The sequence below is a fragment of the Rissa tridactyla genome, chromosome 15 (genome assembly GCF_028500815.1).
Source record: "Rissa tridactyla isolate bRisTri1 chromosome 15, bRisTri1.patW.cur.20221130, whole genome shotgun sequence".
In the NCBI taxonomy this organism is placed as follows: Eukaryota; Metazoa; Chordata; class Aves; order Charadriiformes; family Laridae; genus Rissa; species Rissa tridactyla.
Window position 1 is genome coordinate 13,390,821 of NC_071480.1, and position 144,179 is coordinate 13,534,999.

General features: G+C 42.0%; 1 long non-coding RNA gene across 1 annotated transcript; it reads left to right on the forward strand.

Annotated features, from left to right (window-relative positions):
- The first annotated feature begins 10,748 nt into the window (after positions 1 to 10,748).
- Positions 10,749 to 119,322, forward strand: LOC128917922 (uncharacterized). The gene is made up of 4 exons (XR_008469401.1): positions 10,749 to 11,301; positions 59,036 to 59,120; positions 113,199 to 113,303; positions 119,012 to 119,322. It is a non-coding gene; the product is annotated as an uncharacterized LOC128917922 (long non-coding RNA).
- Positions 119,323 to 144,179: the final 24,857 nt, after the last annotated feature.

Genomic DNA, 144,179 nt, shown 5'->3' on the forward strand with positions numbered 1-144,179 from the left:
CTTCTGGAGGTCTTCGGCATGTTATTGTTCTCAATTAACACACTTCTCCTCTTTCTCTCTGGAATCTTTCCTGCTGGTTTGCATTGTAACAATACCTCCAACTCATAGTCTCCAAGACAGATTTCAATTTGTGAGGCCAGTTTCACTTCAAAACCCACTAAAGACTATTCACAGTCTCCATTCTAACATGCTGCATTAATTAGGAGGAAATTCGCAGAAACAAACAAACAAACAAACAACAATTTCTTTGCTTTTTTCTTAACAGGTTGCTTTTGTGTGCGGAATAAATCTTTACATTAGAAAAAAAGAGTCAGCAAATGAAGCCAGACAGTAGCTGTGTCTTTTGGCAATGGGAATAATCTAATAAAACATCACCTTTCAAAGACAAAAAGAAAAAAAAAAAGAAGTTTCTCTGGACACTCAGTAACGTCACCTCGGCACGAAATATATTCCACTCTTGGTTTGTGTTTTTTGGACAAATGCAGCTTAGGATGGTTGTTATCCCAAGACCATGCCACCAGAGTTGGAATTAATAATATAAACGGTGAGCCCAAGCTCTGATTGACAGCTCTGATTCTGTTAATACCTTCTAGTTGGTCTTCTACTACGGTCAGAAGTTAAAATTTATTTTGACAAGCTTTCTGCTGGTTATGGGGGCTAGAAGCTTTATACTGGGGTATCCAGTGATTAAATATCTGGCATAGATTATCAAAAACTATAGAGAAAGGCAAGGAAGGCCTCTTGATGACAAACTAGATCCTGCAGTGCATAGAACTTGGTTTTAATTAAGTTATTACCTTCCTTAATAGGAAGTAGCTGTTCCTTTGTTCTTTTGCAAGTCAGCAGACAGTAACTGAGCGTGGAATGTAAGCAACTCAATTAAGGAAAGGCTGCCTTGACGGATGCTTGCATGTACACGGAGGTCGCCCCGCTAACGTACCTGCTGGTTTCTGTTTCACCCAGTGGCGACTGCCTCTCCAATGAACGGCACAGGATTTCGGGGGTGACGGTGTCACGGATCAGGCATATAAACTCTGCCAGGGTCAAAATGAGTAATTCAGGATTAAGAGGAGAGCTCCTGGGCTTAATCAGTGGATTCATAGTAATTAAAGGCAGAAAGCTCTATGAGTCAACCCGTTTATTTCCCAGGGTGGCGGCAGGATTGTCTTGGTAGTTCATTTTCCATCATGCCTCAGTGTACTGCATGAGTGCTTCAAAGATGTTTTGTAAAATAGACCTCTTATTATCTTTTTGATCACCTGTACCAGTAACATTCAAAATTAATAATAGAGAAGGCAAGAAAAGCCTATTTTTTCTTTCACTTCCACTTATAACAGTATCGTATAAACCTACAGCCACCACAGCTCAAAATATCATTACGATTGAGTCCAATTTGGATTTCAGTGATAGTCATTTCAGCTCACAGAAAGTCAGTAACATCAGCATTAAGAGCAAAACCAGACCCATTAGTTTTCACCTTAAATTTTATAACAATTACTCTAGTTGCATCGGGAAAGATCTGAGGTGCCGAGTCTGCAAGCAGAATTGAAGTCAGTAGAGAAGTACTGCACGTCTCACAAAGGGATAATATAACCCATTTTTAATCCTTTACCCCTTTGGAACATCCTCCCTGGGAATTAAATATTCCCTGTGGAGTAAAATGTGATATCAAACTCACTCCAGTGATGTAGTCGCACCTTATGGAGTAATATTATTTGATGTAGGGTTGAGATTATAAAAGCCCCATGGGTTACTCTAAAAAAATGCTATGTAGACCATTCTTGTCCAAAATCAATCAACAGCAACAAACATCCCATTCCATACCCTGCTGGTGACGGTTTGTATGAAAGTGCAGTCAAGCACAGACGCTACATATGGTCACGAGAATCCCTCATATAGAGGGAGTAGCCACCCAAAACTAACTTCAGACTATACACTTTACAAAGAGGCAATCCCCGTGAAGGGTTTATTAGGAAAAAAGAGACAGAAAGAGTTTAAAAAAAATTGAGAACAAGGCTATTTTCAAAAGTCTAAACATTTTTGGTCAGAGGCTCAAAGTGAAGCTGTCAGTCATTGCTCTCACTCTTTACGGATTACTGAACTTCTGTGTGAAGGTAGCAGGACTGTTGCAATGTTTAAACAATGGGTATTTAATGTCTTTAAATAGTGAGAAGGGCAAAACTCATTTCAATAGCAAAGGAACAGTGAAGAAATGCATATTCTTTACTACGCTGTCTGACAATCTCAGATACTCTTCTGCTCAGCATGCCCTGCCCTGCACACGCAGCTAATAGGAGAGGAGGTGTTGAACTGACATCTCACTGAAGACAGGGACATGGGCTACCAAAATACTATGGTGCTAAGCAGGTCTCCCAGTCAAGAGTGCAAAAATTACTAAAAGGTCAAAGGGAGGAAAAATTAGAAGTCTTATTTGCTGAGGGGTAATGGGAATAATTAGTACAAGAGAAGTATAATTTCATTATAATGTTATTACAGCCATCATAACAATAACGTAATTATTACTACATTCCGTTATAACAATACTCATCATTGTAAGAACTGATGTAGACGAGATGAACACCAGTATGCAGCGCACATCTTTTTTTCTGTACACAAACTGTCCTTGCTGCTTAGAAGAAAAATATTCTGAAAACGGTTGATTATACATCTGCACCTGAAGGATGAGAGCTTTTTTCCAGTGAACTTCTAAGAATTTTGGGGGACCTCAACTGTTCAGTCCAAAGTATTTTTACTCTGAAATAAAGGACACATTTTATTTAGGAGGAACAACTGATTCACCAGGAGGAGAAGTAACAGAAAATCAGATCAGAGAGATATGGCTTTGGGGAAGCTCCTGCAGGGTTGGGGTCCCCATTAAATAGCTCATTCAATAGAAGAGCTAGAGCCTGCCTTGAGAAACACTCAGAGAAAGCAATAAATGTAGAACAGCTGCTCTTGTGCTAAGCTAGCATGTTCCCAAATTGAGATATGGGAGATACGATTGCATAAAACATTGGCTGCACGTAAATCAGGAATGCTCCTGTGAGACAAGCCTCACGTTGACATATCAAGTATCACTGAAGAAAAAGCTAATGTCATGTTGGAGGATGACCTGGTTGAACAGCCTTCATCATCTTGGATAGCACCAGCTACAACAGTACAAAAGGTAACTGAGATTTCAAATATAAATGTTCGTTCCTTGAAAAGAGACTTAACTAATAGATGGTTCAAGATTGGTCCCAAACTCCTTGTAGCAACAGGCACAAAATGTTTTAGCAGTTTTCATTTGCTAATGGACACCACCGCATTAAATTGGCATCTGGGGATCAGAAAAAACCCTACCTTGGTGATATAGTATGGATTATTTTATTTCTGCATTATGCCTTTTTGTTTCATCAATGCATTGGAGCCACTTCAAAGGGGCAGCATCAGTTCATGTTTTCAGCATGGAAGACATGCTCTTTTATGAAAATAATTCCCCAAAATTCTTGCATCCTGAGTGAGCCAAATACATTTCATTTCAAATTAGTTCAGCATGAAACTTCATCTTCTCATGGTGCCTTCTGAGAGTTGTTGTTCTAGAAATGTCAGTCCCCACCAACTATCCTCGTAGTTCTTTTTGATGTGCTCCCCAGCCCATCCTCTCTACAATGCAATGTCACTCTGGACTGATGTGTGCAGTTAACCCTGGGAATTTAGAAGTCCAGGTACGTCATGGGAGATGTTGGGGACAGGATGCATATCCAGCCAGAACTTTCCCAGTTGGACTTTCTTGCAGGCTCACATTCATCAAATTGTAGTTTCTCTGTATAGTTTCTTCTGCGCACTACACTCTGGTTTCTCTTCAGATCCTATAAAACTTCTGGTTTTACAAACAGTCAATGTCCATGGAGAGAAACTCATGGGTTTCATTGCTTATTGCTACATGACTCCCAGTACAGCTAACATCAAGTGATTTGAAGTGATTCTTTTTTTTTTTTTTTCCAGACACTGTACTCGCTATTTTACTTGGAGGTTGGTTAATATCCAGGCATCCTTTAGACAATTATGAAGCTTTTGTATAGGAAATGAACACCTAATCCCTAGATCCCATGAGACTATGCACCCTTATAGAAGGAATATGTTTTTTAAGAAAATCCTTTGCCCTTTGCTTTAAGAAAATCCTTTGCCCTAAGTCTCATAAAACAAAGCAGCTTAGGGATCCTTGCAATAGCAGGGCTGAACTAAACACACTTAACAAAGTTCCCCTTTGTCAACAGCATTTTGGTGAGGTTCCCTCCTGCAGGATGAGTGTCAGGCTTCAGGCTAATCTCTGTAATTCTTTAACTAGAGATTTGCACATTATTAAGAGGTAGTTTTCTCAGTGGGTGGAAAGCTATCACGCAGTGGAACGTTTCTCCTGATGGAAAGCTCAAATGCTCCATTCTTCACTTAAAAGGCCAATGATGTGTGTCTCAGCTGAAGGACAACAATGGCAAATGAAATCAGAATTAAATCCCCACTGAAATACTTTTATTCAGCACATCTATCCATAGGCTGTGGGCAAGCAGAGATTTCTTAAGTTAGCCCCAGCTTCTTTGCTAACTGTTAATTAGTCTCTACAGGTAATTATAGATCTTGAAACGACGACCGATGTGCATGGTCAGCAATCACAGCCTGGACTACATGGGACAAAGCAGGAGCTAGTGTGACCCTGTGATAAATGACTGCAGGAGCGAGCCAACCTCAGAGTCTGTCTACCCTCAGTACCTTCAACAAAGACTCTCTTTTACTGTCATTTCAGCTGAATCCTGACTCTCTTCTACTGGGAGACATGTCACACAGCCTGTAAATATAGTAAGTTTGTTACATCAGAGATCTTTTAGGTTTTGGTTAATACTATGCTTTTATAGACAGTGAGAAAAATCTATTCACTCCTTGAAATAGGGCACCAAACACTTAAACATGAGCTATCTTAGACCCTGACATCTGACATCCAGTCCCTACTTATAACAAACCAGGTCCGTGCCCGGCACACCAGCACCGCACCAGCACACACACGGGGAAAAGTGAGAAACACACAGGGAGCGGCACATTCAGCTCTACGAGAATTTCCAAGGTGGGAAATCAAAAGGAAATTTTCCATTGTTCATTGAAGAGTCATTTTGGTGAATAACCTACCCAGTCTTTGGCAAACCAGGGTCACTTCTCTGAAACAATCTATCCCATTGTAATTCATTTTTAAGATTGCTTCCACATCCAACTTTCACCTCCTTCCCTTAACAAACACAGGGCCAAACTCCCCTGAGGTCTTTACAATGGCTTTGCTGGGTCCCTGTGCAGGCAAACTCCTGTTGGCACCGAGATTTGATCCTCAAGCTTCATCTTGAATTCATTTGCGTGTGGCATTTGCATGCTGATTTCTTTGACGCCCTAATGGTTCAATTTCAAAGCACATCTTTTCCCTTTTATCTCTAGCTGAATGAGATGTCTCAATAAGCGCCAGATAAAGACGGAAGTCTTTTGTCTGAAAGCACACAGGCATGGCCAGCTGTGATGAAAACTGGCTGAAGTTTCACAGGCTGCTTGTCTGCCTTCAAACTGGAGCTCCAGCTCCTTTCAGTCTGGAGGAAGAGAGCAGGGGGAAAAGGCCTTTCTTGCACACATGGATGCCAAAACAGCTGAGCGTCTTCCAGTGTTTATTTTTCCTTCCAGAAGTTATTTTTGATAAAGGGCTTGGGGGGAGCAAAAGGGAAGAGATCAAGAGGGAAGAAAGAAAGGAAAAGAGAGCAGACACAGTAACAGTTAAATCTATGATTTGCATCATATGGGTTATTAGATGGTAGCTCATCCTTACACCGAGAGGAGACATTCCCTTTTGCATTTGTGCCTCAGAGTCAGGCATTATTCAGCTGTTTAACAGTGGGATGCCCTTGTGCTATTTCTCTGATTTTAGAAAGACTTGCTTTTGTGCTCTTGGGTTAATTGACCTGTTGAATACAAACAGTCTGGCGCTGAAGAGTAAAGGCTATTGTTTCAGCCAGTTAATAGTGAGCAAAATTTTGTCTATCTTAAAAAACTGTCCATCTTTAAAAATTGTCAGTAGGACTACGGGATGGCATAATTAAGGAAGGATTATTACAAAACCAAAGGCAGCAGTAAGGAGTGCATTTTGAATAATACGTTTAAGGGCTTTAAGAGATCTACCAAAATATGAAACCTCCTGCACAGTATTCAACCCTGGTTACATACCAATCAGATTTGCTCAGTGTGGTGTATTAGGAACTGGAAAGATCTAATTCTACTGCCTATGCCAAAAAAATCTAGATGGTGAGCTTGTTCCCCAAATGATCTGCCCTGAAGCTAAAGCAAGCTTATGCATTTTTCATGGAGTTATTGAAAACATATTGAGTTTAAGCTCGAGAGGTCTTGACACATGGAGAACAGTTTAAAACCTGCAAGGCCATGATGCTTGTTAGCATTATACATGGTAGAGACTGACTAGCAGTTGCTGATTTTGGTCTCATTACAGCCTGTAATGTGGTTTGTGCAGATTGTAGCTTGGCACAAGCTGCTCTCCATAAAAACAAGGAGTGAGAGCCACCGGCGCATCTTTGACCACACTTTGCACAAAGACTTGGGTGTCAACCTTAGCTCTTAACGAGCCTGCCAAACCAGTGCCTTTTTATTAGGCTTTTCGGTAGAATGACAAGGAAACGTAGCTTCCCCGTAGGAGCTCCAAGGGGTTAAATTCCCTTGGAGAAAGAAAAGTCAGATGGGTTAGTCTCAAATAAGCTGCCCATCTGGGAAATGTCAAGTTTTCTCACAATGTTTTTAAGGGTTTGTAATGTGGCTGATCGTTTGCATGCATGAAAACAGCATGGGAATGCAATATTTCCTACTATATGTGTGGTGGAGCCCTCCAGTCCAGCTGTATTTTGCTTGTCATGTTCTTGAATTCTGACACCATTTAGAACATGCCAGTTACTACCGTAGAAAATGCATTTTCATTCTGTTCCCTGGATGAAAAGCACATTAAGGCAGAAGAGAAAAACCAGCAGATTCTGGAGCTATCAGTGAGGTCTCTTTTATTTATTTATTTGTTTTTTTAATAACATATCATTTCATCAGGGGGTTGAGCGGGTGGGGTAAAACTCAGTTTGACTCTGTCCTAAAAATGAGAATGTGAAAGTCTGGGCTTGAAGCCACAGAGGAAGAGAGAGAATGATGACAACATTACTGTCACTATATTCCCACACGCTGTAAATTAAAGTTAGTGGTAAGCAGTTTAAGCGCTATTGCTGTCTGATTCATTAAAAAAATACAGTAGCTATATGGGCACAAAAGTCTGGTTCTTCTTGTATCTGATATATGATTGGAAAGTCATATTATGTCCTGTCTTAAGGAGAGGTGTGTATTTTCAATGTCCCAAGTGGAAGAGCAGATGTGTGGCCATTGACTTCTGTGGACAGGACCCCATGCCTGATGTGCTGGCTACGTCTGAGGAGAATTGTCACTGAAATATGTGAACCAGATCCTCCGTAGGTGTAAACTGGCAAATCCCTATTAAAGTTAATGATTTACTGATTTAGTCCAGCTGAGGTTTGGCACTCTCTGTGCGAGTGTCAAGAAGAGGAACTATTTATTCCTAAGTGAACCATTAACTTCAGGTCCTTTATGTTCATCTCTGCAGTTAAAATTCCTACTACGTTTCTTCAAAAGAAAAAGGGGCGATATATACATGAGTCATATGTCCACATGCCATGCACCATGACCAGCAGAAGCTGTAATTAGTACTTCTCAATAGAGCTATACAAGTAACTGGCTTCTCCTCTTACTGCCAAGTCAAGTATAGACTTTTTGGATCGAATCATTACAAAAATATTTTAATGCAAATTGATACATCAAAACGTGTTTCCTGGGGGTAAAACAATGTTCAGCATTTCATTCTGATTCAGGCTTGCTTAGTTATATTTTAAATAGAATTACAGGCAACTCCGAAAGCACAGGTCACGTCACGGAAAAAAGTAAAAACATTTAACTGTCAAATATCCAAACTTAGTTTTCTGAATGCTCCCTATATACACACACGTATATATCAATCCAATGAATAATTAATTCATCAAGATGAGTACATAATCTAGAGGTGTCTCTGAAACTTTTCACCAAAATATGTTTTATCAGAACATATTCACCCCGCTCAATTACTTTCTGCAGAAAGGTCTAGAAGAAAACATTAGCTTTCTAGAATAACATCATCTACAGCGGGCGGTGTTTGTATTACCTTGTCTGTCTACTCATCCATTCATCTAGGCAGGACAGTATTTACAGACAAGACTAAAGGAGATGGAGGTCTGCACATGATCACAACGGGTACAGTAGGTCCTTTTGTGGTGAAGGCTGGGTTATCCATCCACACAGGCAGCAGAGATGGATGCACTGCGCTCGCTGCTTCGTTTGCAGACAACTGCAATGCTGTCTGAGCCCACAGGGTTTGATACCAGCATGCCTGTTATTCTGCTTTCCTAAATCTAAACCTCCTATATGTCTGTGTGACTACAACACAGAGGACTAATGGAGCTGTTGAAAGGAAAAAGAGTAACGAAGCTGAGAGCTGTTGGCTCAGCCTTGTTTCTGTTCCTGTAATTTATGCACTGATGGTTGCTGCTTCATTTTCACCACGTGTGAGGCTAAGAAGATAATGAAATGGAAAGGAGAGCAAACTATAGAAAACATTGTTATTTTTCTTGTTTAATGGTAAGAAATCCACTCTATTTGGTGGTCACTTCTACCTGTTTAGTATTTCTTGTTCTGCTCAGAGTGGAGGAGAAATCTCGTTGAACAGCAAAGTTTGGCAGGTCAGGTTAGAAAGTACTTGGCTTTTCCCTGCAAGGGAGCAGTAGCAGACCACAATGTGCAAACTCTGCACCTTAGGGGCTGCTGCTGCAGTCAGCTGGGGCTCACACTGGGGCCAGATCAAGCTGCAGTGGCAGGCGTGGGAGTGCTGAGCTCTGCAGAGAGCAGCTCTCGCTGTTTGACATGTGCTGGCAGTACAGAGATGGCTGGAGAAAGCAACTTCATGGAACAAAAATGGACAAAACCCAAGGAAACAAACCTCCCCTCTTTAATGTTGCAATGATGAAGCAGCAGGTTTCTACCAGATGAGCCATATGAGAACATAATTTGTCTCACTGCCTTATTTTGTGGTTGAGATGGGCAATTAAAAAGCCATACACGTACAATATTTAAGTCCCAGACTCACACCTAATAACTGTACTGTACATCATCACGGCTTCAGACAAAACAAATACATGCGAAAGCAGTAAAACAGACCTATTACTAATCCCACCAAAGATTTGCGCAATCAGATACTTCCAAGAAATAGGACCGTATTTCCTGAAGTGTCTCACAGTTATCATTGACATGTTACACGAGATTTTCCAAACACACTCTGGCTGGAATATCATTCTTGGTGACTTCCAGTTCTTGATGAGTCACTTCTTAACAATCACCCGAGAACAATGAGATTGTAACTGATCTCAATGGGCCAAAATTTTAATCCGAGATGATTTTTTTATTGAAAGGGTTTGTTGCTGACTCCAGTGACACAGAAGAAATCAAAAGTCTTTCTTCTTACCACCTTTAGTCCTCATGATATAAGAATGCTTAGTGGTTTCAGCCAATGTTATTACTTAGAACTTTCATCCAAAAAATACCATTTTAGATCAGCCAAAACTACTTGCAAATCTGAGTCAATCAGAAAGACAAAAAACACTGAAAAGCCAAAAATGAAATAACCAAAGGGAGGCAAACAATATGAGCTTTAAAATGTTATTAAAACCAGAAAATATTTTTCCCTGTTGTGGATATTGGAACATCTCCTATTTCAGTTTGCCGGTTTGGTTTATTTATTGCTTTGGTGCTCACAGGCAGAGCAGACTGGGTTGGAAACCAACCTCGGTACAAGCTGTGAAAACTCCCCTCACTTAACATCCATTGCAACATTTTGAAACTTCAGATAAGCTTCTAGCTACCTGGAAACAAAATGAAAACGGGAATTATGAAAAAGATTATTTTTTATTTCAGGAAGGTCGCTAACTCTTTGCTGTGCTGGTGATTAATTTTGTCCAGAGAAAACAAAGACAGTCACTGGATATGAACTTTTTGTCCTTTATCTTTTGTGTGTGTATACCAATGCCACTGTGAAGGCAACCATAGGTGCCCATGCACACTGCAAATACGAACCACGCACAAACAGTGGCACAAAACTGCGGCAATTTGAAGCAGAACATTCTGGTGAAGCTAAAATTAGAAAATGATTATTCAAAACTTGTGCTAGTTCCAGCTTTTAAAGCACATTCTACTCAGTACTGCGCTGTTAGGAACACTTGCCTAGGATTAATAAATCAGCTACTTTTTCTGAGATTTGATTTCATCAAATGTCATTTGACAAACTCCTATGGAATGTTTAACATGACATTGCTCTTATCTAGCTGCCCAGCGTGGGACTGCTTTTTGGAATCATCTGATACATTTATTAAAAGCCTTCAAAAGGTCACTCAAACGGCAAACTAAGGTCAGCCATAATAACGTCTGTATTTAGATGGATGAACTGCTCTGGGCTCCCCCACCTGCTGAAGGGTCTAACGAGCCAGCTGAGAGTTCCTGTCATAGCAAACATACCCCTTCTCAATTATAACCTGCAGAGCGGGCTGAAAACGCGTGAGCATGTACAGCTTTAGTAGTAGGCATTTGATGGCGACGAAAGAAATAAAAACAGGCCCAGAGAGAACACTGACTGAAAAGAGAAGTTGGCCTATAGTATGGCGAAAGATATAATGCGTTTCACTCTGAACTCTGGGCATGGGCCTTATTTATGTCTCTTTTAAACCAGATTGCTAGTGAGTGATACGGTTTGTTTCTACAAGAATCCTGCGGTAACGGTCGCAGAGAGTGGAACAGCCTCAGGTGCGGACAGGCCGCCGAAACGCCTTCCCCACCGCTCAGCCTCCTCCTCGCGGCGCAGACAGCCCATCCATTACGGCCTGTAAGAGGAGCCGATAGGGACGGATTCTGCTTCGTTTCCTAGGGAAAGCAGCCTAAATTCAGTACGGAACATATGTACTGTTGATCCATCTGCCTACCAGAGAAGAGGGATTTAGAAGAGGGATGTTTAGGAGCCAGCACGACGTGGATCAGCTGAGGACGGGAGGGAACGGCTGCAGCCAGGGGAGCTGTGCTACATCCACTCATGGCAACGGTGTTCCCTGTGCCACAGACATCTCCCGCCACAGTGACCGACCTCCTGCAGCCTGACAGACGGTAAAATACAGGCACACCTTATTCTAAAAGCAGAAACGGAGTGAAAGAGGTGTGTGGAGCTGTGGTGGGGCAGGCCCATGACCTCCAGGCTCCCTGGCAGACAGCAGCGCAGCAGCCACAGAGGTACCTGCGTGAAACCCGAGGCCACCCTCGCTCCCCGCAGCGGGGGACGGCGGTGGGCCAGGTCCCGCAGAGCCCGGCCGGGCCCCGCAGAGCCCGACTCGCACTGCCCCAGGGGCCGCGGAGCGGCGGGCCCAGCCCCCGCGGCCTCGGGAGGGCCGGGCCGCCTCCCCCGGCTTCCCCTCAGGGAGGCTCCCTCCCCTGACAGGAGCGTGGCTCTCTCCCTCTCCCTCCCTCAAATCGATGAAAATTGTTCGACACTAATCGAAAATATTTATTTCTATAAACGTGAGCGCCAGGTAAAATCTGGCTCTGGCGCTGAGACACAAATGGCGAAGGGCCCAGCCGCACTCGCAGCAGCGGCCCGTCGCTGCCATCTGCAGGGCACGGCCGGGACGGGCCGGGGAGCGGGGGACCGGGCGGGCAGGGACAGGCAGGGACAGGGGCTGGCGGAGGCGGGCGGGCAGGGCAGCGCCCCGGCGGGCAGACAGGGCGGGTGGGGCGGTTGGAGGCGGTGGGAGCGGGCCTGGGCCGTGATGGAGCAGCCCAAGGCCGCGGTGGAGGAGGCCGCGGCCCTGACGAAGTGCCCCGCTGCCATTATGGGATTTGAAGTATCTGTTCGTCTGAGCAGGGACAGCTGTGGGTGTCTTTGCTCCAGAACATAAGAGAGTTGTAGAATAAAAGAGAATAAAATAGTTCTGTGGCAGAAACCCACAATGATGATCTAGTCCAACTGCAACGCCTTGTGGTAACGAGACAGGCCAGAGTTAAACCCTGGTTCAATGACAGGATCATACTAAGACGTTATTTTGATATCTGTGACTTATCTGACATTGTGCTGAACTCACCAGTGGGAAACTCGGGCACAAACTGGATTATTCAGGACTGAAGGATAGGGAAATTGTTCAAAAGGCTGCAGGTATGGGATACCCTAACTAGAGACAGGACATTTTGCTATAACTTTGATCATGGATGTATTATTGCTCTTCATGCAGTATGAACAGTCAAGCCTCTTTCCTTTTGTAATGTTGGAGGTACTTTGATTATCCTTTCCTATGATTAGTTACATTAGCTGCTCTCCGATGTCGCTTAGCGCTGGTATCTGCATGTGATGTGACGGGGCAAGGGTACCTCTGAAGCTCAGACAGTAAAATTCATTCAATTTGCAACCTCCGAATCTAACTAATCATAGCTTAACGCAGAGAAATGAATGGTGTATCTCTATTCACAGTCAACCCCTGTCATGACAAATTACAAAAAGGGCAAGGTGTGATATTTTATCATAGTGACAAGGGAGCTTTCAGTTTCAGGCTTCTGAGAGGTTTATAAGAAAGGTACAGAAATATTTCAAGTTAGAAACAAAGAAACAAAAAGTGTCCCTTAGAAGTTAGTAATTGTTTGAAGCATATATATTTTATTTATTCCACTGGAGTAGTAATAAACAAAAACTACCATTCTTCTGAGGGTGAACAGCCGATGGGTCAGGTTTAGCACAACAGCCGGGTTTTAGGCAAAGATCTGCACAGTTTTGGTGCCTTGGCTTTGCTATTGTAAACTGTCTGCTTAGCTTCGTTTCAAAACACTGGGGTTTGAAATCAATCATAGTTTTCTTTTGGTTGATACTTGTTTGCCCTACTTCTCAGCTTTTAATACTTCACGGCACTGACTCAGAAGTCTGTGCCAAGAACTGCATCACATTGATATGAACAAAACTCTTGCAAATTCAAGCTGGCCCTCAAAATCCATTAGTGCCCTAGGAAATTCGGGAGTTGGAACCGTCGCAATAGAAAGGTATAGATTTGGTTTACATATGTTGACATGAGGATCTCAGTTGCACCCGTTATGAGAGTAACCGCACTTGGTGATGAGTGAGTGGGTTCTCCAAGGGGGAATGGAAAAATCAGAAATGGACCCTGTGTGGGAGCAATACGCTAAGGTGCTGACAGCTTAATGAATAACTTGACTGTTATGACAGTAGGACACCTTGCAGTTCCAAGAGCAAATATTTGAAATCATATGCAATGCAGGAAATGTATATATGTATGTAGAGAATACATGGCTTACCCGTATCACTAACAGATGGTCTATGTTTTCACTTCAGAGGTTTTCTTCTGCACAATCATGAGTTACTGGGGGTGAGAGTGAATCCATAGCTTGCAACTGATGACATAAAATGGAACAGTGTATTAAAGTCCCCTTTTTATGGTGGCCATATGGCTCAGAGGTTTTGGTAACAGCTAATTAAGATATTTGCCTGTAGGCCGCCGCCTCCCCCCCCAAAAAAACCCCCTCATTTTTCTACTACTGCTCCAAAAGCTCTAGCCAGCCTATATGGTAAAAAAAAAAAAAAAAAAGGTGATTAGAGGATGGTTCTTTAAGCATATAGCTACATTAAAAATAATTAAAAAAAATTCTGATCTTCTACATTGTTGTTTACATTCTCCTGAAGCTTCAGTGGACTGTGGACACAAAACCTACCTTTCGTCTAAGTGTTTTGCCTAAAGCAAGTTCTTGGGGTGCACATTAAAGAGGGGAGTATGTGAGAATCTGGAAATACCAGTTTCTGCCATGTATCTATTTTGGGGACCTGAAGACTGTCTGTTCCAGATGTACTCATCTTGAGCCTTTCTTACCCTGTCATTCCCTGACACAAGTAAAACCAGGAACCCCTTTTCTATAAACATTCTGTATAGTTGATCCCATCAAGATTTTTTTTTTTTATTCTGTCTTGAGAGTGGATGGGAATTCTTGAAATCCATGGGGTTTGTGATTTTCCTAGATTATTCATGGGTGATTATTAACTTTGCAGACTGCTCAGATTTTGAGCACCACTTTTTTCCTTAAAAGTAACTTCTTACTATGTAAAGAAGCTGTTGTGATATTTTCATTGAGAAATACACACTGTCTTCTGTTTAAGAAAATGGTTTATTTTTATTGTAGCAATTAGTACGGTGTATTAGGAATGGGGTGTCTCTGTTTCCAGTAGATAGATCTCTATGAGTGCTTTGTTAATGTTATCTACAAAAAAAAAAAACAAAAAAAAAAAACAAAACAAAAAAAAACCAAAACCAAAACCAACCAACCAAACCAAAGACTTTGGAAGCTAAAGACAGCTGATTATTTAAAGCAGCAGAAAAAATAGGCTGATTGACAGCTGAAAAGTAAAATCATGGAACTCTTATAAAAGTCAAGGTGCTCCTACAGGACTAGTGGGAAGAAAAGACAGTTGCTGCATGTAAACATAATACTGAAGGAATTTAGTACTGATGCAATTGAAGTGAATAATTTCTGGCAATAGATTTTCATGATTAAGTGAAATGCAGAAAAAAATTATACTCACTACTAATAAACAGAATTAGTGCATGAGGTTTCCTTAAAGCAAGCAGATCTTTCCATGCTCACTACTGTTTCAGCTTTAATTTTCTGATTGTTACACACATCTCACAGTTCATCTTCTGGAGTCAACTTTCCAATCCCACATACAGGGTTTGGTAGGGCTCCGTCCTTGGGGAAAGAACAGTCCAACACAAGCATTTCATGTGAGCCTGGCAAGGTAATTGTCTCCTGCAGCTGTCAGGACTAATCACTCAATGGAAACCAGGCCCCAGCGTTTGTGGTAGCCTGAGGGCAAGCAAAATATCAATTGGGCTACAAATCAAGAGTGCAGCATCCTCTTGCACCATGAATCAGTTAAATGAGACAAGCAATTCAAGTCCTAAGTCAACATGGTCTGTATAAACAGGAGTTTGGAAATTGTATTCCAGTGATTTTCTTCACCTTATTTTTAAAAGACAGCTAAAAAGAGAAGAGAGAGAGAACATGAATAAATTGTTTGCGTTGGACAAACTGATTTGGATAAAATAAACACAGGCCTGACGTCTTCACAGAAATTGCAGCTCAATATATAATCTGTTTTGGTTGGAAAAAGTTATCAATTTTTTTAAAAAAACCCTCCATACTTCATTCTTTTTAATTTAATTGCAGACCTGAAGCAGAAGGATAATATACTAGATGCCACTTGAAATCTGTTCTCATTCATCTGCAAGCAAACATTGGGTATCTTCATGCACTTGTGATTTACAGATTGATTTGCAGACTAAAGAAGCTGGGATGAGCTTTGCAAAGAAGAGCCTTCTAAGTAGGAAAATCCTTATGACAATAAGCTGACAGCTGAAACTTGGCAATTCTGCCTGAATTTTTCTCTTCAGCCCCAATTCACATTTAAGGATGTGAATCCAAGCCAGAAGAAAGTTGCAACATAAATCCTGGGAATTACTAATGGCAGAATGGTGAGGACTACATGATTGTAGTTCTATACAAAGGCAGCAGTGAAGAATTCCCAGCAGGTTTGATGGACTTTAGTGGTCATGAAAAGAATAAAAGACAAGGCAAAATGGGCAATATCAAAATCAGCTGCAGCAATCTCCCTCTGAGTACAAATGTCTCCTAAGGTGTGGTTACACATGCCCTCATCCAGCCACTTTGCAGACGATTCTTGAGGCAGTGATGTGATCAGGAGAAGGAAAGCACGGGACATGCCATGTTTACTGACACTTTAGAGGAAGCCCTTTCAATCCAGCGTAGACAGGCCTGGCTGAATAGAATTTCAGCTCAGAACACAGAATTGGAGGAAAAAGACCCAAATTTTAAAAAAAAAAATTGTTTTTTTTTTAAATCAGGCCAAAAATGACATAAGTGTCTTTCTGTTTAGACTAGGACACCACTGAGCTGGGGATGAAGTATAATGGTGGGCTGATAAGGGGCAGCTCGTACCTGAGTCTCCTCCCACGGTCTCCATCTGAATCAAATCATTCGCATCTACCGTCTGTCTGGCATCATTGATTTTCTTTCAAGGTAAATATTTTCCTTCACTAACAGGTCCAGTAATGGGAACCCAGCCCATTTGCACCATCTTAAGTAGGTGATATCTGTGTGTTTCTACAATATGCATTTGTAACACACATCAGTACTCAAAACGCATTCTCCTCTCACTTACACTGCTTCTGCACTGATGTAACTCCAATACCTCTGCTAATCCTTTTTTACACTGAGGGGAGAATAAGAGTCTTAGTGTTTCTAAATATGACGCTACCAATGTATTACAGACCCTTGATTGTAAGTGCTAGCTGTGTAGAGCACAGCCCTGGACACCAGTTTTGACTCATCAGATGTGGATTTAAATAATCATAACATCCACATCTCATTTGCAACCAAAGATGGAAGAGAATTCAAAATGATGGAATGAATACATGGAGTTTGGGAGAGCGAGAGGATTGTACCTACTCAAGATGGAGAACAGGCTCAAAGCTGAGCATTAGTCTAAAATCATAATAAAGGAATATTTCTGTTTTCAACAGAAAGAAAAGAAACTGATAATATTGTGTCATAGAAATTAATGAAGATATTGACTAATATCACTTTGGAATTGAATTAGTTTAAGAGTATAGGGAAGCTTCGTACCTGGCATTTTGTTGTCAGGGTGCCTAGAGCGGGCTAAAACAAAAAAAGTCTCTTAATATGTGCTTTTATGGGGAAAAAAAAAAGGGTCATGCTTTTTCAGTGGAACTAAAAAAAAAAATCCAGTTCTTACGTCTCTAATTTTTTTCCTTTTGTTTCTCTGGCCTTTGCAGTGAGACAATCAAATTTACTGGAGTTTGTAAGTGTCTAAAATGCTTATATTCCACTTCCGAAAGCAAGGAGTTCATGTGGAGGAGAGCATTCTGCTTAAGTTTCCTATAAGGTGTCCTTGCACTCAGTTCCACTGTAAAATATATGGCACCTTGAAAAAAAAAAAGAAGGCAGTCAATCTGTGTACTTTGCATCATCCACACAAGCAGAAATGCTATATGAAGATCATGTGTCAGGTCTTGAAAATGCAAAACTGATGCAAGTACATCAGCCTCTGCTGTCACAGAACAGGATGGAAGAAGGTGTCAAGCAAACATCATCTTTATCAGAAGGGAGGGGAACGATGAGGTTATTGCTTGCAACTTGCCCAAAGTTCTGGGAAAGGGGTAAGGCTCATTAGAGCCGGATATCTGTGCCGACTTCCCTCTCCCCCCGACTGCCACTTGATTCTAGACGTGAAGAACAGACAAAAACTTATCATTGCCAGTGTCTTTAAAGATGCCCACACATGTTCCCTGCAGACCAGAGAGAGGGGAAAAAAGTCCATTTTGTCTGGACAGGTATCAGTTTTAAGCTTGTCTTATCTTCACACACCCACCAACCTCCCCATGTGGGAGCGGGACTATCGCTGTACAGTGTGCAGGGTGAACTCCAGCTCTCCCTTCTGAGAACTGATAAGAAGGGATGCATGAATTGCCCTTTTCAGCCAAGCTCACGGTGTGCAGCCAATCTTTATCTCCAGTCTTAAGGAAGGAAAAGCAGAAACCAGCTAAAAGCCTTTCTTTCCCCTATTCTCTGATATTCTATAAGTCACATTGGGAGATTAATATTGCAACCCGTCCCTCCTCCTCCCCCTACCCCTAAAAATCCCTGTTGTGAATAAGCAGGCTGATAAACTTCAAAATAAAAACAGATGTGGCAGGAAGAATGATTTATGGACTTCCCCGCACACTTCAGTTTCTACATAATGCCAGAGGTTTGGGCTTTTTTATTTTATTTTATTGTCCACCTAGTATTCAGCCAGCTTCTGCTTCCAAATTTGAACAGGAAGGGAGGTGGGAACAATACCCAGACCTAAAACACCAGCATGAGAAGAAGAACGAAGCACTACTGCAATGAGATGGAAAGTGCCAGAGATCTAAACTGATGGCTGCAGTTCACAGATGCAAAAGACAAGGGAAAAAAGTTATGTGGAAAGGAAGGAGCAGAGAGGAAAGCCCAAGTTTCCTCCCATCCCCTAGTAGAAAGTCAATAAAAGAAAAAAATTGCAGTAAGTAAACGCTTTATTGGTCAATAAGTGGAAAGTGAATGGAACTGGAACAAGTGGAAATGAGGGCAATAAATGTTGCACTGAAAAAACAATTAAAATTTGAGGTATAATGGGAAGATCAGAAATGTTCAAATGTCGTCTGAAGAAAAGTGAATGCCTCTGAAATGCACTCCAGGATCTTCCAGCTATTCCCAGTCAGAGGTGAATGAGGGCAGATGAAGACATACCTAAATGAGTGCATTTGGAGGAGAACTTGAGGCACAAACTGATGGCAGGAAAATGCAGTTCAGTGATTCATTTCTACAGCATGTATTATTATTAGGAGTGACTGGCAGTCTTGGGATACTTGTAGTTTTGAAAGCTTGGCTTCGGATGCCGAAAATGGGAGCTGATAATACTAATTACTGATATTTGATCATTAAAATCTCCATTGAATAACTAGGTCTGCAAAAGAGGACATGCGGGCTGCCTTAGTGCTATGTTGCTGCACTCAAGCCTTGTCGTAACAGAGAGAAATCTGTTGAATTATTTTTTAATTTTTTTTTTTTAAATTTCATTTCATATTAAGCATCCGAAAGACACATGCAAGCATCCCTATCAGTGTATAGGCAAATCACCAATAAACTATATGTACAAAAATAGACTGTGCTGGACAACATCCAGGAGAGGAGGTGCTTGAACTTGAGGCCATTGCTTGGCATTAGTTGCTGGTATCTGTGTGCTGGTTCAGATCACATGCTATCTAGATTGCTTCGCTGCCTTTCTAGCATTTCATGCCTGTTTTCACTCAAGTGTTTATTTCTATAAACAGACCTAACCTTAGAAAACAATATAATGACATCCTTCCTGGGGGAGGAGGGGGAAAGAAGTTTCCTCAAATTACTCAGGAGGGTTTCCGCTGGCTTTTTATTTTCAATAATCCAAGAGGTAAACGGCCGCTTTTGAACTCTGCCCTCTGCCCTTTTTATTTTGCAACTTGGGCAAAGATCAAGCCCAGAGTCAAAAGTGTCAGCAAAAATGGCTGTGATATGCGTGTGCTTTCTTTTATGAAAGTCCTCATGATTATGTTTACAGAATTCATTATAAACTCAGGTCCAGATTAAAAGCAAATGTCTAAGTGTCCTGTGGGGAATTGCAGGGTTGAGGATGCGGCTTCTAAGAGATGTGTGGGATCAGTAGGGGGTTACGAGCATTACCAGGGAAAAGGGAGCAGAGTTATGCTAAAGGTGAAATGTGGACATGGGGGTCACCAAGAAGACTAGAGGTAGAGGTGGGAAAGAAACAAACAAACAAAAAAAAACAAGAGTCAGAAAGACAAAGTACTTTGCCACATCAAAAGCAATACAGGACCATATGTATTCGGAGTGGATACACAGTTATAGCAATATCCCATCATGGCAGAATCCCAAATGAAGACAAAAAGATCTATCCAGATATAAAATAGAAACAGTCCAAGACAAAGAGATGTTACCAGACTGTGTTGAAAACAGCACTTTATCAAAATCTGTACTGCAAGGCTCCCTCTGAACATGTGAAAGAGGCATTGAGGCATTTAATAGAATGAGCTGCAGAGAAAGGCCACATACATGAGGGTGAGCCACCTATATACCTATTTATTCCCTATTCATACTGCTCCTTCCCCAGCCAGTGTAGGAACGCTGGCATCCCATCTTCTGTTACTTACTGCTCCAAGGCCTTTGTACCACAGACCCAGGGATAATAACCCTTGGCTTAAATAGATGGTGTAGCAGTGACGTGTCCTTTTAGATTATTGAATGGCATTTTTCATTTTGAAGAAGGATCTGAGTACACCGGAGAGGCAAATATACTAAATAGGTCCCTTTTCTTCTGAAAGAGCTTCATGGTAATTGCTGCTGACAAGACTCTGCTATAGCGGTGAGTCTCAGGAAGAACTGGAAACCATCTTAGAGCTGATTAACGCGAGGTGTTATCCCTGACCCCTGTCACGGAGAGACCCTCTCCACGGCCAGCATCGGTGATAGGGAAGTGGTGGATATTAGTTGATTTGGGATAGGATTGGGAGGAGGTGGCTGAAAAGTAAATTGTTTTAAGTTAGTTCCTGAAATGACTCTAGATAACTTGTTCGCTTTTTTTGTTATAACTATTTTGAGGCTGTCAGTGCAGCTGTTCAGAGAGTCATACGCGACAGGGCTCGGAGAACTGAGTGTTTGTTAAACTTCTACTGCGGTTAGCAGGAGTTGTGGGTGGTGAAGATGGGGCTGGCCGCAGGGCTGGGAGTCCTCCAGAGCAGAGCTGCTTTGGATACCCCTGCCTTCTCCGCACGCAGGCAAATGAGCCTGACACAGGGATCCTCCTGAAGAATCTCTTGGAATTGCCTTAATTACTAATATGTCTGAGAAGAAGAAAACAAAAATAATGCTGCACTACAGTGCATTTACATTCTTCTACACACCAGCTTGTAGACACCCTTAACTAGGGTGGAACTGCATTACCATCTTGCAACAGATGATGTGGATTTTTAAGTTGTGCTAAAAGTCTTTTCCCGTTTTATACAATTTAGCAACTGTAGCATAGCCTACACAGCTTTAAACAGATTTGATTTCATTTAAGTAAAATGGGCAACTGTATAGCCCCAAGAGTCTCTTTAATGGGTCACTCATCCATCAGGGTAGTGGGCAATGGGCTGCTTGTCCTTTGTGGATTGTTTGTACTCTTACAGCACAGCATCCCTCCAGGTCTCCCCAGAGCTGCTTTGAAATGGCCAACATTTACCAAGGATATATTCAGATTTCACTTTATCCTGGCTGTCAAACTTTTGTGTATTTTTCCAATGTCAAACTGATTTTAAGATGGAGGAAGGAGATAATATGATGATAAAAAGACTTGACCAATTTAAAGGTAGCTTTTAAAATATTATATACAGCACAGGACAATTTACTTTTCCCAAAAAAATTCAGCTGAGTTGTAATGGAACATACATACATAGAATGGGCCAGGAGCAGACTTTCTTAAAGAAAATATACGTGTGCATGTCTTTACTCATGCGTACATGTGCACATGCATGCACACAATAAACCATGTGGTGCTGGATTTTTTTTTTCCTCTAAGGCGTATTTTTAACTTTCTTTTCTATCAGCTTGTAAAACATGATTTTTATTCTTCCTTTAATGGCCTGGGCTAATTACTCACAATGACCTTTGACCTTCAAGTGCCTTCATTTATGGTAGCGCATTCCTTTCAACAGAAACATATTGGCTTGGTTTTACAGGGTGCTGCTGTCTGGCCTGGCAGTCCAAGCCTCAACGGTCCTACCACCACCAACCAGCACAGCCTGGTTTCGGGAATCTATAGCATCACCCTTTCATAGGCCAAGTTTCTGTGAAAGTTCCACCTGAGCAGAAATACCAAGATTTGCTTTCGATATTAAGATTCTGGAATTTATCTCTGGCAAAATTGTGTAAATGAGTATAAATTTGGAAAAATATGAAGGCATGTGCAAGTATCTTAGAAAAATCAGGGAATGAAGCAAAGTTTAACTGTGCTGGTAGGAAGCTCTCTTGATTTAATACACCTAACTGCTCAGGAACGCTGAGCACTGTGGCACTGTAGCGATGGCTCTGCTAGTTCAGCCACAGAATACACCTCCAGCAGCTCTTGGTGAGGTGGCACTACAGTATTTCCACTGATTAGCATACCGCGTGGAAGCTGTTCTTAGTGCTCAACTCTTCCAAGAGCAGGATTCTACTCCTCGGGATTTAAGAGTAAAATACAGGCAGCAAGAATACTCTGCTGAAAATATCACAAAAGAATTCTACCAAATACATGGAAATTACTGAAAATAAAAGATCCAAGATCCTGGCACATCTCTTACCAACGTCAGCAGGATCGCATGCAAGCGAGGAATTAGGGGTGGTCTGACGGTTGGGGCAATTGATGGGGTTTTAAAAGATATGTCTTCCATATTAACCTCTCCCTGATCTTTCACAAATTGCTTAAAATTTAAACCTGGAAGTTGCTGAACCTTCTGGCCTAAGTTCAGAAAATCATGAAAGCCCCATATGAACATTTTAAGAGCAACCCCAACTCTGTTCTGAAAGATACTTAAGCACATGGCTGAATTCTTGAACAGGGAGCGTGAGCTGAAATGGATTTTCTGTCCCAGCTTTTTGTATGTAAAAGAACTCATCTCTTGTGTTGAGGAGCAGTAACATTAAATATATTAAAGCTACTCAAATGCTATTGCAATGATAGGACTACCTGGTTAGATAGAATATATGTGGAGATTGCGCAGTGCAAAAAAGCGTAGTTGTTCTTTGTCAATCACTGTTTACCTAAACAGGAAAAAAAAAAGTATAGAAGGAGATATACTCTATTGAGATAGATTGCTAGAGAGAGAAGAGTCATGCAGAAAATGAATGTCCTTGTAGGTGTTTTGCAGTAGTTACATAGTTTTCATGATAAGCCTTTAAGCTTTTGGGTTATTTTTCTTGGGTCTTTTAGATTCTTTTTTCTTGCTCGGCCTCCTCTGCACTAATACAGACTCTCAGAGAAAGACCATTTACTTGCTCTGTTGTCAACGCATCTGGACGTCTTGTCAAAACAATATAATTTTACTTTGTAACTTTTTGACACTGGTATTTATTGCACCTGTCTTTAGTCATGATTTATGACTTGTCTGGTGAGTATTACTCTACAGCTCCAAGTTTACAATACCAGATAAGTGAAGCATTTGAAGTCCCGAATGGGCTACAGATTTATAGATGTATATTTCTCTCCCTTCCTCCAAAAAGGGAAATTAAGATGAGCATTTTCTCCCTTTTTTCTGGGTGGTAGAAATCAAGATAATCAAAAGTTCTTTGGAAATGAAAAAAGAAAAAAGAGAGTAATGGAATAGTGCTATTTGCTACTGTCTATTAGGAGGAATACAGTCAAATGATCTTTGTTAGGGGAGTGCTTTGCAGTCAGAGTAGGGATTTGTTTTAATTAATCGATAGCTGACTGTCTGTACAGCATTTTAACACCCAGAGCTATATCAGTGATGGGGACATCAGCATCATGCAAGTTGTAGCATTCGGAAGCATCCATCAGTGTGACACTCTGAATTACTGGGTTTGTGACACACTTCCTAGGATAATACTAGTTCCTACTTAACACTGAAACATTAAGGCCAAATATGTAAAATGTAAACGTTACCTACCTGAGTAACCTCACTGAACAAAATGGGTTTGTTCACACACATAATGTTAACTGTGTCTATGAAAAGCTGTTGTAGAATGCGAGTCTAAATATTTGATAAAAGTAACAATCTTACATTGTAAAACCCCCAATTTTTCTTTTCTTCTTTTGTTTTAGGAAACCTAAATTTGGGGCCTAAATCAACTTGACAGTATCCCTTAAATATATAGTATGCTTGAAAGGTATTTATTATTCTACTGCTGTTAAAGCGGGTCTTTCAAATTTGCCAGACTTTAAAACAAATCCGGGCTTCCTTCCTAGTCAAGGTTCTTTTCAAATCTGATCCGCTATTGGAGATGTAACACAAGACCATTGACATGGTTTGGTTGTTGTAATGTAAGTATCCTTCCAGTGTATCTCTCATCTAAGCCAAAGCACCATGTGAATGTGTGAATGTCAGAAAAAATTGTTTTGTAAACATATGGCCACTTTAATTTGTCAAAATTTCATTAAATTATAAAGGTACTTGACAGGGTTTGCTATTGTAATCCCCTAGGAATATATTTATCAGTGAGATTCCCTGAGCTGATCTTTTGAGAGAAATCGGGTGGAAATCAGGGCCTGTAAGCTCTGGGTAGCTCTAGAAGGAAAACCTGATATTTCTTTCCCAACTATTTTTCAGTTTTCAAGTAATAAACAAAAAAACCCACCAACCCTCTTCACAAAGGATACATGGTAAACAACTGTAAGAGGCGGCTAAGAAAACCCTTGCTGACCAAGCTGTTGTCTCAATACAGCCAGTGACGCCCCGTAACAAAGCAACACGGGAGCTGGTATCTGGAGGCAGCACGGATTGCCGCTCCTGCCCCAAACTTTGCACATTCTCGAATGCTTTGATGGACTGCCAATGAAAATATTGGGCAGGCATCAACTGTGCGGTTGCCACGGAGATCTAGTAAGCCAGGGCAGTGGGAGCAGAGATTTCCATCAACAGGACTTTAAGAAAAGCCTTGATTCACTGGCAGACTCGTAGGTTAGATGCTTCTGGGCTTTAGCAGGGTACACAGAAAATGGTAAATTTACTACTGAGCTTGCTAAGCAACTGCAAGTCGTGATTCCTTCAGGGAAGAAAGTACAGCCCTACATCTCTCTCTGATTCAAGATTGACCTTTTTAATTCTTCCTTGTCCTTTAAAATGAGAAATAACAAGGCTGGCTCTCTAACAGTCAAATGTAATTCATTGCCATTTGAAGATATCTGTATTATAGATTTTGGGGTCATAGGATCATGCCATCAGTTTTGATACACATTCTCATCGCGCAGAAATTACTGCTTGCTGCTTTGAAAAGGCAGCAGAAATACCTCATGTTGTTGTGACCGTCTCAGAGGGCTTAAAATCTCTCTGTACATAAAACCGATTAACATTATATTTGTCACTATAATGTATTTTTATCATTAGAGAGCCTCTTGGCAATTTGTGCTTGAAAGCGCTGAAATAAAGATCTTAATAGAGTAGATAGCAGACCAAAATAGCAAAGTAAGATATTTCCAAAATTTCATTTCAGCTGTTGTACACAGAATTGTGCGTGGATTCCTATTAAAATTCTGATGTTAATGCATTCAAAGCAATATTAAACTCATTGAATGCACTTCCAGTTTTTTTCAGTAACAAACAGCACATTTTTGGTACAATTTATTGTGTATAAGCTGATGTGAATTTGTACTTGCAAGTCAAAAGTAGCTGCTTCTAGGTTTAAAAACAGAACTTAGGAATTTTGCGGCTGAACTTTCCTTCAAAAAGAGATGCACATAGGACTGTTGCATTTAGAAAGAAAAACTAACATTTTATTATCTTATGAAACCCTAAAGGCAGCATGAAAATAATGTTAAAATAAGAAACTTGATTGTTTACGGATTTCCATCTAACTAGAAAACTATTTTCAGGCACTTAGAGCAATTAAATTGTACATCTTGATAAACAAGCACAAATTAAGTGAAATTTTATACAAAGTTTAAATGAAACTCAGATCTTTTAAAGACCATCTTAGGAGAATTTGTAAAACACCAAACACTAATGATTTCCTATGCTCTAAAAATGAAAGTTCTGGTGTTTTCTGCCAGAAGTCATGAAGAGATTGGTTTCCAGGTTTAATTACAGCAAAGATGAGACAAAAATAGTCAATCTCTATTCACTGTCATTCGACCGAGCACAGGTACGGGGTAGGAGACACCATCTCTGACACTGACAAAGGAAGAACAGTCAGAGGAAACCATCATTTCAAACACGTGTCCAGGTGGTAATAACCACTAACAGTTGAAAGGGACAGCAGAGACTTCGTGCTTCAGTCCTTAATAGAGTCTCCAGCAGAGATCAGACTGTGACCTGCTGTATGGACAAGTTATTCCACAGTTCTGCGTCCTGTGGAATTCCTTAATCCTCCCTTGAAGCAACTGCCAATGGATACTGTCAGTCAAAAACTCTGGTAGATAAGTTTTGGCTCCAGCTTCCCATGTTCTTTTATATTATCACTTAGATGGGGAAAGAATTTCAACCCAGAATGCTCATTGCATTTAAATTATATGGAATTTTGCTGTTATCCTCAGCGTGACTGGACTTGATCCAGTGTATGAGGCCCGATGGAGCATTCCCTGGAATTAAACCAGAGCATCCAGGACACTGTCTGGAATCAGCAGTTTCTTCTGTATGCATCCAGCTTGTCTGAAACACGCCTAACCAGGCTACCCAGTTAAAGACAACTGTTTTAAGGACCTGGAAGATCAGGATGAAATCTGTAAGGGAGAACATCATGCAAGTCCAAGACACCTTGGTCTGGCTCTGGTTTCTTGAGGAGCTGACTCTAAATGAATTATGGCTCCATTAACACCACCATCTTGCTGGTAGGATAAATTATGTGAGCACACAGTCCTTCCATTTCTTCTCTAGATAATGAACACAAGTGAATTTTTTTTTGTAGAAATTGGGAGAAAAATCACATTACTACTCATGCTTAACCAACTCAACCAGTGAGTTGCCAAGCCCGTGACATCATCACTGGCAACGTACAAGCTTCAGATTAGAATAGTCTGATGACATCACCCTTCCAGTTTCTATCTAACAGATGGTTTCTGTATATTGTGTAATTTTAGATCATTATTCATGGTTTTGGTCAGTATAATTCAGGAAGTGAAAAAACTGCCAAGAAAAATTGACCTGGAACTAGTTCAAAGGGACTAAATTATTTTATTGATTAGACTCCTTAGCTTCCATTTTCCAGCAGAGCCATCATGAATCATCGATACACAGTAATATCTGAGTAATTTCTGTGCGAGCTGAATTAAGTGCTCCAAAACAAGGTAAGCTTTGAAGGATTAGGCCTTCAAGCTGTTTGAAAACAAGATAGCTAAGAAGATTTGCTGGGCAGTCCTGAAAGGGGGCCAGAAGCTATTTACTGAGGCAAGTGGTTTGTTTGAACTGGATTTTTATTTATTTTCATATTATACTTGTTGACTTCATATCCGCCTTCAGCTCAGCTCAAAGGCGCGAGAGAGGCATGTTTTTCACCAACGTGAACATGCGCCAGAAAGGAAGGACCTTCTGAGAGGCCTCACCAGGCACAGCCCCAGCGCTGAGATAAAGCACTGCAAGCCTGCCGGAGGAAGGGAAAAATACAGAGGGAAGGGGCTAAGAAAGGCTGGGGAGTCTTTTTATTACAAAGGTTTACAAGAAAGTGCAGCCATGCAGAAACTGTCGTGTAAGAAATATGCAGAGGGCAGTGATGAGTGAAACCCTGCATCATTTGTCTAGTATAAATACATCTGTCGGATGGTTGTATGGCACAGAGCGCACAGGTTTACCTTTGGAGATGCCGTGTCAGCGAGTTTCCTTCCTGACTGATCCATGGCAGAGTGCAGGATCTACCCCAAAATCAGCATAGCTTTCACCAGATATCCTGGTGGCTGTGGAGGTGCTGGCTGGGTCTTGTAGAGGGGGCAAAAGAAACAATTGAAAGAAACTATCCGAGCTCAGGTTTTGGATCTTGTTCCCATCATAAATGATACCTGAATATTGCGCCTCTATCAGCTCTGAGGTCCTTTGAAAATGGAAAAAAAAAAAATACAATAACTGCCAAGTTTGTCATTTAGTTTTCTAGTATTTTCCTTTCCATAGAACAGAATGGACCGTTGCATTGCAGACAAAGCACCTTAATTGGCCTGTTTTTGAAATGAAATATTTAAGATCCTTCCTATCAGTAGTCAAGCTCTTCTGTAAACTGGTTGTATTCTTGCCTTAGGTTTTTATGAACACCAACAAAACGCCATACCCTGGCCAAGTATCTATTACCTTTACAATAACTAAGGTTTTCGTATGTTGTCTCTGGTGAGATCATTTCAACATTTGTTCTTCAGGAAAAGGAACTTCAATTTTATGAGAATTTAACCTGGGAGTACCACATAGAAGTAAGACGGCAAAAGTGGGCTAACAGTCTTTCAGTTCTTTGCTGCACATCAGAAGAAAGTGCAACAGCTTCTCTACAGGCATTTTTCCTCTTTTCTTGTTATGCTTAAATAAAAGAGCATTAAGATTTAATTATATAAAATGCTGTTAGCCCAGGCTCAGCAGGCATTCAGCTAAGACAATCACTATTCTCAGATATTTACATACAGAAAACCTGCTTGTGGAAAGATGCAGAAGTATAAATTTAAGCATGGTAAATCCCACATATTACTGTACGTGTTAACTTCACCATGATTTTTAGAATAAAGTTCTAGGGATTATTAGATGCTATTTTACTAAATGTCCTCTTACCAAAATATCCTGGTTTGCCAAGTATGAATATTTAAGGAAGACATAGTAGTTTAATTAAAATCTTTATAGGGAAAAAAATCGGGCCTTGCCTTTCCAGTCACTCAGAAATAAAATACGGCATTTAAAACCTGTCTCTTCCATCCCCAAACATATGGTTTGACACCATTCTGTTTTGTGAGAATATTTCACAAGTTTGGGTTTTGTTCTAATGTAAAATTAAAACAAATTTTAAAGCCTCAAGGTTGGCTGCAAAGTAGGAAGTGTTGTTCAAATGCCAAATTTAACACCTAGTTTTTGTTACTTGAGTTTCAGGTGCTGAGGTTGCAAAAGCTTGGGGAAACTCATTTTTAGAGTATTTTTGAAATTTGAGCCTCTCTTCTGTTCTTAACGCAGAGACCCTGTATTTGACACACTGCAAAAAAACTTGTCACCATTAATAATACAGTGTGTATGCGACCTGGTGTCATCCGTGCAATCTGGTGTTAGTGGGAGACCTGTCTGTGCTGGACTGGGGTTACAGTCGGAAGGGTTGGGCATGGAGCCTTTTTTCAGATAGAGTGAAAGATTCTGCAGTGTGTGCACAGAGAACATTATTCTTGACTGCAAGAAGAACATGGCTTTCTCCAAAGCAAATACCTACTGACTACCACCCTTATTTATTCCTTCATTTTCTGCTTGTTTACCAACATAGAAACCTACTTGTAAGACAATTTTACGGTAGTTACATTACATTTTATCAGTCTGACCTGATAACTGTCTTTTCCTAAAACTGCATTAGGGGAGATTATTGGCCATGATAAACTACTCTGCACTCTCATTTCCAACTAATAGTACCCAAAACCTGAATGAAAAGCAAAAATATTTTCTTTTTCCATTTTAGAAAGTCAGAACATCCAAGAAAGCCCAATCACAAAGCTCAGTTGTGTCAACAATGATAAAATGATTCACAATGACCTATCTCAACCTGAGGGAAGGTTAAACTGTAAAATCTAACTTAATCTTTGGATGATTTTATTATCTAAATTTTCATGAAGACTAATCATAATAGACATAAATATGTTCTGAGAAGATACTCCTTCTATATATATATCCAATAGGAGAGATATTGTAAGGACTTTCTCTAAAATTATGATTTTTATTAAGAGTTAATATTTGTTACTGAGAGCCATTTTCAGCCTTCTTGTTATTTGCAGATTTTATTTGCAAACCGTTCCCGAATAAGAAAAAAATTCTTTCCTCCTTCCTGATTTCAATAGCCAAATGAAAATCAGTGCGGTGATCAAGATGTAATTCTGTTTTCTTTCAAAGCTCGTGCATTAAGTACTTTCCTCAAGCATTTCCAGGCTAGATAGCATCCCTTTCTGAACATCCCACTTCAGGAAGGGGAAAAAAAAACCCCAAACACTGACATTTTCCTTATCAGTTGTATGAGGATCAACTCAGGATTTTTGCAGTATTTAGCACACCACATGGAGGAGACAGCATGGATTTGGAGGAGGATGTCTACAGATAAGAAATTTCCCTTGACTATGTTTGCCAAACCACGTAACACACTGATGACTATTTGCTTTATCCTGTTTCAATGTGTTTTGTCTTCATTTTCATGCTCTTACAGGAGAAAATTATACTTGAAAAAACGGAGAGAGAGTATTATATATGCCTTATATGTCCACATATTTGCTGTTACCTAAGTAATCTAGTGAAATATTGTCCAGCTGGAACGGGGGAGATGATGTTGCATAGTTTTCCAACAGTGACCCCTGAGGACTGGAACGGAGATGTATTAGTTATAGCCAGAAGGGAGCACTTTGTCTCCTAAATCCCTTGGAGTAAGTTGGTTTTTCTTGCCAGTCTGCGATTGATTGAGTCATCACAGGTCAGTGATGACTGTGGATAAATATTTCCTTTGAAGACGTCAGGCTTTAAAAAACAGTACAATAAATTCCCGCACATTGGGCTGAGTCAAATTAGCAGGACTTCAGCAGTCCCAGCTGGTGTGAAAGGAGTATCTGTGTGTGAGACCTAAATGGACAGCACCATTTGGAGACGTATGCAAAGCGTACCGGATTCATAGTGTTTTCAAATGTTCTTCTCCTGAGGCAGAAGAAATTGTTTTGGGGTTATTTTGTTTTCCCCTGGGCTTTTGCTGTCCCCATCTGTCCTCTCCCAAGAAGTCAAGAGTCCACGCAAACAGTAACTCAATGTCTGAAATATTCAAGATTCAGCTTCATCTGTTGTTCAGGAGGGTCAAGGTGGAGGCCGCCAATCTTCTAATTGGACTAGAACTTCACCTTCAGCAACATCATGATGCCTAATGAAAGGATATGGCTATGTCCTGTCAACTCAACATGCAGAATATTTTGTGTAGCATTACCAGTGAAAGCCTACTGATTTTGCTAAAAAATATTACAGTGACCAGTGAAATGTAGAACCCATTAATGTTGGCTGAAGTAATATATTCCTATGAAGGGAGTTGTCATTCATAGCTGGGGAGGCAGAAGGTTTGGATGATGATTCCTCATTTAATTTCTCTAAATTAACCCCAAAATTCAATATCAAGGCTAGTTATAGAGTAAAAAAAATATAAAATGTTGTTTTTCTAGACCTATTTATTTTGCTTGTTAATGGATTAAAATAGTTCCCAGCTGTGCAAAGTTCTCATTATGTTCATTACTCATAATGCACCTCACAATGAGATGATTAATTCAGCACACTTGCAGGCCCTTCATTGAATGCTGTTGATTAAGCAATTATGTTAATCCACTAGAGTTTGTTTTCTCACTGCTCTGATGATGGTTGGGACCAATTTCTTTGCTGAATTATTCCATGTACATGCTAGGAGTTTTGCTAATATTTGCAAAATCCAAATCCACCATTCACAAACAATGTGAAGGTGAAAATTGCAGACTATTTGTCTCCAGTGTATTTTGGATTGCTAAGAAAAGTGCCGGACTTTATTTTGATTCCTCTTGTTCTGGGCCAGCTCCTGAAGAGCAGTAACATAGATTTTGTATGTCTGCTTTAACAGTGAAGTGGTAATTTCAGGCAAAGTAGAGATTAGTCCTTTAATTTCATTTGTGTTCTCTTGTATTGATTGTATTCGGTAGTTGATTTGATCTTTTATTTCCATGAGACTAGTAACAAAATGGTTTTTAGGAGTGTTGTACAGATGGATGTGCAAGTAACCCAAATATGCCATTCAGAGTCAGAAACCTGATGTTTGCAGTAGGAATACGACAACCTTTCGATGTCACCAGCACCATGAAAAATGGATAGTTATTCCTTACTTGGTTTAGATTTAGTCTCTAATCTGATATAAATCAGCAGATGATTAGAAACGGGAAGGATATTCTCCTACTTTTAGATGAAAGTATTTTTGTCAGTAACAAAAATGGAAAGGGAAATACTGTGGTAGGAGAAATATGTAATAAATTTTAACAGTCTTTGCTCAGTTTAGTTGGATGGGGCAGTGGTTCTTTAAGTATATTTGTCAGTTACCTACAAAGACATGTGATGGAAATATTTTCAAGAAGCCAGAAACATCCTGCTCCATTCAATATACTAAACTCTCTGGGTGTCCGAGGAACCACCAGCGATCATTTGTAATAGTTGTCGTTTACCGTTCCGCCAGCTTAGCCGGCCACGATGGCCAGCTTCAGTGGAAAGGAAAGGAAAGACGGATCCACGTTATACCTCAATAGACTAAACAGTAACCCCGCAGCAGTGCCCAGCTTTAGGTTGGCTGAATCACTGGCGGATCTCATGAATAATAGACACATGAAAAATGCTAACAGACTTCCCACCCATCAGAGGAGCCAAAACCAAAAGGCAAAACATTAACACAAGCCAAACCTGCACAAAACTAGCTATCCCCAAAAACCTCTGATAACTTTTGAGTTCCCAATTTGGAAAAAAATGTGATAAAGCAGCAGCTTAGAGATGCAAAGCAGCAAGATTTTCTGATATCCTTCCCCAAGGCTTTCCATTTCTGCCATTCTTTTCCTTAGCTTTTGTATTTAAGTGTATATTCATAACAGCTCCACCGATATTTTCTGAATATAGACCATCAATGACCACAGCTTTTATTTTGGGAGGTCCATTTCTGTAGCAACAGCTCATAAAAGATACTAAATAAAGCTTAGATCTCTGCAGCTCAGGTTGATATATTATATATTGGTCACTGCAGTGTGCTGACGGCTTTCCTGCAATGTGGCCTGTGTCTTTTTTATTATGTACATTCTTGGTGAGTGTTGGAGAGATTGATCCCATTCTGGTATCCAGATTTTAAAACAGATGTGTGGGAAAAAAGCTGCAGAGGGTGCAGGCAAGAGGTGCAAAAAAATCCAGAGGCCCTGAGAAACAGCCTTTGAGAGAGACCTTTTCAGGTTTGTCAAAGAGGACTGAAGTAGCATGATAGCATTGTACAAATACGTTCACAAGAGGAAAGCACCAGTTGTTAAATATGGCCAAATCTATCAGGGAAAGATTAGTGCGATTAGCAAAGGGAACTGGAAGGGAAACAATAGGTTCTCAAGATCTTGTTGTCTTCAGGTCAAGAGGCAGATACCTTCCTAGTAGTGATGTTCCAGCCAGATAGATATTGGTCTTGGTAGGAGGCTACAGGGCGAAATTTAATCTTCTTGATGTCAAACTACACAACTGGGTGTTGCCTTCTACATTTAAATTATATTCGTCTATCAAGAAAGCGTCACTGAGATTGGGGGTTTTAATTCAAAGCTAGCCTTCTTTTCATATAAATGTATCGAGAGGAAGCATTTCCTTTTCCATAAACATTCCTGTTGGGAAATTTTTTAAAAAATCAAATAAAAAAGCCTGAAGGACAGTTGGCAGCCATAGGCAAACCTTTAACATTACTGTAATGAATACTTTTCTTTGTTCTTTCCCATTCCTGCAGAAAACAGCATTATCTGGTCTTTTCTAGTAGCAACATAACTTAAAGGTAAATCACAAAACATTATCACTTCTCTGGCATCCAGTACCGTGATTCCTTTCATCTTTCACTCCAACCATGAGATGAGGATTCTGTGATTGTGATTATGTTGGGGTTTTTTTACAACAGCTTCAAGGAACTGAAGGCACCTAGTACTTTACAAGGCAGTTAAGTACAGTGTGGAATTTGCTCTTAATATTCATCCACATGTTTTATGAATTTCCATATTTGAGTTTAATCCTGAATTTTAAAGCCAGACTTGTTTTAATTCATTTCTCTCTTAAACTCAATACCATTTTCTGTGTTCTCCTGTTTTGGGAAACCTGAGTTGAATTGCTTAGCAGAGGAGAAAATGGATCAGAATTCTCTTTTCTCCCTAAAAACTGTGCTAAAATTGTGTAGCCAGCTGTTACTCTCAGACCAAACTCCCATCAAGTTCAGCAGAAGACGGAGCTTGCCATAACGTAACATTAGAAATCATGAAAATCCCAATGGGCATAAGAAGGTGTTGAAGGGGGGTCAAGGAGCATGATAGACATGAAAAGGCTTTTTTGCAGCTGGTTCCTTTCTCCTATCAACTGTACAAAGGCCGGCAAGGGAGAGGGAGGGCAGCAGAGAAGTGAAGCTGGATTATGAAAGGGACACGCTTTCCATCCATGTTCAGGAAACCAGTGAGACAAAAGGCACGCAGCAGCAGCCACATGGCAAGGGGGCTTCAGAAAACAGCCTGCTTCCTCTGTTGTTTCCTCAGAAGCCCAAGATCCATCGCTCAGTTTGTTTTTCCACGGAAATAATTAAAGATGTGGATAAAAAAAAATTAACAAAAGACTGACCCTTCCTCCCCCCACCTCCCCGTTCTTTTTTCTGCCTGCCCACTTTAAGGGAAATCATTTTCATACCCCCCTTCCGCTCTCCGTACACAATGACAACCCTGACACTGGAGCAGAGATTGGTTTACATCCCAGTAGAAGGGAATACTTAAGGAAACCTTTGGCAGTATTATGGATTGAAGTGCAAGGAGATGGTTTTATCAGGAGGCTTCAAGGCTATTATTGTCCAAATAAACACTTGCTTTGCCAGACACGATCTACAGCTGCTGCACAGAGACCCTTGAATTTCATCTGAATTTCAATCTCCTTGTCCTTTTTTTGCCTTTCCAGCTTCACTGTTTTCAGACCTGAATAGCCTACTGTACTGCATTACTTCACTTTTTCCGTCTTAATAGGCTTCACTAGGCTCTGACTCCTGACTTCCTGCCCACGACCCTCGTCCCCACTTCATCTAGATTTAGGAAGCTTTAACACTTCCCCCCCTCTCCCCCCCCCCCCAGTTGCTGGGGGACAGGATGCTCCCCCAGACTTTGCTATCGTGATGCAGCATTTCATTGCTGACCAGAAGAGTGTTACTTGAGCCCTACAGAAGCCCATGCGGATACACACCTCCTCCTGTGCATTAGAGACAAATTGCTTGAATAGAGTAAGAAGCAGCTGAGACAAACTTTCCAAGAAAGTTGCTAAATCCTTATCATTTTCCACTTTCCTATATCCATACTGTTCTCTAGTCCTACAAAGAGACCCACAAATGACAAAGCACAGGAGAAGATATTTCTGCAGCATTGCTACAGCATCAATTAAAAAACGTGGACTGAAACATAGACAGTTTCACTAAAAGACCATTTCTGAGCACTTTCAGGGGCAAAACTGCAGAAGAACAGCAGGAACAAGTGTTTCTAACTAGATTTAGGCTTTTTTTTCTAGAAAGAATATCTTGGAAAGAAGTCATACCAGTACCAGCAAATCAGCCAGGAATATAAACCTCTTCATATAATACCATAAGAAATTAACTTCTTCTGTTTACTCCTTTTTATTTTTTGTTCCTTCTGTTACTGCCTCTTCACCTCGCTCTTGGTTTAAAAGCTTTCTGAGGCTTAAACATATATCAGACACTCACGGCTTCAGGCATTTTGGCATGAAACACCCTCATCGCCAAGGCCACTGAAAATCTGGGTATTTCAATACCGTCAGAGTGAATTTAGTCCAGCACTTACCTGAGCACACCCCTTCACACCTGGGGACCAGCAGTTCCCAGGGTCAGACTCTCCAAGCTCACTTGGGCTGATTACGTGAGCAGTTCCCAAGGAGGCAAACCCAGGCAGAACCCCAGAGGAGAGTTATATTTGGGGTTTGCTTTGTAGGGCAGTCGCTCACCCCCGGGTGCTCAGCCCCACATGCTTATCTGGCCACGAACCAGCTCCAGCTGTGTCCAGTCTTTTCATTTACTGGTTTGGCCTATGAGTAAAATACTTTGAGACTCGCTTGTAGCATTGTTTGACATTCTAATTAATTTCTTTACTTTAATTACAAAATTTTTGCCAGATACATAAACTGGTTTTTATAATAAATACAGCAGCCTTCCACAAAGGGGGATCTTTTTTTGAACCTCGTAAGAATTAGGCCAGTAATAGCACCCACATTGATGCTTTAAATGCACTATTAATGCTGTTCTAAAGTAGTTAATATTCATAATGATTAGAGATGCAGAAAAAAGTCTGGTAAAATGAGCTCCGAGATTTTAATCCCTTTCACAAATTCAGAAATATTTATTTCTTGTATTTAATCTTGAGACCTGCTGAGCTTGAACTGCAAATCTTGTATCCATAGTCCAGGACTCTTGAACTTTGTCTCTAAACTCAGTATCTTTTTTTACTCTGGGGACTCATCTGAGTGTTCCATTCTCCCACCAAGAGGGTTCAGACCTGTGGCCTTGCTAGACAAGTATAAAAGAAAGAAGAGCTAGGTTCAAGATATTTCCTGCTTACTTCATTTTAGAGAACATTTTAGAGAACAGATAACACATCCATTTCTGCCCAACATAGAAACTCTCAGTAAAACCTGTCCCTGATTCTTGTGCACCCCTACAAAGACAGGATATTTTATGTACTGCTTATTGCAGGTGACATTTTGGAGAGCAACCGCGTGGCTTACAGCAAACAAGCCAAGCTTTAAAGGAGAATTGGATTTTATCCGGTACTTTGGTTTCTTCATGTACAGCTGAAGAATTCATAAACTGGGTTTTCTGTTCTTTGCGTTTCCAGCCACTATCCTTCTTTCTGAGTTTTGTGGAGGCGAATTTTGTATCCCCACTACGTGTCTGGACCAGCAGTGGTTTCTGTAGCTCCCCCATTAGGATGCAGATCGGGGTTTTGCGTGGGGATGGCACATAGAGACATCCTCAGCTGCTCAGCTCTTGGGTGACAGTATGGCTCTGGGCTGCTGGAGGCAGGTCTGAGCTCTCTGAGTGCGCAGGTTTTGTTTGTTTTTTATACCTGAAAAGCAAGACTTCATAAGTTTTGCCTTTCAAGCCTTAATCTTTAAGTTCCTCACTTTCCACCACCCACTCAAAAACTGAATGCAACATTTCTAAACCACTTCAACTTGATATACCCCATTTAGCTTGCTAAATCTAAAGAAGCCTTTCACAGTTCTCCTGGTGATGGGCATCAGCACTAAATGTAGCATGTGGGAGCCCCTTGCTTTGAATTTCCTTGGGGCATAGACAAGCCATGTTGTTCCTACACCTTGATGAAATGATGAGACAAGAAGGAACCTTGTCTAACTTAGACGACTTTGGGTCTGGGCTTCAAAAGCTGCTGTCAGCCAGGAAGGGGGAGATGTTTAGACCATTAAAATTTTCTCCTTGATTGGTCTGGAAAAATAGAGAGCCTTCCTTTCATGCTAGCAAATGCAATATACATATGCAAAATAAATACAAGTTTAGTTTCTTTCTACACTGCACTATACTACAAATAAACAGACCTGTCCTTCATAGACACACCAGCAGGATTCCTCCAAATGTAGCACGACTTGCAGAACTGTGGGACAGTTGTTACAGTCCTTGATTATGTCGTCAGCACATCTCTATCTGTTTTCCCATGAAATTGAAGTAATTACTGGCTTAACGCACGCCTGTAATTGAACCACAATCCTACCGATATGATAATAAAACTGTCAGGATTTTTTATTTGTGTGTCTGTTTCCATTTTAAAAAAACATATTCCTGAGATTCAGCTATGTGCATGACTTTTAAGTCACCTTGTAAGAGGCAGATTTTCATTTTTTCTATTAAAAATAATAATTTAGAGCACTACAAGCAAACATAAATGCATCTAATCAACTTCCAACCAGAATTTATTTTATTTTTTTTTGGCAGGTGTCTCTGTTACAGGGTCATAAGTCAATTGCCTCTGCTTGTTTTTTGGCAAGTACCTGTAGAAGGATGCTCCTGATGATATTGATTAATTCCATAAACTATTGCTTTCCAATTTCCATAAACTACTGGTTTACAATAAAATAAGGGAAGATCCTGAAAAGGTTTTTGTTTCTATTACGGTTTCTCAATCTCTTTGAAATAATCTCGGTATAGGACTGAAGCAAGGTACAGTTTTTCTCTTTGGAACATTGTTTAGGTAGATACTCTCATCACTACATCTGCTGTTGTGTCATCTTGACTCTTTCTCACTCAATTTTAGGAGCGCTACCATCTTGAAAACATCAGACTTGACCTGAAACCAACAGTAAGCTACATCTGATAACAAGTCTCCATGTACCTGTGTGGTCTGATGTCAGAGAAATAGCTTGGAAATGGGAAATCAGATGAAATTACATGATTCTTATCTTTTCCCCCATAGAGGGCATGAGCTGCTGATTTAGAAGTTGCTTGAAGTGAAGGGAAACTGGAAAAAAAGATTTTTCACTAAGTTTTCAGGCCTTGTAGCAGAAATTAGCTAGGGGCCCTAACGTAGTTATTAGCTATGCAAGACTATTGTTTATTTTTACACAGGAACTAAAGGAGAAAGTATCTATGCTTATTTTTCTTTACTTAGCTAAAGAAATTGTATAGCTTTTTGAAAGGGTTAAATAATTTCCTCCTTTCCTGCACTCCTAAGGCTTTCCTTGCGTGTGTGTGTGCGCGCGTGAGGTTCCCCACTAACCACAGCTCTGTTTTCCAAAAGGAAATTAAAATGAAATACATCAGGCATGCTGGGACTTCACACTTCAGAGACTTATAAAGCAATATCGCCTGTTTAAATTGATTGTCACTTTAACTGCCCAGAGCTACTCTTCAGGAAGGGAACTTAAGGTTTTACTGTTCTTAATGGGACAATATCTCTCTTCCAATGACTTAGTTTAGGTTGTGCTGAAACTCTATTAAAAGCAGGACCATTAGTATTTCGTTAAAAATGCCTATGATGTCAGTTATATAAAATAGAAAGTTACCTGCGAATCTACAGGAGAACCATCCTCTTGCCCCAGGGACGTGCTAGCATCCCACAGCTGGATGGGGAAAAAGTTCATGAAGAATTGTTTGAAGCTTCTGTACCCCTCAGCACTGAGTCCCTTCCTCTCTTCAAGGGCTGCAGCCTTTCTGGCTGTTTCATTGTTTGTGTTTGTACAATTATTACTTTCATGTTAACAAGCTACAAGTAACGAAAGAGCTGGGAACTCAAGTGTCTTCAGTATTTAAAATGAAAACCTTTGTTGGCCAGAGAGGACGTGCAAGCAGGGAATTATGACATGTTCATTCTACAGTGCTCACTTCTGGGTGTCTTGTTCCTCCTGGAACGCAGGAGAACAATGGGCAGGGAAATGTAAAGACATATAACAAAGAAGTGGCAGCTTTAACACATAAATAGATAGAGTCTTACAGATATACCATAAATTTGAATGTGTATGAACATTGTATGGCACATCTTTAGCCAGAGTAACCTTTTGTACTCCCCTGATGGCAAACTCTTTAGAGTTATTGACACCATACAGCACAAGAGGTTGTGTTTCCAGAGTTTATCTTTAAAATCAAGGTCTCTCTTGGGTAAAAGGAGAACTCTTATTATGAGCTTAGCAAATTAGAACTATTTGTTTCTCCACCACAAGAAAAAAAAAGGAAATAGCAAAAAACCAAAAAGCATGTTTGACGATCAAGTTCCCCAGAGCACAGGGCACCGAAATACCAGGCAGCCAACTGGTAACCTGCTGGCGGGAGGAAGAGTGACAGGAACCCGAACCAAGCCAGGGAACCGAGGCTTCCGACTCCCATCCGAGTGCCCCAGGAATATTATTTCTTAAAGATTGCATCTTCTTCATAGCCAAATGGGGAAAAAATGGAACTAAAAAAAATAATAACCTGTAAATAAATTTTAAAATATTCATAGAGTGCACTCAGCAGCCAGGTAGGGGTGGGAGCGGGAGCTGCCAGTGCCGCAGCCGCCCGCCGCCGCGCAACAATGGGGACATTGTCCTGCACGGGGACGGGATGCTCCGCGCGGGACCGCCCAGCCTCCCACCATTAGAGGGAAATATTACTATTTTGAAATATCTTGTAGAATGTTAGATACTTGAGGGACTGCTGAAACCCTCAGGACTCTGAGTTAGACCCCGCAGTTAGCATTTTATTATTATGGAAGGATATTTTCCAATTTTGAAGTTGTCAGCGTTCATTTCTCTTTGCAGGTTTGACGCACACATCATCTTAGGAATTTCTTTGACTGACAAATGCTATCCAACCCAAACTAAGCCATGAACATGGATCTCACTGACTATGCGATTGCGAGTTGCTTGCAATTCTGCAGGATAAGAATTGTGTATTAAAATGTAATGAGTACCTTTCCAAGAAACTTGAAGTGAGCATTCACTGTATTTTAACACAAAACATTTGGTCCCTTGAAACTTGTTTCTACAGTTGTTAAGTCTAACTTTGGGGCCAAAACTTGTGTTCATTCCAGTATCAAACAGAAATCAATTAGAAAGTTCCCCTTTTCATAGTAATATCTACATGTTTTATTATTAGATACGGCTACTAGCTTGCGTTTCCTGAGTGTCGATATATCAAACCACATCCGAATAAGAACATTGGAAAAAGATATTTTCAAATTTTAGAAGTGATAATGTGTGGGTTGGATGAGGGGTAGTGTATTGACAGAGGAAGGCTGCAATATTGCAAGCTTTATTATCCTAAAGTCTCATTTCAAAATTTGGGAACACAGTTCTAGTTTATGAGTTCAGGGCAGAGGGTAGCTAGTTATAAAACAGCATTAATATAAATCATAGTTATTACAGAAATCGAAAGCAGGTTATGTTTAAGGTATTTCTAAGCCTCTAGCTTTAGAGAAATAGGAAATGACATATATATATACACGGAGATCCCAGAAGAAAAATACAATGTCCACTTAAGTGTCAAGGAAGGACGCTGGATACGTATTGATATACTGCAAAAGAGAAATTTGTGTGTCAAAGGCATTTGAAAGGAAGCTGGGGCTCTCATGCTACTTAATTTCCCTGGTCATTCCCCACTTCTCTTCCTGGATAATCCACTAAGAAATCAAACTCCCAGAAGCGGTTACCAGCACAGCACTGGAGTACAATAGTGTTGATGGCACTTTGCCCTTGCCAGGGACTCCTGCAGTGGAAATCTCGGCGCTCTGTGCATGGCCTGCTGGCAAACTGAGATCAAGATTGACCAGACAAACCTCTTAGAATAATGGGATAAGTGGAAAGGATTTATCCAAACAGGAAACATTCATTTTCCACTTGTGTGGGTGCTCTTCTTGTCCGTCGCTCACACACTCCAAAGCGTATTTGCCCGCAGTTCCGAAGCTTCCAGCTCTCCTCTGCTCAATTCCTGCTCTTGGTGCCATTACCGGGAAGATGCTCTTCTGTCTTTCCCCACCACTTGCCTCAGGAAGCAACTCTAATGTACCTTCTGGCGAAAGAGTGTTGTGCTGGAGCAGGGAAGTTGGGATTCAGCATGCTTTTGGGGGGATACAACATAAAAATCACAACTAGACTTCAGTACTTCAATACTTGCAATATTGTGTATCTGGAGCTGGCAGCATGTTTATGTGAATGTGAACAGATATATATACACATTATGCTTCTAAGTATATAGGTATATAGGTATATGGTTATATATGTGAGCATATTTCCTTCACTCCCTGCTGAAATCAGCAAAAATAACATCGGTATTATCTTTTATCTGAAAAAAGTTTCTAGTTCTCGTGGCAGAAAAGGAAATGCCAAACTTTGAAAGCGTGACAGAAATATATGAAAACTCAAACCTAGAAGGTGAATCAGAAGTGTCCTAGGGGATTTTATTTAAATCCAACAGGCTACCAAGCAACTTCAGAAGGCAAGCTCGTGGGAGAGGGGATTTGTCCTCCTGCCTTTGGAACATTTTCATAGTCAAATACTGGATTTTAATTTGAAACTTATGGTAGTCCCCAGTTTCAGAGCCCCTGACATTTTAGTTGTAGGCAAGCAAGGTGCTGGAATCAGTTCGCTTTGCCCAGAGTCTGGTGTGACAGACTGAGCGGACAGTGCTGCAGGGACAATGTTCTCTGAAGTCCTCGCTGAATTCACAAGATACTGTGTCTTTGGGCTGTGGTGAAACAGCAAATAACGAAGGGTTGAGAGATCTCAGAGACAAAAGGGATGGCTCTCCGTTGGGCATCTGCCTTTGCTGTAAATTGTCCTCTGTCCTCCCCTCCAAGAAAGAGGTGAAAAGTAGAATACATCAGTAGCATTAAAAAAATGTTACTCTCCATTCTACGTTATTGCAGAAAAGTAATTAAAATCCTAGCTGCTGACTCTTTCCCCTGGGATCAAATTTTTACTGGAAACGAAAAGGAAAGGTGGTTGAACTGTGGAAACATTTACCAGCTGCAGGTATAATACTGTGTCTGTTGTCAGAGTGAACATTTCATTGGTTTATTTCTGGAGGATTATTTAGAGGGTTGTGGTCTTACGTCCAGGTCTCAAGAAAAAAAAATATAGCCTATGAGGTGTGCCTTCTTTCTACAGAATAGTGATTTGTTATGTGTTTGTCTGAGTTAAATATAGCAGCCAGTCATTCTGCACACTCCGATATTTTATCCTGCTAACTTTTAAAAAAGAAAAAAAAAAAAAGAAATTCTTGTTTGGATAGATGAAAATGTCAGCAGAAAAGCCACAGTTCCTAGGTTTGTTTCCAGGCCAGTTCAGGTGCTTAGTGTTGTAAAATTCAATAATCAGTCAATGTGATCAGTCAGTTTCAGACATAAAGTTTAGATTTGATGATCTTAAAGGTCTTTTCCAACCTAAACAATTCTATGATTCTATATTTCGGTGCTGCTCCCTGTTGACCATCTTCTTGCCAGTGACGATTGCTGCTCCAGTGAGGCTCCCAGCTTCAGAAGTGACCTCTGTTACTTCCTGGGTTCAGTCACTAGAGCACGGGAGAAGTTGTACCGGGCAGCTCAGGGCCCCGTGCGGTGCCCGGCAGCGATCAGTACGTGGTGCCATGGCAAGAACGTAGAAGCAGCACAAACCTAGGGGCCAGTTTGCCAGCGCAGTCGTTACCTGCAGCTCTGAGGTTGTTTCTGTGTCTAACTGGTCTCTGCCTCTGAGGTGACCTGGTGGGCACCACAGAGAGGAATTAAATCTTTATGGGAGGAGAATAGTTGTCTATCATTAAACCCACCTTGATTTCATGGGTGGGAGGAGCAAAACGCAGATGACCCAACTCATGTTTACCTGCCCCAACAGAAGGTCCTGCGTCACACCACCGGTGCTGCTGCTTCAGTTGACAACTGTGGGTGTCCTGCAGATTTCCTGGGTCAGGACGAAAGAAATAATTGAAGTGTTATTTTGCACTGGTAACTGGACAAGTTTTGAGGATGAAACAGCTTAACAAGTCATGTAGATGGTGCTTTTTTATTTTTAGCAAAATTTAGGGCATTTTCTTAGGTACCTTTTTTCATTCTTGAACACAGATTCGGTTTTCTGTAGCTACGAGCAGTCACTGCTGCTGCAGGAGGCTTCGGTCGTGATTACAAGCTTCACTGGGAAATACCAGCTTAATAGCAGTATCTCTGAATGACATCCAGCAGAGATATTTATTTTTCCTCAACAAGATTTATTTGGCTCCCATCCAGGGCTCAGCCTTTTCCCCGTACTCCCTGAATTTTCCTGGAGTTGCCCACTTTTCCTGACTGCCTGCATTCACAGCTCTGGCGTGAGCAGCCCGCAGCCAAATACATCTCTCTGCACAAAGGGGCCTGCCATTCACTTCATATCATTTTGCTTAAGGAACAAAGTTTTCTATCATTTCATACGCTCACTATGCAACATATACTGGCATACTGAGGTTTCTTCTTAGATATAATTTCTACTATCGTCCTTTACATTCTCGTTACAGTCTGTAATGGGATAAAGACACATACAGAAAAATACTGCTGACTTTGGGCATGAGGCTATTTACTTAAGCGAGCTGAGTTACATATTTTGGTTTAATAATTACAACCTTTTTCTCTTGCATCAATTTAGTGAACCCTACTATTTTCTCCCACTGAAGCCAAAAAAGTATTTGCACAGCTCAGTGCTCCTCAGGCTAAACACTGATGTGATACTCTAATAATGGGAATCAGCGCAAAGATCATTGATTAATTTTTTTTCCCCCAATTATCTTTGAATCCGGGCTATACAGAGAAGACAGTGAGACATTGTAGGTTGGAAGGAGTGAGGGAAGGAGAGAGGTGTTTCCTGTCTTAAGGTGCAGAAATGTAGCTCAGCTCACTTCTGTTAAGTGGAAATGATACTGAATGGAGCAATAAGTGAATCTAATGTATTTTCTTGAGCGTGAGTAGAAGCTAGAAATGCATTTATATCTATATAAAGACTGAATGCCATCAAGAGAGCTTCTTGGCAGAACTGTCACCTACTATGGATAGCTGAAGGCGAATATGCTGTTTCCTCTGTCACTTGTCGGGGGAATCATGTCACACAGAAAGATAAATAGTGTTTAGGATAGCAGAGAGGCTATGCTGAACCCAGAGCAACCCAGAGCAAAAGATAGTCCTCACCAACACCCCTGAAGCCCTTGGTATTACTGTTGGCTTTGGTGAAGATGTTATTTTCTCATACCCGAGAAGAGAATTTGGTTCTATTTTCGCATTTCTCTGGAATAAGGAGGATAAGAATTTCATGGCATCTGCAATTTTCCTTCTGGTTCCAGACAGACGTGGCAATGGAAAAGGAACAGAGACATAAAAACCAGAAAGTTATCTGAACGTGGCCTGTTAGGTGTGATTTCTACACTGAGGGAACTATTTTTGTTGTTTTACGCTTTCAGCACCAGTTTTTCTTTCCCTACTTTGATCAAGAAGGGCCACATTATGGGCCTGGTGTTGTTTGTGATAATGGTGTTCTGGCTACCCAAGTCAAGTTAGAGTGAGTAAGCTTTTCTATCTTTATCATTTATGGTTTAAAGTTGTGCTGGATCTCTTGCTTAATCCAGGGGCAAGTACCATAAGTAGGAACATACTTTGGTTTGCAGTTTATTTTTCTCTGCTTTCCCTTCCCTAATTCAAACAAACCAACATTTTCTTTGATTTGCGCTACTGAATCGAAGGATGGCATTTCTCTGGAGTCTCCCTGCTACTCCTGGTGGGTTGGATGTGGGTTGTTACAATAAACATAATGAGATACTGGAAATAGCTGGAGTGATACCAAGTGGTGGGCTACTTATTTCTTAATCAGGCTTGTTAAATAAACAAAGCATCAAGGCTGAAAAGTGAAAATTTAATTATCTGTTCATTACGAAAACTGCTATTGAATCATGAACTGTGAAAATGGGAAAAAAATCATACAATTTAATTTAAAAATGTGGTGTATTAATTTTGGAAAAAAGAATCTACTGATGTGGCTTGAAAGTAGCAGTGTGTGAATCAAGAGATATCCTGGCTTAATGCTATTCTAAAATCTAGATTCCAAAACATAATTATGGCCACTTTCCTCTTTCACTTGCTAGTAGTTTTCCGTAGGTTTGTTGTTCCATTCGGGAAATGTCTGTGTTGTTGAGAGCAATCCATGACTTGAATTTCACATGATGGGCTGCAACTCTGAAGAAGGCCTTTACATACCCATCACTCTGGAAGTCATGATGGTGCTTAAATGAGATGATTTAAGCATTTTCATTACCTGTGCTGATGTTGATAGTAACACGTTGCTGGTGGTGAAACTGTTAAAAACCAAATTAGAAGTATCTTCCAGAGATAAAACTTTTTTTTCTTCTTTTTAACTTTTACTGAGTCTGTAAAGCTGGTGAGGTCATTCCTGAGTCTCTTAACCGGGGAATAGACATGTATTCACATGCTGCTCTGTGTGCTTCTCTGAAATAATAATCCCGTATAAGCATGGTCATCTGATACCAGGTACAATAAAAGTAGTGGTTTACATTAAGTCACTGATATATGTTTCTTTATGTGGGTTTTTTTCTTTAAATCAGTTCATTTATCAATGTAGCTTTTAGACGACAAAAAAACCTCTAGACAACACTGAAAAATTAATGCCATGTATCTTTCTTAGAGTGCCGAGTCCAGAGTTAAAGCATGAAACATGTCAATTAAATATTTCAGCATAATTTTTCCATTGCCTCTCATTAACATTCAGTCGCAAGAGGAGGTCTTTTCGACCCAACTTCTGCCCAGTCCATTAAAGGATGTGTCAGAAGCTCATTTCATACTTGGGCAAGGAGGACAGCAAGACCATGCATTTTTGGATGCTGTTTCTCCATTGCAGTCTTACCACTAAGCCTGAGTCCTCCAGACACGCTTGTACCCAATAGTACCTCTCCAAGTTTCTTTGTCAGCTCGTTCCCTGATGTTTGCTGGTTGTTGGGCTGGGTGTGCAGTTTGTGGCTCAAAACTAATCACTTACCGGCTATAAAATATAATCTGTGTAATTCAGATGATTGCCTGGGCATCAACGGGATGGGTAAACCTCTTCCAGCGGCATCGGTGTCTATTATTTCCTTTTGTTACTATGCCATAGTGATCAGAAACATTGATGTTTTTTATTCTGCTCCACAAAAATTGAATTATTTGGGGGGGGAGGGGAAAGCGCTTCATATTTAGGAGCTTTTTTCCCTCGTCTGTGGTAAGCATTTACATTTATATATGTATATACATGCATACACATATACATAAACATATAAATACATATTGTTTTTGCCGAGCTCTTAAAAATGTTCTGCATCTGCTGCACGAAGCCACATTTACCACTAGCTGGAGAGAAAACATATTAATATGAAATCAAATATTTGGCTTGTTGAATGCAAGATGTAATTACATTCACTTGAATGCACTTACACCCGGGAAAGAAACCATACTTTTGGGAAAAAAATAATTTTCAAAGGTGTTTTCATGTCTATCCTGGGAGAGAGAAAAAGTGGGGTGACTTTGCTCCAAATATAATAATCTGATGCTTTTTAAAAAGTATATCTGAAATTTTTTATGCCACAGCTCAAATCCTATAATTATAAAGTAGCCTTCGCAAAGAAGTTTTTCATCTAATTAGTACATGTTGGGTTCATGGAGCAACTTTTTTACTAAGGATTTAAAAAACTTTTTTGAGAAAACATCCAAAAATAGAGGACTAAAGATTTTGGCTGCTCTCTGATCCCTGACAGACCCCACCTCTTGACTTGTATTTGTTCATAAACAATTTTAACCACTTTCCAGATGTGTAAGATGAACCTTGCTGAGGACAGGGGGGTGGTTCTTTCCTGGGAGAACCGGGACTGGAACACGCGGGATGAATGGACAGTGGGGTGGGAGCTGCTACAATGTCCAGCCCGTGAAGTGAGGAGAACTGACAGCAGTCAAAAAGTGTGTGGAATAAGTCCAGTCCCGAATAAATTCGGTAAAAAATAGTCATTACTGTTTTTCTGGGAGCCCAGTCTAAAAAACTGCTTAGGCACACGCTTTAATAAAGGCAGTCTGGTAGTTAGTTTAGTATTGATAGAGTTTCCCACTTTCCAAAAACTAAGCACACGCTTAATTACTTTGCTGGACTGAGGCCTGAGATAGGTGAGATGGAATACGGCAGTGAAAGCAGATACTTGCCTTTCTAGGTAGGTTATTCACTCCATATTGCTTTCCCTCAGACCGCAATACTTCAGCTTGATTTCTGGTTGTAATAATCTTTGATATCAAACAGAAGCAGGAAGCTTTTTATTTTCAATCATTTTCGGCCAGATTTTGCCACCTTAAAAGCTGCAACTGCATCCCTAGTGTAACTGTGTTCAAAGCAAAGGAGGTTTTAATCAGGTCTAAATTTGTCCCTGAAGATTCAGATACGTTTCAAACAAGCCTTAGAGATGGTGTAACTCAATCTTTTGCAAAATGAAAAATCTATTACATTTTTTTCAGCTGGTTTTCTTCTAGCCTAAATAAATGACTGGACTTCAAGAATTACCCTGTTATTGTTTGCATGTCTGATAAGCCGCAGTGGAAGCTCCAGGGTTCCAATAGAAAAGGAAATAGTGCCTGGAAGTTGTCAGTGATTCTTAACTTCTTTTGTTTGTTTTACCAGCAAACCCACTTAAAACAGGACCTAAAATTGGATGAGACTGCCTCTCTGTTTGTACACACATGATTTAAGTGTTGTTTTCTAAGACTGTATCATATTCAGGAATAGAGCAGGACAAAAGTTAGTATTAACTTCACTTGTGGGTGCTAATACTTTACAATTAACCGGCGCCTGGGCTCGGAACTATCGCTTGTCTAATGGCAAGGGAGGCAGCGGGACTCATGGCCATTGTTCAGTCTCTTTACGCCGTAGTGCGTGTCTTTAGTCAAAAAGCAGAGCTTTCAAAGCTGCCTTTGGGCACGTCCTTTCTCTGATCAGGGCAATTTCTGCAACACAAAGTAAAATTCAGCCTTATAGTAACATCCTGGATCTGTTTCTTTTGGGGTAGTCTGTTTTTTCTTCCCTGCGAGTTAAACGGGATGTTCAAAGCCTTGGAAGAAGGACTAAAATAATCAGCAATTTATCTGACAGCTGAGAGTACGCTTTTGTAGCTGTCAGTCAACTTCTGGAAAGCCACAGACTATAAGACTGAGGTAATGTGCAAAATGAGACACATGTGTGCAAAAAACACGGTCCCGAAGTGTTTTCAAAATGTCAGCATTGCCAAAAACACTCAGTATTCAGTGTTCATAAATAAGCTTCAGTTCCTAACGTGTTTTAGGTTTCCTAGCAGCTCAAATGACTCCTGGCCGTTTCAGAAATGACAATTGCATAGACTTCCATAGCCATCTTATTTAAGCTTCTCCAAAACATTCGATGCTAATTATCTGAATTTACTATCACCGCTGAGGGCAAGGGACTATTATGCCCGTCCATGGATGGAGATAGTATCTTTACGGCTATTTTTATGGCTTTATCTTTATGACTTCAAGGCCCATCTTTTTTCCAGCATTTCAGGGGGATAAGGGAGAGGAAGCCTGGGTAAAGCTGGAAACTCTGACAGCTGGTAGATTTATTTCTTCTCACTTTTGGTTTGTGGAAGTTATTTTCTGGGGTAATTCTGAATTTGGGGGCTAAAAGGGAAATGTTCTATTTTTGTGGGTTCAACCCAAAACACTCTGAAGTTTGGTGTAATTGCTGTGAATTTAGCTTATTTTAAAGTTGATATCGAAGTGAGGTATTTCAGTGTAGCCAAAACAAAGCTCATCCCACCTCACCCCCTGCCAATCATTCCATTCTCCGAATCAGAAGGTGGCAGGGAACATTTTGAATTCTTCCCAAATCAGCATAAAAAAATGAAAAGAAATTCTGAAACTTCCCAGCCTCCCTGGAATGAGGTGCAGCCTCAGAGCAGTCCTTCTCCAGCCCCCGATGCCTCAGCTCTGCGCCCTGCGGTACGGTCGATGCTCAGGTCCCTGCTGAGATGGCACACAGCTGTGAAGGAACTGGAACGGTCAATGTTTAACTTTCTCTTTGCTGTACCAGTCTGTGCCTTGGATTGCCAGCTCCAAGCCCCCGGCCGTGTCCCCAGGGTGCTCCTGGGCTTGCCGGGTCACTGGGAGGTGTTGCGTTGCTGCCCAGCCAGCAATCCCGCCGTGCCCCGGGGCTCAACAACCACAGGAGCTGAAGGTTTCTCTTCATACAAATACAGCAGCCCAAGTGGGACCTAGAGGAGGAAGACTTTAGTCTTGACGTGTCATTCACCTGCAGGCTCTTGGTGCTAAAATAAGCCACAGCCATTTTTTTTTTTCTCTATTTGTTTTTTTTTTTCTCCCTTTGGCAGTTCAAGCACTGAAGTTGGTTCCCTTTGCCTGCCAGTGTTTGCTAAGGTTGGTCTCATCTTGCAATTTCTATTCTTTGTTTTCTTTGCGTCCCGTTGCTTTTGATATTGAGCCAAGTTCTCCACTAAAGCAACGCGAGTCTCTCCCCTGGTCCCACTGAGCTGGCCCTGCTGCATCCCTCTGCTCACCCCTTGGTCTCGCAGTCTGCCCAGGGTTTAATTTTAAAACAGAACTGTCTGAGACAGCACTGGAAAATACCAAAAACCCATGGAGGACTTGCTTAAAAACCCTGCAAAAATAATTGCAGCTTGTTGAAAACACGAAAAAGTGGTTTCAAAAGTGCATATGCATGTTTGGAGATTGGACAGTCTATAATCAAGCAAAGAGTCAATGAAATTTTACCTCAGGCTAATACATTTTGTCAACCTTTTTATTTTTTAAGCTGTGTCTGTGGCTATTTTCCCCTGTCCAAAATACCTCGCATCCTCCTTCATCACAGCGGCGGTTACTGAAAGGTCCGTGGCACGGCGCTGCGGCGACTGCCGCGGCCAGCGAGGAGGCCTGGCCGTTTCACCCAGTTTTTCTGTGGTGACACATTCCTCGTGATTTGCAGCCGTATTTATTACGTGTTATAGAGCGTTCCCAGCTGAGACCCAGCGGGCGCGGGAGGAAGCCACAGTTCTTGTGTTGGCGTTAGGAGAGGGAATCTCCTCACCTGGATTTTCAGGCCACAAAATTTCAGACACTTGTGCCTGAACTGAGGCCAATAAGTTGTGTTTAGCCATCTATCATCCAAGATGGGGCTTAAATTAGATCAGAGACTTCAAGAGAGGGAGAATCCACCCATTCCTTAGGGCCTTCCTATAAAAAGTCATTTCTTCTCCCTGTTGAAAACGGATGCCTTATCTTTATCTTCATTTTGGCTTTAGTTAGCTGGTTTTATGCCTTTCTTCAGTAGACTGGAAAGTCTCTCTTAACAGATATTTGGTTCCCTTTACATATGATGACAGCAGAAGTGTGCTTACCTGCATTGGTTTGAACCTAGCTAGTCTGGCTAACAATGATAAAATAAATCTGCTGCTAAATTCAACAACCTTAAAGCACAGAAGCATCCCACATTGACTTCTATAGCCTACGTGACAGCTACTGTGATATAATCAAGTCTTGAGCTTCTGTTTGGCAAACTACAGAAATTCAACACCTTAAATTTTTCGCTGAGAAGTTTTTCCAAGTTGCAAATCTTCTTATGCCTTTCTTTAGCCCCTGTCTAATTTTTCTTTTTTATAATGCCTTACATCACATAGCTCTGCTCTCAGAACATTAAATATTTTCAATTAGTGCATCCTTTATGTATTTTAGAGATACTTGGTTACAGTAACCATTACTGTGCGCTGTCCTCAAATTACATATTTTGAAAGAGACCTCTCCAAAAGAAGGTAAAAAAACCTTCCACCAAAATAACTCATTTTGGCATGATGTTCACCATTTCCAGATTAGAGATTCAGGAAGGTTTCATGATTCTCCTGTAATTATACCTTTATTATTTATTAGTTTCCAATTTTCAGCTCTTTGTTATGTTCGGAGAAACTCATCTCTTCATCCAGGAGAGAAAACCTTCTGGATTCTTACTTTGGGATGTTGGTATATCATTTAGACAAAAAGCATTTGACCTTTTATCCACACAGAGATGGCTAAAATGAAGATAGCTCACGCCTACAAGCGCTCTCCTTGGCTTTTCTGTCTTGATCCATTCATAGATAAAATGACTTTAAACACTTGCTAGTTTCACACCTCTCCTCCCCAGTTTTGTAAAGCTTAATTCATTCATTCATTCATTTTTCAAAACATTTATTCATACAAGCAAGAGTCTTTCATTACAATATGATCTGGCCTTTTGCACATTTTCTCAGTTGGTAATTTTTGCAGTCAAGTCATAATGTGAAATATATTACTATAACAAGATCACTTTATTCTCCAAAGCTCCTTCTGTCTTCCTGGGTGCTCCTTCAGATTTTGCTCCTACCCTAAAGATAAAACGATTACTTATTTTTTTCCCACGTTCCTGTTCTCTTTTAGCTTATCCCTCTTGGATAAAGATTATTTGCCTTCTTCATCACTGTATTTCTGATTCCCAATTCATTTCTCTCCAGAAGGTCTGCAGTTTTGTGACTCTACCTGCTCCTCCCCTTGGGCATGCTGTCTCTTCGCTAGCCACGTTTTCTGAAATCCTTCCAACAACGCCTGAAATTCTGTGGGACTTTTACATGAAATTTTAGATGGGGATTTTAAATTTTTTTTAAACATGTAACAAGTTTTATATATATTTATATCTGTCTTTAATTTTTTATATGTCTCAACTTAAGATGTGTGCAGACCCATGAAAAATCTCCATACTGTTCAGCTTAAGATTTCTAGAGCTGATAACGCTTGCATGCCAAAATTCTTTGCTTGCTTTTTGCCTTTTACTTATTTACCTTCTCTGACTTTTAATTCCATGTTCCCATTAAGATTGCAACGTATATTGAGTCGAAAATCACTCCAGAACATAAACTTGAGTCTTTGAGTAACCTCCACATCTGCCAAATACCTCACCTCTCGCTCACTTTAAGTACAGAGAAAACTCTAAATATAGCTCATCATCACATCTGTTTACCTTAAATAAGAGCAATTTGGATGATGCATGCAACCAGAAATGTGCTCTTGCCCTTGAGTAACTTAGCAGAAGAATACAAATCAAAAATTAGATATAGGAGTATTTCTTTCCATCATCGGAGTGTATATTAACGTGTGCCCTACCTAAGCCACGGGCTCTTTTGCTGCATTTATAATCTGGAGGTGCTTTTCATTATAAGAAAAGCTTTAATTGGGTCACAAAGTTACATGGATTCCATATAGTCCGAACTTTTGAGTGTATAATCTACATGGAATAGTAATTTACCTGCACACGTTGGTTCATGTTCTGGATACCAGCAAGGTGGAGAGCAGAGGCAAAGTTTTTATGGGCTGAATGAGTCCAATGGGCTTTTCAATATTGGCATAAAATGCGAATTATTTTCCATTGTGAGACACATATGAGATAGACACTGACAGATATGAAAGGACTTTGGGTGATATCCATCAAAGCCATGAGAATGCCATTCATAAATCTCACTGTAATTTCCTCGAGGGCTGTTGGCTGTTGTTTCATTGGCCTGATGCTCTGCAGTTTACCACTGTTGGCATTTATGCTGTGTATGTAATTTTGAGCTGGATAGTCTTGAAACCATTTAACTTGTGGAAGTAAATTGCTTGGAGCACTATGAAAATATCATTGAGACTGTGTGGTTTTTAAACTCCTTTTCACTGTACTGTGTTACTGAATTATTTCCAGCTGCTTCTAGACACTCCTTGTTGCCTTACAATAGTAAATCTACACACCCGATGCCATTCAGGTGATGCTTGTGTGTTTGGAGACAATAAAAGTCCTCCCAAAGCTCTGCTATGAAGTAGGATTAGTGGCATTGTTTGACATAGTTATCCTTTTATGTTGGGAAATATATTTACATCTTATCACATCTGAGGTTTGTTTTGGAAATGCTAAACATTAAAACACAGGTAAAGCCTTTTTCCACTTTATCTCCCACAAAGTGTAGATTACCAGAGGACTCGGATGGTACTTCCATGTAACACAGAGAGCTCTGGCAAAACTCCCCGTGAAACAAGCAGCTGACTTTAAGGCTGATGCAAATTCCAGAATACTTTGAGTCATTAAGAAGAGAAAAAACTGGTGATGCTATACCATCTTTAGGGAGCTGTTGCCCGAAACATTAATTTAGTCCATTGTGGTTAGCCATTTTCTGGCTACTGACAAAACTTTTAGGCTGTTGGCACTGGCGCATGATAAATATGGGGCCATGGAAAAGAACAGTGCTGTTACCTTTGCTGACAGAGACCTGGTAACAGCTAAAGAAATCTGACCTTGACTTGGTTTCTGTGAGCCAAAACGTAGACAGGATTTAGGTCCTGCTTCAGAGTATTTTGAGCTTAGAACAGACATTGTGTTGACGTATTTTAATGATGACCTAAAAAGAAAGACATGATGAGCTAAAGGTGTGAAATAAGCAGGGTTAACTCATTTTACTGGATGAGGTCTCGTCCTTTCCACCAGTCCAAAACTTCACAATGTGAAAACACTTCCAGAAAACTCATGTTGGTAAAAGTCTAATGAGAATTCATCAGGTCTCCTTTACTGTTGCTGTATTACTTCCAAAAATAGATTGTTTTTAACTTTTATGAGAGACTTGTTCTAGCTGAATAAAAATAAAATGCCAATGATAATAGGAAAAGAACTGTTAATTGATTTTAAATACTGGTGGTCTTGAATGGTGCCAGAATTAATGACAATGATAATATATTTATGCAGCCCATTTTTATCCCAGAGCTCCTTACAAAATGACTTACAAATTATTTAAAGAGAAGAGCAGCCAAGTGTTGGGTAAAATATGGCAGTTGTTTTACAGCACATGGCAATGCTATACAGCATTTCAGGGTGGTTTTCCAATTGAAACTTCAGGACGAATATTGGGAGAATGTATTATTGAAGCTGGAATTGGTCCAGATTCCAAGGATTTACACACTTTTACAATACTTTCTGGGAGATCTTTAAACGTTGTGAATGCTCAGGATAACCATCTACAGTGCCTGTCTAGTGCTCTTGGTGTGTTCCAAATAGAGTGTCAAAAATAGTATGCCCAGGATGATACTTTTAGTAACCAAAGCTAGCAGAATATTAATAGATGGTAAAAGTCTCTGCTCTCACAAAACCACTAAAAGCATGTTTTCAATTGCAAGTGTTTTAAAGTGGTTTGAGACCTGATGACTTGTTTGTACAATGGGAACTTTTAAAACAGGCCTCCAAGATAGTCTGAACCTATTGGTCATCTCTTCCATTTTCTTTAAAAAAAAAAAAAAAGAAAAGAAAAGATGCCAGCGTAGTTATTTGCTTCAGGATTTCTCAATATTTCCTTTCGGAACCATTACTCAGGGAAATACAAGCTCCTGCATGTGCAGGGTGTGTGGTGCTTGCAGGGGAAGGATGGCGGTGGCAGGCGGCTGAGTCTCAGCTCCCATGTTCTTGCTGTTGCTGCTCTGGACGCGTGCCGTGCAGAGCCTGCCGCGGGTTTCGCTGGCTTTACCTGCGCTACCGGTGGGACTGAAAACTGCAGATTTCTTATCTTCCCAAAGCTGGGGTTGTGCTGATTTCTCCCGATGTAACAGGCGAGATTGCTTCTGCTTTCTCCTGGTGATGGAGTTAGCATTCAGCAGCGTGGAGGCAGTTGACATCCTTGGACCGTGGCCTCAAGATACCCTGGGTGGGTTTGACCAGGACAGCTGATGGGATATTAACCCTCAAGGGTTGCTTCCTTCTGCTCCTTGCTCTTGCACTGACCCATCAATGGTGCTTTAAGCTCAGCCATGCCAACACTGAGTGGCTCAACCTTGCTCATACCCTGAGTTTTCTAAATTTGATGTTTTTCCATTAAATTCTTTGCTTTTGCTGAATTAGCCTTGTTGGATGGGAAAACTTCCCAGCTATCTCCACTTAATAATGCAACACTGGTCTATACGTTGGTGAAAGGGTGTGTATGACTACTGAAACAGCTTTGTAATGCTGTGAAAGAGCAGAGTTTCCTTGGCTTTTCTGTTCAGCCTCCCCAGTTATCGATTTCAGCCACCCAGTTTCCTCCACCTCTGCCCAAGGATTATAGAAAAAAAAAAGTGACAGTGAGCGTAAGGCAGACACAGGGTCTTCCAAACAGTCTAATCCTCCTCCTGCAGTGTGGGTAATTACGTGGCACTTCTGTTTATTTTAACAGACTCTTATCTCCCTGAACAACTCTGTGAGTGACCTCACTCTCCCAGAGGGCAGCTGTGACATCATCAAATGGCGATACTGCTTCCTGATATTTTTAACCCCTGTCATAACCAGTTATAAATTCATAGAGAGACTTTGGGTTACTCTGCAAACTTCTGAGCTACCGTGATTTTCTCTTTGTAGAAGAACAACTCATCTGTTTTACCTGACTTGTTAGTGCACGTTGAACAAAGCGTGATTAGCCAAATAAAGTCTGTCTGTCCCGGCCCCCATTAGTAATGTTAAATTCAATGTGCATCAGTAACCGAGAGTAGGTTGAGGATTTAACACTCTAAATATAGTCAAACTTTTCTTTTCTGTGGCAAAATTTGGCAGCTTGGGAAGGATGAAATGTGTATTATCACCTTGATACTGGACATGCTCAGAGCATGACACTGACCCAGTATTTTTATTGCCATATTAGAGCCATAGACTTAGACTGTTTAAGAATGAGGGATCATGACTTGGAAATCTTCCAGTTTCTGGATATGCCACTCCCAGCCTTGATAACTTGGCAGTGACTGCAGTGTTGAAGAGATGCATGCAACCTCTGGTAGAATAGCAATCATTTCTAATAGGAATTATATAGCTTTACATTCCCTGGTTGACTGTGAAGAGCTGGTTTGATGGTATTTTGCATAATTCAAATTACAGTCCTGTTAAGCTCATCTTGTACAATGAGCTCATTGGCAGTAACATCTAAAAATAAATAAATCACACCAGTTAAACTGGAAGATTTGAATTTCATTTCAGAAATTCCAGCCATGTATTTTTCTGGCAACATTTATCAACAAAAGGATCTGCAAAATATAAGTAATGGATTTTTTTTTTGCTTATAAACAAAAGTGCAAATAATGTATTTTGAATCAAATAATCAACCTCTGTAGCCTACAGAGAGAATTTTTACACATGGCTATAGCCAGGCGAAGAATAGTACAGTATGATTTAGCTGATGGAGCTAGTAGAGGTGAGAGTGTTTTGCCTTTGCTTGTGCCCTGTACTCGTGTAGAAAATGGGCCAGATTTTTATATAATAATTATCATAGTGTAGCTATGAATCCAAGGATAGATTTTTTTTATTTTTGCATGATTTAAATAGCAAATTGAAGTAGTAAAGCTTTTGAACAATGCTGTGCACTACAGCACACACTTAGAAGTAAGACAAATCCGCAGAAGAAAACGGGCCAATATGTGTTCTATAAAGCTTCTTTTATTCATATGAAAACCATAGACATTTTGCCCTAGCTTTGCTTAAAATAAATTGGTTTTGTCCCATTCAACAGGTGGGTAAAATAAATCAGAATCTCTAGAAATTAGACATCCTGTAAGAGTATCAGCTTCTCAGTTCTTACAAACACCTTGGGTGATTTGGTAGTTAAATTTAGTGTTGCTCTCACTTTCCATAAGATTTTGATGTAAACTCATCTCAAGAACAACTTGGTCAGGAATATTGGCTTTTGGTTAGAAACTCTGACCAAGAGTGGATGGTGGTAGTTATTCTTGAGTGTGCAAAAGCAGCACAAGCTCATTTCAAAGAGCACTTGGCACAGGAATATCAAGTGTTAGTGCAACTTACTCCAGCTGAGAGTCATTATTTCCAGTGGCAGTGGAAAACCATTGAGAGCTCTCATGGGAAATTGTACAAAATGTTATGGCAGGAATAATATTAACCCTTGCCACTGTTTTATGTGAAATTTCCAGTCACGGCCAAACTTTACTAGGAAATGACTCCAAGATTTTAGAAAATGACACTTTTGCCACCCATGATTTTCATAATGTAGGAAAGGAAAATGTTAAACCTGTTGCTCAGTCTGTTCTCCTGCATCCCAGCACAGGGAGCTAAAAGAGAAAAGCAGTTTGTGCTAACTTAAGGATTTAAGAAGACTGGTAAGGAAAAGGCAAGGAATGGAAAAGGCTCCCTTGTAGGGATGCAGCTCTGGAGTCAGGTGGGGGATTGGGGAAACAGCACTAAAATATCAATGCAAAGATCTAACTTAAATCTTCAAACCACTTCTGCTTCTCCAGAAATCAATACAAGATAAGGGATTTCAATGAACTGGGAAACTAGGTCACTTATTTAACTGTTTAAACAAAGAAATGAGACTGTTTTGATTTCAGGTTAATATGGGTTTCGACCCATAGACCTGAATGAGAAGCTCTGGATACATCTGAAATAAATTTGGTCAGTGAACCCAGATTATTCCTACCTTTAGGCGCTAATGAATGATCACAAACCATCTAGACAAAAATTTGGATCTTAGGAAGGCCCATCCTTTAAAAGCCACAGTCGTCTTCTACATGTGGGACCTGATGGATTGCACTTTAATTCAGCGTCTTCAGCGGGAGGGATGAATCTAAGCACCCAGCTCAAGATTTAAGCAGGTTCTCTATGTTTCAACTGAGATTTCTCATGAATTGTAGACCGAGAAGTCTCTGCTCAAGTAGGACATTATTTTGTGTATGACTTTTATTTAAACAGCTCTCCTGGAAAAAAAAAAAAAACAACCAACAACCCACAACACAAAAAACCTAACTGCTTAATGAATGCGTTCTGTCAATAAACATTGTAAAGAATGGCCCATATATTGCTCTAATAGCGTTAAGAGTAATTCAGAAAACAGTACTTCACTGATTCCCCTTTGCCAATTCAGCCAAGAAGCAGAAATATTGACTAGAAAATGTAACTTAGCTCAGAGGTAAAAATTAGGCTTGTTAAAAAGTGTGATTGCTGCATTCATATTTCTCAAAGCAGTCTATGGTTACTGTTTAGAAATGCAGACACCCCCCCTCCACCACCTTTATAAGCCATCAGTTTTGCTATCATTAATAAAGCCAAAAGGGAGAGGTGGGGCCACATGTGGTGTCAATACACTTTAATTAAGTGTAATAATTCCCCTTTTCCTGAGGTAGACGTGCTAAGACAGATTTCTCTTCAGAGATTTATGCCTCGCCGATGTATTTCTCAGCTTTTCCCTCTGCTTCGTGCGCAGAGCATCAGTGCCCTCTTTGGGAAGACCACGATTCTGCAGGACTCGCCTGGGGCGACAGCTTCGAGTACTTCTACACGTCCACTCTTTTTAAAAGCGTTTTTACAGAGTGAAACTCACCCCTGAGCAAAGAGCCTTTTCAGTTTGAGCTCCAGCTCATGAAACACATAGGAAAGCCTTACCTGGACTTCAGCTACAATGCGGGGAATCCATTCTCCATAATTTGATCAATAATTTAACAGTGAGAACGTCCTGGGGTCATTTTAATACCTGTACAGACATGGTGCTGTTTCTAGACCCTTCGTCAGGCTGAGACATCCTTGGCTGCAGCAATATCATGGTCAAACCTTTTATCTGAGCTCGCTCTTCTCCTTTGTCGCCTGGTCTGAGAAGAGGAATGAACAGGGTCCCCTCCAGGACAACACATTGTTGTAGTCGCAGTGGTCAGATTTGAGCCAGAAAGCTGAAATAGTCAGATCCTGCCAAATTTAACGGAATATAGACCCTCCAAAAATCCCTGTCTAGCTAATTAGGTATTCAATTTGAAGCACGGAATATGCACTGAAATCAGCAACTAAGGTATAGACCATGGCTATCTAGGTTTAGGTCTTCCAGGGAAGTGTGCAGGAAGATTTATCCTTCCTTGAGAAGATGACTTGCAAAATTACAATGTGGGATTGGCAAGCTCAGTACCAGAATATACAGCTGAGAGAGGATCAGTTTGTTGTTTCTTTTCAGTAGGTATTTAGTTTTTGTTCATGACTGCGAAGTTACTGACAGTTTCTGGTTGGCATCTGTGCAGGTCACGGAGAGAAGCCGGCAGTGATGGAGCTCCTCGAAGCATCTCACCGATGGGAGCCCCGGCAGCCCAGGAGGGAAGCACCAAGGTCTGTGAAGCTGAGTTTTCTGGGGAAAGGGGAGGCTGAGTGGGAGGGAGGGGATTTTAAAAGTGATCAGAAGCCGATAGCAATGCACAAAGCTCTGGATTAAAGGCACTATTGCTCACTGGAGGTCACTTTTCATCCTGAAGGATAATTCTTGCCTGCTGCAGGCTTAAAAGCGCCATCTCGCATTCAACATCTGTTTTAGCAATCTCTTCCAAAAACAAAACAATATTCCCCCAGCGATTGTGGTACAACAACACAACCCCCTCTGCTCCCGCCTGATACCGGGAAGTGCCCCGCTGCGCTGCAAACCTTGCCCTGTGTTCCTGCGCTGTATTACCCCCAAACAAGTCAGGGGGCTCTCTCACTTACACATTAAATACTGGGAAGGATTCACCTGGGACCGGGAATGAACAGTTTTGCTGAAGCGAGGAAACCTGCAGGAAAGTGCTAAGCAGACAGACAGGGGGGGTTCAGGGAAGAAAGAGATCCTGCAGAAGCTTTTGCTTGGTGATCAGCATGCATCAGATAAGCAGGAGCTCTCACATTAGCCAGCTTTGGTTATGTAGCAGTTTTTGAGCAGTGCCAGGTTCTGATTAATCCATTGGATGAATAGTTTAACCCAAAGTTTGCTGAACCCACATGCAGATTCACGTGCAATCCAGAGCTACTTTCAGTCTCAGTCTGGGTTGTGCTCTCCGTGCAAAATACAGCTGAAGCGCCAGAAGCTCTGGCTGCAGGAGCAGCTTTGTCTCCTTGCACAGGAATTTAATTTCTAATTCCAGTATCACCAGAACCAGAGAAATCTGATAATGGAGCCGGTAGCGTTATTGAGAAAAGTGTGAGATGATGAAATAGGGGGAAAAAACAGAAAGGCAACCAACCAAACAGGAATGATTTCTACAATGGTGTTAAAAGAGGAAAGGTTTTAATCCAATATCTGTATATCTCACCAGACAAGAATTGTCAAATCTGTGTAGGAGTTGAAACTTTTTGCAGCGATAGGTGTGGAAGAGCTGTGTCAAACCCTCCTCCTGCACAGCTCTGGTATTCAATTTCTCAAGGAGCTGAAGAGGAAAGTTCAAACCAAAAAATCCTGGAGAAAATGGCTTCTCCTCCCAGTGTGTTTGCAAGCCAGGCTTCCTTACACAAGTCAGCCCCAGATCCAGTGTGGGGAAAGTGCCATTATAACATGCATACATGAATTTAGTTCTGCTTATAACAATGAAAATCCTCTTCTTGTGGCTGCCCTGCGCACACACACACACAGAGAACCTGAATACCATGACGATGATTTAAAATCATAAAGCTCAACAATTCCCCCAGGTCCCTGCTGAAACCATGTAGCAGCTCGTGACCAAGCCCTGGTACATCAGCCTGTACCCATCTCTGCTGACCAGGTGAAGAAAGGATCATCAATGAGACATTAATACAATGGCATTTGTTTTGCAAAGGCATTTGTCTGCATTTCTCCTGGGCAGGAGAAGTTTAGTCCTTCTTGTAATAGTGTCTGGGAGGAACCTTTTTGGCAGCCTGAGATAAACAGTAGCTTCTGATGAACTCGATAATCTTAAAGGTCTTTTCCAACCTAAATGATTCTATGATTCTGTTCTATGATTTATTCCAAAATTCAGACCATCACTTCTCTTTTCTGTCCTACTGTTTAGAAAGACCATGCGTTTGCTCCCCCTGCAATGTATAGCATATTACCTAATCAACTGAATACAATTTTCTTTCAAAAGACTTTAAAATGCCTAAGACTTTTCTCCATTACATTGACACAAATATCATATATACTGCAAAAAATATTATAACTTATACCATATTAAAAAAAATTGAGATCAGTTTGTGTGTAGCTTGAACATTGCATAGTCTAACAGACACATCAGATTTCTCATTTAATTTCTAACACCTTAGATAAGTTATACGCCAATTTAGCACAACCATATCTGCATCCAGATACTACCAGACACACTTCAGAATTTGCTCTCATATTCAAAAGATTATTTCTGAGCCTAATCCAACCTAATGCATTTGAATACAAACATCCCAGTTTAGGTGAAATTCAAGCTTTCCTTGGTGGCTAGAACCAGAAGTGACCCGTGCCCTGTGAATGTAGAAGAGGTGCTTGCAATTTGCAAATCCATCTACAATTTAAACTCACTAGTCATATGTTTTATATTTTAACCATTATGTGGTATTTGTAGCCCTTTTCCAAAAAACCCATCTTACTCCGTGTCCTGACAGTTTCCCAACTTCCAGGGGACTGGGTGTGCTTGTACCCGAGTGGCACTGGGAGCTGGGCTGGGGCTGGGTTGGGTCCCTCTGAGGTCCGGGACCAGCCGTTCCACAGGTCTGTGTGACGCTGAACAACTCGCTGCTGGTTTCCAATTTAGACTATGGTCACTCCGGTGCAAGAACCGGCTCTTGCTAGTTTGCACAGCCTTTGACATCAACCACCAAAAAAACCCTTCCACAAGCAGCCCGGGTCCTATGTCAGCACTACAATGAAAATCATGAAGAATTATATTTCATTGACGCCTTTGAGACTTTAAATCATGGGCCAAGGATGTCCTTCAAACTCCAGGTTATTACAGGTCTGTGCGGCAGCTTTGTTTCATTAGAACAACAGCGTGTTAAAATTGCCTTCGTGAAATCACCCTCAAATATCTGGACTCTCAAGGACGGGTCCTTGAAAGAGAAAGCAATAATCAAGAGGAAGCCAGCCAGCTATGGCTCAGATTTTATAATGTTTTCCTGCTGTTATTTTCACCACAGGCTACTTTATATTCCCCACCTCTTTTTTTCTCCATGAAGCTGCATTTTAAGGTCACATCTGTTCAGGGCACATAATGATTTTTATGACAACTTTCCAGAGAAGTGGAGAACTTGACTGCAGAGGGAAGTGCAGTCAGGCAGGTACATATCAGGGAGGATTTTTCTCCATCTTGAGACATTTTCTCATGTTGAACTCGGATGATCTATCCCTAACCAAGAAATGCCTGGCCTAAGATCTAACAGGGCCCAAAGAGTGAAAACAGCTATAAACAAAGTGGTAGAGAAACACAGATGCCAGAGCAATAGTTTATCTGCAAAATGCTGTGGGTTTACCTCTCATTGAAACCCAAGCATTTTAAACGTAGGAAAGTTGTAAGCAAGAAAATGTAAAAATATTTTCAAAAAAGTCATAGGTTTTAAACATACGTTTTTAAAGGCAATAAAAAGCCTTTGAGAAGATCAAGAATTAGCAAGCTCTCCAGTGTATTGCATAGCATCTCCATCAGCACGTGTGTGTTTGTAGGAGAAGGGGACTGCTCTTTTCTTTCACAGTAGTGGTATTTTTTGGAAACTTCCTCTGCCTTATCAAGACATGTCTGACAAATCAGAAGATCCTTTTCCTTCTTGACCAGCTCCCTCAGCCAACAAAGGGCATAGAGCACGAGGTGGGTGGCTTCATGCCATCATCATGGTACTATGATACTATTGTCATGGCATTGGGCTGGTGGGGACATGGATGCAAGCAGTGGCAGAATTATAAAAGCAGCAAAAAAAAGCTGGTTTTGTGTGTTGTGAAAGGACCCAAATGTGGTACTGCAAGGAGTGGCTCAGTTCTCTTTCGCTAGCACTCAATGCATGGCTCTGTGCTGCCTTTATTACAGTCGCGATATTAACTGGTACACTCCGAGAGCAATTCTTTATCATTGGATTTGTAGAACTTTTTACAAGTCCTTTTTGATCTTGGAGAAAGCACACGTTTGATTTTCTTCTTTACCAAATATCCCCTAAAACCATTTATAGGCTTCACAGTAAACAGAACCCTTGCTGAGATTAAAGCTCTAAAGTAGAAACATGGAAAATATCAATTTCAATGAAATCGCTGCTTTTCAGTGAGCATAATGATTATATCGTGCATCTGGCGTTCGTGTCCTGACGTGCATTAGTCCTGTCCGTGGAGTGGTGAACATGCTTTAATGCTGGAGCTCCTGTGGTCCGTGCTCTGAATCACCTGTGAGCACAGGGCAACGCATCGGTGTCAGAGCTGGAAGCATCCCCAGGATGATTAGTCACTCAATTAATGCTTTAATGTGTCATCTCCCACGCTGACTACAGAAACATCTCTCCATTTAGGAAGACCTCGTGGGAAAGTTTGGCTAAGCACAAAGATGACTATAAAAACGTACACACAAAACTGTAGAGCAGTAGACCTTCCCCCAGGCTCTACCTGTCATATTGTGGATGCGCTTTTGTCTTGGGGCTCTGAAAGACTCTCCCCATCAGATCTGAGCAGAAAGGTGTTACCCGTTTATCCGCAAGCTACACAAGGGGAGTCCAGCTCTGCTTTTCCCTATGACTTTTGCTTTTTTTATCCAATATGATTCCCAAATAAATTGCTGCCAAACCAGAAAGGTAGCATTTTACATCCATTTTGTATTGATGCAAATGACTTCGGAAAGAGCAAAGCAAGAGATTGCCCGGTTATCCTTCTCCGATGCAACGCGGAGAAGATCATATTGTAGAAGTGCTGCATGAAATTATGGCAGCTGACTTCTGGGAGCTCTACTGGTAGCTCTATCATTCATGTTTAGCCTCCTGTGGGTGCATTTTTCAATTGATATCCCTTAAATAACCTTAATTATGTGTATGTTAAAGTGCCTCATACAGCAGGGAAAATTGAGGAAGACACTTATTAAAAAGAGGCACCAGCACATGTGGTATTATTTTTACAGTCATCCAGTGTGTTGATATAAAGTATTACATTTGAGTCAAACCTCATTTGCGTGAGTAGTTAAAGTGAAAGCCGATCTGTCTTTGCATTGTGGCTCGAATGGCTGTCCAATTAGCGGAATGATTAGCCCGGCTAATATCAACAGAACCATTCCTGTGTCAATTTGACAGTTACATCACCGCACAGTTTTCAGCCACTTCCTGAGGGTTTCTGAATCAGACCCAAGAAAACTGCAGCCCTACAAAATATCCCCATGGAGAAGGGATGTTTCGCAAGCGTCGTTTTAGGAAAAGCCAGAGAACGGTTTCTTATGGAGGCCAAATATTTGTGTTGACATTTTTTCACAATTTTCCAATGTTTTTTCTAAACATATGATCTGTTGTTTTCAGTTTCTGCTTCTGGAAAGGCTGCTGAAAAATTGTTTGTTTTTACTGAGATTTTACTTGACCTTGAATGCAAGTTATTGCTTGAGCTACTGAATAGTGGTTTATGTTGATGATGTGTTTGCCATAAATCATTGCAGAGGAGTCTCAAAGGTGTACAGGAATATTTATTTGTTTTATTTTTTAAAAAAAAAGCTGTTTAAATTCTCAGTCATTAGCAGAATACGTTTTTTGCTTACGTAGAAGGTTTACAAATAAATAAGTTCTTTTAAGAATCCCCATCCCTGTTTATCATCTGTGGTTTGTTACTTCTCTCTCTTTTTCCTCTCAAGTAATGCCAGGAAATCAAGCACGACTCTGTCTTTATCTGCCTCTGGACAACCCAATTTCTTTTCTTCCGCTTTCTGTAAGTTCATATTAGTTTCTAGCATTTTCACCTGCCCCTTCCATCACATTTTGAACTCTTTTCTGCAGGCTCAGTGGGTGGCCTTCCAGCAGGCTTATAAAGCCATGAGGTCTTCATAACCTCTTTGGTTTAAACAAAGAAAGAGGAAAGAGTCATGATCTTAGAAGAGGTATTTAAACGATGCTAGATAAGTCTGATTTTCAGAAAATTTTGAGCATCTGCTTCTGAAAAAACAGATGTTTTGAAAGGAATTCCAGCTGGTTATCTACAAGTGGGAGCATCCAAATTCCCCCGTTATTTTCTTACATTTGTGTATTTGATTCTATATATATGAAGTGCTATAAGCACTAAATGGCAGTTATACCCATTTAGTTGTTATAATTGTTTATTACAGACCGCACACATGGAAGATACCATGGAAACGTCAGTGTTTTTTGGAGTGTGGACTCATAGACATCTACTCAGAAAGACTAGCATGCCAAGTCTGAAATACCTTCATTCTGAAATCCCTGACTGTGATGCTGGGGTCTTTCTACATGCTTTAAAAAATACCATCTTCATCTTCAGCAAGACGAAGGTGGGCCACAGTCAACCTCACAGAACACAAACCTGAAGATAGCTTCAGCCTTGCTTGGTCGTGCCTGTTGAAACTTTCTATATATAATTAAAACCTCACAAATATTGATTGGAAACCAGCAGTCTCCTGTTCAAAGGCAACAATCTAGATGACAATGTTTTCTTCAGCATTCAGTGTTCCTTTTTCCCTCTCATTCTCCTTCCAGCCCAGAGAAAAGTTCATTACACCAAGTGGAATAATTTAATGGAATAATTTTAACATTGATCAAGTGTTCCGGACAACTTTTTCTGATTGTGTTTACACTTTATTCTTAAAAGCAGAGTTGCTTTGAAGAGGAATTGGTAACTGTCGTATCCCAAGAATAAAACCAAAGAGAACTAACCTGGACAGTGCAGGAACGGTTTTCTAATAAGCGATTCTACAGACATTTGAGAAGTTTTTGGTAAAACATTCAGTAGCTCCAGGAAGTACAGTCACTTCCTTATGGATTTCTAAAAAGTGGATGATAGGCATGTCCAAACCAATGATGGCAAAGCACTGACACCGGTGCTAAATTTGGCACTGGCAAATTTGGGCTGGCACCAGTGACAATGAGCTATAAATGTTTTTTAAAATAACTTTGGCATCAGGATGGGGGATCTGTTCTAGATTACCATTAATGCTGCTATGGATGTCTGGAATTACTTCCATGGTTTTTCCTTTCCAGGCTCCCTACTATGATCCATCTTGGAGTCTGTAATTATTAGCTCTAGAAAAAACTTTTTTACAGTATTATGCTGTAACGAATTTTTTTGATTCTTTTCCACAACACAAACCTGGATCTAATCAACTCCCTTTTGTGGTTATTTCATTTGCATTTACCTTCGAGATGTGGAGTGAAGTCAGAAAGACATGATGAGTTCTTCCTTCATTCAGGAAGGCAGAGAATTAGTGCAGGTACCAATGTAAACCGCATTCATGGAATTTAATCACCTGTAATTTGTACATATATTATGTTTTAGTCAGTGTCCTTTTTATGGGCACCCATCTGTTTCACTTGCAGTGGAATATTCCCTCTTTCCCCAACATACAAATAATCTCTTTTTTTTTTTTAAATGTATTTGTTTAATAAGGAATTCTTCATTTTGTTTAGCCCCAAAGGATACCTCCGTGGGATGTCATTTGGTAAGACAGGAAGCCAGGAACACAAACTGGATTCATAGTAGGGAATGGTAAAAATCACTTCAAATCCACAAAATGATTTTTGTTTAGAAAGTTGCTAAATGTGTTTTATTGTCAGGCATCATGTCCCATTATGCTGGAAATGCCGGGAGTAGTGTTCTTTCCCCTCCATGCCCTAAGCTGACATTGACTGAAATCCTTCCATTAGGGGAGTTTATAACAAACAGAATTAGGTTGTTGCTTTTAGTTCAAACACATACCCCTTCATTTCCTCTAATTTTATACAATGTAAATAAATACTCAGTGGGGCTTGGAGGCTACTGGAAAGCACTGAATGCTGATCATGTGTTCTAAATAAGGCACTCCCAAAAAAAGCAATGCCTTTAGGCTGAGGAAGGTAATTGTCAGTTGTCGAGGAGAAAGGTCGAGGGGTGCAAGTGGGCTTTTTCCTGTATTTGTCCGAGAGCATAAACAGCAGGGAAGAAATGCTCTGCTAAAATAAAACAAAGCAAAAATATGAGGAAAATAGATGACTCCCCTGTTAGATGGCAGGTTTGCCTAAAACAAACTGCTCCATAAAAGTGACAGGCTTTGCTTTTCTCTGATGAAACTCCTGCTTTTCCCTAAGGCTGTTGCCCTCCAAGAGTGGAAAACCATGGCCTGAAAAGATTTGTTGCCCACATCACCTTTCAAATTGTTGAAAATGGAGCTCAAAACTGCACGCTTTCCTCTCTTACAGTATTAAATCTCTTCCTTTCACTACTAAATAGTTGTAAAACATCCATACAAACAAGAAAAGGCAGTTTAAAGTGTCTTACTTGCAACCACCTAAATAATTAACTGAAATCAGAATAATGAAGGTATTGTCACCATTCAATCTCAAGTCCAGGAAATGGAGATGTTTCAAGTCAGAGCCTTAGACCTGAGAGTCTCCCTTTCTCCATATGAATAGTTCAGACACCAGGATTTCAGAGCACGGAACAGACGTCAGTTTTACTCAGCTATAAATTGGTCTTGCTCCTCCAACTGAAGGGCAAACTAAGAGCGCTTACCATCCTGGAAATTGTGGAGGAGGTATTCGTAGGAATATTTTGCCCATCACAAGAACGCTTCCCCCTCATGCACTCAAGCTGGCAAAACCAAGTTCAAAAACATCAAAGAAATTCATAGATGTAGAACTAAAGAAAAGGTTTATCCCAACAGAATAGTGTCTCTATTCTATTCCCATTTGTTTTCTAAATTGTTTAATGTAAGGCACAGCCTTCCTTTAATTTTAGGTTTTTTGGCCAGCTTTAAGAATTTTAAAGAGATCGTAATGATCCCTAAATCACAGATAACTGAACCTATAAAACACAAACTCTGGTCTCCTCATAATGTCATCTCTTGCCAGCTCTCTGTCGGGAATGATTTTCAGTCAATTTGATCTTCAATAAATAATAGCCTAGGTAAACAGGTGAACTCACAGTAGGCAGACTAATCCTCTTACCCCTTCCCTAACACAGATGTCTCCCAGGGCCAGCAGGAGGGACAGTTATGAGATTGGCAGGCCATACAGCTGTGTCCATTGCACTTTTTCAAGGACTTAAATAGCCCTCAAGTGTGATTTTATACTCTAAAACATCCTAAAATATGACCACATCCTAAATGCATTAAAGATTGTTCCAGGGCCCCTGTGGTTAAATGGAAGAACCAATATCCTTGAGTAGCTCTACAAATAGGAAAAGAAAACTACATCAAATGTATAGAAGACTATCATGGTGAATAAAGGGATATGCATATTTTGCTTGGGTTTAAGGAAAGAATAGTGAATCGAGTATCTTGCCAATATTCAGGTTCATTTCTTGCTGTGGTTTGGGACAGAAAAAGGATAATGAAGACTGACCAAAATGAGCCAGAAACTATCATGCAACGCCTTAATTCCTAAGACTGTCTTGAGAAACAAGACGGCAGACAGATAAATAGACAGACTCACGCTTGCCTAAAGGCATGCTGCTTGTCAAATTTACACCAAGATTTTTATCTCACAAGAATTTAAATTATCCGTAGATTTTCTCTTACTTCAGATTCAACCCTGAGGAACGTTCTCTGTGATTTCCTTGGAGTATCAAACAAAAATAACTCTTATTTTTCCCTAATAGCTTTGCTAACTCAAGAATCATCCTGTAGCACATTATAGTTCCAAAGTATTTCTCGTGGATAGAAAAGATTAATATAAGCAGTTGATCCTTTAAGATAGTTTCAGTTGACTAAAAACCAGATATGGAAAGCTGGTTTTGTAGACTCATTTTTTTCTATGCATATTCTTTATGTATAAATACATTTCACCTAGTTTTCAACTTAACGTCATTGTATCTGACATGACTAGCTGTTTCTAATTTGAATTTTACAAAACTAATCAGCAAAGCCAGGTGAAATCTATTCCAAAGAAACAAACCAGCCCTGTCCATCTGGAAGACTCGATGGACTGTATGGACTGTCAAGCCCTATAGGATGTCAAACCCTGCAGAACAGCTGAATGAAACCAGATGTGTTCAGACCTTGTCCAGTGCTACCTTCCACGTGAATGAAGCAGGTGTTTGGCTATTATCAGCTAAGCTGAAAAATCTGGGCTGTTTTTTTCCTTATCATAGGCTTTCAAACAACATGCTTGAAGAATAAAATCAAGGTCATTCCCACTCAACACTTGAGAGATTTAGATCTCACTTTACTTGCCTTTCCACCCCATATTCCTTTCATGACTTTTCCCCTTTTTGGTTTGAGGCCCAGCAATTTGCTGAGCAAGGTATCCAGCCCAGTAATGGGACCTAATCCAGTGCAGTGGGTGGTTGGATAGTACTGGGGAGAAATTTGAACTAGCCTAGTTAAAGTAAAATTGCTAAAGCCAGTTATAAAAGCTCTGCTTTTTTTTTTTAATTTATTTTCATGCATTAGAATTTGTTCCATATTTTTGTCAGAAATTCTGAAATTTGCCATGGTTTCATCAGCTCCTAAGTCTGATTTTGCTGATCCCATGCTGTGAGTTGAAAACTTGTTTTACTAAGTTCTATTTGATCCACCTCTATAATTGCCATTCCTGAGCTGTGCAGTACATCTCTACTCCCTGGAATTCTTTTTGGGCAGAAAATCAGAATATTTGACATCCACTGAAAGAAGCAGTTCTTAATTTCTTGAGTCTGTCGTGGGCTGGAATTGTTCAACTGGAGAAAATCACAAACTAAGTTAGCAAACGTTAAATAATTGTAACAGTGATAATTCATCCCTACATCATGAATTAAGTTTTAAACCACAATAGTTTGAAAGACTTTGTAAAAAATCTAACTGACTTCAGCTCTTTCTGTTGTTTCATACTACTTTATTTGTAGTGTGTTACTGCGCATAGTACCGAAGGGCATCAAAAAGAGTGGTTAATGAAGCCTGTGTATAATCTGGTACTGGTTAATGAAGCCTGTGTATAATCTGGTACTGGTTATCAGTAAATATATTACGGAAGAGTCATATATAATTTAATGTGGATTAGACTGGCAGAAATAGTGTTATGCTTTTGTTATATAGTCTTGCTCTTTTAAACCTGAGACATTGATTTTCCTATCAGTTTCACTGGGTCTTCACTTACTTAGAAATTTATGAAAAGGTGATAATTTTCTACTAGGCGTTATCAGGCAATTTAGAACATGAAAAACTTTCTCACAACTGAGGAGGCTTTTTCATAAAGAAAGAGTTTGTTTATGTTGCTATCACTTTACAGTGTGGTAGCTTCTTTTCTGACTTAAAAGAAGTGACCGTGTCTGTTCTGCAAAAGTAGAACTCTTCACCTCATCTGCAAAAAGAAATTACTCTAGATTGATTTATTCTGAGACGCCGCAACTTGCTTGGATTGTCAGCAAGAAAGAGGAGGAAAAGGAATACTGGCCTTGGAGCAAGTTTCTTCCCATGGTTCACAGAAGAGCATCCTCCCCATCTGCTTTCTCTTTTATTCACGTATTAGTTACACTATTTCCTGGATCCTGCTTTCACAGTTTCCTTTGCTGTTATGTGGTCGGTATGATGTATTATAATGAAGCATAGGTAGAAAGAGGCTGTAAACCTGAGCTGGATGAATCTTGCCAGAATTTATCTCCTTGCAAAGTTGATGAGAATCAGGGAGGTCCAGAGCGTGGGTAGGTGGCACAGCCCATGTAGTGTAACGTTGGCCACTGTAAATAGAAGAAATGCAAATAACCGAGTCACTTGTCGTTGCTTTTATTCGTATCTTCTCTGCAGTCTTAAAAAAGGGCATTGTTAGAAGGCAGTCAGCACTGAAACAGATAAGAGAATAATAATTTGTTAACAGATACTCTATCATGTTAAAAATAATTGGGCTTTTTTATTATTATTATTCCAGTTATATCTTTGCTCCCTGTTGTTCTATAGCCTTGTTGCTTCCAGGAAAGTGTAATACTATCGTCCAATGTTTCTTAATTCCTTGCCATAGCAATGACATCGAGTCAGGCCCCTACTGAGCATTTGAAGAGCACGACATTTAGCAGCATCAGCTTTGGTTTCTGCATAATTGCAACTCAAGAGCCTGGTTTTAGGCTGTGTTGATACAATATAACAGCAATTCAAAAAACAAAACAAATCCAAAACCTGAATAATCTACTAAATATCTCCTAAATTTTCTCAGTGCTCCTCATTTCTGCCGTTTCCACTGTTTGCAGCGTGCCTCTCCCTCATCAGACTGTAACCCATTTCCTACAGCTTCTCCTCCCTCATTGAACCATGTGAGGCAAAAGGCCGAGATTTTCCATCTTAAGAAGGAACAAAGAAGCGCCAGCAGACCAGCACTGGCCATGCAACTCCTTGGTAACTCTGAGCCCAATCCCCTTTTGTTCCTCCAGATCTGGTTTCGGCAGCCAGCTGGTGCATTGCCACACGCTCTTGGCATCCTCGCAGAGGAGCAAGGACTGTGTGTGGCCAGGGTGCAGGGACCTCCAGCTCTGGCACGGGACCAGCTCTTGAGGGACCCTGAAGAGGCAGGTGCACCTCGGTGGAGCAGCTCCAACCGCAAGCTGGGCAAACTGATCCCTCTTGCACCTTGCCCTTCGGCTTGCCCTTTGGCTTTTCTTTGGTTCGGCTCAAGCTCTAGACCTCAGCGTGCATCTTATTTTTCATGGAGAACAAAAGCCATCCCTATGAGCTGTTCACTACCCAACACAAGAGCTTTATGCTCCTTGCAAGGCTCAGAACCCCCTGTTGAGTCAATGGCTGAACTTTCCACGCTATGAAACATGGATAAGAAGTGCTGAAAATCATGCTGGAATAATCAAAGACACCTGTCGCTGGTAGAAACTATTTCCTAGTCAAAGCACAGCTTTTGCTAATAGAGATATACGGGATCATCAGAACTGCCCATAAAACTGAGGCGGGGGTTTCAGTTTTCTCCTTGTGGGCAAAGCTTTCGTATTCGCTTTCCTCTCATTCAAAAATAGTTCAACCATTTTGCTGGAAGTATTGAGGAAAATGTTATTTAAAATGTTAAATAGGATCCCTCCCCTCAAACATTTGCCAATATTTGCCCCTAAAATGAAAGCTTACGAGAATTTTGAGGAAATGAAACATTCATGAGATTTAGCCAAAGGTCTACCTTCTTCTAAGTCATAAATCGTATTTGTAGAAGAGTCTCAGCCAAATGTGCCTGTTTCTTCATTTGGATTTACTGGATCACACTCACTATTTTTTACTAATTCTTCTAATAGCAGCTAGCACACTCCATGCATCCTGGCGCTCCGACTAGAAGCTGTGTTTTACCCCGTTTTTTATGAGAGACTGCCTGAAAATTCCTTCTTTGCAGATCTTGATTTTTAACAGCTCTTTGATTTGTTGCCGTACTGCTCTCTCCTCTCCTGAACTGCTTCATATGCTATTGATTTTCTTCCTCTCCGCTGCAGTAATCTTCTCATCTGACTGATGTGGGATTTCAAGAGCCCTGCGCTGAGGCTTCCTCCTTCCCTTCCAAAAGAGTTCAACAATCTCCTCTTCTTTTTTTTTTTCCCTTTTTTTTTCTTTTTTTCCTTACATCATCCTCATGGCTCACATCCTTTCTCTGCATCTCCCTCCTGATTCATTATGTAACCATGAATCTCTCTTCAAACACGGAACATCTGGGGATGGAAGGAGAAGGGTATAATTACTATAACATGTGGTAAGAACAGCAGATTATTTTGGTATTATCATTGCAACTTCCTTATATTTCTCTTGCTTCCCTTTTGGCATTGCAGATGATAGAAAGTAGCTGAGTGAAATGGTTCCTTCCAGCTCTCTCCAGAGGACAGCACGCAAGTTCTTGCCAGCGTGCCAGTGGGCAATATAGAGGGGCCACAACCAAGGTCATTGTCTGAAACGCATATGATATCAATTAATGCCATAATTATTAGGTGCTGATATCATGGCACTCCCTGACACTGCAATAAGTGTCCCTGTAGTCCTTACAGGTGAGAAAAAGAGAGCAGTGATTCGGTACCATCAGCACCACCAGACCTTGGAGCCACCATGGTGGAGAGAAGTCCACCAGGAACAGGTCCATCTTTCCCCCAAGGACATACCATTTAATAAATGAGAGACTGATGAGATGAGAAACACCCCTAACCTCACAGTAACTCTTCAGAACTCTTGTAATATTTTGGGGTTGGTTTCTATCCTGTAAAACAATCAATAGATATCATCCATCCCTGCTTTGGAGATGGTATTCTGTATGAATTCTTCCACGCTAAGCCCATGGTGAAAGACAGTGTGGATCAATCTGATGAAGAAGACTTGCATTTGGTGTCATAGCAAATAAACTTTACTATGTAAGGAGTTCTCTCTGCTGACAGCCAGTGTTTATTCTGCCTGTAAGGTCTCTGAGATACATCTCCTTAGACACAGCTGTCTACCCAAAATGCACACTAAAACTGTGTGTGAGGCTGGTGTCACACAGCGTCGGAGATTACTTCACAATCAGAGATTACATCAAGCAGTCTGTGAGTAGAAAGGAAAAAAAATACATATATTCAGCATTTAAATCCTGGGCTTGCAGGGAATTGTCTGTGCTACAGTCAACGGTATTAGGTATGCTGTAGTCTTATTTACATCCACCAAAGTTGAAAAGGGACGTTCAGCAGATGGGCAGGCATGAAATCCTGCTCTCCAACAGCAGTGCAAGAGATATTAATACTCTTCAAGATTAATACTTCAAGATCAGTAAGCTCTTTTGTCCTGTTTTCATCTTAGTACATTGCCAGTAGTCTTGACTGGGGTTTTGCCTGCTCTTGTAGTACAAATATGCAAAAGTAGTACTATTGCAAACGCACATAATTCCTTACACTTGTGTTTTCTCCTTGGTACCTTTGTTATTTATCATAGGCATTTGCAGTAAAACAAGTGGTTACTCTCCCTCAGGGTCCCATCTTCTCCTCCTATCATGCTTGATCCCACTGCAGGGACAATTCACAGGTTGAATTTATGAGTCTGGAATAATTTTCAGAATAGCCCACAGTGGTGCCATAAACACAAGTTCCAGCTGAGGGAGAAAAGGGTCTATAAGTGAGCACCTCTTCCCAGTCCCTCATGCTAGCTAGGGAAGCAAAGGAGATTGATAGCTTATGAGTATCGCTGGCATCTGTGTCTATACCCTCTTTTGTTAAACCTTGGCAAATAACAACAGGGACTACAAGCCACAGTACTTAGAGCTCAGTGAATAATTCATACTGAAATTCGTGTTAAAGAAGTTGACTGTGTTTCTATTCATGAATTACCCATGAGCAGATGTCGATTTTCTAAATGTGCTCGTTATTGGAAAGTATTCACTAGATAATTTCTGCAAATACTCTTTGGCTTTCCCTTTGTTCTGAATTCAGTTACTTCTTAGCACCGAACATTAAAAATTGAACTATTTTGACTTCATGCAGGAATCAGAAAGTATGGTCCTCTTATTTCTGTTCGTAAGTTGCTAGTATCCAGGAAGAATATTTAGTAAGTGTGGGTCCAAATTTTCAATTAATATTCTGTATGGTTTATTTAATAATAACTGTTTGGCTGATTTTTTTTTGCTAGATGTCTTATTTGCCAGGTTATTCATATACTCATAGAAAATGGCCACGACAAAACTATCTGCAGGATTCATACCAATCATTGCCCAAATGCAAATATATACATGCAAATTATAGTAATTTCTTCACTGTTTCCCATAGCCAACTCCCTGAGTAATATCTGCTCTCTCTCCACATTGTTTTATTCATCTGTCTCAAGGCGTCAAAAAGTACTGTACTAAGTCGTCGTGTTTTGCTTTCTTATCAGTCTTTAAGGGAAAGATCCACTTTGGTTTTTTTCAGCAGCGGTGCAGACATATGATATCGATTTAATACCAACAGCATGTGGGACTCATTGGCCTGACTCGTGGGGTTTCTTTGCAGTTATCATAATCGCTTCCGCTTGCTTCTGTATCTCCCCTCCTGGCTGCTCCAGCCAAGATGCAGCTTAAAGCCCTGGCATGGGGCAGGCAGGGGTGCACGATGCCCTCCTCGCCAGTGTCGTTGTTTGATCCACTGAGATACCCAACAGCCCATGAGTTGAGTGGTAGCAGGTTACCTTAACCTTTAACAGTTATGCTTTTAGCCTGTAGCAATAGGATGAGGGTCATGGTTTTAAACTGAAAAAGAGTAGATTTAGATCAGATAGTAGGAATAAATTGTTTACTCTGAGGTTGGTGAGGCATTGGCCCAGCCCACAGAAGCTGTGGCTGCCCCATCCCTGGAGGGGTTCAAGGCCAGGTTGAACGGGGCTTGGAGCAACCTGGGCTGGTGGGAGGTGTCCCTGCCCAGGGCAGGGGTTTGGAACTAGACGATCTTTAAGGTATTTTCCAACCCAAACCATTCTATGAGTCTATGATTCTATGATAATGGTTTAGAGGTTGACCTAAACTGCTGTTTGCTCCGCATTGAAATTGAGGAGCAAACTTCTGAGAGTCATTTACTGCCTCATCTCTGCTGAGGGAAAGGTATTGAACAACTGGGAGAAATTAGTGAGCTGCTCAGGCATGATGCTGAAATCAGCATGGCCGTTTCCGACTGGACCCAAAACCATGTTCATTCTTCTTATCGTGGCTGCTATGTGAAGCTGCTCGGGGGTTTCATCTCTTAGAATAGATACAAGTTGAGAAGGGTAAGCTGAAAGAGGAGAAATACACCCAGGCGTGGATGTATAATGGTCTCTGAGCTGCTTTGCGTTCTGTGGAAATCTTTCCATATGGCCTGGGCTGTTTTTTAACAAAATAGTGCAGAGCTGCCAAAGACTCAGAACAGATAAATTTAAGCTTGTGTGAAACACAGAGGACAGATCCTTCTCTGGCATAGCTATGCTGAAAACCACAGAGAAATGTTGCTTTCCACCAGCTGAGGATCCAGCCTAGAGGATCTGGCTTTAGAGGATGGAAAACCACTACAAAACATAAGCTCTCGGCTTGACACACATCTTGAAGGCCAATGGTGACTGGCGCCTACCAGCCATACATCTCACACAAGCCATAAAGCTGATGAGCAGCGAAGAGACACACTAGATGGGGACATGACAGCTGGAGTATACAGAAACATAGGGAAAGGTACTTGATTTGATTTTATCTGTCAAACAACAGAATATTTCTTATGGTAAGAAACATAAACCAAGTCTGTACTTCTCATCAAAAGCAGAAGAGGATTTGGTGACAGGAGTAGTTTGCTTGCTTGCTTGTTCTTATTTGATTTGTGGCATGAGATTGATGAGTTTCTCAGGTGCAGTTGAAGGGAATAGCTGTATAATCCTGCACAACACCATTCATTAGATTTATCACAGAAGTGTACTTGCAGAGAAGCATCAGCGCAAATGCAATTACTTCCTCTAACTCACAGCTGCAAATATGGAGTGTGCAAAAAGAGCTTTCCCATTCAAATGTAGGTTTTCATTTTAAACTGACTTTGGGGACAACTTGCCCAAGAAATGACATAATCTAATGTCTTTCCTTCATTTTAATTAGATCTCATGTGCTTTAACTATGACAGTGAGATTTCTTGATGTTATTGCTCTCCTTTAAAAATTCTAGTTTGCTTTAAAAGAATTGTTGCAATGTACAGATGGTGCTGTAACAAAAAGGAAAACAAAAAAAAACCCATGTGTACTGGTATTTATACATCCCTGTCTGTCAAGAGCATATAATTTGTAAATCTAAAAGGCTTTTGAAGCCGCGGGTCATAGTTTCCAAAAGTCTGATCTTATTAGAGGGTAAAACTAGCTAGAACAATGCAGACTAACACCATTGCTCCGCAGGGGAATGTTTGTACTGTTGGAGCATCTAGTGAAAAAAAAGAAAGAAGGTTCCCATTCTTCTACTGCTGAGTTTTCTTCATCCTAAAGAACTTCAGACTCACCCATGAGCCAAATTCTTTAGATTCTTCATAAATTCAGCTGGGTGTTTGGCTAGTTTACAGGCCAGAGAATGAAGCTTTTTAGCTTTTTATACAGGAGAGGATGCGGAAATAGGATTCTTACCACCTTGTGTAGACATAACAGAGGAATATGAACCCAGCTGCGAGATTGAGGGTTTGGGGTTTCTTCTTGTTAGTATACACAGGAACACACATCTCAGACCTGCTACTCTTTCCATCCAAAATTATATTATGGACACAGGCATGTTCTCATAAACCACATGGTAACATATTTCATCTCTTTATTTGCTCTACGGACCCGTTTTCTTCTCTGACAGCAGAAGGAGAAACAGCAATGCTGCACTGTGAGTCAACCAAGCGGTTGTCTGCAATAGCACAGAGGTCAATTCTCTTTTTGGGTGTCAGATAAAGCTTTATGACGAAAGTTGGCAATGCCTTGCAGGTGTTCCTTTTTGCCTCTCCTCTCTTTTGCTGCAACAGCTCAAGATTGTGTTAAAATACTAGCACAAAATTTGGCTCCTGGAAATAGATAGATCCAAGTCATCAGGAACTGGATGCATGTATTTGAGGGCAAAGTGGCAGCCAGTGAAACGCCAGTCATGACTACAGCTGACACTGTTCAGTTTATCCTTTCAGATCCCTATAGGAAGAGAATGACTTCTTGTCTTATGCCTGGTCCATGAGGCTCCAGCATGTCACGATGCCCTTCATGAGTCCCATTGCTGATGCACCCCGTGCTCCTGTCCCACAGTAGGTCCTACGCTAAATTGCACTTGGCCCAGAGCTATTATTGGAGGTGCCATTCCATTACATGCATTTGAACTAAATGTCAAGGCAGATTAAAACAAAAGTGCCGTTATAGTTTTCAATCCTATTTATTAAAACAACCCCACCCCAACATTAAAAAGGCACAAAATCTATTTAAACAAACTCCTTCAGAATGTTCATAAACTCGACAGCTGTGTGGAAACTATGCACATCTTTCAGGTAAGTTCCAGGGCTTGTTCAAGAGGGAAGAGATCTTGCCAGCCCCTATTCTATGTACGTTTTATTGGTCACAGACTCCCTATTAATTAGCAGAAACATCAGTGATCTCGCGGGTTGCCTCTTATTTCTGAGGTGTTGCCTGTTCTCCCTCACTTGCAGAGGCTCCTGATGTTAAAAAGCTGACCTCAGGCTTTGGGGATTCAATAAATCTGTTACCACATTCCTCTGATAAATATTTTCTCAAGCTGTTTAGTAGAACTGAACAGCAAAGGGAACTGCGGGTAGTAAGAGTGGCCAAATAAACATTCACATTAGTGAGTTGATTTTCCAGCAGCGTTGGTGCTACTGGAACTGGCCACCATGGGATGCAGGCTGCCTCTAGCCACGTGGGTGCTCGCTTATGCCGTTAAAGGTACATTGATGTGTAGGAGATGAAAGGTGACCTGGGCGAACTCATCAGAAAAAGACCTCTGTGAGACCTTCTGTATGAAACAAAGAAATCAAATGGTGCAGGACACCAAGCAAGGGAATAGCGCATTCAGCCTGGTGTCCTGGGGAAATTTCCTCTTGGCCAGAATAGGTGGACAGCCATTTCATGTCAGAAAGAAGGAGTTTGGGTCAGTTTCAAAAACTTGGGGGCTTGTAATATTTATTTTCAGCTTCAGCTTTTACTCTTCCCTCTCTCATTACCCAATACATCTCTCAGACTTCCTAAAATTCTGCTCTACCAAGTGCCTCATTGCCATGAATTCAGCATTTGTACTGGGTGTCACACAGGCAACAGGACATCCAGAAGAATGGATGATCTTTCCCTGGGCCGGAATGGCCAGGGCTTATTTTATGCTAAGCGGAGGACTGGTGTGGATCAAAATCTTGACAATGTGTAGTGTCATTAATTATTTTTTTTGTACAGGTTTTGCAGAGTCCAGCCATTGCAGCTATATCAATCAAGCATTTAGTAAATACCTAGCAGTCTTTCATCAGTGATAAAATTTCAATTTGACTTGGACTGAACTACTTAATATGTGGAAATAGGGAATGATGAGAAGTTTTTCCAATTTAACTCAACGTCTTATCTTTTCTGCACTGTTTCCAGTGGATAAAAAGAGTGAAAATAGAACAGGAGGAGAAAATAATCTAAATCCACTAAGATTTTTTTCAGTTAAAAAAATCCTGAAGAAAATTACTAAATTTCTTGATTCTAAACTTTAATTTTTGAAATAGAGTAACACTTGTTTCATTACATTGTGTTTAAATGTGCCTGAAACAGCTACAAACTGTTTATGGTTAGGTGCTTAATTATGGGTTAGTAACGATAGGTCTTTTGGCCTGTTTGTTGAGATTGTAGAACTTGACCTATCGGGACTCTTTGCTCCTTGGCCTGGTTCAGTAATTAATTTGCCATATGGCTTAGAAAACAACAAGCAGGGTTGTTTCTCTCCCTGCGTAGTGTGGTTTTAGGAGTCTCCATAAAGTTCTTTCAAGATGAGCAGCTAGATGTTGCTGGAAGTGCAGCAAATTTTAGTGCAAAACTATTCCAAAAGTTAAACCTATTCCAAAAGTTAAACCTCAAATTGTCAAAGGCATTCCCTTCAGCTAGCATTGCCCTTCTTGCAAACTCTCATAAATAGAAGTCCGGCAAAGAAAGAAACTGATAAATTAGACATAGATCTATGAAGAGAAAGGGAGCCAGAGACCAATACCTACAAGGCATATGTCTTTATTTACTCAAACATAAATCAAACAGAACAGGAACTTCTGCAAGTAAATCGGATTCCGTTTGTATGTTTTTCCTGACACATAAATCTGGCTGTAGCAGAATGGCATGAATAATAGAGGAACCGAACTCCCACAGTGACTAATCTTTCATTGAATCTGGACTGATAGCTTACCCTGCTTAGCTGGACTTTGGTGCTGCTGTGGTGAATCACGGGATCACCAGCGGCCACATGGACAGCAGTTTCTCTTGCTGAAGGCAAATGGGCTTGGATATGAGCTCCTATGTGCTACTGTCGATCCAACCTTTATTAATGTCATTTGCTAGACGCTCTCTAGGGTGTCTCTCTTCTGAGGCCTTGAAGAAGATCTGCAGCTGTTTAGGTAACAAATAGCAAAGCACAATGCAGGGGATCTAACGAGAGCGATGCCAACTGGCAGTGAGAAAAAAATAAACCACTTGAAGATGTGTTTGCGCATGAACTTCCCTATGCAAGAACCCAGCTATCCTCCAAGACGTAGGGAAGCATCCCTTGGAATGTGGCGGGAGATGGCTTCGGTCACCCAAGTCCCCAATTCCCAGAAGGCATATACCATCATTTCCCAATGCTCAAGCTGATAGAATATGCACAGAAAGCTGCAGAATGATAAGGCATTGTAACAGTTCTTTGCAAACTGTACAGGGGTCTTCACAGCAGCTCTAGCCACGTGGCTCAGATGCAACTCACCTGGCTGACAACAGTTGTGCTGTATCTATGTGAAGTATTAACCATGAAAGGCTTTCACAGCCAGATGCATGAGGCATCTCCAGGAGAGAAAAATCCCTTCTTTCTTAGTTATGTTTTGCTGTCCAAGCTGCTGAGGCTGCAAATTTGACCATCTTATAACTTGAAGAGACCTTAGGTGAATCCAGTCTCACTCTTAGGAATGTTATCTTTTCAATTTTGGCAAATGGAGAATATTTTCATAGAGATTCCTCTTGCTCTCACTAAAATGGAGAAAGATGGAACATGAGAGAGGGTTTTACTCCTTTGGCTGACAAAGTCTGCTTTGAGTAAAAAAAATGGATCATGCAAAATATTATTAATGATCAAATCCACAGTTTTCACTAAGCCAGAACATTACTCAAGGTCATATCCCCTGAAATCCTCCTTTGACTGATGGAGTGGTTTCTTCCAGTTTAAACGCAGTCACAATATTATCCCTAATGTAAACTGGCAACATGGATGTTTTTGCAGTTGGTGTTGGTAAAGCATTCCCAAGAGTGGCAGATTACTTTCCACCATGGAAAAACAAATTCCACCCTCCCTGCCATCACCCCCAATTCCACTCACCTTTTCCAAACAGTACATTCGGTAGGAAATCCTGATGATGTTAAAGCTACTTCTGCTGAAAACCTGGCTACCTTAATTGGTCCTGTTCACTTGATATATGACATTTTCTAAGTCAAAGTTTTCCTATGCTGAGCATCCATTAATTATGTCTCCAATGAGGCCTTCCTGGTACTGTATCAAATCCATTAAAACCTATCTTGCAGGAATGGAAAATGAGTAAGCAGATCCACAGAGAATAACAAAACAAGAAGTTCCTCTGGGGTGTGTTAAAGACTACCTTAATGCAGTAGGGCAGGCAGTCAGGGCTACGGCAGCAAACTGCTTTAGAGGTTGGGAGCGGAGATAGATAGACTTCCAAGCAGCATTTTTGGAGCAGCAGATTGGCAGAGTTACCTGGAATGATCGCATACGTTGAGTCTGCTGATGATGAGTATCTCATAAATACCCTGATATATAGCAGGAGGAGCACACCAGTGGCTCCTGTGGAGCAGGACATCGTGGAGGCGAAGGGGGGAACTGATGCTTGTGCTGGAAAAGGGCTGCCCCGGCTGAGGAAAGAAAGGTTGCAGAGACAAGGGGAGGGAAGGAGGAAATGAAGGGAGCCTTATTCAAAAACCGCAGTGCGGTTTTAATTATACCACAATTGGAGTTAATGGCAAAGCTCCTCTCTGCTGTAAAGATCTAGAAGACAGTTGATCGTTTTTTAATGACCTAGCAAAGAAGCCATCTGGAAGGACAAAGTGCTGCATTATTTCTAGATTTGAATGTTGCTAATGTGTTGTTCTAGTGTAACATCCAGCGAGTTACGGCGGGTGTACTGGAAAGGGGCCAGGTTGGTTTTTCTACCAACACATGGCTGGCAAGTTCCATAGAAAATAGAGACAAATTTTCAAACTACACCACACTGCTGTATTAGATGAGTCATCTAAAGAGACTTTTTTTGGGGAAAAAAACCCTCAGCAACAACAAAAAATCCCACCAAACCCAGATGACACACAGTACGAGCCCCTTCTGAAGTGACAGGCATATGTTATATTTCATGACACTGTGCAGGACTTGGGAGCAGGACTCTTCCCTCTCCTGTCACCCTTGCAGAAGCCAAACAGGGACCACGGGCTCACATTTCCCACTTCCCTGCTGCAGCCCTGGACATGGGTACCGTCCTGGGGCAATGGCTTGAGATCAAAAACCATCAAAAACTTTCCATTGGAAAGGCCTCTGATGAAAATAGCACGCTGGTACCTTTATTCTCAACAGTCCTTGTGTTTTGGGTCTCTGGGCCAAATGGGGGTTCCTAGTCCTCAGGGTGTGAATCTAGAAAAGTAAGAACTACATCAGTTAAACCTGTGTCAGTAGTTTTATGGGTGTAAGAGATCTCTATACAGTATATTTGTGAGTCTGCTTTTAGGTAGATGTAAGCGAGCTGACAAAGTACCACATCGCCATGGTTAAGCTGATTTAACAAGCCTCTAAGAGAAAAACTATATGCGATTAAGTTTACACATTCACACAGCCGGTGGATTGGAGTTGAACCAGATCCTGCTTATACTGCACTGATTAGACACCCTCTACCCTCTGAGAATTGTACAGCTTCTTAAATAACCATCTATTCATCCTAATAGCTGTGCTGTTTGCTTGGGGTGGTATCCATCTTCATGGACTCTAGACATTTTAAATTTAGGCATCAGTCATCCTAGGCTCCCTTTATCATGAGAGGAGAGAAATGGCTCTCTCTGGAGAGAGATTCATCACATATTAAAATAGGTGTCTGAGAAAGAAGAGATGGATAGCTCTTTGGAAGGGCTTATTTCTCTAGATGTCTAACCAAAGTTATTGCACATGAATCTCAGCTTATCCGTGTTCTACTATCCAGCTCTCCTCCAGCTTGTATGTGCAGGTATCTGGCTGCACACCCACCCGACCGAATGTTTCTCTTCTTTATAAGGTGTGGGCATCTATCTAGAGATATGTACGAAAAATAATTAAAATTCACCAATGACTACAAAGGACTTTTCATATTTCACTGTCTACTTATCTCTGTTAACTCAGATAAATTAGGTCAACCAGGGAATGTGGCCCATGTGCTAAAATCATCAGTGGATGATGTCATGGTCAAAATGAGTCCTCTTTTAGGAGTTTAAAAGGTAATTGAAAGGTTATTTTTTTTAGAAGTTCACTTCATTTTTTCTAATGGGAAGTAAATGAGATTCAGGTCATATTCAGGCAAGCTCAGGGTGAAGTCATAGGGTGAAGAGAGGGAAGATGGAGTTGAAGATTAATTTGATTAGGATTTCTTAAGATAATATTTGATTTTATGAGGGGGTTAAAAGCAGCAAGGTCCATTTACTAAGTCTGAGCTGTTCACTCATTTTTTTTCAGACTACACGGAAAGGTACAGAGTCTTGGTTGGAGTTAGATAGTCAAAAATGGAGAAAAATTAATACCAGTTACAATAAGAATCTGCAAAGTGTTAGCAGAATAAGTGGATTTGATTAAATGCAGAGTTGAAGATTCTCTGATTTCTCATGGTGTTTCCTAATTTTTGTAATACTCAAGCTGCGAACTTTTAACTTGGGTGAACACTACAAGCTTTTAATTCTACTACAAACAAGTCAGTTAAAGAACCCACAGGAAGAAAACAATTCCTTGCCATACTTGTGGTTTCCAAAAAAAGTTATCAAAGGTAGAGAACTGTCTCCTGCTGCTCCCAAAGAAACTTAAAACTTTGTAACTAACTAAAATAGCAAATAACATGGATTCAAAGAATAAAATCTCAACAGTAGTAGACACAGGATAAATTCCTTCAAAACTGCAAAACACCCAGTGTTTGTGAAGGACGGTAAGATCCAGTACACAACACACTGGCCGAGGGTGGAGGACAATGGAGATCTGCTGGTGCAAAAAGAAGTTCACTCTGAAATATAGCAAGCACTCGCCTGGCTTGCAGAGCAGAGAATAATTGTTTTGGTTTTGAGGACACTCACAACAGTTCTGCAGACCATCCTAGCTCTGGGCAATCCATTAGTGTCACCAAAACTAGAAGATGTGAAAAAAAAAAAAAAGGAAGGGAAAATTCCTTATCTTTCTGCTTCAATTTATGAATGCATCCCCAAAGGTGGTAGGGTTATTAAATAGCCATCAAGCTCCAGTGTGCCAGCACACCAACTGTGTTCGGTTTTGCGGGAAGTTTGGAGGGTCACAACAGCTTCACCGGTGTCTGGCAGAGAGTCCTGGATGACTGCAGTAAGGATTTTCTACCTGATGCGTTTTACTTTAAAGCTGTGACAACCAATAAACAGCTTGGATGAAACCTGCACGAACAAGAACGTGAAAGAATGAAAAGATCTTTTCCCAAGTATACTGTGTGCCTCTTGTAACCTTAAAGTGGTTTCTTGAGTCAACATAACAAAACAAGGATTTTTCAAGGTGATATAGAAATGAAGTGTAAATTTGGAGGAGGAGAAAATTAAAGAATCTAACTGAATCTCCCACAACTGGCTTTCTTCTTTCCCAACAAAGAAGCCTGAACCAAGGTGATGCACTTGACAAAATGATTCAGGGGGATTTAAACCTGAAGTTCATGGTTTGTTCCTCTCATTATAACCATGTTATTTATATACCACATCTCGTATATATACATACCCACATATATCCACGTATATATATATAACCACATCTCGTTATTTGTGAATACCGCACACTGTTGGGCATGCTGACGTGTTTGAGATCCACAGTTTAGGGCTTGCTCCCGTTTTCTTACAACAAAAACACTTCTGGTGAAAATGGATGTAAGTCTGGAGATCAATGAGCCAGCTTATGCACACTCTTGCTTTCCTCTAGGACTTTGGACAACGGCCCAGTCTAGACGTCATTCTGCGAGTCATACAGACGTTATTTTCCTTCATCTCTTCCAGGAGCTTTCCTTACCCTGCCATCTTATCAAAGACTTAGTATTTAAACAGCTTAAGCTTGAGTCAGCTTGTTTTTGATGAATTGGCCCCAGACCATTTCTACAAGCAGCTCGCCAGTCAGAGGTGGCGAGCAAAAAACACCAGCTTTGAGGCTGGGACAGGCAGTACGGGCAGGCTGGCGGCTGTGACATCCTTCAGCAGCACTGGATCCAGAAGAGCTTTTGCATCCACAGCTTATGGACAACCTTTCACTGTGACCAGAATGCATCTCCAAACTCCTTGCTCTCTTTATCACCCCATCTCCCTAAATAGCTTCTCATGCGTGAGCCACACTTCTCCATTTGAGATGGTCTTTTAACTCTTTGTTGGATGTTTAATATAATGGCTTTTATCTGTAGCAAACGAAGTTCCCCAGCTCTATGGGGACAGGACCCTTGAAGCTAACAGCTTGCCCTGTTTTCTTTCCAGTGTGTGCTTGAGATGGATTAACTAGATTTCTTGAGTTGCTTTCTTGTTTGCTCTTCCTTGAGTCCCATCAAGCTAGACTGATGTGTGCTGTAAGGGCTTGAATAATGTTTATAGCTTTACGCCAACATTACCTCACTGCTGTCAATATTTATGCTGTTGTTACAGGGCAATGTACTTAGATGAGCACACAGCAGCTTCCCCATCCACTACTATTTGCATGTCTCATCACTGTAAATACTAAGGCCGCTATTAAGGAAATATTTCTTTTCTGTATGGGTAAAGGAGGGCAAATGATATAATCTGTGTAAAAGCAGGAACTTGAACCTCCATATCCAAAACCAGGAGCTACTCTCCCAATGAAGAACCAACTTCTGTTAATTCTCTCTTACACAGAGCACTGAGGAGCATCTGAACAGGGAGGGAACGGGAACGGTACTTCTGTCTCAGTAGTAGGGAAGGTAAAAAGATCTAGAAATTAATTTAATGCATATTTTTCTTACATCCATGATGGTCCAAGTAGGCTTGGTCCTAATTTCATTTAGGGTTGGGAAGGCAGTTCAGGAAAACAAATGTGTCTCTCCAGATTAAACATGGGTGGAAGTTTGTGTAATGAATTGAATTGGCCCTAGGATCATTTTGCTCATCCTTGCTTTTGTGAAAATATTTGCAATGTGACTTTTGGGCCAACTGAGAACTGCCTCTGTTTGTTAAGGACCGCAAAGAATGTTTAGAGTAGAATTTTGGAAATGTCTTTGAATAATGTGGATTAGTGGCTGCCTGTGTAATTTAAACTTTGCCATAATTAAATACCAACAGTAATTAGAAAATAACACCCCAAACCTGAATTTATATAAAAAATATCTTTAGAGAATGACCAACTAACACAAGGACTTGGAATATCGTGAAAGCTCCAAATGATCTTGAGGGTTGTCATCTCCTCTTCCTCTCTACCTCCAGAGTACTGGAAAGCTCGGTGGCTCCCTGGAGGGGAAGGATCTTGGATTTCTCCTGCAGCAGCCTGTGGTGGAAAACGGGACTGATCAGTTCTAACCTTCCTGACCAACTTGATTCATCTATTTGGGTGCTCAGGAAGCTGAGGGACTATTTACTAAATGTTTTGTGACCATTGTCACTTAGAGGATCCCTGGAGCATCTGCTGCCCAAGGATGTGGGATGCTAAGAAGCTTTTTGCCACCTGTGTGGGATTGGCAGCCAGGAGCCGTACAGAGGGCACTGAAGGTTTTATTGTTGTGGCTGGGGAGTGCAGTTCTTTCTGCTGCAGTCTGCAGAAAGCCAGGCTGTATTTCTGTGCGCAACAACTGTTTCTTTGAGAACACACACACGGACACAGGAAAGAAAACAAGTGAAAAATTCAGGGAGGTGGAATGAAAAATAAAAGAATAATAGGAATCTGTGATTTATGAAACAGCACAATGAATGACAGAAATAAAGGAGCCTGGAGTTTTGTAACATTATCTGAATTAACTTGAGAAGCAATACAAGAAGTGAAGCTTTGTAGCTTTAGAGACAATATTCCCTCAACTTTTTATGTCTATTCAAATGCCTAGTGTGTGAGTTCGTCAAGCTTAAAAGACTAGGAGACTTGGCAATCCAGTTCTTTTATCTGCAAGCCAGGTAGGGCACAGGCAACGACCCAACTGTCCCGTATTTCCCTGCCAACATTTTCACTTTACACTTGAAGGGACTTGGTGCAGAGGGTACATGGAGATGCAGTCTTTGTGTTTGTTCTGCTCCACAGCAGAGACACACAAAGATGCCAATGATGTGTGAGGATTACGGGAAAGTCCGACCCTTTGTTTATTTCAAAATGAGCTGAGAAGATCCAAGAAACAGCATAAAGCAGCACAAGCTGAACCTGGCCTGGGAAACAAGAGTCAAGGAAATATCTGGTAACTGGTTCGGGCAGAGCGGGCGCAGAAGGGTTGTGTACTGACTCCTCGCCCGAGACATCCATCCAGGACATAAACATATCTGAAACTGAAAATAAAGTGCTCCCTGGTCTCATTACCAGGATAACTGAACAACTCCATCTTCCATGCTGTCTTCATAGCTGGTTGGCCGCACACCCTCCAAAGAGGGATTCACCCAGCCCTTAGATCAGGAGGGTGTAAGGGTGTTGGGAGCATCCTTCTGCTGAGGCGTATCTCTCTCTCCAAAGGAGAGGGGTGACCAGTGCGGAGACATCATCCTGCTTTTAGCTGGTTAACATCAAGGAAGACAAATCCTGCCTCTAGTGAGTATAGTATGTCCACATGAAGGGTACAGACAAGCAGGATCTCGGTTTGTGTTCCCAGTCAAGTGGATGAAAGACAGCTCTAGGTCAGACGCCGTGTAACAGGGCTAATAGAATGCCGCGCCTGAACTATTAATCCCAACACTGTGGGTGATAAAGACATATCCCAGCATGCCTGGGATGGAGTAAGGAGTTGAAACTGAATTTCTTTTCTTTTAGGCGGGCATTCCAAGTTATCTAATTCCCATTCGGACTTAAATATGCATTCTTGTTGTCTGCAAGCTAAAATTCAATATCTGGAGATATTTTGTACTACAACCATTGAAACTTAAACCTGTTTTTTTTCCTAATAGTTTCTGATGAGACTGATTAAGATGTAGTGAAGTCAGATCTGCGATGCAGGGTAACACATTCCAGCTCTGCTCACAATAAGCGTCTCAGATTTACTCCTGGATCCCAAGTGTTCCCCTCTGATACAGGATACTGCATTCCCACAGAGTTCTTAAGTCCCTGCTATGCAGCAGAAGTGTGTGGTCAAGAGTATTTTGCATTGTTGGATAACAGATTTCAGTAATGTTTCTCACATCTTCGATGCAGCAGAGGACCTAGTTTTTGAGACAGGAGCCACAGACTCATTCTTTTCTGGGAAACAGCAAAAATCAGACATCAATCAAAGCCAGAAAGTCTCCATCTAAAATCTACCTCACCCTCCACCGCTTTAATATGTTGCTACTTGCACATGGACACTAGATCCAGATGAAATGACTGATCTTCTCCAAGAAAAAGGAATGCCTTCAAACATGAAATATTCACTTCATTTATGGCCGACGATTTTTGGAACTCCACGCTGTGCCACAAACCTTTGGCTGCAGCCCTTTCCATCAGCCCATCCAATTCGCCCCTCGCCTCGGGACATGCTGACTCCGTAGCAAATGCTCATACGATTCATTTTCATACCTGTCCGATCATCTCATTTTCATGGACCACCCAGACCTCACTGAGCTAAAAGCGCTCTGGAAGCTAAAAGATAGCCATATTTCCACATTATTTGTATTTGGTTTTCTGGGGCTTTTTTTCCATACAAATAAACTGTGGCAGATTCACATTGGAATTGATCAAGTCACATTAGATCTGTTTTCATATTGCAGTATAATCTGGATGGACTCGTTTACACTAATTGGAAACAAATTATGTGCCTCTGCTAAACTAGTAGGTTTTGATTGTGGGAAGTTCAGGGACTAAAGCACTTCATACTTTTCACTTTGGGAGTGTTTTAAAGCTACTTGAACACGTGGAGCAAAATGGTGAGGAGAGTGAACGGATAAAATCTCAATGAACTCAAACCTTGCAGATGGTGGAAATCAACTCAGCTTCATTCAAGTCACCGTGAAGAGGAACCGGTCCGCTGTGTCCTTGCTGGAAGGAGTTTGTAAGCTCATTTTGAGCATAACACGATAAGAAAGATCCCAAGCCAGCCAGCAGAGCTGGGGAAGGACAGGGGCACCACGACTAATATTTTGTGACTGCTGTGCAGAGACGTGGTGAGCTGCACTGCAGGACGGCAGCAGGGAGGTTTTGTATGAAACTTGTAGAAATCATTAACAGGAGACTTTTGTTCTATTTTGTTTTATTACCATGTTGGGTCCTCTACAAGTAAGAAGCTGGAGAGTAACATGTGCAAAGAGCCTTGTGTGACTGGGGATCACGCCGTCCCTGGGGTCCAGCTGCTCCACAGCCCAACCAGATTTTCCGCCTGAAGTTTTCTTATGCTGTTGCCGAATCAGCAACACTGGCGCTTTTGGGACACACGCGAAAATCAAGCAGTTACCCGAGATCTGCTGACGTGCAAGTCACTGAAGGGATGGGAAATATCTCTGAGGGGTCATTGAGACAAACATACCTGGGACGCTCTGGAAAAGCAGACTCCTGTGGCCTCAAACACCAGAATAAGCATTAGCCTCAGGGCCTAAATGAAGCCCTGAGCAAAAAAAAGCAAAAACCTCAAGACCTTCTACCTGCAGCAGTTTTATATCGGTGTAGTTCCCATGTGTTTAATCAAACGACAATAAGGGCAATTAACGTCTGATTTCTTTAAAAAGCTGAGATGCTATGGCTTTAAAATCTGGACATCTTGATTCTTGCCATATAGCCCCTGAAACTAGGCTTTAGATCTGTGATTTTAAAGAGGTGGGGGAATTAAATACACCTAGAATTTTTAGATCCATAAATGCCCACAAGTCTCACATAAGTTTCTACATATCTTAGGGCCTAAGATGTTTTAAGGTACGAGCTGGCTTTTACTTCAGGTGCAAAAAATTCTGGTTTTATGCTTTTGCAACTGACTGAGAATATAGCAACACTACAGTGAATCAAAATCAATTTATGAAAACTGGCTTAGCCAGTTCTAGGCTGCCTGTTTAGGTGTTGCTAACACTTTTTCCTGTCCGATGGATATACATGAAGCTGAGACTTTTCCCAGGACAGCACTTGTGTTCATCTCAGAATTAGTGCCCGCTGCTTCAGGCGTCGGACTTGCAGGAGCAGTTTGAAGTCACTTATGAAAAATTAGAGCCTTTTTAATAATTGGCAGGTTTACCACCAGGCGAACTGTGCTTTCATCGTAAATTGAGGAGACGGAGGCAGAATGGATAAGAAAGAAAAAAGGAAGAAAAAAGAACTAGAAGTGGGGTAGGATAGGGGTGGGAACAAGGGAAAGAAAGCAATGAATCTTGTGTATCATATATAAGCTCCAGGGGCACTGATGTTCTGTGCCAGGGTCTTATTTGCATGGCTATTTGAAAAAGAAAAAATAAACAGGCAACTCCACAGCTGCCGATTAGTATTCTGCGGCTGTCCCAGGTCTGGCATCGCTCTCAGCGCAGCCGGGAGCTGCAGAGCCCAGCGATGGCCAACAGCGGAGTCCTCCCGCGCTGGGCCGCCGAGCTCATCAAGCCCAGGTGCCGTCGATTTTAGGCTGATTTGCTCCCATGCGATACAGCTTGGCTACTGAGAATGAGGGAATCGGAATATTTTGTGTTCTCATGAAAAGTGCCTAATAAAGTGTCCTTAAGCAACTGAGATGCTCAGCTCCAAACACACAGTGCCTTCTTAGCGCAATAGAGTTCGGCAACGTGGGCTCCATTTTTTCCAGTTTCTATAGCATTATGTCAGATCATGATTTAAATGTAATAACAATTGTTTGGCTTGCAGTCCAGGAGGAACATGTGGTACCTTTTTACTGTTTTACTATTTTTATAAGTTAAGCTACATCATTTTTTGTTAACTCAGAGTATCTGCGGTTCCTAGGGAGAACTTGCATTCCAGATTTCAATATTTTATTCTGTTTCTGTGTCTGAAATATATTTTTATTTTCCCTTTCCAATTGCTTTTAAAAAAAAGGTTGTCTTTTAGTGTAAATCCAGATAAAACCATCCTGGTCATGTCACCAGCACCCTGTTGTAACTAGAAGTGGATATTAAATTACCTTGTCCAACTGGCTGATTGCCATTAATGCTGACTTATCTGACTTATCCATGAATTCACTGTATCCAAGACAAGAAGTGTCCCATATAATTTTGCTGCTTTTCAAGTGCAAAAGACTGCTTCTCTAATGGAAATTTCACAGTAACCTCTCTTTTCATGTAGTACCATTCATGCACCCATTAACCTACGATGACACAAATGTTTGTGGAAGTGAATTTGAAGGCCGCATGCACATGTGTGTGTGGAAACCAAATGCTCTGTTGGAACGTGCAGTTATTCATGCCAAAGAGCGTGGGCATTCAGCCAGGGAAGGAAAAGAAACAATACGGCAAGACTTGTCTGGCCAAACAGGGCTAGCAAACCCCTCTTGACTGCTTAATATTGAAACCCCGCACTTGCCTGATGGAGTTTTTAGAGTAGGATTTGTTATCAGTACCCATCCCTTATATATGGGTTGGGAATTGTGTGCGGAGGCAGAAGCTGATGTGTACGTATATGATTGACAGATGCTCACGTAAGCAGCAAACCATTCAAGACGTAACCATTCAAGACCAGGTTGGACGGGGCTTTGAGCAGCCTGGTCTAGTGGGAGGTGTCCCTACCCAGGGCAGGGGGGTTGGAACGAGATGATCTTTAAGGTCCCTTCCAACCCAAACCATTCTGTGATTCTATGATTCTATAACCCCCCCGACAAGCTGCTCATGGATGTGAATATTTTGTCACACCCACTCAGCTGGCTCTACTTTCAGATGGGCTAAAAATGGAACCTGACAATCAAATTCCACCAGATCTCAAGATAAGAGAGTCAAGCTCGTATCTCACTTGCTGGTTGCTCTCAGCCCGTTCCTGCTCACTGTGTGACAGTAACCACAAGGTTAATCCCTTCCAACAGCTACCAGCTCTCTTACTTTGGACCAAAAGCTGAGAATGCCTTTTATAATCTCAGTATTATATATTACCATCGAGTCTGAACCATAAACCGGACTTAAATCTGTCTCCAAACCATAGCTAAAACTCATCGTTTTGATTTGTCTCCATTTTAAGAGGAGAGCCACGGGTACCCAGTTCCTTTCTTGAAGGGAATTAAGCAGCTCACAAAGCACTCAGAAATAGTTGACAACATTAATTTGGGGTGGTCAGTAACTTGCAAGGCTTACAGTAGTACAGTTAAAACAATTCCCGAGGCGTGTGCGTGGCTCTGCTAAGGGTCTGTCAGAATTCCTTTGCACCGTGTGGTATTTTTTTGGGTATGCACTTAAGACTTGAGTACACGGGACAGGTTACCGGTGAAATCACAGCAGTGTAATTATAATGTTATTATTAGGCACACTTATTCCAGAATAGAAACTGCAGAGAAAGCTACACCGCTATAACTATGGCAATATAATTAGGCAGTAGACAGACTTCTTAGTCATGCTATATTTTCTACTATGGCTCTGTTGCAAAGCTGACAGAACACCCAGGAAAAACAAGATGACTGTGCAGATTTCTGGAGAGGAGTCTGTGCTCAGGCTGCAGATCAGCTGCAGAGCTGCACGTAATAAATGCTGAGTATCCTTAGAAATCTGCAGTAAAAGGCATCCCGTGCTCATTGAAGATACAGGCTTTGCCTTGAATATTGGACTGGAGTCAGTGGCCTGCAATCTGAAAACAATTCTCAGACCACAACAGGGCATTTCATATCTTTATTTCTTGGAGAATTCAATTTGTCTCATATGAAGCACTGAAATCCAAAATTTAATCAGCAGTTTCTCTCGTAAGCTATATATCAGGCTGGGAATCTCATCAGAAAGGATTCCTTGTGAGATTTCCAATTCCTGATGGCAGAAAATACCACAAGAAAAGACTTGCTTTATTCTAGCCAAACCCAGAAATTTCAGAGACGCGCAGAACTAAAGAAGTGGAACACCCCGAGTGTTTTGAGATGCACGGGAGTTTTTTTAGGATTCACGTTAATGCGACCAGATCTCTTTGCGGTCCCTCTCTTTCAGCCACGACAACCCGACTGATAAATTGCCATTTCCCAGCAGTTCAGGCAGAATTCTTATTTGAGGAAATGGGATTTCTTTGTGCTGAACATACTCGGTCTTGCTGAAATTGGTGCTACGAGAGGGCTCCACACAGCTACCCATTTCTTAGAAATGGAAGAAAGAAACCCCAAATCAAAACAGAAATTAGCTCAACCTGTTATTAGCGGTTAAAAGGGGAGAAGCTGTAATATTGGAGTCTGATGTGGTCCCACTTGCTCCTAAAGAGGGTTAATTTTTTTTTTCATAGCGAAGTGCAAAAAGCAACTTGCAGCTTTCTCTTCTTTCTGAGAAATCCTAAAGATCTTTAGTGCCCTCTACAGCCACACTGAATTCATTCATACCCAGAACGCTCGACTCACTTTTTGTATTCTTGGTTCTTCTTTCTGTTTCTCAAGTGAGCTGCGATGTACAGTCCTTTAAACGAGCTTTCAGCACTGCATTCATCACATGCCTTAATGGGCAAATTCAGCTCTTTTCTTGCTAATATATTTGCATGCTCTTTACGTAACAGAATGCTAAAAAGTACAGTCTGTGCAGCTGGAGAACTACAAGCTTATTTCATTTCCAACCCAGCTATGCAGCATGTGGTTTATATACTGAAAAGAGAAACAGAAAGCACAATTTTCCTCCCTGTGCACTGACACTTCATCTCTTCTGCTTGTAGCCAGCTGCCTCTGATTGTGGATAACTCACGGAAAAGTCTTGAAAACCCCAAATTACTTTGCAGCCTCATACATTTACTGTGAGTGATTTACACGACGCGTAATGGACCTGTGCGCTGTTTTAGAAAATAAAAAAGAAGGCATCTTGACTAAGCTTACGTAGCAGTTTCCACGGCCAAAGATCTGAAAGCCCTTTGCAGACTGCAAGACTGATAAAACTCTCAGAGCAGTGAAAATCGGGATATAACCATGTCGTGAAGTGCAATTACGCACCGAGCCTGGCTGGAGCTACAACATCATTTCACCCAGCATTTCATCCACATTCTTCTGCAGCAAAGATGACATCTCTTCTTAGGTGGCTTGCCTTTAACCGCAGACACAGGTTTTGTGTATTTAGCTTTGCCCTCCGGACAGCTGCCCCGTTTCCCACCCAGGAGCAGCTTCCACATGTGTCCTGTAAATACAGCCCACATCTGCTGACCTTCCACCGAGGGTTTTTGTGATGGGGCCATGAACTGTCACAGCCTTTTAAATGTTGCTGCTCTGTCATTCAGGGTGTCTCAGCGCCACGGCCTGGGGATGTGAGCCGAGGTTTCAGCTGGCAAAGCAGCCGCCAAGAGCAGTTTGGACTCGGAGATGGACTTTGGCCACCTCCTGCTTGCCCAAGGGGTTAGTGCTGGTCATGCTCCAGCTTGACCCAAGTCACTTTAAAATTAGCTCAGGTGCACACATTTATAGAAGGTGCTGGTGTGTTTCTGGATCACGGTGCAGAGTGTTCAGAGGAACAAGGACAGCAGCTTGTGACGCGCTCGGTGGGGCGCTCGGTGATGCTCTGCCTGCCCCTGACCACATCGACTCACACGGAACCTGCCAGCCCCCCCCATCCCGGTCAGCGCTTGGCGGTGAGAGGGGTTTTTCCAATTACATGCACCATTTATTAATGGTGGAAACATTGTCCTTTTACTGCTCTCTTACTGTAAGCAATGTCTCCCAATATCCTATGTAGGAAAAGTTAACTGATCCGAGCTGAGCTATTACTTCATCAGGAGCTCCATGACCTGGGGAACTGTTAAAAACCTAAATAATAACAAACCTTTTATTTACAACTAGTAAATTATGCCCATATGTTTCTGAGCAGATCCTTTCTTAGCAGATGAATTAACATGCCAGAAATAACACATGTTAGTGCACGTATTTTTTCGGCAAACCCTGATGCTTAATACGGCCTAACAACCTTTTGTTTCATTACATTTCACCCTCTGTTCTTAGATTTAGAGTTTCCTGGAAAATCAAATTATTTATTTATTGGGGGGAGGAAGGTTTTGCCTGTGCTGTTTTCACTTCAAAATACATTTTGAGTTTGTGTGTGTGTGGATATGAAATAATACCTTGAAATGAAAATCCGTGTTTCATTTTGAAATGTCAGACTGAAAAACATTTTCAGCTTAAGATGTCACTTTATTCCTATGGTTAAAAATACAAAAATAAGACTCCATGCTTCGTTTTAAGCACTTTAATCTTTTTTTGCATAACTTCTTTCCCTCATTGGTGACTCCTCCCTCTTCCTTCCCCTCCTACCCATTCTTTTCTATGCTGGAAAAGGAGAAAAGGCAAAAAAATGGCAAAATATGGTAGAAATGTTTTTCATCCCTTTTTTACTTTTTCACCAGATAGCATAATGTTGAATAATCTTTTCAGTTTAGGAAAAAGTGACAAGTGGAAAAAAGGGAATATTTTTATTTTTTCATGCTTTCTCACTTTTTCACCTTCTATTGTCTTGAATGAAGAACTTTGGATTGAAAAAATACACAGGAGGCATTCCTAAAGTCAAAAATCAAGACACAGAAAACTGAATAACCCCATCTGTTTTCAGAAGCACAGCCTGGTCCAAACTCAAGATGAAATGAGAAATTGCGATAAAAAACTGGAAGGAAACCACGCGGTTTACCCAGACGTGTTGTTTAAAAACATTACATTTTCGCTTTAAACTTTCCAGGTTGATTTAAAAATAAATGAAATCAGCGGGAAACTTTTGAAATCAGCGGGAAACTTTTGAAATCAGCAGGAAACTTTTGAAATCAGCAGGAAAAAAAAAGAAAAAGTAAAAGCTTTTTGTCTTTCCAGATAGAGAGTTGGGCTCCAGTGGGGTCGGACAGACTAAATGTAGCGATGCTCCTTCGGAGGGGCAAGCTGTGCGAGGGCAGGGAAGGGTTGAGCACCCAGCAACAGCAACTGCTGCGCTGCTCCCTCGCAACATCCACACGCACCCATAACCTGGGGTGCAAGAAACCTGAGCTCAAAATGAGAAGGAATCTCAAGAAACGGTTCCCGGGAGGCAGCACGTGCTGCCTCGGCTCCCGCGAGCGGAGCCGCTCCCCCGGCACCTCACCTGGTGAGGTCCGCGCAGCGAGAGGGACGCTGGTGGGCACTCGGGTTGCCAATAAATTAAGCCACTAACACCTTCAACCATCCCCGCTTGGATAAGGGCACTGTTTGTCTAAGGTTGGGCAAACTCCTGGAAAAAAAAAATAAAAAAAAAATCACCCCGTTAAATGCTGCGGGCTCGGAGTATCGACCACAGGAAAGCACTAACGCTCGGGGTATTTCCAGTTGCGAGCTGGCTCAGCGTGTGCTTTTGTGTGTTGTGAAGGAACATAATCTGTTCCCGTTTACAGGTTTGTGCCACACAGGCACATACGCACAGAAATTACGACAGAGGATACAAGTGTAGAGTAGCTGATGACAATAAAATAGGATTAGACGGGAGCCTTGTCTTCACGTACTGATAGAAAAGGAAAGTCTCACAGAAGACAAGTTTAATCCAGCTGTGAAATGTTTCAGGGGGTCTTAGACACATATGTACCAAGTAAAGAGTAATAGAAACAATAAACCTACGACACACACATCTGAGTGTTTTGAGTGGATGTATAATCACTTTATCGTTTTTTAAATGATATGCGGAGTTTATATTTCTGTTATTTCACATGCACCGTGAAAGCAAACAGTGAATCCAGAGTGACTTGGGAAGAGAGATCACTGGGAGGGGAGAAATGTTAGACTTCAGATTAGTTTTCTACCTCATAAATTCAGCATTTCCATGCTTCTGTTCTTTGTTCAGTTCCACACACCCACCCTGATTAAATACACTCTGACAGAAATAAAGAAGTAACGAGGCGCATTGCTCTTGGTAGTGCTCCTTATTTTCCATCCAGTTCCTAAAATGTAAACGTATTTCCTATTTTGCATAATTGATCTGCTGGGTAAGAAGCTGTTTTCATACCCCGAGAGCCGCTGACTCCCGGTTATCCTGGCTGTTTGATGCATGAATTGAACCCACACTGCAAAATTACAGAAAAAATCAGGATGGAAAGTGATGATGGTAAAGATTAAGAACTATTCTTAACAATTAACATTGCTTGGAAGCTTAACGCATGCTCAGGGGTTTTTTTCAGCGTCTCTTCTGGGATGAATAATGCTGGATGGATCATTACTCTCATCTCCTCCAGCTCTTACTCTGCTACCACAGACACCGTACAGAAACTGCAAGTCACACGTATGGGGAAAGTGCGAGGAGGGCTTGCAATTGCGCAAGACCACAGTTCATTGTCAGAGTTCTATTTTTTTAACTTTGTGAGTGCAGTAAAAATCTCATTTACATCCCCTCCCAGCTCTGGATGGATTACTGCTTCTGGGAGGCAAGGTACCAAAGCCCCATCCAAGCCATCCCGCTGTGACGAGGAGAGCGAACAAGTTCCCAAACCTCAGCAGAAGATTTGCAGCGCAGATGAGAAGTGGGGAGCTGCAGGACAGACCTGGGGACATAATTTTCTGTGGAAAAAGCAGACAGAGGAAAGAAAATGAAAGGAGAAACTCGGAGCTCTAAACTTAGACTAGATGAATCGGGGAGCATTTCTGTTTTAATAATCATTAGTCTATCGTTGTGCAGATAGCGAAATGACTCCATGACTCATTTATTTTGAGCAGTTTGCAGCAGCCCAGGTTCCCGTCTGTACTTCGGGCTGTTGCTTTTTGTTGCTGCTGACTCCGTTTAACCCACCTTGACACTTAAAGGCCAAAATTAATCTTCCAAGTAAAAGATGGCCAAGATTACTAAATTATGTGCCTCTTCATTATCTTTAGGTACCTTCTTAGGACAGATGAATTGCCTCAAAGTCAGGGAAGAAAATCCTACAGGGAGAAAGCAAAGAATAATGTGCAAATACTGAATGAAAAAAAATGAATCTGCACCAAAGGAAAAAGGGAAAAACACACATACCATTTTTTCCCCCCACTCATTCTGTTTCCTTTATGCTCACTGGTTCAGGGCCGCTGGTAGAAGATGGAGACATATATTAATTCTCCATGCAGAAAAGTAAATAGTGATCTCCGTCCTCTGGGATTCAGACGTCTGGTCTCAGCTGTCCCTGAGGAACCTTCCTCCATTGCCTAATGGTCTCTGACCATAGCAGATCCATTTAAGGGATACCATATCATTTTCTAAAGCCTCATTTAGACTCATACACAAAAAAAAAACACATCACCCTGTCACACTGAAGCGATTTCAACCCCGTAAACCTCCTTTTTCTTTATTTCTCATAACTAATTTAAAATGCAGGGATGGATTTAAGAAAGAAAAAGAGAGGTGAAGGAAGGAAGGAAAGGAAATAGCAGAGGAGCTAACTTTCCAGAGTTGCATTAAATGATGGATTTTAAAAGTCCATTTTAAAGAAAGTTGTGTAACTTTTTTTCGAACAAGTGCCTGCCATAAAAGAGAGAGAAGGGAAAAAGACATTATCTGGTCTAGTAGTTTTCAGGAAGTTGTGGTCTCAATTCCCTAAAAATAAAATTTCTTTATGATCATCATTTTGCTTATTACTTCTGTTATAGTAGCACCCTGAAAACCTCAGCAGAGCTTGGGATCCCATTGTAAAAACAGGTTACTGGTGACCAGATGCAGTGTTTGAATAAATCAAAAAAAGAGCATTTGTGTAAATACAGAAATCCTCCCCAGAAGAGGCTCGGGAGCTCAGAACTTGCTTTTTAATCTTGGGGTTGGATGAAAAATGAAAACATCATCATTATTTGTGAACTCAAGATTTTAAGAAATATTTATTTCGACTTTATGGAAATGTTTGACCGTGACAAGAACAAAATTTTTATTTTGACAATGTTTAGCCTCTATCATTTCAAGCTACACATTAAAATAAAAACGCTAGCACTAAAAAGATTTGCCATGAATGATTTGACAGCAGCAATAAGTGCTTGTGAACCATTCTGGTTAACACGAAAGGGCATTTCCTGGTGGGAAACTTTTCTGGACGAAACTTTTCAACCGAATCAAGTCAGATTGGAAACTGCCACAGGACAGAGAGGCTGTAATGGAAGCTCATAAAATAGGAAGAGACTTGCTAAAGGGCATCTCGACAGCAGGGCCAGGAGCAGAATGAAATCTCCTGCCTCCTTATTCACGGCGTGGTTTAATCTTTAACTGTACATGGATTTATTCACATGCAAGAGCCCTGCTGCGCTCCCTGTCCAGCACACCTCACTACTGCCAGCCTGGGGGAAAAAGTCAGCCCATCTTTCTAGTAAACGGCTGATTTTCATGGGCCACTCTGGTAATGCTATTAAAGACGATGTTTTTGAACAATAAGTAATCTGTTCTCTGGGATATTTGCACAGCGGAATTCCTTTTGCCTGCCCTGATTTTTTTTTTAAGAAAGAAAACTCAATTGCTACAGGTAATCTAAAACTGTCCTGAACAATTTATGGTAGAAAATATGATTGGTGTGGAGCCCATCTCAGAGAGATTTAACTTTTCTGGGTCAGAACTTTAACTGGCAAAATTTAGTACAGCTCTGAAATCAGCAGAGCAAAGATCTGGCCTTATAGATTAATGGAGAATGAAATATTCTATAATATTTCAAACGTTTTTGAAGCCTTCCACCAAAATGAATGGAGTTAATTTTGGGGCTTTTCTGAAATGACAGTTTATCAGACGCTCCCAACTCTGGACTCGTTACACATCAGTATCAGCAACCATTTCCTTCACCAGAGGACCTTCATGTTGTAGAGATGACCCCGGGATGAGATGTCGGGGTCCTGCTTGGCCCCACTGCACCCAGATGAGGACCAAGTGGCCTGGGCTGAACTGACCCAACTCCTCTCTCCCAGCCCAAAACCAGGGCGAGCAGGATAGTGTGATAATGCAGTGCCCTCTGCTGGGAAAATGACGACTTTTACCCATATTTCAGGAGCCCTTAAGTCACACCAACTGGGAGTTTCGGAATGGAGGAATCAGCATTTTGCCTCTTGTTGCTATAACCTTGAGGGGTCCATTCTGCAGCCTCAGAGACTTGGGCAGCTGCGGTTGTGTTCCATTGCCATGTATGAATTTGCTATTCATTTACAAAGTTTCCTATAATAAGCTCCAAACCATTTCTTCAGATTGTAGTCAGAGCTCCCTGCTGGAGACAGAGCATTTCAGAGTCTTTTCAAAGGACATACAATAAATAAACAACCCTGTAGCTTGGAAGAAACTCTGTGGAAAAACCCCAGCTACATCATGTGCATGCATCTATCGTGTACTGTATGTTTCCAATTTGTTCCCTTTCCATCGCTTTTGAAGCCAGATACCCATAACAGCAACTCAATCTGCCATGAACTTTGGTGATACGTTGGGCTGTGATCATTTGTCATTTTAATGTCTCCACCCAGATCTGCATTAAATAGTGCACGACAGTGCCTCTGTGGCCTCAGGAAGCAACAGCCTTTGCTTGAGAGAGAATTATGAGTTGCTAGAGGGTTTTCTTTATTATTTTTTTTTGTTACCTAAAAAGAATAAAAGATATGAGTAAACACATACTAGAAAATAAAACAAGTTGGATAAAAATGTTTCACGTCATACCATCATCCTGCAGCATCTAGACGTGCAGGACACCTGAAATGAAGAGCAAGCCCTCCCTTAAAGTATCTACGGCTACCTCAGATTTGGAGCAGAAAGGGCATACGGGGAAAATTTTCCAGCTGCCTGCAGAAGAGGTCCCTGATCAGCTGCATTACCCTATGGATAATGCCAAAAGTTTCGCCTTGCGTTGCTGGCACAGAGCGGATCCTTGGCTTCAGCACTTCGTGCAATGTGTTGGGCATCCACCCATCCAGGAGGGCGTTGGCCTTTCAGGAGGAGACACTCAACCGCTGGCAGCAAAAGGATCAATCTGTCAAACCTCAGGGGATGAGGCAGTTTGTTGGGGCACAAGGCTCTTGGGTGCTCAGCCAAAACCCAAACAGCGCTTTCAAACTTTTCAGGCTTTACTTGTTCCTGTGTCAACACGTTTGCTTGCCGGGACATGACTGGCACAGGATTTGGTCTCGTTTTAACTAAGACGCATGAGATAATTTATAGAGGAAATAAACCTCTTGTGGTGGAACAGTCTTAGTAAAACAGGTATGTTCAGTGCACATCCCTCGATGTTATTTACAATGTATATTATGACTCTAGGTTTTATTTCTGGATTTGACTTGGTGCAATTCACACTCTTGCATTTATTCAGGCCTTTGCAGGCAAAGGGGTCTCAGTGCAATGGATGCTGGATCTGTGTGAAATGCTCCGGTCCATATTTCCTTCTTATCGACTCTAAAATCAGCCCTACGTATTATGTCTTTAGCAGAACAAAGCAAACAAAAAACCCCTCTCCAAGCCATGATTTCCACCCAGATAGCCATTAGATGTGAGCTGATACGTACTGGGTCTAAACCTTCACGTGAGAAGAGCACTGATGTGCAGAACCACTTTAGACTTGTGATCCGTTATCACCAGTCTCTTTAAGGTGAACCCAAACTTACAGGCAACTGCTTCTACCTATTTGAACATAATTTAACTGAGACTCAAAATCCAAATAGCTATTAATTTCAGAAAATTCAAACTTAGCAGAAGGAACAGTTTCCTCTTGGATGGCCTGTGTTTATTTTAACTGTACTTTGGTCCATGTGATTAGTGCTGCTTTCTTGCTCAGGATATGGGGAATTGCAAATGTTAATTTTTCTGACACACTATAATTACTGCAGACATCAACTGTTTTTTTGCACTTCTCCAAAAATATGGTCAATAGTGTTTGCACAGGAAATTCTGGCTTGCAGGGAACGCCCTGGATTTCATCCGTCCTTGCCTGTAACTCAATCTCTTTGAAAAATCAGAAAATACCTGGTTTTACTTGTCTAATTTGTAAGTTGCATGAAGCATTGGGTTTTGGTCTAGACATTGCTCCTATATCCATGCTGGCTACATAAGTTTTCCAGGAATATCTTCTTTACGTCTTTCAAAATGTCCCTAGCACTCTTCTCAAGCTAAGAATATATTCGCAATCTCTGTCTGTTTCATTTTTCAGTATGAACAGAGAATCAACAGAAAGTCACAGTCTAGTATGGTGGAAAGGGAGACTCAGGACACTTGGACTCCAAGTCCTCTTGCAATTATTTTCCGTCACTGTACCATCATGTCTGTAATTAGTGGTGCATTTGATGGCAGTAGGGGCTACTCATGGACAACAGTTTTATGCACAACTACTGAGCGCGTTTCAGCATTGATCACTGGGCAGAGGCCACTTCTCCACTTTTGTTCTTCGTGCAGTATTTTTGGCAAGGCAAAAAGCAGGACAGAAGAGGCATACATTGTCCCCGTTGTCACTTCATGCTCTCCAGCTATTATGTGCTCCTCCTGCCCTACTGTGACTGTACAGGCAGTGCACGATTTGGTCAAGCTGAGCAACGAAATATCTTCGGTCTAGATACCCAAGCCCAAGAATCTTTTCATTTTTAGCTAAAGAAGGAAGGGGAAAGAGAAGAAAAAAATAAATCTAACAGCAGTCATGTCCGATGAGTTACCATCACTTTGCAGCGTATGCATCCCACCTCACCACATCCTTGTCGCAGTGTCTTTCCCTTTTGCAGAAGACAGGCAGCTTTCACCATGGCTACGTCTCTGTCTTCTCCTTTTGCCTCATCCAGTGAAAGCCGCTGCAGCCAGGACCGCGTACACCCAAACCCGTAGCCTGTGCATTCATGTCATCGTTGGACACCAGCCCAAATCTTGTTATTTAAGACCAGAGGCATCACTGCTACCAGCTGAGCATTTATGTCTGTAGAGTAATAAGAACTGAAGTCAAGATAAAAATGAAAACAGCCCCTTTTCTCAGGCAAGCTTTACCTAAATATCAAATACAGCGTACCAGGAGCAGTTCCAAAACAATATTTGTGATCCTGATCTGGCCTAGGGACAAGAATATTACTTACACAGACTCTAGCAGCACTGCACATAACTTTTATGAGACGCGATCCTGCCAATTACTGCAACTGGAAACATACGTTTGCACACTGAATATGTGGATTATGGAGAGATTTTTGTTTGTTTGTTTTGGGTTTTTTTAGCGTGTGGAATGTTGGAGACTTGGTTTCCATTTGCATGTGTGTATCTATCGGATACACTCCTAATGGAGCCCTTTGAATTACTTTGAGTAGCTAGACCAAGCGTGGATTACATTTGTCTGGAAAATAACACTTATGTACCTATCGCACTTTAAATTAAAAAAAAAAAAGGTCTAATGGATCTATCTACCTTAAGCACTTCTCTAGCTCTCAGTCTAATATCTAGTTACCTCGCAAATGGGAATTCTTCAACAAAACATACTTTCATTAAAAAGAAAGATGACTTGGTGAAACCACACATTTTTGTGGAAACAGATCAACTCTGACAAAAATCTTTCTTTGAACCATTTCTTGTGCGTAGCTAACAAGAGATTGCCAGAGCAGGCTGGGTGGGTATTGATTTCTGGCAACGTATGGGGCTATCGACCTCAAGTTCCTATCAGAAAGATGTAACTCCAGAAGACGTGGGTGTGAAGGAATGATGGCTGTGTCAAACCCAATGTCCTGTCCTTAAAATTCAGCCTTAAGTCCTCAAGATTATATATTGGAGAAAGCGTAAAGCTAGAGGAACTCAGTCTCTTCTTATGACAAAAAGGACCAGGTCTTCCTCTCATTCAAATCAGCATTTGAGCAGAAAGCAAAGGTAAAAACGAGCTGAATAGTTCTGTCCATGTCAGAAGGTATATGGTGCACACCTTTGAGAAAAGAACACCGTGTGATAAGTAGTTCCTGAGAATTAAAAAAGAAAAAAAAAAAAAAGGTGTTTAACTCAATCTAATTTCGTGTAAATGCAAGGGTTGATGACAGCCAGCCAGTCAGGGCACATTGCAGATGGTGTTTTTCATGGCTGTAATCTAATGTCATAGCTTTTGCAGAAGTGGAATTAAAAATCTTCAATTCTTTGTGGTGAAGACAGACAGATGCTTTCCTGCTTTAATTCCTGAGTGGCCATAACATGTTCGTTGACATTTCAACTTGATGTTTTAATTGGCTGATTTGAATAAAACTCAGACAGGTTATGTTGCTCAGTTTTATTTTGTGTCTCCCGGCCCAGCAGCCAACAAAAAGAAGACAGCGGGACAAGGAGGGGCAGTGACTTTTCACCTCTCTGATTCTCTCCGTGTTTTGTTTAGCTCTTAATATATTTAAATTCATGCCTTGTTAAATTAGAACTGTGTCCTGGAGGGACTGAAGTCAGCCACTGCGGTCCAAAAAGAGGGTGCCCAACATTCCTCCCAATTGTTCAGGAGAATGTTTTCTTTAAAGACTTTTTTTTTTTTTTTAATGAATCCATTTCTCATGTGCAGCTCCAAAGATGTGCTATCTTGCAGCACATCTCAGGGCTGTGCTGCAACCCTGCAACCAGAGGAGGTGTTTTTTTTCCAAACTGGGGAGGCCGCTTGCCAGGGTGGACCACTCCTCACCATTCCCACCATCCCCAGGAGAAGGACAAAAGCTTCTCTACAGACAGTGCACAGTTCTGTGTCTGCAGCATTGGCACTTTCTAAAGGCTCACAGACTGTTCAAAAATCACTTTAACCCATCAAGTAAGTGAAGCTCTTGAGTCAAGAGCGCTGTGACCTTTCTAACCTGGATGCCTGTGGAAATCAGCCCAGCTTTGGGCGATTATCATTCCTCGCCAGAAAGACGAAAGGTCAAGAGGGTTGGATGGAGTGAGAGGGGAAGAGGAAGACAAGGACAGCAAATGGTTAGCACATAGCCTGATCTAGCTGGTGTTTCTCATCTAAGACTTGTTCGGGACCTGCCTACAAACTGCTTTTCTCCTCTGAATACTAAAAAAATCAGAGATGCTGAAAGCCACTCGCTCGTTAGTCCGGTGCACACCTCATGACAAAACTGCACCGGCATCAGTGTTAGTTAGCTCTGCCCCCCCCTTGTTTTCTTCTGAAGTGAAGATATATGTCTATACTAATTTGGTTTGCATTTTTCTCTCTCTGTACATAAATGTAGACCATAAAATGATATGCGGCTTCTCTCTTTGCTCGCTTAGGTGAGCAGATAAAGCTGAAGATCAGTATCTGCAAAACCATTGCAGCCTCCAATATTCTTGATGGTTATAACTGTGTATGTATGCGCGCACACATGCGCGTGTCACGGCTCAGGGATAATTCGTCTTTGAGAGAACGACAGGGAGAACATGAGGTGTGCTTGGTGTGTTACCCAGCAGGTATCTCGGGTACCACGGAGGACGCACAATCTGAGTGGGAAGCGAGTTTGCTCGTCCCAGGTTAGTGCTTGAGGTGCAAACCCGCAGCACAAAGCCGCCACAGACCATTAGCAGAGCTGGGCATCCATCTCTGTCACGGGGAAGGTCAGGGCTCAGTTAGCATGGAATCTGAATTACCTTCACCCTGGAGAAAGAGGCGCTCTCGGGTGGGATGGAGGTCACTGCCAGGGCAGCATCCGAGAAGCCCCAGCATAGGCTGCTGCCTTCCAAAAGGAGATTTCATTTTCACCTTCAACGCTGTCTTTGCAACTGTAGAAACGCCATGATTTTGGTCCTTTCCTGTGAACTCTCCTGCTCCTCAGAGCAGAGCTGTCCTGTTGCCCCTCTCCTGGCCCTTCTTGTTGCTGTTGCCCACTCGCACCCTACGTAGCTGTTTAGTCTGCCTGAAAATCCACATCAGATTCCAGAAATCATGCAGTAATACTAAATTGGTGCCTCATCTCACTGCAGTAAGGAATGCCTTGACTACGGTGAGTATAATTTTTTTGATACATGGATAGCCTTGCTGAAAAAAATGAATCAAAGTAAAACTGGCAAAACTTAGAGGAGAATCAAAATCTGTGGAGCAAATCCTGAGCAGCTGTCATTTGTCGTATTTCCTTCAGAACTAGTTCTTTGATGATTAGTCAACCTAAACTCAGAAACCGGGCTGTAACGGTGCGAGAATGAGAAAAATCGATGTGATCCTCAGATGTTTCCTACGGAATAGGGGCAAGTTCATATGAAATGAGTCCTTCCTTCCCATCAATCAACTGTCGAACTAAATTATTTCAGGGTTCTAGTACTGAGCCTATGAAATACTGTAAGAAACTTCTTTTTAAAATTCTAAACTAAACAGCAGCACAGAGCTCAAACAAAAGCATCTCCTTCCAAAGTAGCAGCCGGGATAATCTATGTGTGTGCAAATTTGTCAGTCCTGGAGGTTACTTCGTGTTTTCACCTGGGAGTTTTCAAAAGCAAAGTGCATCGTGGGCTGCCGACAGCGTCTGAGCCGAAGGGGCTGCCCGAGAGCAGCCTTTGCACAAGGGGGGTTCCCATGCGGGGAGCTGCTCCTCTGCCATGGGGAGGAATCCGACCTCCATCAAAGACATCAGCTCTCAGAAAAAAAAGTTGGTCCTTCTCGCCCTGGAGCTATCTGCTAACCGAGTCCCTTCAGCCTGAAGGAGGCTGTTCCCGTGATGGATCCCTGGGCGAGGAGGGACTGGCGGTCCCTGGCCAGTGTCGGTGTTGGGAGGGATGAGCCAGTTCTCGCTGCTGTCTGCAGGCACTTACACCAGGCTGGGCTCTTCTCCAGGCAAATCTCCGCCTGCTTTTATTAAGAACTGCCCAAAGCCCAACTGAAATAACATTTTTCATTTCATCTTTGGCTAAAATGATGCTAGGAAAGCAAGGAACACGAACAAAAGCAGTGAAAGTAAAAGGCTCCATCTGCTAAACTTCTTGATAAATTTTATTCTTGGGTTAGTCTTATTTAGAACGCCCTCCTTCACTTGCATTCAATTCAAAATTCACCCAGACACATGTAAGTCCCATCGACTTTGGTGAGAATGTTACATGTGCGCCGATGGACAGAATTTGAGCATGTGGGCTGATCCTTAGCAAGAGAGAGAGAGACATATTTTGTTCATGTAGCAGAAAGGAAATTGTGCTTTACTGTATTGTTTACTCTTCCCAGTACTTTAATTTTCCCTTTGTTTAATATTTCAGCAGAAGCCATTTATCTTCCCTGATGATCAAATAAACTGGGTGGTAAAATAGCGGATATGCAATTCATCGGGAGAGGGAAAATAGTATTATAAGGTAGACCAAAGGGATATAGTTTGGAAATCCAGTAATGTGTGATTTGCTACCTCACGCTTGCCTCAGTGCCCGAGGGAAAATATTATTTTTTCATACCGAGCAAAGATATGGGTTATCCTCTAACAGCACTGCAGCGCAGGGGATTGCAGCTCTGAAAGCCGATACTTGACTGCTTAAAAGAGCCACATCCAATTCAAAGCAAGATCTTTCTCCTCAGAGAAGATAACGGGTAACGGAGGTAGCGATCAGCATTTCTGAAGCAGGAGTAGCTAATTAGGAAAGACAGGGTGAGGCTCAAATGGTGGGAGGCTCAAACGTCAAGAGCAAAATGACGCTGCCTGAAAAAGAGATTTTTTCCTCCGTCCTCCATGGCCTTGATCCAAGGCCAGTGAAGTCTTTCCACGGCCTTCATGAGGGTTTCAATGCAGAAGGCCAGGCTGAACCCCACTGCCAACATGGCCCTATAACTAACGAACCTCTCTGCCAGCTCAGCCGTGTGAGTAGGTGTAACACAACTTGAAGAACTGCTACCAGAAGACGGGAAATTTTAGCCTATTGTTCCCATTGAATCCTTTTTTTTTGGCCAGCAGAATGCCAGGATTCACTTCACGAATCTTTCCGTCAATAGTTCGTGGGATGCAAACACTTATCAGGCTTTTCTGCTATGACAGTTACTTGAATAAAAGGTCCTACTGTTCCCTAGGAACTTACAGCATGGGTTTGGGGCAGGATGTTCATCAGTTCGCTTCCTTTCATCATTTTTTCCTAGGTTTATAGAGGAAAAATGAGAATCTAATACCCATGTAAGTGGCACCTATTTGATTACAGACAGACATGAAAAGTATCACTTGCTCTTTTTAATCTGTTTATTATTCAATTTTTTTATTAAGAGTCCTTTGCCTGGCAGACAAGCAGACTTTATATAACACAATCAACAAGAAAACAGATAAATTATATAGATCAGTGTTGTTATTTTATACCTATTTTTTTGCAGCCAGTTGCTAAATTAAAATTAATTAAGAAATCTGCTGTGAGTATCAAAGCTCTGTTAAAAATACCTTCTTTTTTCCTCTGATCTGAATTTTTTAGTTTGAAGATGGATTAACCAAATTAAGAACAGGAAAGTGTAACAACATGACATGCCTTTGAGGACCAGCCTTAATTTTTCCAGCATATCTCATCTAACCACATGAATATTTTTTCCTGTGAAGTAGTATTTAAATATTTATTTTAAAATGGTGAAGTGCCTTCATATAAAGACACAAATAATTGTTTTAGTTGGCAGGCCAAAGATCAAATAAAATACCTAAATGTGGTTCAGATATTGACATTTGTTATTTTTTATGAGAAAAAATGTACCCTAAGAGAAGACCTCAAAATACTTGATTATTTTTGGGAGCAGACTGTGGGTAAAAACCCATCACCGCTATCTCAAATTTTTGAGAATGAAAGATAAAGTTGACCAGTATTCATAGGCATATGTACATATTCTTAGGAATATGTGCTGGATACAGTCTTTTTTATTTTTTTTAATTCTTATAGACTAAAAGACTGGTGGTGTTTCTTACGGGTAGGGGAACATGACGTTCTGCTTATATCGCTGTTACAATTACAATGTCGGAAGTTTCAGTTTTTCGTTAAATCACTATTATACTTTCAATTTAGACAATCTGTTTTTCTGTGTGAAGTCTCTGGTCCCTAATAGTGCGGCTGAGCTCCCCTGGTCATCTTGGCCTTTGTGGTGCCGTGCGTTTGGGCAACTCTGCTACTTGTTCATTTTCACAAAACTTTAGCAGCATAATATCTCTGAGACTTCTACACCTAGACAAAATCATGGACAAAGTTTTAAAAAATACTGTATGTAAATGGATTCACCTGCGTGCAGACACATGCACACTCAGAGTATAATCATTTCCTAAGTAAACTGGGCTTAAAAAGTGAGGAGAAGAATCAAAGACAAAAATAACATCTTTGATCCCTACGGAAGGGTCTGTCCAGGTTGTATCCTCAATGCAAACCTTCAAGTTCCTTCCCAGGAACTGAAATATGACTTTTTTTCCTGGCATTTATTAAAAAAATGGGTTTTTTTCACCCTTCTTTATTTGTTTCTTTGTAGCAGAAAGGATAAAATTTCTCTTGTAAGATCGAGCCTTTCTGTTTGCTTAGATCTTTTTTTAATTCTTGCTGCTGCTTTTTTTTTTTTTTTTAATTATCCAAAATATAAATTATTTAAAAGGATCCAAAACATTTTTTTTGAGAAAAGCTTTGGAGTAAATCAAAACTCAACTGCACTAGGCTTCACTAACATTATCAAGGCATTGGATGGATATTTATAGTTGGGAAAAGATTTTGGTTCTCTTAATTTCACTCAGGCTCTGCTACAAATGTTTTCTCTAAGTGTAATTGCCAAGCTCGGCTAGAAATAGGGTATAATTCTTGACCCCATCTCTGCTAAGTCCGTCTCAGATTTTCATGGCACAAAATCAGCTGGGCAAGAGATGCTTTCCTCAGTGTTTCCCTTCATAAAAACACAAAAGCCTGCTTCCAACACTACTTTTACTGCTTGATGTTACGATGGAAACTTTTTATAGTTTCCTATCCTATATGAAGTCCCTGGGAGAAACCTGCAGCATAGACATGACCGAAGAAGGGATGCAGAGCACACGAGAGGAGGTGATGAGGTGAGGTGGAGGCACTTTGCTACAAAGAGCATGGGGGCACGGAGCATTTTTTCAGTGATAAAGGTGAAGCTTTCCCACCTGGGCTCACCTTGACTGAACCGTAAAGCATCCTACACAGGAGTGCTGGAGGAGACGTGATTTTAGTTCCTGGCCTTTCACAAGTCCCGTAGGAAGTCAGGGAAAGAGCATGTCCACACAGCATGGGTGACCCTTCCCCTTAGCGTGGATCAGAACTCATTGACTCAGAAAGCTGCTCATTTCTGAAAGGCTTGTATGAAGAAACCTTCCAGCACCACCATTACTTCGCCTTGCCGAGAAAGGTGAAGATCGAAAGAAACACATTTCCAAGCCTAGGCTGTGTTTCCCTGTTTCCATTATGTTTTCTGCGTGTGGTTAAATCCTGCCGTTGACTTTCCACTGGGCTGGTTCCAATAGCGTGGCAGCAAACGCTGCATAAAGGCAGCGTCCACTCCCAGACGCAAATTAGATTGCACGGGATGGAGCTGGCAGATATGCCAGAAGAAGATGGCAGTCGAGCCGAACTAAACACCGCAGCTTCGTTAACAGCCAAGAACCCTAACCGAGCTGCCTCTGCACGCTAAAGCATTCTGCATTTCAGAGCGCAGGAAGGAAAGCAATTTATAATGTTAATCCCACGCAACTAAAGCTATTCCTAATGATGCCAGCCTGCCCAGGCACGTTACAGAGAAATGTTTTCTCTCAGCACTGCCAGATTTATTGTCTATTCATCTCTCTTCTGAAGTAGAAGAGGGAACACTCAGTGACAACTTGTTTATCTGATGGACTGTAAATTTTATCACAGAGAAACCATTTATGTCATTTAGAAACATGTTTTTTTAATAGTCAAAGATGTCATTGTGGTGAAATCAGTGGCAGAGGCAACACTGTCACTTAGGAATACTCATTCATTCTTAAAAACACAGGCACATAAAAGAGGATGGAGATGGTATTCATGCAGGCTCAAAAAGCACCGTGGGTAAATTGTACGAGGCCCCAGGTGTTTATTAAAACACCCTGCAAAGATGATGTGGGTTCTGTGGTCAAGATCTGCTCTGATATAAATGATGCCTAACTTGTAAAGGTCCATTCCAGAAAAAAAAAGCAGAAACCCCAAATTACATTACAGGCCACCATTAGATAATACTGACAATGTCCGACACAGAAAGCAAAGACGGTCTCCAGAGTGTTTATTGCAATGAGTGGAGCAAGGAGCAGGGAATGGGGGTCCAGGCTCTGGAAACAACGTGTCCTGGCCACGATTGATGGAGCGGTTGTCGACTTGGACTGATTCTGCCCACAGGGAGTTGGCAAATTGAGGAATTTATCATAAAAAGCTGTAAAGCAGGACGTTAAAACAGACATTGGGTTAAAATATACAACAACAACTGAAAAAAAGAGAGGTTAATTTGTTTTCATCTGCTGGTTACATTCCAAAAGGTGAAGTTTGTTTTTTCCTTTTGAACTACCTTTCGAGAGGAGATACGCCCCATATGCCACCAGTTGCTCTTGCACACAGAGCTGTAGCAAGATGTTTGCCAGAGGTTTGAACTCCGGTGAGCATGGCCGTTCCCTCCCAACTTTCATTTCCAGCTGTTTATTTGAATGTGACTTTCGGGCTGGTGAAAACGTGCTGGATTAACAGGCCTTAAAAATTAAAGACTATTGATCCAGGCAGCGGGAAGGCAGAGGCGGCTGTCTCTCTGGCATCCCGAGATGGTAAATGTTTGGAGGCCAGTGGGTGACTCTGGTTTCTAACGCAGCGGAGGGTTTTGCCTGGGTTTTGTTGTAGGAATTCGCACTCAACAGTATACCTGCCCGCATGAGAAAGACAGCAAAATATTTCCACATTCAGAGATCTGTGCACGTCAAGGCCAGAGGGAGCATGGTGTTACTGCGGCTCAGCCTGTGACACTTACACAGGCCAAATAATTTAACCCCTTGGCTTCTACGGTAAAGGGACTGGTTCAGTCTCTGGCAGGAGGAGAACACCGAATCTACAAAATCACGCCCGGAGGAGACCATGCACCCTGTAAAACCCTGCGTCGGTTTTAAATTCTCAGGATCCTCAACATCTTTAGGAGTTCAGAGGCTCCAGGGCTGCGTGGGATGCTGGTGGGGATGCGGCTGACTTGTCAAAGCCTGGCTGCCCGAAACGGGAGCCAAATCTAATCAGGACAATAATGCGAAGCATAGCATGGGCTTGTGCAGCAAGGCTGGGTCTGTCACCCTCTATTAGCCGATATGTACGATTGCTTAACTGCCCCTTTACAGCTTTGTGTTTTCTAATATGCCCCAGTCTTAACTCCACCAATAGACGTAAAACTTCCTATCATGCCAGTCACAGAGACAATTATATAAGAAACTTTTTGTTGTTGTTGCTCTCCCCCTCTCTTTATTTCAGTTTAGAGAAACAAAGGGGTCCATTCATTCAATTTGCAGCTGAGTCTCTCAGGTTATGTAAATTGTTAAATCATCCATGCTCTTTCTTTTTAGCCATATTGCAAGCAGTGAATTTCCATACCCAGTTTAAACTCCACGATTGATCTCTCCCGACAAACACGGAGAGCGAGAGAGATCAGGAGTTTCATCCTTTTTTCTTCCTTTCTCCTGGTTAACCAATATGTTATACTTCCATGGAGAATAATGAAAAAAAATCAGGAGCCTTTCATGAAAAACTAAGTGGAATAAAACCTTGTGATATAATTAGGAGATGCCTGTGAACTTCATTTGTGCTTTATTCGTTTCCATCGAGGCATAATTTAGTGCAGAAGCACAGCCAAGCTTCCATTTTTACTCTCTTGATTATTTTTAAGTTATTTTTACTTATGATTTTTACTATTTTTTACTTACGATTTAAATTAAATAGAAGTTCCTTGGGAAAGATGCTGCTTCTGCTCCGTTATTGATGCCCAGTGATTTGTCAATACTGGAGCAGGAAATGATAGCAATATTAGAGTTACTCTTGATCGCTTAATGATGCGTGTTAATAGGAATATTTTGGTTTACTTTGTGCACATCTCAGTTTCCTCGCACCTTTCCATGGTTAAGTTTCAAAAGGGAAAAGAACATTATAAACTCTATCCAAGGCTTGGCCCCTTCAGGGTATTTATAGTTAGCTTTTGGCCAGTGAGCGTAACTTTTTGCAAAGGATCGGCAAGCTCTCCTGTCCTTGCAGCGAATCAAGGCTGTGGTCCTCTGCAGGGCTGGCCCTCCTGGAGACCCTGCCCCTCGCTTTCCGAAGGCCTGGCCAAGGAGCCAGCCAAGCGGCTCTGCTCGGAGACCTTTCCTCAGGGAAGCACGTGTGTCTAGTTTGGTTAATAAAAGAACGTTTCGTATAGCACAACTCTTACACAAATGCATCCCTTCTGGCTTTACAGAGAGATTTCGTCTGGTTAAGAAAAAAGCGTCACCTGCATACACTGCTGGAAAAGGCAATAACTCAAGAATAGGAAGCAAGCTGCGGAGCCGCACAGAAAGCGGTGGTAAGTTTATGAACACCCAGACTAAAAAGCAGAGTAGAAAAATTCCCATCAATGCCCATATGACTTTTACCTTTGGCAGCACAGGAGCCCGAAGCCCAAATGTGTTAAAACAAGGACTCTGTCATTGCATACTCTGGGTGGGCTTGAAATATCTGGTATCCATTAGAGCCCAACATTCTGCCGAACCAAGAGATTAATTCTCTTGCAGGGACCTGGGCAAACCAATAGCAGCAGAAAGTTAATCAAGCACTGATCCTCCCAATCCACTTAATCACAGCCAGCTGCTACTTAAAGCCTAAGAAGAGCAACATCCCCAGGGCAGCCCCTTTGGAGGAGGGGAGAAGCAATTCAGAGGGAGTGCACTGGATGGGAGAAGGGCATTAAGAAGTTAATAAAATAAAAGTTAATTCCCTCAATCAAGGAGGTAGAGAACAGTTCTGGGAAGTTCTAAAGCTTCCAATATTAATTTCTTCCCGCCTTCCCAGCTGCTTATCCCTGGAAGGCATTTGATTTGTACTAAAATATTTGCTCATAACCCAGGTTTCCTCCTGGAGTGTACACAGACTGTGCAATGCCTGAGACTTGGCTGTGGTTTTTTTCCCTCTTTCATTCCAAGTGTCTCTAAAATCTTAAAAACACTGACCACGCCAATTCAGTTTACATTGGCTGGATAATCTTGTCTTCATTTTCTTTTGAGGTATGTATGGTCTCTTGGCCGTGTCATCCTCTTAATATAAAATTTTGCGTGTTTTAACAAATGTGTTATTCCCCATGTGAACTTTATTGGACTGGAACATTTTGAGGGGTTCTGACAGGATTTTAGGTGTTTAGGCTTCCATATAGGAAATCCGTAAGTACATCATAGAGGCCTCTGCAAAATGCTTGAACACTTCACGCGACTTAGGAAAATGCTTTTCTTCCTGAATTCTCATTGGGGAATCTGAGATACTGATGGGTTAAGTGACTTGATAAAATTACCTGGGGTGGCTATGGCAGAGTTTAGATTTAAATCCAGCCTGTTACGATATTAACCAATTCACCATCTCTAAGGCTGGGTTGAAGCCAACGCAAGGATGAGGCCCTATTTCCCAGTCAATGGTCATCACATTTAATTGTGGATTTGAGAGAGGATTTTATGGTCTAAGCTTGTGGAAGGTCATTTAATTAACAAGAAAACTACATTAAGATTTTGACTTGGTTGCACAGGAATTTAGAAAGCAATGCACTGAAAACAGTGTTTATAAGATCTGACCTTTAGCGACGTGACTGTGACAGAGTGAAATAGGTGACGGCTCTTGGCAGTGGTAAGGCTGGCTTGTCCAGAAGCTGATGCTCTATGGGACAAGTGCACAGTCCTGCATTAACACGAGCTCTCACACCAGAAATAGTTGGTGTATCCCTCCATCCCGGAGGACACATGTGGGCAGCTGACGGTGTTGGAAGGAACACCAACGTCGGCAGGGTCCTCGGTGGGAACGGTCACAGCAGGGCTGTGCTACCTTTGGGCTTTCCATACGGATGGAAATCCTGGTTCAGCGTGGCAAAGCCTGTGACAAATTTCCCATGTAGTTACAATATCATGAAACAAAACTCCATTTCGTTCACCATTTTAACTCGAGTCTGCTATAAGCAAGTTTGGATTTTAAAGAAACGAAAGTTGTCATCAAAAGCAGCTCCCTTTCGTTTCACTGGACTCCCTCTTTTTCATGAATCTGCACAACATTTTTAAAATGCAAAGCATTGGTCAGCAGTTTCATACTGCTGGTTATTATCTTTGCCATGGCAAATACATTCCATAATTCTTTCCCTAATATTTAGTTTTCTGAAAAGTTTTCCACCAAAGAAATATTCCTGCATATTAAAAAAGCAGCGTATTGGACATACCACAGACTTTCACTTTTTTATTAGAACAGGAAATGTCAGAATTTTAAACAAATATTTGTGTATACACATGCACGCATATGCATTCTCAAGGTACCATGATAGGAAAAAACCCCATGTGATCCCATCAGCATTCTGTTAAAAAGTCACGGTTCTTTTGAAGGTACATGGCTCACCTTATAAAAATCTTTCGGACTGTATTTTGTGTTCTATTTTAAAGACGTTTGCATCAGAATTTTTTTGGTAAGCCATCAGCAAGCATTTTCACTCTTCTGTTGGCAAAACACCTTAGCTGGAAGGGTCTTTGGGGGGTTTCCACTAATTTCTGCAATTTTCTACAATACAGCTTCACTGACCTTTTTGAATTAATGTGGATGGAATTTTCTATGTGGGTGAAAGAAAATCTATTTGAAGTGGGGACCTTCTGTCTATTGCTTTGTGTTTACCAATTGCTGACTAATAAGCGTACTTTCAAATTAATCAGTGCGGGAGCTGGTGGTTACGTTCCTCCCTTCCCCAGCTGTGTGCGCTGCAGTAGTTCTGCGGTACAGATGTGTTGTGCTGAACACCTCCTGCAAGCTCGCTCCCAGAGGTGCTCTTTTCCAGTGGCTGGACATCAGTGAGTGACAGCACGGTGAAAAGCCAGCCTGGATTTCTGGGGAGAAGTTCTGTCATCAGTCACCAATCACCAGGATCCCCCCCAGTCATTAAAAGCCAAATGGAAGAGAACGGTTTCAAGGAGCTGAATATATTTTTCATACATCATTAATGAGATGATTTAGGTTGAGGAACATTAAGGAGAGCGAGTGATGCTCAGGAGAGACCTCGAACATTAATGGATGCAGCTTAATTCAAAACTCCTTTTCTAAGGCCATTTAAAAAGTGATTTATTATCATCACACACCTGAAAATGTCTGCAAAGCATTGCATTCCCGCAGCCGGATTCAGAAAAGCCATTAAGCACATGCTCAAGTAAACTCATTAACCCAGCGCTGCCTAACTCTATGAGCAGGGGAATCATTAACAAATCGCCCAGGCTATTTTAAACCTGGTTGTATTTTCTATAGCGATACTCGCTCCAGCCCTCGTGTTACCCATCTCCACCTCCCATCTTCTTGCGTATACCCCTGCGATTAGTAAACAGCTCCCACCCAGTGATCATCGTTAGATCAAGAAGGCTCGCAGGCCACTTTAAAAATAATCTTTGCTAGTATTACTAAAATCAATAATGATTGTTAGACTGAGTTTATCACAGAGCAGAAAACTCGTTGGAGAATTTAGGAGGCCAGAGTCCATTGTACATTGTGCGTGACCCGACAAAGCGGGGATGTGGTGAAAAATCACAGTCAGAGAACTTTTCTTACAGAGGGGAAAGCTCCTGGCAATAGGTTTTTACTCCACCTGGGCACGGGGGAGAAGTAGCAGAAGAAACTTGCACTTCACATAGTGGACACTTACAGGAAGGATGGGGAGGGACTCTTTATCAGGGAGTGTAATGATAGGACAAGGGGTAACGGTTTCAAACTGAAGAAGGGTAGACTTAGATTGGATCTGAGGAAGAAACTCTTTGCTGTGAGGGTGGTGAGCCCCTGGCCCAGGTTGCCCAGAGAAGCTGTGGCTGCCCCATCCCTGGAGGGGTTCAAGGCCAGGTTGGCCGGGGCTTGGAGCAACCTGGGCTGGTGGGAGGTGTCCCTGCCCAGGGCAGGGGGTGGCACTGGGTGGCCTTTAAGGTCCCTTCCAACCCAAACCATTCCATGATTCTCTGATTCTATGACACGAGCTGTGCCAAGCCCCCGCTCCCGTGCATCCCAGTGCTCTGTGAGAGGAGGATGCGCTGACCCGGGCCCTGGAAGCCCCACCACGAAGCCCGGAGCTGGGGAGGAGAGAGGGCAACCCCATCCCTCGCGGGGATGACATTGCTCTGCAGTGGGAAAGCTCCACGAGATCAGATGGAAAAGTTTAACACTACGCCTGCAAGGTTTTGCTGCATAAAGGATGGAAAAAAAACTGAAGAACATCCTTAAAATGTAAAACATCTTGGTCTTTTAATAATCCCATGCGGTATGTTTTCACTTTAGCAATAATTGTATTTTCTTTTTGCGTATTTTATTTAACAACATTTCAGGGCCCAGCTAATCTGTTCCATCTGTTGAGGGAACGAACAATGTGCTGAGCACAGAAACAACTGCCTTTATCAGGCTGTGGCAGTTTGCAGAAGCAATCTAACACCCTGGATAATTCCCCGGGAGAAATCCCCGTCTCACCTACTGTGGGCGCCGCCATCTCTGCTGCTATCAGTGACCACGCTGCAATTGCAGGTGTTACGAAGGTTCACAGGAAATTTATTGTTGAAATATATCTAGTGTAACGGTAATTGCAGGGAGACAGATGGAAGTCCTACAAGAAAAAAAAAAAAAAAATTCAGCATTTCTAAATCTGATGTGAAGGCTTGTGGTGGTGTGGATATATTTTATATTACAATTTCCAAATCAAACAAGCCATCCTAAACAGATTAAGAGGTGTGACAGTTAACATTTAACAGTTACGCTGTCGCATCTTCATCAACCCATCCGGGGTGTGATGCTAAACAGGGAAAGAAATACAGCAGCAATAAAAATCCCCTGCACTATCCCACACTGATCCAGCTCAAAGTCACGCTTTGTGGCAAGATCCCTCTTGGCTACCTCCGCTGTGCAAAAAGAAAGGCATCCACGTGTTCCATCCCTTCTATCCCATGGGAAGAGACGGGCAGGTGTAGCGCAGGCTGGATGGGTGTTCGGATGGGCTGGATGCTCCGGAGCGGATGAAGGTCCGCGGTGCCCGGCTGAGCCCACCCTGCCTGCCCCAAACCCCAGGGTGCTCTGGCTGTGTGCGGTGTCAGTGATACAAAGCAGCTGTCAAACATCCCTTTAAATTACCTTAAAAGTTGCTTTCTCTTTCCCGGGTGGCACAAACCAGCCCGGGTGTAGCGGTGTGAATCTGGCTGCAATGAGCCTGCCTCCAAATGTCCCTCAATAGAGAAGGTAAAAGTCACGGATGCAACGCAGCGCTTTCTGGAAAGGATCATCCCCCGCTGTTTACTGCGCAGTGACACGCAGGCTTAGCACAGATACGTGGGGATAAAATCCAGGAGGGTGAGAGCCAGACTAATGGGAAAGACGTAGCTGCCCCGGCTGAGGTTTGGTCCAGCCGCGGAGCCGGAGTGGTGGTGGCTACGGGAAGGCTCGGGCTGGCAATGATGCAAAAACCTGGGCTGTTGGATACCTTAGGAGGTACCCTAAAGTACGGGGGTGGAAACGGAGCAGAAAATTCAAATATTTGCAAGAGAAAAGAGGAGACTCTTAAAGTAGCAACTTGATTTTTAAGACATCCAACTGCTTGAATACATGTAATACATGTCCTAAGCTGAAGTGAGAGACTTAGGACATTTTTATTTACAGCGTGTATGCGATATATACGTGCACGTATATACACATGTGTGCACACTTGCACACATACACAGCAGCAAAGAACAAACAAACAATAAACAAAGCCATCTCAGAAATTATTTCAGAAAATCTCTTAGAAAATACATATCTACCTCTTCATATTCTGTGCTGTAGCAGACAGGATCATTGCAGCAAGTCCTGGGGGGGGGGGTGTTGTGGGAGATGCTCGTGAGGCAATCGTGTTTGGTATTATTTAATTTATGATACTGTTTGGCAGTTTATTCCTGGAATATCTCATCTACATGCACAGTATATAAATTTTGCTATTCTTTTTTCCCTAGCATGTCCAAAGTACCGTGTTTGATTTGCTGTTCTTTATCATTTTTTGCATAACTGCAGAAATCCCACACTTCACATCAGAAGCAGCTTGAATAAAAAAATCCACAGAACGAAAAGAAAACAACCACGCCTGGAGGCCACATCTTCAGACAAGGACAAGTTCCCGCTCTCTGCGGACACCCACGGTGCTGTGCACATTTATTTGAAGTGAGGACACGCTGCATGAGGTTGTAGTGTTTGTTTCTCCACCAAAATCCTTTCTGGTGTTCGAGGGTGGACCATTTTGAGGGGGACAGAGTAGTGAGGTGATGATATGGTCAACGCCAAGGGATGAAGGGTGTGCAAGAAACTCTGACAGACTGTAGCATAGGAAAGAGGAGGCCGCCCCTCAGCCCCAGATACATACGTCTGGCCTTGGGGAGCTGTGCTCCTACAGAAGAACGGCCGTTATTATCGCCTATATACTGAGGCAGATCAAGAGGGATGCCCATTCCTCATACTTATAGATATCTTTAATACAAAGGAAAAAAAGTGGGAACTTGGGCAAGTGCAGGAGAGAAGTGGGGTTTTCTTTAACCAGCTCAACAAACTCATGAAAAATGTATTGCGGGGTATCCCTGAGACCATGACAAAGTCCACCTACTCCCTCCCAACCCGGCCCCCAGAGAGAAGAAATTGATTTCATATCACATTTCACGCTTCATTTATTCTGCCTCCCCCAGAGAAAGGCCCCCACACAATGACACAAAAGACATCAGTTTTATTTACTGCCCATCTACTTGTGTCTTTGTGTCCCATTGAGTTGCAGGAAAGCAAACCAGTGTGGGAACCCGGAGGATTGAGCTTGTGCAATGAAGCTTGCCCCGTGGATGCAGGCACAGTAAATCATGCCTGACAGACTATTGTTGTAAGGGGGGGCTTTTGTTTTGTTTTGTTTTGTTTTGTTTTTTTCTGGAGTGGTGTTGGTTTTTCCCTGGGATGGCTTTGTAGTCCTGAAGCAAGGGTGGGTGCTGGGGGGCTGGGAGGGGGCGCGGGAGGGATGTGCACTGCAGTGGGGGGGGGGCATTGGCACCGGGCCTGCCGCATGACAAAGTGCTTTGAATGTTCACATTCCCTTTTTTGTTTTCCTTTCTGATTATCCTCTGGCTCTAAATATGCTAATGAGTTTGGCATCTCCTTCAGCATAAGGCAGTAGGGTAAGAGCTGAGATAGCTCATGGGCTTCCAGCTCACCTAGAAACCTTCTCGCTGGAGCATCTCAGAGCTCCTCCAGCCCCGTTCCTCCTCCCTGGGAGCCCTTGTGCCCGAGCCCCCACGCTAAGCTCCCCCACCCCTCATGGACACATCATCTGGGGCTAAACTTGGACCTCGTACTTTAACCTTTGAAAGGTCTGGGCTTGGTTTCCACTGCTGAGAGATAGGTCATCTCGGGAAGGAAAAGAATTACCCTAGAGAGTAATGCTCTAAGAAACCACCTGATATCTAGGAAGAGACAGAGTGTAACTGTGTTTGTTCTGTGCCAGGTCTTCCTGAAATTATACAATGACAACAGAGAATAATCAGCCTTCCCAAAGTAAATACACTTCTGCCCCTAGGGCAAAAAAAGCATCTTGTAATATCATTGTACCCTGCAGATCTCTTTCTGCAGGGTTCTGTACGTCATTCACGTACGCATTATCCCATTCATCGTCCCATGGAATTTCAAATATCAGACAATTCTAAAAAGAAAAAGAAAACATCATTTACATATGCTCATAATACTTTAAAAAAAACAACAAACAGGCCAAACTAATACTATGAGGTCCTGTGCAGCAAAGTTCCTGGGGAGGATTGATTTTGAGAGGCTTAAAATGGCTGTTTATCAGGGCAAAAAGCAGATTACAGAATGGCCAACAACTATTCAAAGCAGGGAATGAGCACCATTAACTGGCTGAACAGACGCAGCTAAATAAATGTTCCCTGCCTTTGTGGGATCATCTTCTGCGACCATAAGTGTTGCACTAATTGTGCTGGTGCTGAAGTAAAGGATTTTAGCGCTGCCCTCCATGGGAGATGGGGGTCCCAGAAAATTACTGTGTGTAATAGCGGGAGAAGATGAGGGAAGGGTTAATTAGATACTAGAAGAAGGTGCTTAGACACTGAGAAACGTCGCCAAGAGAGGCTGTGGGCTCTCCATCCTTGAAGGTATTAAAAAAAATTGTCTGGCTATGACCCTAAGTCACTTGATTTGGCTGTGAAGTTGCACCTGACTTTGACAATGGCTGTGCCCGAAGGAGTAGGTAGGTCAGATGGTCTCCAGAGGTGCCTCCCAACCCAGATTTTCCAACAGCTCTGTGGTATCTCCAGGTCTGACTGATGAGGTTTTGTATGTGGGTATCAGGCTGTCTTTCTCTCCCCTGTATATCACCATTTGAGCACTAAAGTGAGGTTCGCAAAATGGTTTTGGCAGGTCTCAACACATTCCATGAAGTAATGACTGAATCACCTTCCTGCAGATAATTTTAAAAACTTTGTTGAGTGTAAGGCACTAATGACCAGCTCTGGGCAGGAAAGTTTAACGTGTACCACCAGAGTTAGTCTGCGTCCCAGACTGTGAACTCAGATCCATAAGATATAGCTGAATTCAACCCAAAATCCCAGATGAAAATTCCCCTATGCTTTTTCCTAAATGCTCGGCTCTGGTTCTGCAGCTCCAATGGCACCATCCTTCACACAGGAACAGACCACAATCCTACTTCCAGTCCACATGGCCTGGCCTGGCCGGGTTCGTCCCTTGGCTTCCCACGTCCACTGAGTCCTCTCAATTCCCAATCTCCATCTAGATTAACCACACGTATTTTCACCCCGCAGCGAAAGCTTTTCTTTTTCACTTGCCAGATTCCTGAAACCAACCCATTCCTCTGAATGGGTTCTGTTTTGATGAATCAGCATTTCCCATTGGTAAGCTTTGCATCTGAAATTCCCTGGCCACCCCGAACCAGACGTCTGATGGCAATATTTTGAGCAGTCTTTTGGAGTCCAGGGGGAGGGACGCCTGCCTGAGTCAGCGCTTGCCTGTTTTCCCCCCAGCCAGAACAATTCGGCAGCGACACTGAACAAAGAGCGCCCAGCAAACACAGCCCACTGCAGCTGTCATCTACTGTCACTTCTTTTTATTCTCTCAAATAAAGGCAAACCCTTTTGAGCAGTGAAAACACTGGAGATTTAGAAACAATTGTTATGAGGTAATGCCTGGAAACACACTTACAGGGCAGGATTCCTCCTGGAAGTATTTGCAAAAAAGCCCAGCCGACAATACCATGCTTGGCTGTCGGGCCAACACACATGGAAAGCCGGTGATCCTGTAAAAGTGCAAGGTGCCAAACGTGCCCCTTAGGAAACTCGTCGTCTTTTTGGCTTGAAAGGAAAGGGGCTGTCACTTGAAGCGTGGGCAGAAGCAATGCACCACCGGCCAGTTGAGCACGCCTTTTGCAATGCCTTCTTGAGTTTGAAGAGTTCCAGGTCTTGGCTTTCGTTTTCTCTGCGCAGTCTTTGTCTGTATCCCATCTGATTGGAATTTTTCTTGCCTGCCTCTTTGGCTTGGATCTCTTTGTTTCAGCTGTGTGTCCTTCCTCGAGGCCTGATGCCAAAGTCACAGATGTGCGAGATGGGAGAGGAAGACCAGGACATGGAGAAGCTTGCGCTTGAATTTATCAACAAGCACTTGACATCCCCATGGAGCTGTTTATTTCACTAAAATCCCACCTGTGCACTGGAGATTTTTCAGCCAAGCCCAGCTGGGAGTAAGGCCAAAGGCTGAGTAGAGCTGTGTAGGCTTTTACACCTTTCAAGAGCTCCCCTGTAATTGCAGCTTGAGATAAACCAATGCATTTGTTTCCTTTTCTTATTTTTTTCTGATCTTCTACAAGAGACAGTCACGAGATATTTGATGTGTAGTAGAAGCGGTATGTGTCTGTTCAATAAACCGAGGAAGCTAAAGAGAGACTGGGAGATGAATATCCTTACAAGGAAGACCAAAATGGTAAAGCTTTGATAGCACGGATGTGCTTTTTCATATGGCATTTCGCATCCTCTCGGGCCTTGTATCATGGCCCTGTTCCAATGTCAAATCACCTCTGAGCGTGCAGATCTTATCTCTCAGGGGTGAAACTGAGCAAATATTTAGATACATGAAATGCACATGAAGAGCTAAATAAACTGCTGATTTTCAGCTGTTGATAGCTGGAGTTTCTGCAGATGTCAAAACAATCCACCTGTGTCCTTTCCAAAGTAGGTCATTTTCTGTCATTCCATAGCAAGAATTCTCCTGCTGGCCAACCTCTGGCACAGTCTGCCTCGTGCAGTCTTTCTGGTAAAGCATCACCAAGCCCAAGGAGATACCCAAGAATTTTGCTTTCTCAAAAAAATGTTTGTTAGCTCCAAAGGGCCAGGCCTTCGTGATAGCACCTGAACTCTAACAGCCATTTTGTACTAATAGTTATGGTAGTAGAAATGCAAGATAATTTCATTAAATAGGTTTACATGGTTTTTTTTTCCCTTGAAATTTTTGTTTGTTCCTAATAGAGCAATGAGCACATAATGGGTGTTCCAATGTAAATTAGACACTACCCATATATCTAATGCTTCCTTAAGACCTGCACTGCTCATTATAATAGTTGCCAGAAAAGTCCGTACTTCTAGGAATGTCCTGTTACAGTTATTGACGATAGGACACTGCCTTTAAGAAGTAGCATAAGTGAAAATTCTGGAGTAGTATCAGTGAGGAACAGAGAAAAGTAATGTGTTGGGATAAATTAGAGACAAAAAGAAAGGAAGACACTGAAGCAGCTCACTGCCCGCGTCACTGACACAAGCTGCCCAAAATATTTCCAACCTTCTCCTTTCTGGAAAAAAAAAATGGGTTTCAATGAGCTGAAATAGTTTATGGATATCTGTGGACAATATCTGCTTTGCTTTCTACTGTTTTTCCTACTTTTCGTTCACAAAACTAAAAAATAATGAGTTAAAAACTATTCACAATCTGCGTATTACTTCTATTTTCAGCAGCAACAAGAATTATAGCTCTGTGACAACATATCAATAATTTCTTAGGGGAAAAATAAAAAGCAAAGGCAAAACATTTTGGCTGTCTTTGGCATGAGCTAGTATAGACCACGCTCAGATTCCTACTGTGGGAACAACCGTCTTGAACAAGCCGTATCTGTCTGCAGCCATCAGTATCCTCCTTGTCAAAACAAATGTGTTTATCTCTTTTGCAAACGCTCTGAAACATGCTGTAGAAGACATGTTATACACAAGACTAAAAATCCCACAAATCTGATCACTCACATTTTTACTGGAACAGAAAGGCAGGAAAATATACATCAAAAACACTTTTTGTTGAGCTGGGCTTTTTTGAGGGGGAGAAAAACAAAGCATTTGGTAGCAATTAATATGCCCCCCTACATTTGCAGTTTTAATTCCTGTGCAGATGCGTAGTGTTGTTATTCTAATAACTTCCTGTGGTGCTCCCTTTTTCTGTAAACCTCAACGCCAATTAAAATGTGATCCATCACCGAAAGCTTCCGAAACAAAGGGGAATGTCCAACTTTCTGATACAGCCATGAAAAATCCCAGTCAGTCAAAAGAAGACCCAGGAAAAAAGAAGAAAAAAAAAAAAAAGAAAAAGCATTCAAGTCTTCCCATTTCTGTAAGAAAGAGTGGAAGAAAATGTTCTTTTGTGTAAGTCTTGTAATAGAAACAGACTGAGGGATTTAGACTATATTAGGAGAGACCAGCCAGACTTCCACTTAGCGAGAAGGTTGATTAATAAACGCATCGAGCTTCTTGTGCTGAAATGACAATGTCTGGATATTCACCCTCTGGGGGAAACGTCAGGGATTGGATGGTACAAGCAGATGTATCTATGGTTTCGCAAGAAGCTGAAGCCGGCTTCCAGGCGGCAGCAAGTGAATGCCTCCCCTTCTTTGTCTGCAGTGAGGAGAGGCAATGTGGCAATTGTGCGGAGATACACAATCGTGCCGCCAATAGAGGCTCCGAGCCTTACAGTAAATAAAAGGTGGGCAGCTCGTTGGTGGTTCACCAGCTCATTAAAAAGGGCTGATTTGCTTTTTCTTTCCACCCTGAATGTTATAGCTTCCTCTGTAATGCAAATCGGCATCAAACAGAGGGCCTGAGCACTCCTGTTTGTATGCTGGACACAACTTTGCCACCGAGGATGGTTTTTTCGTGGTTCACGTTTCCAGGCAGCATCCCAACATACCCTACAGTCAACACTGAGTAGGATTTACTCGACGGGCCTAACCCTCTTAGGGGAACAGCTTCTCCTGGGAAATGCTGAGATGTCTTCTTGCCATCTCTACTTCTCTAAGACCAATGAGTCACCCTCTGGTGAAGAATACTCGGTATCTTGAGAGGCACTTGACGTCCTCCAGGTACTCACTGGCTGCTGCATCAGTGCTGTAGCTGTATAGTATGGGGTTCCCTGAGGTTCAGCTTTAAGATATATCAGCTGTAAAAATATTTTGCCAATTTTCCGGGAGGATTCTCATCAATTATGGAGATCACGGCGGAGAGAGCTCTCTCTAACACTGTAATGAAGACAAGCTTGCAGAAGACTGAATTTTTTGAAGCAAAGAGTCTGATTGAAGACTCCGCGTTCCCAACTGCCTGAACTCCCTCATATTTAGTTGCACGTACAGACACTAGGGACATGCAAGGCATAAATTTTGGGTGCATGGTATTTCTGGACTATAAAATCAGCACTTGCCTCTAAAAGAAAAGAAAAACTGTTCAGTTTCAAAGGGACCACGTTCTGATTCGCACCCAAGCTTTGTAGCTTATTCCCAACAATTTAAATCAGATGTTACGATAGAATGAATGTCGTCTTCTCTTCGTATAGCTGCTGACTACGTGCTCTGCCCCCCCCATTCAGAGCCAGGACAGTAATAAAGAGATGCAAATGGTTTGCCTTTCTCAGTGTCAAAATAAAAAAATGCCACAGCCGATTTGCAATGGACACATCTCCTCCTGAGTTCGGTCAGGAGGGGAGAGGAGGGACCGCAGGCGAAGGAAAGGAAGGTTGTTTGTTTATTTACTTATATCCCCTCCAAGCCTGTTTTCTCCAGGCAAGAATCCTTGCCAAGCCTATTTACAAAGTTCAGCCTGGGGATCGTGAGAATTGCAGCTCGCACGCAGCTCGCAGCCCGGTGCTCAGCCTTCGCCCTGCCACAGATGTGTTCTCCTTCCTTCTCTCTGCGCTGGGCCTTTAGTCCTGTTTTGGGGGAGGAGAGGCGAAGCCGAGGAGGACACAGGAAAAATACATACTAGAGAAAATATATGCTAGTGAAAGTATAGTAAAAACTTTGAGTCTTCTTTCCTACCTGTCGTTCAGACTCCATTATGATAATATATTTCTCATCCTTTAAGTATTTCTTCATGTGTGAACATTCATATAATTTACAGATTTGAATAGTAAACTCTTTCCGAGGGCCATGAGCATGAATCTGGATTAACATCTTGCCTGAAAAGCACCGGTTTTCTGGCCAGGTTACCCGTTTCCGTGTTTCACTGTCATCTTGCTGGCATCAAATTGTAGTTCATGAACCAGATCTGGAAGCAACGTAAAGTGATGCTGCTCTGAGGACCTCACAAGAAATACACCACTTAATCCTGTCTTTAAATCTGTCATATTCATGCTCATTAGCTGGTTAGCCAGGAGTGTAAGAAGCCTAAACTCTATTTCAGGAAAGCCTTTCAAATTAACGGCTTTATTTTAATGTAGTCCAGGCATGAATTATGGGAGACCAAGATCACGATCTGTTTGCAGGAAAAACAGTGTCTTTGTGATTTAAATGGACTTTTTATTGGGAAAGTTAATTTAGAAACAAGAATGGTATCCCATAATCGTACCAATGTTTTTGGATATATGCTATTCTTTCAGAGCTGGTGTAGGTTTTAATTTGAGCCGATTCATTGAGGTAGGTCCTGGGCTGTTTATCAAGGTTACAGACTTTGAAATATCTGATGACGGAAATCTTAAAAGCATCAAGGCTCCTAAGTGCTCTCAAGGATGACTTAAGTGCCTAAATATGCATGTGACTAATATGAGAGTGATGAAAGCAGTATTTCACGTTAATGATGATGATGTTAATTTTCAATATTAGACTATTATTGAAGAGTACAGTATGGCCGTTACTTATTTATACCACACTACGTCTCTGGAGAGGTTTAGGCACACACAGATTTCCTCTCGGCTGATTACAGTAGCGGAGCCCAGTCCCTTCCCAGCAGAAACCAAGCCTGAAATCCCGAGGGTCCCAGCGATGGGGATGACGCCCACTTGGCATTCATTCACAGCATGACTTCAGCAGAGGCATCAGCGCATTGTGGAGGAGATGAGACAGGGGACAATCAACAGTGTTATAAAGACAGGATACTTAGTGATTTCCCATCGTTTTTCCTACCTGATCTCTTCTTCCTAGTGAATGAAGCAGGTGCTTAGCTCCTATTTCCATCACTGACATGGACAGAAAGACAAAATAATGCAAAACCACAAACAGCAACTCCCAGATCTGATGCACTCAGCAACAACCAGCGGAAGAAACTTCAGGGAAAAATAAATTATTCCACTCTATCTTGGCAGTAGGTTTTAGAAAAGTCACATCTGACAGCTCTTACAGTACCTATATCGCCCACAAGGGCTTAAAATAATCAAACTTCATGTCTATGATCATAGAAATGCCATTGTCACAAAACAGTTATATAGAGAGAGTGCTCCTCTTTCGGCCTTACATCAAACAACATCCTCGGTCTGGACCTATAATGCTATTTTGGAGCAATCATTCAGACATGTCTTCCCCATTTTTATAATATTTTTATGTTCTGGTTGTTATAGGTAAAATACGATGGGTCTGGTCACCTTTGAGAATTATGCGGCATTTGTGTGTACAGACAGAAAAAGGAATTTAAATTCATGTTTGTCCACCTGCAATATGTTCTTTGCAGAAAGATCATGTCAGGTTCTCCGATGTCTGGCTTAGGAGATTTATGGTGCAATTACAAATCCTGGATGTATTGTGTTAGGCTGCACGACCCGGAAGTGTAATCAGCAGAAGACGAGCAAAATTCTGGCAGTTTGTGTAATATTTTTTCTCTTGCTATGCGTCAGTGTCATGCCTGTTATTCCTTTCTACAACTGCCTTCCTGGTTTTCTAAGGAAGTGCTTTATTAAACCTTCTCTCTGAGAGGAAAACGGTGGGCTTGCCTCAGTTTCTGTAATCTGTACAAGAACAGGTTGTAGTCACAAGAATCAATTTTTCACCATGCACAGGACAAGCTGAGAAAAGCAACTTCTTCCACGCAGATATCAGGGTGACTTCTAAAGCGTGTTACTTGAGGAATCATTCCAAATCCATCACATGAGACTTGTAAATAAGTCGATTTGATTTCAGAAGCTGATTGTAAGTCACTCGGGAGAAGTCAATCTCAACAATATTCATCAAAGACACACAAATACCCAAATAAAGGTAACACAAAATCTTGCCTCTTGTTTGACAAACGAGCAGAATTTCTTGTCCTAGACAGAGGAAAATGCTTCCTGCCTAAGAGATAAATCAGAGATTCAGGGATTTGCAGCAAGTCCCTTCTGAAATCCCCCCTCCCCAGTAAAAAGCAAAACCAAGGCGATTCTGGGGAGCTGTTGAATTGGCTAATTTAGCCTGGTGTATACACCATGAAAGTATAACTAACCCAGGAAAAGGCCTTGCACAGAATCCATTTACAAGCACAACGTGAGGTCAAGTTGTAAATTGTTCGCCCGGGTTTGTTTAGCACAGCCTTGATGGATCGGGAATTGCTGACGTTTTCCGCGAGGTCCGTATTTGCTCAGATGGTTCTGGCGAGGTAAGCAGCGGTTTCCATTGCAAAGGGAAAGGTTTTAAAGGGTATGGCTGCTGGGGCTTATCCGTCGGAGTGGGGAGCACAGGCACGCATGTGCTGCCTACCCCGGGAACGCTAAGTGAACCTGAAAGCCTCACAACATCTGGCTGCAGCTTGCCTTTGTTTGCTTTAGGCTTTCCATACAGACGACCACCCTGGCTGAGAGAGCAGGGATGAACAGGGCGTCTTCACGCATGGCTGGCGAGATGTTTGGGGTTTGCCTACCAGCCCTGACTTCGGGAATGGGGAGAGAGACTCCGGGTTTGGAGCTTTCGCTCACATTGTCCTTCTGAAATGAGCTCCTGGCACAGTGGGGCAGCCGTTCTCATTGCATTTCATCTCTCTAATACCTCTCTGGAGGCTCACCTCCCCTGTCCCACCCAGGGGTGCACTAAGGTTACTTAAAAACCCTTTCAGGTACCCCGTGACCTTCAGATATCAGGGTTCTCTTAGGACATCTGGTCTGGAAATGAACTTTTATTTTGCTGGAATCTGGAGGACACTGTCAGGAAGGGCCTCTCCTTGCCTTGTTTCAGGAAATCTAGTTTTGGTTGAGAAGAACAGGGAGAGTGAAATGGAGAAAAGAAAAACCCACATATGTTAAAACTAGACTGCTAAATAGCAGGCAGTTTCTGGAAGGTGGCATCTGTTCCTCTGAGATCTGATGCTGTTAGTTTCACCCTCATCTCAGGATTCGGTTCCATATAAAATTCCATAGTTTGGTAGGTTTTTGGTTTTTGTTTAAGAGAATGAAAGAGATGATGGATGGATTCTCTAGTAGCTTACTCCTCTGGGTGAACAGATAACCCAAGACGCTGCACGAATGACCTTTTAGAAGATGAAGCAGCCCGCTTTCTAGTTATAGCAACAAAAGGTGCTCTCCAGATGCTCTTTATGGCATATGAGGCAATATTTGTGAGAAATAATATCTTTTATCGCACCCTTGATACAGGTGGAGGGAAAAAAAAACACCTTTCACAGTCCACAGCATAAGCCTTCTTCAGGTATGAAACAGAAGCAGCAATTTCAAAGATCCGTACAAGGCCTCACCTACCCCAAAAAGATTCCGCCCCCCCGCCCAAATCTGTATTAGTTGGTGCTAAAGACAATACCATCTGCTCCAGCAAACCTGGCTTAGTGTGTCTCTTTGGATCATCGCAGCTGTAACCATGCCGGGACTTGTCTTCCATAGACTAATTTCTCGATCACTTTGGCATCAAGGTTACCCGGTGAAGTGCTGGGAATTTCAGCTTGCGTGGTATTAACATGTGGGTCTTCCCATTGCGCTCTTTCTGGTTCGTTTCAGACCCAGATGCGGTTTTCACGAGAATAACAACATTTTAAGCTATTTCTATTAACGTTAACGGAGCTCCCTCTTGTGGATGGAGCAAAGCCCTTGCTGTGCGCTCCCAGCTCACAGGCAGCTTTCGCTGTCCTTCAGCCGGTCGTTTGCAAGTATTTCTCGTAGCAACCGACTCGCTGATTAAAAAAAAGTTGTTTAGTTGAATTTAATCTTTACCGACTGACCATTTTTTCATAGTACGTTACAACACACAGCTTTTATTCCAATATCCTTCGGATCACTTGTAGAACTAAAATTTAACTATTGGCAATTCAGCTTTTCCCTTTCGGATGGAAAAATCGCATATTTGTTGATGACAACGGAACTGTTCTGGGGTTTAGACTGCTTGCTTTACCACACATTCACTGACACAGCTGAGCCTCAAGCTGAGACGCTTCAGAGTCTGTAGGAAGTAATCATATATTCATCATCATATTCAGCCAGAAACCTGTTTTGCTCACAGGTGAAGACCGTGACCCATCTTTACCCGTGACATTGTCCCCTGCTCCGGCCTCCATCTGACACGGTCTGTGCCAAATCCAACACGTACTTTCAACGGTGCCACGTATTGTGCAAGCTGCACTAGAGAGAAACAAAGTTCCCAGGACATATTGGAATAGAATTAAACTTTCCATCACAGAGGCTTTGTTTTAAAGCTGAAGAGACACATAACATTTTAAATTAAAGATGAATGCAAATCCCTTGGGGGTGGGAGTGGAACATGTCAAAAAGAATAGAGACAGCTTGGATCCAGGGTCAGAGGAAATCGAGCACGCCGAAGTCATCGCACCTATGCACGCCTCTTCCAGCAGCTCGAAGGACAATAAGGTTTCTTGCAAACTCTGCTGGCAAAAGGCACTTCGGAGAAGACTCCAGGTATGCCAAGCCCAAGTTCAACACATGGTGGCAGCAAGGGACTGGCTCTGGAAGGGCTGGAAATGAGCACAGGCCAGCACTGTCCTCAGCACAAGGACATGCGAAGCACAAGGTCTTCCTGAAGGAAAAAAAGTTATCTGACTTTTTTACATAAGAGATCATGGAGCAAAGAGGTTCTGTTCCGACATGTGACGCTGAAGAATGGCATCCCAGCAATGTCTCCTCTCTCGTATGCCCACAGCCCTGCAGGACCGGCTGCTTTCTTTCCTGTTTACAGTCTATCGGTCCTTGGGTGAGGTGGGGGCTAGTTTGCAGGTTGCACTGCCTTCAAACTCACCTGAGTAGCCCTGGTGTTGTACAATCAGCCCTTAGACACTCTTACACGGTCCCTGTGCCTTCTCTGTATTAAGGCTGCAAGCCCTGAAAGGATGGAAGACTCACTTATGGACGTTTAAGATGTGTCCTTGGAAGCCTTTTTTCTTGCGTGAGCATCCAAATCACAAGGCTGGATCAGCCTTTTGCACCTGCTCAGGCTCCCTGGCTCAAGGACTGCTGTATTGCTTGTTATTAATTACAACGGCTTCATCACGAAAACATAGCCCAGTGGCACGGTATTACCAGCCGTGATGCTGGTACAGATGAATCCCTGCAAGGCGGGAGGAAGGATGTAGAAGCCAATATGGGAACTATCAAACCATTATCCAGGGGCAGGGCACGGCCAGCTGCTGTGTTTGAAAAGAACAAAGTTACCGCACCTTTTTTTTTTTTTCCTTTTTTTTTTTAAAGGAAAAATCAGTAGATGATACCAATGGGAAGAATGTGAGACCAGCTCCGAGGCAGGTGTTTGAATCCCCCAGGTATGGCCATCTTATCAGCATTTCCTCTTGGCTAGCCCAGATAGCACTATGTGGCGGCTGTGGGATGCTCCCCTGGAAGAACAGCGAGTCCACGCCAGGAACTGGCACCTCAAAATAGGGTGTGATGACAGTGGGATTCATATACCCACCTCTCTGTGAGGTTCCAGCCAAAGGCTGTTTTCCTTTGATACTCAGGAGTGGTATTTACCCGTAAATGTTTAATTCCATTAAACTGTTATGGCAGAAGGGATCAGTGGAGTCAATCAGTTAAGGCAGCCCCTTCACATCATCCTCTCGAGTCTATGCACCAGGTTCACTTTACATTCCAATTTCAGCCTAAGCACGTCAGTATTTTTATATAAGTGACCTCCTTTTATAATTGCTAATTGACAATTAATGCAAAATACTTTCTGCAGCTTATACTCCAAAAATTTCCCCTTTAACCAGTCCTGCCTTACTTGTATCAACCCGCCCCTCTGGTGACAGAGGGGAAATCCCCGTTTTATTCAACACTGCTACCTGCTGTTCATTTTTCACAGTCCAGCAGTATGCGGAACTATTTCTTTCCAAGATCACCAACTGCAGTTTAGAGCCCTCCCAATAATTAATAGGTGATTCCAGTTGGCTGAGAAGAACAAATCTTCTCATTCATAAAGACAGGCAAAATGATGGCAATTCTGCAGTGGAGCCTGAAGGTTTCTGTTCTCGGGTGGTCAGTGCTACTCTCAGTGTTTCTCTGTTGGATCGCTCAGACCAGCAGGCATTTCAGATACATCCATGCCATCATGACCAGAACTGCTGAGTTTTGGTCAAGGTTTGGGGAGAAGCCTGGTGGAAAGGTGAAGGCTACGTAGAGACCACCCCATCAGCAGTGACCACCTTCCAGCCCAAGCTCAGTCACATGCATAATAAATCCGCAACGCTTCCCGATTAAGTTGATAGCTCTTTATTAACCTGTGATTTGAACGGTTTAAGCTCTCTCAGCTCATTTTGACTGACACAGGCCAGGGAGCACTTGCGTGATTAGCCAGGATGGATCAAAAGCAGACCTCTGAGGACGGAGGATCAAGGACAGGAGATGAGCCAGGGGCTGATATGGCGCAGGAGAGGACACGTGGCCATAGCAAACAGAGCAGACACCTTTGGCTTAGTGTGGGATTGAGGGCTTCAGTCTCACATGGCCATCACCCAAGATCCCTTTCAGCCACCAAAAACCCAAGGCCATCTCCTGCCTGCCCTCCACGAGGGCACAACATCCTTAAGACCAAGTGCTGTGCCCCTGTCAGCTGTCACACGAGAGAGCTCGAGGCAGCCCTGGCAAAAGGTCACTTGATAAATATGTTTTTCTATGCTGTTTCCAGGACACAGCCCAGGCACCTTTTGAAGTCAGTGCTTTGGCATGTGCTCCACCGGTCCTTAAGGAGTTGGGTTACCCGAAGCCTCGGTTGCTCCTCCGAGAGCGCTGCCAAGCTGAAACGGAGCACCCCGACCCCAGCTCCTCACCGTCCCATGATGAGCGAGACAGGTGGTAGATGACGGGAGATACGAGTGCCCATCAGGCGGCCCAGAGCACGTCAAGCGCGTTTCACAGCCCCCTGATTAAGGTTAACGAGTACCTGCCAGTTTCAGACCAGGAATCTGCTGCCACAAAAAAAATACCAAAGCCCTCCTTTTATTTCTGATGGTAAGGGCTGGCTGACGGCCATCCGAGGGAGGTGGAAGCAGTTCAGTAAATGAGGAAGACAGATCTATGCACCACCCAGTTACCTAATGGAAACAAGTGAACAAGCAACTGATCTCTGATTAACGCGCTCATTAGCTCACAGAAAGGACAACCAAGAGCCAGACAGATTTAAATTTTGTCCGAACACCATCTGTGTCCAAACACCAGACCATTTGTCTGACTTCCTCCAATTCTGATAATCGTTTGGGAGGTGCCAGCTAAATATGAAGCATCTGACCGTGCAAGCAATGGTGGTTGGCTGTTTGGCCCCTGATTTTACTGGGCACAAAATGGGACAGTCTTGGGTGAGATTTTATTTATTCTAATGAACAAAGGAAAACCAAGCTCACTTTAGCATCTGGTATAAATATCCACGGCATGAGCTTCTGTTGTACAACGGTTTCTAGAAATCTGGGAAGTCACGTGATTATTTCAGATTTATCACACTAAGACAAAAATAATTATCCCAATAATGACCTAACTGAACTGATATTTCTTTCTTTCTTTTTTTCTTTTTTTTTTTTTTTTAAATATAGCATGAGCCTCAAAACCCTTGGATTTAAAGACCTTGTTTACAGGGGTATTTCAGGCACAACATCTGTTAGTCATGGGTAAGCATGTCCCTTTGCATGTATTACCATTTAGGGCAGTAGAAAGATCTATCTGAAATTAAAAAGCCAAATTTAGCTATAACCGAATAAGAGAGCCAGCTAATATTTTGTGTATTTATGGAGGAAAAAAGGGAAATTAGGGTAAAGATTACTTCAGATGAAAACAAACAAGAAAACAACAACAGTAAATCTGAACTAAATCACGTCTTTCCTACACCATCGCATTATTTTTACATCATTGTGGTTTAACGAAGCCTATATCTTATTAAATTCCTTTAATGGCTGCTTTTTATGTTTTGTCTTGTATGAAGGCCTTTTTCCCCAAAGTCTCTCCCCTGCGCTGGCGTGAGTATACACGGTAAGAAGACTTGCTAAAGTCAGTAAAATTAGTCTCAGCACGTGGCACGATCTCATAAACCGGGGCAAGAAGAAACTTCAGTAGCTCATCTGTAGAACCATTGTGATGCCCAACAGCAGCTGGATACTGTTCAAGACACCAATAAAAGAGGTTTATAAGAGAGATGTGGATACTGCATAGGGGCATACGATGTCCACAAGGTACGCACAGAGCAGCTCTCATTCTGCATTTATCCAAGGGACAGTCAGTCACAGCCCCAACGACCTCCCAGAGCCTGTAGATGGCTTCTCCATTACACCAAATTAACTAAACCAACGCTGTTCCAAAGAGACACTTGTTCACTTATATCCTTGAAGTACCAGGGTAAGAAGCATAGCTTAACAGGGCACCAGCACAGTAGGTCTGCTCTCAGGGAGTGGAATAAATAGACATTAACCTCATAAGGGTGATAATTATGAGTGAGAATGAGAATTATGAGAACATGGGAGATAATGAATGAGTCAGAGCTGCAGCAAATCAGGCAAAGAACGGAGTCAGGTGTTGCAGGTGAGCCCAAACAAATACCTCCACCCCAAACAACTCATTATGCCTTTGAAGTTCAGGTGCAAGCCTTATTAGCTCTGGACTACGGCCAACACTCCTTGCAATTAGGTGAGCTGCAGGCTATCTGGACTTCGCTCGGGGCTGGCTGTGAGATAAGAGCTCATGATTCCTGCAGTTTTGTTCAGTTAAAAAAGAGCCAAGTGCTCTCAGGCTTTTGTGCAACTGGGTCCTCGTGCTTTGATCCCTAATAAAAGATGTTCTTTCTCTGTAAACACTCTACCCTCAGCCTTTTATTGTTCTGCAAAAAGAGAAATGTGCCATAAAACGCATGTAGGCAGGGTATCAATTTCCTTGTATTGATTTTTGAATAAAAGAATTGTTCATTTAATATTTTTGTTTGATTACTTTATTAAATGTATTGATTTGCAGCACAAGCATACAGAAGAAATGGGATGCTCATGACTCATACCTATTCTTCAGCAAGAATCCCCATTAGACAATACGTTATGCTAAGAATTACAGCTGCTGAGTCTTAATTATGATTAATTTATTCCCTCCCTTAGAGTGGATTAAATTTAATATTTGCAAGTGTTTTAATCCTTTCTACATAAAACAACTCAGAACTGTCTGGAGTATGGATATGTTATAAATTATGGCAGGAATAAGTCTGTTTTACTAAGGTTATGTTGTAAATGGCAGGAAACGATTACTGTCAAGTAATAGATTAACATTTCAGAACTGTATATACTATGGTGGGATATGGAAATGAAAACATTCATGCAACCAAATCAACACGAGCACTTTTAAAAAGGAAAATCGGTATCATTCCATCCAGTCTGCAGACCAGGCAGCTTTGGTAAAGAAACGAAGATCTTGGAGACCGTCAGTGCCAGAGTTTGGACCCTCCATGAGTTTGCTCTCCCATTCTCCCCCCTTATTGCAGAGCCCCCGCGCGGGGGCACGAAGAGAAGCGCCCGACGCCCAGGCAGAGACGGGCCCTCTACAAACAGGCACGGGTCCAAATAAGCACAGATGGTACAATAATTTTCCCCATCCAAATGTAGATACCAGAAAAATAAGTGGCGTTGGCATGAGCAAGGTGTTGGCGGCCTTAATGTTTGTAATGCTAAAACTGACTTCCCATGGGATAATAAAACACAGAGAAAAACCAACTTTTTAGAATAACTCGGTGAGTTTGCGGAGCAGCGTATAAGCTGGTGTTTGAAATAGCAGGAAATGTGACCGAGATTGCGGAGGGAGCTCTACCAGTCCTGTGCTCTTACACTCTTCATCAAAATACTGAACTAGAGTTTGTGTTACAATAACGCCTACTCTTCCGGTGTTCTTAATTAAAAACCCTGGGAGAAAGAGAAAGACAAAAAAAAAAAAAAGGATCACCTGAATCCCAAGTGTCTTAAGTCCAGCTTTAGTTCTACAACTAAACTTCAGCCTTTATGCCTTTTGCGCAGAATTAGGTGCCAATAAACAGAGGAATTCACAGCTATTTCGGCAATATGCAGAGGTGGGCAGAGAGTGGGTAGAGTTAAAAATTACAAGCAGAATTTGTACTTTGGAAAGCCGCATTGTTTGTGCCCTCTCCAACTAAGTTGTATGCGGAAAACAGTTTTCTACATGAACAACTCAGAGCAGAAGAGTTTTTCCCCTTCTGCTATTTAAAATACATTTAATTGCTAAAAATCGCTAGATTTTTGCCTAAGAGAATACTGCTGGTATAAAAAGGTAGTTCAAGCAGATGTTTCAAAAAATCAATACAGAATAAAAATACTGAAGATGGAGCCCGCGTTTTATCATGTTCATTGAGGAATGAGACATGCACAAACCACAGCACAATATTCATTTACAATTCTATTCAGATAATAAATCTAATAAATGGACTGAGGAAAAGCAAAGACGGGAGCAATGAGAGGGGGTCAATAATAAAATCAAACACGTCAGATGAGGGGTTTGTCAACAAGGCAAGGCTATTCCCTGTCATTCACACAATTACGTGCATTTCTAGGTGCCAGGCCACTCCGGCTCGGTTAGGAGACACCAAGAGCCCCAGTGAAGATGCCGGCTGAGTGTCCACGGCTTTCACGGAAACAGCTTGCTCAGCTTTATTGAGATATTTGGGTGTTTGCAGAATTCTTTATGCAGAGATCAGGCAAAAGATCCTTAACTTGGACGTGGCATTTCCCACTTATCACCTGCGCTGGGTCTCTGCTCCGCAGACGAAGCGTCGCTGAAGTCCCTCATTCCCCTCCTGCGCTCGCAGGGCTCAGTTTAAAAGTTATTTCTAAGAACACAGGAGCCATTTTTCCAACCACAGGTCACTCGGGGATATCTCCGTGCTTTCTGAGGCTTGTCCCAAGTTCTTTTTCAAGATCAGGTTGCATCTATGGGCACCGACCCAGCCAGCCTGGCTCCGGGAGGGCTGGGGGGGCGCGGGGGTCCCGTGTACCCGAGGCAGAGCAGCGTGGGGCCAGCCACGGCAGGGCATGTCACAGCGGGGCATGTCACGTCACAGTGGCCTCTGTCGTCTGCTCTGGAAGCCGGGACGGGAGCAGAAGGTGGGAGGTTTGCAGGCGCTGCCTACCGAAACACTCCACCGAGGGAACCGGTGCGGCCGCGTTGAGACACACTGTCCTTGCCCATGTGGTGTCTCTCTCAGTGGCCTTGCAATTTCTACAGTAATATATAGCTTTTGGTTAAAAGATAATGAAAATTGGAGTTTTACAGATGTTATTCCAGTGAGCTGCCATGGGCTGCAGGTGCCTGCTGAGGCTGACGCACCGGGGAGGTGCCCCCTTTTCTTTTCTGCAAAAATCTTCATTTCTTAGGAACGATCTATTCACTTGCCTTTTACACAAATTGAGGACAATTTACTTTGTTTCCTAATTTTGCTCCATTTGTTTTCTTCCCATCTGTCCCTAACTCAGCACCCGACCTAAAAATAGAGAAGGAGCTCGTGCCCCCTAAGAGGGGAGAGGGATCCTGACAAACATTTCCATAGCTGTAGTAAAACAGTACGCAGCCATCAGCCGCGTACGTTATTCACAACAAACTGCCTGATTTATTCTTTATTTGTCCTGAATAAATGCAGCTTATGTATTGGCAAACATTTGTTTTAGAGCTACCGATTGCATCACTGGGGATGGAAAGTTCTTGCTGAAAAGGGCTTGTCTGGGGAGCGCTGCTGAGGCACCATTTTTCGGAAGGTTTCCATTTTCTGAGCGTTTTAAAGAGCTGCAACCAAAATAATTAATTTTACGTGCCATGAGGGTGATCCTCCGGTTTGAGGGTATAGGGGATGTGGCAATAAGTGGGTGGTCACTGGATGTTTTTGCCAATGGGAATCTTTACACATAGCTATGAATTAAGCCTGGGGATGTATTTGACGCCGGCTGACAGGCGTGAACCCCCACAGCTCATGGGGAAGCCCCCCAAAACCCCCCAAGTCCTGCAGAAGCCCCCCGCGGAGCACCCCGGCACGCAGGGGGACGAGGTGGTGAAAAGCTGAACAGCTGTTGCCCATGTTCAGCCTGTTCTGTGGATAAACAAAGATTTAATTTTGCAGTAATGTTTAAACCAGCATCTTTAGAGTGAACATATGTTTATACTCATTATGCATATGTTTATTAGAGCCGGTCATAATGTTTTGACAGAAAAGTCCAATGAGAAAATGCAGTTTTGTCAAAACTGAAATGTTTTGCTGGATTGTTTCAATTTCTTCTTCTCAGTAATAGTAAAATATTTAACTTCAAGACAGTAAACATTTTGCTTTAATTTTCCTATCACAGTAGAATATTATATTTAGTGTAATGCTTCCTTATTATTGAAGCAAAACATTCCAGTGTTTCTGATTAAACACTTTGGCAAGTCGTCTTCTCCAGAGTTTTGGGGTTTTTTGATTTTTTATTTTTTTTTTAAACATCTTTTATTCAGAATTGGAACTATTTCCAAAATTTAGCCTGTCCTCTCCTGCAGAGGGAAACAGCAGCCCAGGGCGTCACTGTGGCACCTCTACCTGTTGGAGCACACAAGACAGGGGCCAACAACCCCCTGAGACAAAGCTTTCTGGAAATGATTTTCCCTGCTTGAAATAAAGAGTTTGACCAACTCTCACCGTTTTATCAGAAGCCTCCTGCTCTCTGTTTTGTTTTTGAAGCCAGCTCCCAGGATCTGCTGATTTATACGAACGTCAAAATGAGAAAGGAAACACAGCCATCAACAAGACACATACATTTCTGGCCATTGTGGTTTTTGAATGAAAATAATCTAAAATATGAACCAAGAGGCTCAGAAACCAGAAGTCAAACAAAAAGAGCCCAAATGTATCACTTCTGAAAAGCCTCATGTTTTTTCTAAGTCAGTCTCATGATTTTTCTTGGCTCTGAAAGAGTATTTCCAAGGATCAGAGGCTGACAGTATTATGATCTTCCTTCTGTTTCGCCCAATGCGTGTTGTGCTTCGGCTTTTTCTTTTTCTCTGTACATGCTCCATTTTCTGTTGACTGAAGCAGAGTCCTGCGACCGCCAAATTCACCTCTTCTCCTACAAGAAAAGCCCGTTTTACGGAAAGTCTAGTCTGCTTATTTCCCCCTTATCAGAGGAAAAATAAATCCCTGGTTTTGTGCACTGAGTTATATCACTTCGCTAAGACCCGAACCTTAACAAGGGGTGGGAAAAGCAGCCGGGGCTGAGTCCCAGGAGCAAAGGGCAGGCGGAACAAGGTGGTGGATGCAGCGCAGGTGAAAGAGCTCTGGCAAGGAAAATGCGGCACGGTGTGAAGGTCTCGCAACGGCCTACCTGCAGTTTTATCAGCAATTACCATAGTGGAGTGCATAGGACTCATTTAATTTTTGTCTGTATACTAGATAGGAGCCTTCAGTAAATATAGGACAGCGGCTTTTTGAAGAAAGAGCTGCCTCTGTTCTCTTTTTCGTAGTACCTCACACTGTAAGGCAGAGCAAGCTCACAATTAGCTACACTCTAAAGAGCGAGGAAAACAAATATAAATCACGGTCCAAACCCTGAAGAGTAACGCAGGCAGAAGGAAGGCAGACAGCACAGTACCTCCGCTGCCCCTCAGGACCCCCAGAGCCATTGCACACCGACAGCGTAGCTCAGCCACATCACCATTTACATCACGAGAAGTTCAGTTATTTCCTAGAAGTCTCTGCAATCCGAAGAAAACAATGGAGAGAAGAATAGCATCAGAAACTTAGACTCACAGAATGGTTCAGGTTGGAAGGGACTTTAAAGGCCACCCAGTGCCACCCCCTGCCCTGGGCAGGGACACCTCCCACCAGCCCAGGTTGCTCCAAGCCCCGGCCAACCTGGCCTTGAACCCCTCCAGGGATGGGGCAGCCACAGCTTCTCTGGGCAACCTGGGCCAGGGGCTCACCACCCTCACAGCAAAGAATTTCTTCCAGAGATCTCATCTCAATCTCCCCTCTTAGTCACTACAACAACATTACATCTTGAAGGTTCTATGAGCTGACTAGCACTAATAAAAAAAAAAAAAAAGGAGATGCACTAAAGTTCCCTGGCTGTGCTTAGTTGGATGTTCTCTTGTCCATAGCAGTCAAAAACCCACTAAAAACACAAACTGATCTATTCTAGACATACTAAAAGAAGGAAAAAAAGCCTTAACTACCACTTCCCCACCCACCCCTCACACCTGCTGGGACATTCCCAGGTGCCTGCACTGACAATGCAGATGGCACCCAGCTGGCAGGGCTCTCCTGCAAGAGTTTTAAAGCAAATGGGCCTGGGGGGGTGGTTTGGAGCTGCTGCTGGAGCTGCTGGAAAAGTTGCTGAGGAAGGAGGCCTGGAGTTGTTCTTTTTTTTCAGCTGGATGAGGCACCTGCACAGAGTAAGTCCTTATAAATTTTTATGTATTTATGAAGACTTCTGAGTTTTTTAAGCCTGATCTTCACCAGTTCAGCTCGGTTACTTTTGGTTTGTGGGTCAGCTCACGCCCTGGTGGTTTCTTTGTTGTGCAGATGGGGCAGAATGGTCCTTTTCCTTTTGTATTCGTTTTTCTGTTTGTGATGAAGGAATGTGTCTGAGCTTTGTAGAAAGCAAGATTCTTCTTTTGCTTGTGGGGTGTTTGCCATGTGTTTTGTGCTTTTGTAGGGTCAAAGCTTGCTATAGATTGCGGCTGCTTTAGTACTGATACTAGGTTGGAGTGTATTTAGTAAAAAAAAGTAATTTAGCTTTGCAGGTTTTTTTATCTTCTAACTTTAAGGATGAAATGAAGCATTTATTAAACCCTTTGACTTATTGGCTGTGTTTACTTCTTGTATTGAGGAAGGTTCTGGAGAAAGGCCACAGGGCGCCCGAGCGGCAGCGTGGGAGAGCCCTGCTCCTGCTGCTCTGGCTTCTTACGGTGCTGTACTGGCTCGTCTCGCTTCTCTTTCCTACCAAAAAAAAAAAAGCAGAATGGTATGTATAAATGCAGTTGTTCCTATGAGAGTTAAAGTTGATAAAATGTCTTAGAGGCTGTGAAGTTGTGAGAGTTAGCCGGAGATACTGGTGTGAGTCTGGTAGTGCTCTGAAGACTGCAGTATGTTAAAACTGGGTTAGCAACCTTTATAAACAAAAAAAAGAGAAGTTTCCATATGTGTATCTGTGCGCTTGACGTGACAGTAGTATTTTAGTTTTGAAGCTAGTTACCATCTGTGCCATGGGGTTTGGATGAGAAGGCTTTTAGTAACCTGATAGTCTTGAACATAGAGCATTTTATTTTCCTTGCTCGAGGGTATATAAGTTGAGAGGAACCATGTATAACCAAGCAGCTAAAGATAAATTTAGGGTCTGTGTGTATATATACATACACTATTTTCAATACAGTGACTGTAATGATAGTAGAACATGTGGCCTTATATCCGTTTAGGGCTTGCTTCCAACTGTCATACAAGTGTATTTTTTAACCTGACCTCTTTGTCTTTCTTCTCTTTCCCCCCTTTGCCGTATAAAACTTGGCTTGAAGAGCGTAGACCTCAATGGGGTTATTTCTCCTGCCTGCAGTGGGGTCTGGATCGGGCCCAAGGGGAGGGTGAGCGGAATAGAATGGGTCCCCGGTGGGCAGGCTGGGAGCGATTTCCTCCCTTTCCTAGCGATGAACAAAGCGCAGCCTCCTCACCTGCTTGTTTTCGCTCTTGCGCTCCCGCAATTCAATAGCCATTGTCAATAGCCATTGTCGAGCCAGCGGCACGCGAGCTCTGCCGCCAGCCCTGCAGATGGGCAGAGGGCTTGGGGTGTTCGCGGGGCAGCAGCTCTCCAGGTGGACCTTTACTTGAGGCCGAACGAAGCCTTGAGAAATAACTTCCCCGGGCTGCTGCGGTGGTGTCCTAGCTGAAATCTCAGCTTTCCTTCCTTGGGGTCCCCCGGCTCTCTCCAACATCCTTTCTGGGCACAGGATCCCTGGGGGTTGCCTGGGCTACGCGGAGTTTTCCCTGCCCCAGGACTGGTCTATTTCTAACTGTTTTAAGTATTCTTTTTGCTAGAACTTGGTTCTGGATAAAGCTCTGGGTTCCTACTCCTCCTTTTAGGCACGTGGATAGTGCAATCAAGGTGCAAAACCCATGCAACAGTTGGAAGAAAGGTTAAATTCCAGATTTTTTTCATAGCCTTGGAATAAGGAAAAACATCACCACAAATAAGTGAATTTGTTAGGGTTTTTGAAGGCTTCAGCTGGCCAAAGTTTAAACTCTCTTTGCTTGAATCTCTATCTGCTTTGGGAGAGAAATTGCATTGTCAGGAGGGTACATGGCTTACTGTAGCGAAGCCAACACATTGAATGACAGAGCAATTTGATCAAGTCGACTTAATTGAAATTGTGCACGGACAGCATAGGGGATCTGTCTCCAGTGCTGTACGGTTCAATCTGGATGTGATCCTGACAATGGGAATGTGTTCAATATCCAGACTGAATGTTTGGTCAGGGGTCTGTTAACCACTGTAGTAAATACTTAATAGGTACAGATTGTTAAAAGTAAATAGTGACAGAAGCGTATTCAGAAACTGCTTCTCTCTCTCCTGTGGTCAGATTGGTATTAAAACAGTGATTCCTTTTATTTCATGCTGGAGGATTACAGCTGCTGCCTGAAAATCGCCTGTTTCCTGCTGTGGTGTTGCCTGCTAACCTGGGGGAGGCTGGAAAGATGCAGAAATGTGCTCAGATGTTCATGTCTGACGAAATCTGTCTGACCGCGGTTCCTGAAGGCTTGCCCTCTTCAGCAGGTTATTCCACGTTAGCAAATGTCCCGCTAGACGTTTGTCGGAGTGTGTAGATCTGTGTGAAATTCTGTGACGGCTTTGCTGGCAAGGCATTTCATCTGTTAGAAAACTAAGCGTGTAGTTACCAATTGGCGTGTTCAAAATACTTCCAGCTACAGTTTAAGTTACTCAAATTTCAGAAATTTCATAGAACAGATTTTCAATTACAGTACTCAAGATCAGCACTTTTGTAAACAACTTCTGATTATCTCTTTAATTCCTGTGAACATAATTTCAGCAGTTGTGATGCAGATCCCAGATGTCTCAATTTTTTTTCCAATAAGACGACCTGTACTCTTATGAAAATACATATATAGGTTTGTATATATGTGGAGATGGGATCACAAAGCACACTGTTCCTTGCTTTACCCTGCCAGGGACTCAAGTCCTCTTGGCCTGTCATTTGTAAGGTGGGAAGTCAGGGGGTTGTTTTGCTTTTTTGCTTATAAACAGAACTGTATGAAGCAAAACAAATGACAGACAGCAGCTGAGGAATTTGAAGGTAGCCGACTGCTCACACTTCATTTAAGGGTTGGGATCCAATTAGCTATGCTAATGTGTTAGCCAGTGTTCCCCTCTGGCGAGGCTGAGTTGTTCGCATCATGTAATTCTCTGCGGTGGCTGGGGCCTCTCTGGGGTTTCTTGTTATCATTGCTGAAGAGTAAGAGATAAGACAAGGCATTTAGAATACTTTT